The sequence below is a fragment of the Ruditapes philippinarum genome, unplaced genomic scaffold (genome assembly GCF_026571515.1).
Source record: "Ruditapes philippinarum isolate M1 unplaced genomic scaffold, ASM2657151v2 ctg165_1_1_1_1, whole genome shotgun sequence".
Taxonomy (NCBI): Eukaryota; Metazoa; Mollusca; class Bivalvia; order Venerida; family Veneridae; genus Ruditapes; species Ruditapes philippinarum.
Window position 1 is genome coordinate 12,087 of NW_026859880.1, and position 144,179 is coordinate 156,265.

The following is a 144,179-nucleotide window of genomic DNA, read 5'->3' on the forward strand; positions in this document are numbered from 1 at the left end:
ACCTTTGACCCTTGACCCCAAAATCAATAGGGGTCATCTACTGATCATGACCAATCACCATACCAAGTTTGAAGTTCCTAGGCCTTAAGGTTCTTTAGTTATTGATCGGAAACCGTTTTTGCTTTTAAGGTCAATGTGACCTTGACCTTTGACCCTTGACCCCAAAATCATAGGGGTCATCTACTGGTCATGACTAATCACCATACCAAGTTTGAAGTTCCTAGGCCTTAAGTTCTTTTAGTTATTGATCGGAAACTGTTTTTTGCTTTCAAGGTCAATGTGACCTTGACCTTTGACCCTTGACTCCAAAATCAATAGGGGTCATCTACTGGTCATGACCAATCACCATACCAAGTTTGAAGTTCCTAGGCCTTAAGGTTCTTTAGTTATTGATCGGAAACCGTTTTTGCTTTCAAGGTCAATGTGACCTTGACCTTTGACCCCTTGACCCCAAAATCAATAGGGGTCATCTATTGATCATGACCAATCACCATACCAAGTTTGAAGTTTCCTAGGCCTTAAGGTTCTTTAGTTATTGATTGGAAACCGTTTTTGCTTTTAAGGTCAATGTGACCTTGACCTTTGACCCCTTGACCCCAAAATCAATAGGGGTCATCTATTGATCATGACCAATCACCATACCAAGTTTGAAGTTCCTAGGCCTTAAGGTTCTTTAGTTATTGATTGGAAACCGTTTTTGCTTTTAAGGTCAATGTGACTTGACCTTTGACCCTTGACCCCAAATCAATAGGGGTCATCTACTGGTCATGACCAATCACCATACCAAGTTTGAAGTTCCTAGGCCTTAAGGTTCTTTAGTTATTGAATCAGAAACCGTTTTTGCTTTCAAGGTCAATGTGACCTTGACTTTGACCCCTTGACCCCAAAATCAATAGGGGTCATCTACTGGTCATGACAATCACCATACCAAGTTTGAAGTTCCTAGGCCTTAAGGTTCTTTAGTTATTGATCGGAAACCGTTTTTGCTTTCAAGGTCAATGTGACCTTGACCTTTGACCCCTTGACCCCAAAATCAATAGAGGTCATCTACTGGTCATGACCAATCACCATATCAAGTTTTGAAGTTCCTAGGCCTTAAGGTTCTTTAGTTATTGATCGGAAACCGTTTTTGCTTTCAAGGTCAATGTGACCTTGACCTTTGACCCCTTGACCCAAAATCAATAGGGGTCATCTACTGGTCATGACCAATCACCATACCAAGTTTGAAGTTCCTAGGCCTAAGGGTTCTTTAGTTATCACTCGGAAACCATTTGGTCTACGGACCGACGGACCGACGGACCGACGGACCGACAAGTGCAAAGCAATATACCCCCTTTTTTTCAAAATGGGGGCATAATAAATCATTTTAACAAATACATATACATGTACTTTATGTAATATAATAGTGTATATACAGGTCGTACAAATTGACCCTTCATTTGTTCAAAAAAATGTGGATATTTGACATAGCCCATGACCAATCAGACAATAACATCAATTAAACTACTTTATCAGTTTCTCAACTTCTCACATGTTTTCATGATTCTTTTTTCTTAAGATCTGGAAAGAGGTTGATTCCTCGGAAGCATTCATCACAACAAAATTACATCAAACTTGCAGAGTCGGTTTGATTGGGTCTGTACACGAGAGATTATGAAATAATATGCAACATCCCTCACGCTCCCTAGCACCGGTTTGAGCGGTACTCAATTTTAACACTTAATTAAACGTCTTATCTTTAATTATGTTCCATCAGCACTTTCGGCGTTTGCAGATCTATTCGATATTTCTTAAATCCTTAACTATTAGTTTTAACTATTACGCATTATTCACCAGTATATACATGTATATCTATTAATCCTTGCCAACATTTATAATTATTGGTGTACCTTTTTTCTTGAAAATTAACAGGCCTTAAAGTTGGTTCGAACAAAAAATCCTATAAATATGTAGTTGCCTTAAGAATGTTGAAATTATGTATTTATTCAGCTATTTTCTACGCAAATTTATCAAATATCCTCGAAAATATCCCTATGCCATTCATTGCTTGTCTGTTACAGAACAATCATGGCAGTCAACAAATTGTACAATTATGTTAACAAGCATTTAATAAAAATATTAAACACACGTGACATGCTAGAATGTAGCAAAACCGGGCATTGTATAGGTATGTAAATGCATAATAAATCATCATGTTTTGGTGTCAATAAAACGCTTTCAAAAATAATGTAAAGTAAACATCGGAAAAAGTTTTAAATTTACTAGTAAATGTAAAAGCTTGTGAAATAAAATAAACTAAATCCATAAAATATCAAATTCTGATTAACAAATTGACATGGTCATCTGTTTTGTTCATGATTTTATTTGTCATCCATCCCCTCATTCGAGAAGACACAAAAAATAAATTTAAATATACAATACGAATTCATTTAAATGCTTATGTATAAAGTACATTCGTCAGATTATGAAAACAGCAAGTTTTTCAGGCTGCGTTTTCAAACCAACACTCAGCTGAATCTCCTCAATTATTAAACATGAATACCATTAAAATATAAACTACACCATTACATAATTGGTATAATACATATATACCATTACATTACTGATATACTAAAACATGCCATTAAAAACACATTAATTATTATTTACTTAAATAAAACTTGGACAAACAAAAGTTAAAATAGTAAGACAAATAACATACATACGCCTTAATGGTTATTCACGATATATATCATTGATTTTTTTTTATATAACATTTGGATTTTACAGACGCACCGGTTCATGAAACGAAATACGCGTTCATTTCAATGCATAAAAATCATTCACATTTCATTTTTCTGTTTAAACAATACAAATTTACTTTAAAGAAAACTGAATTTCATAATTTTGTTTTCTTCATAAGCAAAAAAATGTCGTTTCTACAACAGCAAAATGAAACATAAAACAAGAGCAAAAATATAACATATATATACACACATGTAAAATATCTATTCAAACAGCACAACAAGTTATATGTGAAGTAAGAAGGAAACAAGAGCTGTCCATAAGACAGCTCGCTCGACTATTTTCAGTGCTTGAAAAGCTAGAAGAAAAGGGACATAACTCTGTAAAAAGATAACTCAAGAGTTGTGGAACCTGTGTCTATCATGTTAAATACTCGCTGAGAAGTGTGTGAAGTTTCAACACATTCCCCTTTGTAGTTTTAGAGATACCGACTTACAAGCAAAAATTTTAACCCAAGCGTGACGCCGACGTCAGGGCGAGTACAATAGCTGTCCCAATTCTTCGAATAGTGGAGCTAGAAATAACATATTAAAACTTAACAAATACATTTTTGTTCAACAAATACTATACACTGACAGTAAAGAATAGTTCACACTGAAACACTTTTAATTTACATGCAGTTTAATTTCGAATAGAACATTTTGAGGGGCATTATATATAAACTTATAAATGAATAAATGCAGAGGCAAATAATGAGGGTGGAATAGAGGTCACTTATATATGAACTCAAGTGCAGAGAAAACAAGAGCTGTCCGTAAGACAGCGCGCTCGACTTTTTTATTGCTTGCCAATAAAAAAAGTTTTTGCAGTAAAAGGCAATACAAGAATCTCTGTATTTTTAAAGTGAACAATGGCCATGAGCATTAAGATATTTAGTGAAGAATTATTTTACTGAATTGTGTGATACCCTTGAACACTGCAGCAAAGTTTGAAATGTTTAAGTCAAAAGAGGGCTGGTAAGAAAGAAAAAAAAACTGAGTTGAGTTTTTTAGTGCTTGCCTATAATACAAAACATTGACAGTTAAGGGCCATAATTCAAATAAAATCTTTGACAGAATTACCTTCTCCTGGACATGTTTGGGAATCATGATTGTAAACAAGTATTCCAACTTTCAAATTAATATCTCAAACAGTTCAGTCAAAAAGTGGACTGGTACTAAAAACTTAACCAAGATTCTAAGTCGATAAAAGGCCTTAATTTTTAAAACAAATCCTAGACAGAGTTACCTTCTCTTGCGTACAGATGGGGGTAATGATGTGAAATAGCATTAAAAGTTTCAAAGCAATATCTCAAAGGGTTAAGGCAATAAGTGGATTTTACCCATATTCAATGTATTTTCTAAGTCAAAAAGGGGCATAATTCTGTCAAAAACCTTGACAGAGTTATGTCCTCTTGTCTGTTGATGAAGGTCGTGATGGTAAACAAGTATGGTCAGTTTCAAAGCAATACCTCCAATGGTTTTGAAATAAAGTGAGGTGGTACAAAAAACTTAACCAAGCTCAATACACTTTCTAAGTCAACAAGAGCTGTCCGTAAGACAGCGCGCTCGACTTTTTAGTGCTTGCCTATAATACAAAACATTGACAGTTAAGGGCCATAATTCAAATAAAATCTTTGACAGAATTACTTCTCCTGGACATGTTTGGGAATCATGATTGTAAACAAGTATTCCAACTTTCAAATTAATATCTCAAACAGTTCAGTCAAAAAGTGGACTGGTACTAAAAACTTAACCAAGATTCTAAGTCGATAAAAGGCCTTAATTTTTAAAACAAATCCTTGACAGAGTTACCTTCTCTTGCGTACAGATGGGGGTAATGATGTGAAATAGCATTAAAGTTTCAAAGCAATATCTCAAAGGGTTAAGGCAATAAGTGGATTTTACCCATATTCAATGTATTTTCTAAGTCAAAAAGGGGCATAATTCTGTCAAAAACCTTGACAGAGTTATGTCCTCTTGTCTGTTGATGAAGGTCGTGATGGTAAACAAGTATGGTCAGTTTCAAAGCAATACCTCCAATGGTTTTGAAATAAAGTGAGGTGGTACAAAAAACTTAACCAAGCTCAATACACTTTCTAAGTCAAAAAAGGGCCATAATTCTGTCAAAAACCTTGACAGAGTTATGTACTCTTGTCTGTAGATGGAGGTTATGATGGTGAACAAGTATGGTAAGTTTCAAAGCCATACTTGTAATACTTCTGAAATAAAGTGGGGTGGTACGAAAAACTTAACCAAGGTGTGACGCCAACGCCGACGCCGGGGCGAGTAGGATAGCTCCCCTTTTCATAGAAAAGTCGAGCTAAAAAAGGGCCATAATTCTGTCAAAAACCTTGACAGAGTTATGTACTCTTGTCTGTAGATGGAGGTTATGATGGTGAACAAGTATGGTAAGTTTCAAAGCCATACTTGTAATACTTCTGAAATAAAGTGGGGTGGTACGAAAAACTTAACCAAGGTGTGACGCCAACGCCGACGCTAACGCCGACGCCGACGCCGGGGCGAGTAGGATAGCTCCCCTTTTCATAGAAAAGTCGAGCTAAAAACGATGGTTGAGTACATTGCATCATATAAAACAAGAGCTGTCCGTAAGACAGCGCGCTCGACTTTTTTATTGCTTGCCAATAAAAAAAGTTTTTGCAGTAAAAGGCAATACAAGAATCTCTGTATTTTTAAAGTGAACAATGGCCATGAGCATTAAGATATTTAGTGAAGAATTATTTTACTGAATTGTGTGATACCCTTGAACACTGTAGCTGGTCACTTGTCCACCAATCAAATAGGCGAGATAAAATGTGAAATATGCATATACTACTGATTTTAATTTCAAGTACAAAAAGAGAAAAATAACTAGTTGTTTGATACCCTTGAATATTACAGCAATGTTTATATGACATAATTTATGGTAAAGTGAACAAGTGAATAGGAATGAATTTTTTTAGATTTTTTAAGTTTTTTAGTGCTTGCCTATAATACAAAACATTGACAGTTAAGGGCCATAATTCAAATAAAATCTTTGACAGAATTACCTTCTCCTGGACATGTTTGGGAATCATGATTGTAAACAAGTATTCCAACTTTCAAATTAATATCTCAAACAGTTCAGTCAAAAAGTGGACTGGTACTAAAAACTTAACCAAGATTCTAAGTCGATAAAAGGCCTTAATTTTTAAAACAAATCCTTGACAGAGTTACCTTCTCTTGCGTACAGATGGGGGTAATGATGTGAAATAGCATTAAAAGTTTCAAAGCAATATCTCAAAGGGTTAAGGCAATAAGTGGATTTTACCCATATTCAATGTATTTTCTAAGTCAAAAAGGGGCATAATTCTGTCAAAAACCTTGACAGAGTTATGTCCTCTTGTCTGTTGATGAAGGTCGTGATGGTAAACAAGTATGGTCAGTTTCAAAGCAATACCTCCAATGGTTTTGAAATAAAAGTGAGGTGGTACAAAAAAACTTAACCAAGCTCAATACACTTTCTAAGTCAAAAAAGGGCCATAATTCTGTCAAAAACCTTTGACAGAGTTATGTACTCTTGTCTGTAGATGGAGGTTATGATGGTGAACAAGTATGGTAAGTTTCAAAGCCATACTTGTAATACTTCTGAAATAAAGTGGGGTGGTACGAAAAACTTAACCAAGGTGTGACGCCAACGCCAACGCCGACGCCGACGCCGACGCCGACGCCGGGGCGAGTAGGATAGCTCCCCTTTTCATAGAAAAGTCGAGCTAAAAATGAAAAAAGTTTTTGTAGAACATTTTCTTTGGGGTCATTAATTGCACTATTTTAATATGATAGACAGACATTTTTCTTTGGTAAATTATGAAGAAATGGTTTGAGACAAAGAAAGAAACAAGGTTGAAAAAAAAATCTAACGAAATAGAAAAAAATTGGAATGCAAAGTTTCACCTACAAGCAACCATGCTTCAACATTAGCTATCTGACAAAACAAACACAAATTATTTGAAAGTCATTATCCACAAGTAAATATACTTATGCATGTTTAACCAAAATACAGAAAATAAAGAACACCCAATGCACAATTTGAGATGTATGGGCTAAAAAAAGAGTTGAATATATATACTTTTGTTTCAGAGGTGATATAACGGTCTACAAATTTAGGTTTTATTAATCTATTTCACTTCATTTTATCTTTTTTTTCTACGAAATTATAACATGACCTAAATTTTTGAAAAATAAAAATTAAATACTTTCAAAATTTTATTTCCAGTAAAATAACATCTTATATTTTTTTCCCTAATTAATCGGGAAACTATAAACAAAGAATAATAATAGTAACCGTTTTCAAATGTTCTTAAAATGACTTTAAGCGACTTAATAATTTATTCAATGACCTACTATGGCATATACTGGGTGCTGATTTGTGAAGAAATATTTTTTAAGATGTTAGCAAATTAATGTCTTTTTACTGAATTTCATGTCAAATGAAAATGTAAATAATTAAGCACATCAGATATCAAATTATTAACTTGTCATTCAGTTTTAACTATCGTAATCTATTCACGAATACATAATAGTATACCGGTTTTTTCTACGAGTGTCTAATAAATTTATTTCTATATACATGTGCATATTTCGTCACCTTGTATTGAATTTGATTACAAAGTAGACCATTAAAGTGTTGTTTTTTCACATGTATTTCTTTTACATTTACATTTTAGGCAAAAACAGCGGAAAAGGCCCGAATATACCAATATGAGGATGTCACGTGATTATGATGCATGTTTCAAAACATTGCGCATGCGCTGTCTTTGAGACCAAAGCGCACAAGTTTGCAAAAACTTCACAGTGATTGAATAATGTACAGCAATACAATTCATACTTTCAATCCTTTATCATGATCATTAATGAAACCATTTGTCTACAGTTTGCAAATGAATCTAGTCCATTTTTCATTCAAAAGAACGCTGGCTGACCTTGTTACGTAATAGGTCAACGGTGCTGATGTAAAAATTTGCATTTGTATTTACTACATTCATGTCCTATAAAAAGTCCATTCACTTGAAATCCTTTATCAAACTCCACCTGGACACAGAAGGGTCTGGTTATAGTGTGCTTTAAAAGCTCCATTACTTAGCAAATATTCACATCATTGGGCTAAAATTCAGTTTTAATATAAAACAATCATCAGTCAACTAAGCGTCTCATTTTGGAGTCTCAAAGCACGTGCTATCAATGATGTCAATACACTCTGGAACACAAGTATTAAATTGCGTAAATCACAAAAAAAAAGAATATTAGGCAGTCACGATATGGTTTGAGCACCTAACTGCTTGCTTGCACTGGAACCGACTCGGATCTATCGTAAAAATGTTGACCTTTGACCTCAACATGAGGATAAATGTCTTCTCCATCTAAAATTGGTGCACTTGGCGTTGCACTTGGCGTTGCCGAGTCTCTATAAATAGCACCAGCATCATGTGGATCAATAGCGCCACCTTCAGGCGGAGGAATATTTGGGTCACGTGGTTCGCTAGGTGGCGGTACGTGGCCATTGTCTTTTTCATTTACTGATACATCTGAAAGAAGTCTGCTGGAAGTTTCTTTACATTCGTAATTGTCTTTCTCGTTTTCCTGGCAAGCACATGGGAACAAGATAGCACAATAGCTTGCAGACCCAGGTTTCCGCTTGTTCGACCTGTCGTAACCATCGACAACCTCTGGGAAGTCTACAAATATAAAATTGAATTGATACCTTAAACCATTCGTACTTATTTATATAAAATATGTAACAAAACTCATAAAAAGTCAACGTGGTCAAACAATACCACTAAATTATGCTACTCAGAAACCATTTTCTCCCAAGAATAATTAAATTAATCAATTTGAAAGACACAATAAGTATAATGATTTTATTTTTCAAAGTTATTTACACAAATGTAGGTGGAATGGGAACGGACCAGTAATGTGACAGAATATAAATTCCCATGAATTTACACAAATAAGAATGGAACAGGACCAAATACTAGTATGTAAACATTTTTGATAAAAAAATTGTTAGACCGTAGTATAGAGTGAAATCATCGTTATACCTTCACTCATTTTGTTGACAACTTCTAGAACTATATCCATTCGTTTGACGTTCTCGTGACGTAGACAGCCAACAAGTTCCTCAACGGCGTCACCGGTGTTTCCCCGCCATCCGCGCCAATCCTGCATGTAACCGTTGATCGCGAATTTATGTTGCTTATCTAAAAGAAAACGAAAATGAAAAAACTATTTAACTATACCATTTAAATTAAGTATATCTTTATTTCAAATCGTGTTGTGTTACTCAGACACCCACAAACATACCACATGTACCAGAGAGACATAAGTTGTTAATTTCTGTTGGAGATTACAGGGTTTATTTTTTTCTGCAATTTATTGTACGAAAATGTCAAAAGGTCAGCTGTACAAAACATGTAGTAATCGAGACACCTTTTGTAAGAATTTGGAAAAAAGGGTGATCCCTAGGAAACATGAATTCCATCAAAATTGCAGACTCTAGGTTTGATTGAGTCTGTACATGAAGGATAATTAAAATGCAACATCCGTCACGTCCCCTAGCACCGGCGTGAGCGGTACTTAATTTTCAAAACTTAAAACTGCTGGAATCAATAAAGTCTTACATTAAGTAACGTTCTCCTAAATTCTTTAGTACAATGGCATGTTGCATGTTTATTAATGGTCATTTTGATGACCCAGATTATATTTTTCAATGCAAGAAGGACCGAAGGGAAAAGATGATATGAAAACTCTATTATCAAATAAACTTACACTCCATCTTTGAAAAACAAATGATTGTGATAAAGACTTCCAACATAAAAAAAACTTTTTCTATTATTTTTTTTTAATTCAAAGTACTAAAACAGTCTTTTTTGTGTTTGTTTGATTGTTTGGGTTTTACGTCACACCGACACAGTATAGGTCATTTGGCGACGTTCCAGCTTTACTGGTGGAGGAAGACCTCAGGTGCCCTTCCGTGCATTATTTCAGGCACGAACTGGCACCTGAGTAGAACCACCGACGTTCCGTAAGCTAGCTAGATAGCTTCCTCACATGAAAGAATTCAAAGTCCCTGTCGGGATTCGAACCCACAGCGGTGAGGGGCAAGTGGTTTGAATCATTTTTTGTGGGGAAGGGGTTATAATAAAAGTTAAAATCGCACCTCTGTATTTCTCGACAAGCACCTCATATCTTGCAGGTTCTATATGGTTCCTAAACAACTCTCTCGGTAAATCCCAGATCTGATTATTTATTCTATCTTCAACTTCTTTCTGTAGAGCGTCCAAAACTGAAATGATAACCAAACTTTAAACATAAGTGTCAGACGACATTTAAGTAAAATTTGTACAGCAGAGTTTAAGTTTAATATAATGTGCATTTAGAATATTGTATATTTGAGTATATGAATATGTATTTTTTATACTCACGAGAACAAAACACTACTTTAAGCAGACGACCAAAAATACTAGTAACTTTTACATTAAACAATGTACAAAATAATGACAAATTGCCAGCAGGGTTGTTTATTTACGAGACCTAATTATTAAATTTATTTAATATTGGTCCTACTAGAAGTGTTTTTTTATATTTGGTTGGCCTTATAAATAAAATATCTTATTAACTGGAATAAAGTGACTAGCTAAGGCATACGGCGCATAAAGCAGACGATGCATAAAGCAGACGATGCTGCAATTTCATTACAATATCTTGTATATACGAGAAATAATTATGAAACTTGCAATGGGACCAAGTGATTTGATTCCATATTTTATTCTGTAAATAAAATTAGTCGATGACCTAAAGCAGACGACACTGTAAGCAGACGACAATGCAGATTACATACCAGAATTACAATATTTCTCGTCTTTTCTCGAACGTTTGATGATTTCTGGCAAAAGTTCTTCCAGCTGTTCGGTCCGAATCTGACGTTTCCTGGCCCTCTGTCGGCGTCGGAGACAACACACAAGTATCACAAGAATCAAAAGTAGGGCCCCTAATACACCAAACACTACCCCAAGTATGAGTCCCGTGGAGGAGGGTTCGGTTGGACTCGGTGTTGTATACTGGATGACACCACATTTGGACACATCTGAAAAGTAAATATTCTCAAGTAAACAAAAACTACACCAAAATAATATGATTTATATCATTCAAAGAAAAAGTATGTTTAAAAAGATAAAAAAAATCAACATCAAAGTTTTATTAGATATAAGTTGCACGAGTTTCACGTACAATTTAACTTCAGCCCGCTGCCGGCAGCAAATTTGACCTATACGAACAGTGCAGACCATAATCGGTGGGCACATCTGTGCTGTCGAGTCATTGTCTGCACTGTTCGTTTTTCAGTCAGTACTTGAAATTTTCACTAAAAATAATTGGTTTTGTCTGGATTGAAAGTCTTTAAAGTATTTAGCGTTGAAACGGTTAAAGGTTCTATAGAAGATGTTTAATACGTCAAAGGATTTTACCAGTATCCCGATGATAATTCACTTCCAATTGTAATATTCTGTTTGGGCAAAAACTCCTCGGCAATTGTTTTATTATCATATCAAACTAAAAACCTAATCCGAGGCAGGTGTTTAATTGACATTTAACATTTATAAAGGCAGATAAATATATGGTGCAACGAGTTTTTTTTCCGTTGTTGTTATTTGTGTTTGTTTAATGCAAGTACTAGAGCAATTGCCAATTTTTGTCTAAACTTTTAATGTCGCCATTGGCAATCCGACACAAAAACGCTTCGGTAGATAAAGAAGTAATTAGTTATTTCCATCGGGTAGTATATGTTCTTTTATATTGTTTATGCGTTAAAGAAACCAATGGCTTATTGCTTGTCTGTAATTCCGAAAGAATAAAACGGATTATATGCTATGGAAATATTAACAAACAGTAATAAAACCTCATTTTCGAGCATATTAAGAAACACTCATTTTCGTACATATTAAGAAATAGAAAAAACATATTTCATTTATCAATTCTGCTTTTTTGGGGAAAACATAGTTATAAAATGATCGTAATTTTTTGGGTTAAGTATCTCAGACAAATGAAAGCAGGGACATAATACAAAAGTTGATTTTCAAGCTTTACTGGTGGAGGAAGACATTGAACTTGAAATTTTAAGTTTATATGCAATAATGCATTTTTTTTATATATTTATTTTTATAAAAACATCAATTAAGATTTAGCTGCCTTTGCCTTTCAAGAAGATATCGATAATAACTGATATAAGGCTGCACTTGATTTTTAAAAGTTCTTCTTAGAAAAAAAAAATGAAATAATAATCAATGTTCTAAAATCGCCCCAAAATTGCTACCATAAACAAATCACCTTATGACGTCATATCATTTTATTCGTTCACATAACGGAGATAATAAATCTTAAGTCGTGCGGTGCTTAACACATTTATCTTGAACATTTTCCTTAATCGGAAATAGGAACGTTGCATAACAACAATAAATCAAAAGAATCGAATAAAAATTTCTAAACCGAGTTATAAGTGTTTGGTTAAAATCTAAGAACAATGTTCCAATTATGGCCAGCAGGTGCCCAATTTACTTAAATTTCCATTCCGGAACAACGTGGCAGCTGGGTGATTAATCAAGCATGCCGCAAGGGATGCAATCGATTCTCAGTTCAATGACAAGAACGTTATTATTCGAACACTCTTTTGCATCAGAAGCCGGACGACTTTGAGAATAAAAGTTGATAGAAAAGACAGATGAGCACTTTACTGTCTCCTCAGAGGATAAGTATCAATTAGATATGAATGAAAGAGCTGCAAGACAAAAACCTTCTACCGTACTTTATCCAAAAAATAAACAAATTCTCATTCTTAATAACTTATAACTTATTGAACGATTTAATCGAAGTAAAGAATTAATCTGACTTCATAAGACACGCAAAGACGTCATACTGACAACTTAATAGCTAGATATTTACCGTTGATTTTTGGTCCACATTTGTTATCATTAGTGCCATTGCTTTTCGACAATGTACATCGCCCTTCTTTTTCACAACTGTAAAAGAAAAGAGAAAATATGTAATCTATGCAAAAACATCGCCGATGAACAGTTGCAAAATGTAATATATGTATTATTGTAAATTATCAATTTCAAATTTCACTTTGTTGCAATACCTGTTTAAAGACATTCTGCCAGAACAATAGTGTAGACAAAATGTTTGTGTACATGTATTTAACTTCATCTTGAGATTAACTAGTGATAAAACAGTACAGAAATTAATACAACAATTTCACGTGCCCTTATTGAATATATTTCCATCTATAAATTATTGTAATTATGGGTGAATTTTTCTTTAAAGCAACATGCCTCCGGATTCATTCTTATTTTCATGAATGTTTTTAAAAAGAATTAAAATGTAAAATATCGTCAAGAGTAAAAGAAAAGTGAGCAACACACTGGTACAAATACAAAAATGACCTAAAAACAGGTCAAAATATAAAAAATAGCCCTTACTGCGTTAGTAATGCAGTAGAAATATGATAAATAATACTGCAAAATCAATAATTCATTGCATATCACATGTGTATAATTTTTTGAATATTCTATTTTTGTTGAAATCTTAGTATATATATTTTCAAGGTTATTTTTCTTGACATAGATTGGAATATCTGAAGGCATGTAGCTTTACATTTCTTATACATAAACCCAGAATTTAATATGAGCCACGCCATGACAAAATCAACATAATGCCTTTGCGACCAGCATGGATCCAGACCAGCCTGCGCTTCCGCGAAGTCTGATCAGGATCCATGTTGTACGCTTACAAACCCTATAACAAGTAGAGAAACTGATAGCGAACAGCATGGATCCTGATCAGACTGCGCGGATGCGCAGGCTGGTCTGGATCCATGCTGGTCGCTTAACGTTGGTTTTGTCGTGACGCGGCTCATATATTTTAGGGTGTGAAGCTTTAAAGAATCATACTTACTTTCTAAGTGGTTTACACGTGGAATACGTGTCTTGTGTATCCGACCACATGTCCTTCTGTATACAATTTTCACAAAAACCTAAAGTAACAAAAAAATAAAAATTACATTCCATACCTATATATACTGATTATCCTTAACCCACGGGGGAAACGAAATCTAAAACTATTCTAGCATAATATCATAATTATATTCAACACCCAGAGGTCAAAGGTCAAAAGATCCAAAAAGGAATTTTTACATAAAAGGTGTTTTCACAGACATATAAGCGGATATATATTTTAAAAACTTTGCCAACACCATCATGTATGTATGTATAAATCTATGGCATTTTTTTTCTTCTAAAAACGAATACGTTATCAAACATTTGCAGGTTATCTTCTGACAAAATCGAATCTTAAGTTGCACATTTTTGTTTATTTAATATTTAAAAGAAATGACAGTTACATGAAAAACAAAAAATAAAATAAAAAAGCTTGTTATTATAAAGAATTGAAATAAAAATGAAGCTAAGGTTTACTGATCACTTATTCACCATAGAAATTTAAATTGGTTCATGCAAAGTACATTTAACCCTTTTTTCTTAAAAAAATCGTGCAGTGCAAAATAAGTTCTGACAATATTTGTACAATATTCATACATTAAAAAAATCTTTCACCAAATAAATAGTTCAGATGGTAAGAAACGCAAACAACCTTTTAACGTTCATTTTTCATTCTTCTTTTAATTCTAAATCATACAACCCTGTCAATCATGTCACAATCCTATTTTTAGAATCTACATGTATTTTCTATTTATAATAATACAGTTATATTTCTTGTATCAAAGTTTATATCTATAATAATTATGTTGTTTCTGGATTATTAAAGTAAATGTAACAAGACGAGGGCAAAAACAATTCTATATTTTGTAAATATAATACTTAAATAACAAGGCAAAACATTTTTTTCTAAAATTGACGAAATTCAATAGTGCTTGTTTGTCATGCGAAAGCAACGCTTTTGCAGATAAATCAATACGCATTTACAATTTAATTATTTCAATTTAATTATTTCGTTAAAATAATTAATATATAGTGTCCTCATCCAGTTACAGTATTAACATATGCCTTCTAGACAAGGCTGGAAATGTTTAATGTAATATATAGATAATTCAAACATAAGAAATAAAAATGTTAGTAATTAAGATTTTTTCTTGTTTGTACTTTTGTTAGAACTCGTGTATAAAATAATTTTGTATAAAGAGGGTTTCCATTGTCACAGTTAAATGTGTAATAGAGAAAATTGCATAGAGCTTATTTTTATATAATAATAACGTATTTCTCAAGATTGAAATGCAATTATATATAAAAAACTAAAATAGGTCAAGTTAAAATGGCAGTCATCGAGTTTTATAAATCTGCATGATGCCATTTTATATACAAGTTGACCCATTTTTAGAAATATCAACACCATTGCGTATACATGTAAATGTCAAGGTACCCTATTCGTAGTAGCAGACGACACTGTTTCCGGCTCGTGACGTTTAAATACACGTGCAATTTTGGCATTCATCGGTAATTTACGGAAGTCACGAGGATGCAAGCCAATATAGCACGCTAGATAACGTATTTCAACTGAACGGAAATTACCGTCTGCTTTTACGAATGATTTTACCTTTTCACAAAAAACCGCACATAAATTGGGAGAGAAAACGCTATGTGTCGGCGGTATGTAAGAAATAAAGGGGCGGTAGTTCTAAAACTCTATGGGAAATAACTTTGTTACTAGAAAAACCAGCGCACTTGGATTATTATAGGGGATGGTAATTTATTAAGCTTTTGTCTGGTAAAAACTTGGAATACATGCAAAATTTGACAATAAAATTGCAAACGAAAACTAAATTTCTTTTATTACACTGAAGCATAACTAACTCTGAAATGTAAACTATGTACAAATTGACTTCTCTACAATAGTCGCAGCACAAAATGTACATAAACTAAATAAATACGTAACTACCAAAAGCTTGTCGTCTGCATGCGAATTTAGAATAAGATTTTTTACATTTCTTTTGATTTTTTTTCAGTTAAATACAAAACAGAATGAAACCATTGCTAGAAAATATAGGAACTTGGTTTTGTGCCTGGTTTGTTTGGGTCTCACACTAACAAAACTTACCTGTTCTCCGCCCGTCCTCTGGAAATAACAACAAGGGGAGTAACTCCACTAGTTTTAATACAATCACACTAACAGTTCATAAAGAGTTGTCTCTCTTAATCTAATGAAAAACTTGTTTCAAACTACCTGTCGCTTTGCACTTATTAGTCGCATACAAGAACAAATTTATTATTTTTACAACAAAAAATAAAAAGCCGAAATCAAATGAAACAAGATTTGACATGCTACACACTAAAACGAGTGTCAATTAAAAAAAAACACTAAAATTTTCCAAATAAGTTACTCATATACATGCGTTACATTTGCATGTGATACTGCTCGTTTATTAAATGTCTTTACTTTTTACCTCAAAACATGAATGTTGCAGGGATTGGTGGAACAATAAGTGAACTTAAAATGAAAACAAAAGGTAAAATAATGCAATCGTGGGATCGGTAAAGCATACAGGTGAGAATAAGTAAATCTAAACGCTCACAACACTTACCGAATGACCCCTGTCCGTATCCCTTTCCGCATACTTTATTTGGCACGCATGCGCGTTGGTCCGTACTTTCAAAATGGTAGCCAAGATCGCAGACGCACTCCGCATCATGTGTCTTGCTGCCATAGTCTTTATAGCTCATACGGTACTTGTCGCAGGTCTGCCTATAATGACAAAACGAAACAAAAAAATAAGTACAATTAAACACTCGTTTACAACTAAAATTTACAAAATATTTCAATGTTAAAAAAAAATCTAATACCATATATCAGGTAATTTTCGCGTACGGTAAATTTTGCGATTTTGGCGGTAAAAATTTAATGAGATTCTCTTTACGACAGACCCGTATAAAAACAATGTAGACCTATTATTACTATAAGACTAGGCTTTCCGAGACTGGTAGTTCACGAGATAGTTGATACATAACAAAAATAAAGCTATAACTCGTATACTAAAAGGATAAAGTAATCCGAAGTGATTAAAACCGTCCGATACAGTAAATTTCTAGATGGTTTCGAGGCCTTCTCGGATCACGACCACGTTTTCTTTTATGATAACAGTACTGGTAAGTGCCAGGAGGCGAACTCGGAAAAAAAGATTATTATAAGTTGCAAGATTATCTTTTTTTACATTCAAGCTAAAATAAATATGTTTTAAACTAAACTAAGAACTTTATTGAACATAACTTATCAATTTTAAATAACAAAAATAACAAGAGGGGACATTAATACACGTAATTTTCAATTTTAACATGGTAAAGAAATTATATAAATACTTCAATTTGGATAATACACAATTTATTTCTATCTAGATTTTTTATCAGTAGAGGCGGCTTAAATCTTCCTATAGTTCATAATATCTCAGCATTTTCCAGGTATCTAAATAGCATTTCTAATACAGCATGAATTAATCTCATTCCCAGATAGTCCGTATCTCTGTCTATGACTGATGCATAATAAAATGCGTTTTCGCGTGCAATTTTTATTATAGGCGGTGTTTAGCTTTGATGGTATTGCATGTGATAGCATGATCTGTAATACTCTGCTTGGATACTTGGAAGAAAGCAAGTCAATCTTTCAGTAGATGAAAAAATATAGCTTATTTATTATGGTATTGTCTTTTTTGCAATGAACTTCAAGGGGATGAAATACTTGTAATATGTAGTACAATAAACTATAGTTTAATATAGTTAAACAAATAACGCTGAAAGACTAGTATTTTCTTAAAAAAACTTTAATCACTAATTTTCTAAAACACACTGTTGCAAACATTTATACAGTTTTTTCCATTTCTTGTTTTGATTTTGTGTCATTTGTTTATTTTGCTTATCCCGATCTTTTGGTTTTTTATATAGGAAGTCGTGCCTATCAAAATTCTAAAAATTTAATAAGATAATAAGTTAAATAAATAATATACGCCAGTATGTATGACTACAAAAATAAAATGAGTTTCAAGTTTTATATAGTTTTATAGTCAAGAAATATCGCAAACTTCCCTCGTCAATTTATAATTAATTTCAATATCTGCATATAAATTATAATTTATTGAAATTTTCAAATAACACAATGTGTCACCCAAGTGTGCTGTAGCATTATTAAAAATGTTATGTCTGAAGACAGGCCTTCAACATTCAATAATGAACAATGCATTTATTAAAATTCCTTTAAATAATAAATGTAATATAAAGAAAAAGTAGCCTACGAATCTAGAACACTTTCATTTGCAATACATGTAACAGCTGTCTGTCAAAAAGTACAGTTCGCATTGAACAAAAAAGATTCATTTCGGAGAAAAAGCAATTATTTCTAATTAATTGAAACTCTGCATGTGCTTGCTACTCATCTGTTACGCAATTGCAAAAACAACAAACAAAAACAACAACAAAAACAGCGTTTCAAATGAGAAAACAAGTGCGTTTATCTTTCAGATATATAAGTTAATTGCCTATTAATCATTTCTTAATTAATTGTTTAAAATATCGTTTCTATTACAGAAAATGAGATCTCTCTCAAGGCAGGATGATGTATAACATATATCCAACAAATATGTTTTATTATACTAATGGAGTAATATTCAGTTTAAACATATCTTAGCTCGCTTATTATGAAGTTAAATGCATTAATTGAACCACTCTATAAATAGCACCCTGAAGCAACCCTGAAACTTATCATTACTGATGCCCCTTGACGAAGCATGTTCCTATTAGAGCTCAAACTCATGACCCGTTGGCTGAGAAACTGACACATGAAACACTAAATCATCACCCTGTTATCTAACTTAGTCAAATATATTTAGAGACATATTTTATCTCTGACATGGGTTCTTTTGTTCTTATTTTTTATTTGTAACAGTAATATGTTTTTTTGTAGTTTTAAATTTTGATAGATATTGTACTGAAGCTAAATTTCAGTTTTAATTAATATCTTTAGTTCAAGTAAAAGAAACCAGTTTGAAGACAATCCTTATCTTAAACCAGTTTTCTGCAACGGTAAAAAGAACACTTCTGGCACATTTCTATGAAATTCAATTCAATATCTTTTATCAGAGAAGCAAAAGATTGTATTTGGCGTTCCATAGTTTACAAAAGTCATTGTTATTTATTGACTCGCATCAATCATTTATTCATTTACTTATTTATGAATAACGCATCGCTTTTAATATCTACTTCACATATTAATCCTAGAAAATATATCAGTGTATTTTTTTTTCTATTCCGACTTTCATGATACGTTACGATGGTAACTCTTTAGGGATGATCTTTAATCAGTGGTAATGGAACGCGTTCCCTTTGTGATTTCTTAACACCAATTACTTCTATTCAAACATAAAAATGAACTCCGAATGTTCAATGGCACAGATTTGCATTTCATCACGATGAATTTGCATGAAAGAAGAAAAAACAAGCTTGTAACATGTCGAAAACTCAGCGTGCTTTTATCTTTGAGAATTTCGGGCTAACTTTTTATACATTTCTCTTTTTTCGCCTTCTGACTCCGACATTATAATCTAATAGTTACTGCGAAGAATGACGAGTTGGAACAAAACAATTGGAACTCACCAGGATACCATTTACACGTTTATGCCTGCTAGGGCAAATTGACTTCTTTTTTACAAAAAAAGGAAGAAGAGAAAGAAAATGATTATTGCACGATTTTTACGATATTTTGGAAGAAAAAGAGTTCGTTATCAATCTTTATGTGTACACGTTTAAATAAGAGACAGCAAGAGAAGATAAATAATTTATTTACAAAATAAACTGACAATAAAATGTGAAAGTACTACGGAGTCTATACAACGGACACGGAGGATACATCTTTCTTTTACTTTTAGTTTATCCAGGAACTTTAGTTGACATTTCAAATAAAGTCCCTGGTTGATCTTGAAGTTTATAATGTTTGAAGATTTCTATACCTTATTATTTCAATAGGTTTTAATATCACGTGACTTATACATCATAAGTATAAAATCACGCTTTAATCTTATCTCATTAGAAGACAGAGATATTTGTAATATCTTATTGATTTTGGAATCTGTATAATTTTCAAAATCACAAAGTAAGTAATAGAAAGAGCACCGAAACACGAGGCTATCTGATTTGTACGAGGGGGCGTAGCCCCCGAGTATAAATCAGATTGCCGAGTGTTTTGGTGTTCTTTCTCTTTTGTATCATATAGTCAAACATAAAAGCACGTATATGTATACGATTTAACCCTGACACATTTTCAACAGAAAGGTCTCCAAACTATGATACAATAAATAATACCGTTCATACAGTTTTATTACACACAATTTATGACGACGTATGTAGAAATTTACCGGCAGGCAAATTTCGGATCACAATTTGATCCAGTGTCTCTGTCAGCCTATAATTCCTATCAGATCAATTGTACGGTCTTTTTCTGATGATCAAATAACCTAATTAAGATTATTTTCTCAATTAATTCCACTACACTAGGGGATTATATAGACGTTCTTCAGATGAAAATACCCCGTGTGATATAATGACGCTTCTCATTGATTTTCAATACGCGACAAACTATAAAGTTTCTACCAGAATCGTCATCATGTCGATACGGACTATTTTCTGCAGCGGATGTGTCTATGTTTTTGCAAGATGCAATAAAACTACATTATGTCTAGCACATGTACTATTTTTCTCTCTCCTGAAAACGATTCTTTTAAGTTTTTCCTATCGGTAATGTTTCATTAGTTAGCTATGATATGCAATTATTTTGGAAATTTTGTTTCGATTTTTTTAGGTATACCAGTAAACTGTTGATAATCAATGACATATCTATTTTGCAAAATATATTACTGACTTCTTTTCTATAATTATCTCCCTTTAATAGTCTATCGTAAATAACTAAATGCCTACAATTTCCTTTTTTTATTGAAACTTGATGCGAGAACATAGGTTACTTTCTCGAAATATTTTACGAGATTCATCTCATAACAGTGACCACAGAAATGATGTCTTACTGATTATTCATTTTTGGTCACACAGGCACTTAAATACACACAAAAAAGCTTTCTTATTTAATTGCTGGTAACAAATACCAAAGGAACCCCTCCAAGCATTATTTCACCACCCATTCCCAGTTGTAGGTCCAGATATCTTAAAATTAATTTCTGTTCATCTTGCAAATACAGTCAAACCCATTGTTAAGCCAACCTCGTATATATATGACACTACCCTCTTTACCTATAAAATATCTAATTTGAACAAATAGTGTGCAAAATATTGTGTTCTGGAAGATAATATATGCGCTTTTCTATAAATTTCTGAGACTGGCTTATTCTATCAGGTGTGACTGTAATTGTACCATTTACACAAATGGGTTTTATTTGGCAGCCAAATTCAAAGTCACTTAAATCTAAAAGGGGAACTTAATTTTATATCATCAGTATTCAACTTTTTCTAAAAAAATGAACTTATTCAAGGATTCAAACCTGTATTTGCACTGGTCGCCATATCTGTTCTTATCTGGCTGGAAAGTCAGTTCCCCACACTGCTTGCAATACCGCCCGGCTTCTCCGTTCAGGTCACATTTTTCCATCTGATGTCCTGAAAAAAGTAAACAAAAACAAGGATAATGATTGTTCGATTATTTCTGGACGGGACTGTCAATAAATGTAATTATTTCTCTCTATACAATGACGTTTTATTTGACATTCTGAATTAACAATAAACTTTCTTCTATTTCATTCCCTAATTAATCACATTTCTAATCTTTTTAATCCTCTTGGCAGTATCTGTAGAAAGTATCAATTAATTTGACCAAGAAATCGCGTGCAGATGCAATCAAATAATTAGACTGGTTTAGAGATTATAGCGCGCGGAATTCACGCGGGAAATCACGCCGGAAACCGGAAGTCGGATAATCTGGATATGAAGGAAGTATATTGTATTGTTACAACCTTATTAGAAATAATCTCTAAGCGCCAGAAAAGTTTCTTCCTAATGAACTGTTCTTAAGCTAGCATAAAATTGTATATGGGGGGAAATACGAAGAAATACTACTGTTCGAATATTGATAGATGACATTAAAGGAGCAATTATTAAATACAGCAATTCAAATGTTTAAAAAAATGTTCTGTGTAAATAAAACCCGGATATAAATTCTGAAGTTACGTGAATATTTTAATGCTGATGTATTCACTGAGGTCTTGATAAACCATTTGTTCTTCAATACATTGAAGGTATAAACAAAATAATTTATTGCTTTACTTGTGTGCCAATAAAGGGACTCAATATGTAAATTCCGTTCTTACAAAAATAAATAGTATTCACGACATATCATAACATGCCATGCAAAAATGTAAGAAAATAACATAGAGTCAAAGTGCTGTAAATATTTGTACAAAAATAGATTTTTGTCTTTCCTAGACGTACGAAAAAGAAAAATTGCCCAACTTAATGTCTTCAACATTATGCCTTATTTCCTATACTAATTTCTTTTCTAGAATCTTAGACGCTAAATCCCTACTTTGCTATCATCTATGCTCTAACAATCCTTCCTAGTCGGAGTTATTGATCTGAATTAGAAACAATAGATGCTTTCATATTTGTCAATGTCGTAAAAACGATACCATAAAGTGACTCGTTGTCGTTATATCGAGCCGAAAAGTGGCAGTTCGTATGTCTAAAGTAATCATGACGAATGTCGGAGATTTGCTGTATATTCTCCGGACTTGTCGAAATTCTGCGGATACATTTTGATTCGCTACTCACTCAAACAAGAAAAGGAGACGCAGAATCGAATAAATCCGCTTAAGAACATTATTACCGGCCCGTCAATCTCGATTTAATTGGAAGCGATTGTCAATATTTCCAATCTATTCGGAGAACAAGCAATTATTTATGATCTGTTGATTCTAGTAAATGTTTTCCTGTCGAGAGCGAAATTGTAAACCATTTACTGTGAGCGTTTCAAAAACATAATTTGAAATGTTTACAAATGAACTTCGACATTTTGCTAGTCAATTTTAAACTCCATGTTTTGTGTGAGGGGAGTTCTGGGAAAATGAAACAAAATTTTACCATTTGATAGCTTAACATACAACTTTAACGTTGTACATGACTTGCATAATAAATTTAAAAAAAAATGAAAACACTTTTCATCAGACGTTATTGGTGTTCGTCCCTACGGAAAATGAGAGGCTTAAATAAATGCCACTCGGTTTCTTTAGCTCACAAGAACGTTGCTATAAACTGAAGATTTCGTTCAGCATAACAGGGCTTAAACCGTAAACCGCACAAAAAGTCACGGGTTCTCTCATATTGCCCAAAACTAACGATATACGACAACATTCTGATCATTCCAATCATAGTGATCACGGTATTAAATATTTGTTTTCTTAAATGCATTTCAAATCAGTTCTAATTTCAGATCATAAAGTAACGTAATAAAACAGCAAAGTGATTAAAGCATAAGGGCAAAAGCTTTACTTTATAAGTTTCCATTTACTTTTACGTCAATAAAAACGTGATGAATATATGCGGGAATACGTTTCTAACTGTTTCTTAAATCCGCAGCAGGCGTCAATAAGTTTACATCTTTCGTCTGGTTATCAAATTCGGATAATTGATGCGAAAAAATGCACTATTTTATCAGCTCATAAATTCACTCAAGTTCTCGAGGGTTTTCGGTAATTCTATTATTGTTCTGTATTGTTTACGATTAACTTTGCCTCTGAAAAGCACCTGAAAACTATAACTGACATTTCCACATCTAAAACATTCCCAAAACATGTTGGCTCCTATTCAAACACAAATCGCTAAAACTCTTGCCAGTTTTCTTTCAAACACATTGCATCGTTCACCATATTTCAAATCAACAAAAAACGAGGGAAAAACATACATCTTGGACGCAAAAATAATGGGATACAAAACAAGGTTTTTCCCAAAGCTTTCAATTCAGTAATTTTCATTGTCGTAAAATGTTTTAACGCTTTGTGGATGTTGAAATACCTGGTTTTGATGGAGTTAGGTAGGTGGAAACTAACAAGTCTGTCACTAATGCAAGAGGGTAAACCACGTTAAACAGTTGCTATATGAAATAACTTACATTACATTAAACAATGTATTTCCTAAGGAAGAGAGAAAAATGCGCCAAAAATACGTATAAAGATATAAATCTAAAAACATGCATAGTATGCTGAAATTTTGCATGCAGTTTTGATAACTTAGAAAAAAATATAAGATAAAGTTTTGATCACGATAAGCTTGGCAACTGACAAATGAATATTTTTGCACGAATTTCATGTGCGTTCATACGTCGTTTATCATCTGGTTTACGACAAAACACGATCTATTAATTACACATTTGCCTAATGTACATGTGTCATGGTAAAAAAGAAGAGCGATCAGGGATCACATGTGCCGCCTCATGATAGCCATTTGCATGTGTAGAAGAAGACACAAAATCAGTAACATGCCATTTAAGGGCTATAACTCAGCCAAAAACTATTCAACTGGAAACCCCGTTTTATATATGCAAGTACTTGCTGTACCTATCAATCTTGCTAAGTTTCATTTAAATTTCATTAGTTGTATAAAAGAAGTAGTCCGAACAAAACTTCAAAAAATAAAAATTATTCAAGGGCCATAACTCCGACAAAAAATATTGAACCTTTAAATACATACCAATTTTATGGACAAAAAGACTAAGTACTAATCATTCCAGTAAAGTTTGGATGATATTGCACCAGTAGTTAATGAGAAATTCATGCAGTCTGGACAAACTTTACCTCTTTTAAAGGCCATAACTCGGGCAAACATCACGTGTAATATGTGCAAGTACTTTAGCTACCAATCAATCCTGTTCAGTTTCATTGAAAATGCATTAGTTGTATAAGAGAAGAAGTCCAGACAAACAATAAAAATAATTAAAGGACCATAACTCAAAAACAAGAAAAAAGCATTGAACCTTAAAAATACCGATAATATGCACAACTAGACTTGATGTACAATGAAAAAAGAATAATTACCAGACGGTTAACTTTGCATAGTCTTTAAAATAAAAAAAGTAAGAAACACGTTTAAGATTCGAACGGAATCATTCAAAATATGTCATACAAAAAAGAAAAAGAAAAAAGCTATGCCGTTAATCAGAATGTGTTTCATTGCAGACAGTCCTCATATTAAAACCTCATTACGTCTCCAATCAGTCATGTTAACAGTCTGAAAATAGTTCTCTATTATTTCTTCTGCAGATTGTTCCGCAGTTCGGTCACAGAACATATCCGTTCAGCCTCAAAAGAATTGAATAATTAAAAAAGTGTATTCATTAAATTCCCTAGATGCGTCTGACCTTCAGAACCGGGTTTCATTATAGCGGAACATAAAACGAACTGAAACAATATAACGATAATGTGTTGTATACTAAGTTGAACAAACTTAAAAAGTGTTAAAGTTAATAGCTTTCACATTTGCCTCCAAAACAGCAAGGACAAGTTCGTCCTTGGAACCAACAAAGCAAAAGTTCCCGTACGTGAGCAACAACTTCCGGTAGCAGTAATATTTCCCTACCCTACAATTTTATCGTAAGAAAGTCACGTGATTAACGAACATTTCCTACGGAAACTATGGACGAAATTATTTGAATTTTTACAATATGTTTTGAGAAAACCTTAATTTCTGATCAAGCAAATTTAAAAAAAAATGATTAAATTGTCTGCCGATCACGTTCGATTAATAAACACCAAACTACCAAATACAAAACCGATGGTACGCGTCCCTTTTGTCTTGACGGCACTCGTCTGCCTTTATTTCTGCAATAAATCAATGCAAATTTGATTAATTGCTCACTAGGCGTAAAGGCTTATCTTGTTATGTGATGTATATCTATTTAATTGCGGGATTACAATGTAACATTATGCGAAATTGATCGAGAAAATCGAGAAAATGTACAATGTGTGGCGGCGTATCGTAATTTCTGTAAAACGTGAGATTTACTTTTTTCAGTTAATATATGGATTTTATCACAGAATTATGACTAGAAAATTATTTCTGATCATGCACAGGTGTCAAAAATACCCAAAGGGCGTTAAATATGTACTATCTGCAGTTTGGCCAACATCATATAGATGGCAGTTGAAGGCCCTAAGGAAAGTTTGTTATCTGCGATAATATCAGAGACTTCCGCCCTTTGCAACTGGTGTTGCTACAAAAAATGTTTTCATGTCGAAATCTGAGCGTTTTGTTGATAAGATACAACGTTATACCTTTCAAAAAAAAAAGAATTCTACCCGATCAATTTACAAATGAAATGTTCGGACTTTCGCATATGCGTAACAAAATTATCTAGATAAGGTAAAAAAAAACGCCAGCAGCTGCCAGACAACATTTCTTCTCAAATAAATGAAACAGAAAAAAGCGTTTAAATATTTTTTTCGGTTTAAAAATAAATACTTGTGCAGTATTCATGACCTGCATGTAGATGCCGTTTGCTTAAAGTAAAGTTGCCTCCCTTTTACTGTCATATATCAATGCAGTAAGATTGTCTCCCTTTTTCTTTATTGAAGAAAATCGTCTGTTATTCGTTTAAAACTGTTGCAATTTACCCCTTTACAGTTACTAATGTGAACATATTTGCAATATCAATACGGCACATTTTCCTTAAGTATTTTGAATTTTCATAAAGCAATAGGAATGTATACTTAGATATTCTTATAAAATATTTAATTGGAAACAAAAAATGCTGAATACTCGAGTAAAATCACCGAATTTCAAACTTAATGCCTGACATGCAGGCTTAAATAGATGTACATACATTTTCAAGACATTTTTCATTTCAGATTTTATGCATAATTTCTCACAAGAATAGATTTTCCCATATATCTGCACCGTTTCTCTAGACTTCAATCTCTTTTAACAGTTTTCTTTTCTAGAAAATTTATTTAAAATGTCATACCCAGACTGGGAAAATTCATATCGATTTTGTTTAAATAAATAATCCGCAACTTTCCAAATATCTTATCTCGATCACAGACTTCCAATTTAAAATGGCGAAATATAGTTTTAACAGATTCGTTTTAAGTTTTACGAAAAAAAAAAAATTATCCCACATTCTCATTTATTTCTCGTAAAAAGACAAAAATGTCTGGTCTTAGCAACGAAGATGTGTTAAAGGGATTGTATTTTAATTTCGTTTTAACACGTTCTTTAAGCGTTCATGCTCACAAGAAACGTTTTTTCTGAAGTGGGTTCCTGGCCAAATGTATTTTATCGACACGAATGCTACTTTCTTGTGAGATCACTTCCAGGGAGTTAAATTTATCCGAGATTATTCAAGAAGAGAAAACCATTAACAAAAATACCCTCTTCAAAAATCGTTCCGTTATTCCAGTGGTGATATCATGATATCATGGCCACTTAAACATTTGATTACATCTGTTGCTTTTATATTTCATTCCAACAATCCTATATTTCACTGGTGATACAACATCTAGGAATAATAAAAACGTACAAGAATATCTTGAAAGAGTCTCTATCATATATCATTTCCGTATTTCATCAATTGACTTTAATTTCTACTCATTAAATACATCTTCAGTTTTAAAAGCTATGTTAATGTTTTTGAAGTTTTGTACTTAACGGCTTAAAACGTTTCTCTGTTACGTATTTACAAATGAAAAATGCTCGTTTAGTTAATGCTTGTAAACAACAACTGTTTATCAATTGGAAACAAAAGCAGCAAAACTCATATGAAGTTCTAAGAAGGTATACATGTACTTTTATATCATAAGCACTTTCAAACACATTAAAGACTTCGTTGATGAGTCTAAGGTTTTTAAATTACAAAAAAAAATCCGAAGCGTTCAAAATGTAAATAAATTTTTGAAAGATCTCGCTTTTTCAATTTTCTTAGCGTAAAAACGTCACATCACGCCCTTCGTTTTAGGTATAAGATTTAATACGTGCCACACTCTGAAATAAGCACCAGCACTTTCAAATTCAAGGTTAAATTTTAGAACTAAAGTTCAAATGTTCAATACTAAATTCTTTCAGCTGTAATTTCGCTTTGGACGAAAGGGCATTGATCTTGCGGACCTTCTTACCTTCAACAATAAATTAGACAATACCTAACTTGAATTGACAGAGATAGTTATCGGGGGCGTAGATTCCCCATTGGAAAAGGTGTCGTAGAATTTTAAGGTGTACCTTATAACAAATTAAGCATAAAATCACCAATTCAATTATGTACATATCGATTGACAAAAATGTTAAAATGTTTTTGTCTCTGATTTTAGTAAGAGTAGCCTGCTACATGTTTCAAAATGAAGCATTTAAACTAACCATTGGAATAGGATTGGAACATCAGTGGAACATCATTGGAAAATCAGGCTCTATAAATCTAAATCAATACTTTACACCTTTTTAAAAAAGGCACAAAAAATCTTTTTAAAAATCTTTTCTGACGGTTCAGGGAAGAAATGAGGTACAAACATGTATAAGGGGCCGTAATCATGTAAAAGAAAACTGTCTAATCTAAAACATTTACTAACCTTTCGGACAATAATCCAGCTTCTTGTAACATTTTATGCCAGTTGCAGACGACATCTGAAAATAAATAAATAAAATACATTAAACATGTGCAGAGAAGTATACATCCCATTTTCAGACCAAAAGGTCAAAGTTCAAGGTCACTTATAAATGTAAAGGCAAAAACATAAATTGGTCAAACAAAAAGGTTAACCAATGCCGACCCGAAAGAATGGAATTTCAATTGAATTACATCCAACATCAAAACGTTGTACGAAATCGTCAAATAAGAACGTTCTCGGAAACATTTAAAGTCGCACAAAATCAAAATGTGAAAAGTTATAAACATTGTCTGTGTATGGTAAAGGCAAAATGTAAAGGTCAGAAATCATATTTTCACTTAGCTTTCTTATGTTTTGTTTAGTTTAAACATTTAAGCTCGATTGTGAAATAAGTTCTTGCAACTTATTGAGTACCGCTCAAGCCGGTGCTAGGGGACGTGAGGGATGTTGCACATATTCATTATCCCTCATGTACAGACTCAATCAAACCGAGTCTGCAATTCTCTTGTAATTTTGTTGTGATTAATGCTTCCGAGGGATGACTTTGTTTCCAGATTTTTATATTACTTTAGTAATCACTTTCGAATTCGCTTCTTGAAATCAACCAGTACTGGTGTCATATGAAGAAACATGGTCGTGACCCGAGTAGGGCCCGAACCTATGATCCCTGGTTTGAGAGGCAGACGCCTGAACCACTATATCAATGATCCCCTTAAATATCAGATATGAATCAAGATAGTTTAACACATGGAGTTTAATTCTAAGTAGAACATTTCAATCAATTAAAATATGAACGGGCACTTCATCATACATGGAGGAAAATTGATCGGGAGTGAGCCGGGAAATTGACAATTTTAAGTCTACAGGGATATCTTTTAGAGAGACTAGTCAAGTATGTATGATCAATAATTCAACTACTTTTAAAACCCGACATCTTTCACACATTCACATAGAGCTCAACTTGCGTCGGTTTCGATTTTAATGTTCCCAGCCAAAAAAAACATACAACATATTTAAATCTTAATTGCACATTTTCATCCCCATGAAATACCTAAACTATATACTTTGGAAAAGAAATTTAAAACCCAAAAGATTAATGTAACATGCAATTTCTCTCGTCTATGAACGGATTCAAGAGCCTGGTTTATTCGTATTCATTAATTTATACACTTAAATTCCCCCAGGATACAATTATTCTAACTATTCAATCGTTATATTTCAATCCGCGAGTCTAAGTTTGTACCAAATTTCGCATTAAAGTTTATCTACCTTTAGAAAATTACATTTCACAAAATCTTTTTCTTCCGCGCTTCGCCAAATGTGGGTTATTTTTAAGAGAGGGGTACTTATGACTAAAGTATTTAGAAGACTGTCGGGTGAAACATTTTGTTTACTAGATCAACATTTGAACAATAAGTAACCCGGCATTAAAAGGTTAGACTGAACAAGAAGAAAAACACGGTCTTTCACAAGGGATTGGACGGCTATTAGTCAGACTTAGATGTAAAGATAGCCACATGAAATATTCGAATCCTTCTAAAGTTTCAAAAAACTTGACAAGTATAATCCATATTGTGATCCTTTCTTTAACAACATTTCTTTAACCTAAAAAGTTATGTTTGAGCATCACAATATGAAAATTTTAACAGCTATTTTATACTGAATTTTCGTCCAAATATTAAAGTTATAAATGTTCTCAAAAGAAAGATTTTTTTCAGCTTCACATATTTTGTGTAATATCATTTTTAAAACTGGACAATTCAATGCTGTTTTTTTTTCAACAGAAAGAAGTGAGAATTCTGTGACAAGAAAGGGTGAAATAAGACAAACTTAAACAATATATACATGTATAACATATGCAATAACTTTTATGGTGACCTTGATTGTAATCTCACTCCTCTATCAGACTGCAAACTTGAGAAAACCACTTGACGAATTCTTCACATGTTTGTTATTTCCCAACTTATTATTTGGCAATAAATACATTCACAAAAACCTAGATAACTGCAGTAAATAGCTGGCAAGTTTTGATATTGTTATGACATGGAATAAATTGACATGGAATAAACTGAGTTGTCACCGCCTAAATCTAAACCAGACCGTCTGCATGCCAGATGAATAGAATGGTTCACCTTGATACCAATTTTAGACTGGTGCCAAAATATATACTAGTATGAGACAATCAGGCTGATGTGATTGTAAGACACCTGCTACAATAAAGTTGAATAAACTGTATGTTCGAACGTGTAACGTAGCCGGTTCGATGCCCGGATGTGGCATTCCGAGTAATAACAGTTGGTTTTATTATTCTATTGTTTTAAATGAAGAAAGCAAGTCTCATCTGATGCAAACAACACTAAAGATGAAATGATTGTAGGTAAAGAGCTGCATTATACGTTCTGGAAAGTGCAAAGAACTTCACCTTTTGGCTTGAAAACACGTGTTAAGTCCGATGTAACTACATTAAAAGGGATTTGCTTGCTTGAAATGACAAGACGTACCATAGTTCAAGAAAAAAAACTACCTTAAGGGACACCTGTTATCAAAATGAATGTTATTTACCGAGTTAAATAAGTATATTTTTTCAAATAATTGGAATTATGTGCCTTTGCTCGTTAGAAAACTGCCGTTTCCGGTTTCACAAGGGATGGTTCCTTTCATTAATTGGTTCCCGCTTTTATGAGGCTCATATAATTAATAACGAACATGGCATATTTATAGTTTTAGATATTACAGATGTAGAAAAAGCAGACGTGTACACATTACTGAGACAATGTGCGTGACTTGACCATTCTTTAGGAAATTGGTGGAACCATTCTCCCTTAATTTTCAAACAAATCGACTCATACCTAATTATTTATCCTATCCATTAAAATGTATCCTTCCAATGACGCAATTTGAAACATGTACAAAGAGGGTCTATCAAAAGACCCTTGTACAATTAAGAGAGATTGTCTCTACCGGTTATTATATTGTTACTTTATGCGTGGAAGTTGTCTACTAGTATATGATATATGTGGAGAAGTTGTGTATACAATACACGTTTACAGAATCATCACGTCTGCAATTTAACATACATGTACATGAAAACTCACGCACTGCACCAATTCAATCAATTACAACAACAACAACATTTGAAAACAAAAATAGAAACAGACTTTAAAATGCCTTAGTGTTTCCTTAATAAGACCAAACTGCACGAGAAAAGAACATAAATTAACAATTTACCACTCCGTTTTCTGGTGAATAAAATGAAGAACCCATGACGCCGATTGTTACTTGTAAATCCTAACAAAATACTTGAGCTTTCCTTGAATAAATCACCACACTCCAGTCTTTCTTACAACTACACCGTTTTTCATAACTACATGTATCTCCCGATTCTAAATTCTCCGAATCTAAATTGTTAGTACATTGAATATTTAGCATATTAATCCAATTCGTACAATATCCCAGACGCCAGGGTCTGGCGAATTACAGACACCTTTCCTTTAATTATTATGCATATTTCATAAATATAACGTATAATGACAATAGAAATTCTGTAGCAATATTGATCTAAAACGAACCCAACACGACACAGTTAACAGTACGTACGAGTGAAAACAGAAAACACTGCGATATTTTCCAAGTCTTTCTCTCTTTTTCCCTCTCTCTATGTATTTTAACAATGATGGCGGTGGTATTGATTCGCAGTAGCAAAGGAAAACATGCGAGTACGGAAATTAATTCTGTAATATCTGGCAGATGATACCAGTTTCTATGAAGTTATAAACACTCTATAAATGAAAACAAATAAAACTCTTAAATGCCAGCTACTTAAATGTCAAATTGTCCGACCTCATTTTTTTACATGAGTGAAAATCAAACATGGAAGCACAATGGTGAATATTCAAATCGATAAATACTCCTACTTTGTCATTATATTGTGTATTTTAATGACTTAACAAAGAAAAGACCAAAAACACAGCAGAACAGAACTGAACTGAACAGAAGAGCATTTTTTTTCCAACATAATTTAATAAAATTTGTGAAAAAATTGAAGTTCATTTTTGACAATTTTTCTTAATATATTTTGGATATTTCTACCCCTAATTGAATGTAATTACATTGACATATTTTAACAATAATTTGATATTACAAAATCACACATAATTAACACATTTTTTTATTTAAATCTATCATATCATCAAGTATGTTCCCAATTAAAAGATATACTAAAAACAAAATGTTCGGGTTAGGCAAAACATACTTAAAGTAAAAGATATGACTTTAAAAATATAATAAATCATATAATAATCCAAAATACGTAATATCTACCTCGACAAAAATTATACAGTTCCTTCTAAAAAAATATAGAAAAAAGAAGAAGAAAAAAAGGGAAAAAGTTCAAAAGTAAGATTCGAACTCGGGTTTGACGTTAAAGATACAGGAAAAAAGGCACTTTACTGTCCTAACTTACCGTTACAAGAGGCCACAATGTCCGGTTTAGACTGTTGTCTACTTTGGGCATTTCTGTAAAATCCACATTCATTTGTTAACAGAAAATAATAAAATATAGAATAAGACTCTAAGTTAATTTCCAATTTTGGTCGGCTTTATCCACTACCACACTAAATATATAATCCTTCACTGAACTATAGTTTTAATATTATCCAAATATAATTCCTTTAACGTACACTTTTTTCACTGAAAAATTATATATCTATAATAATAAATTCAACTTCATTTTTCCGATGAAACAATTATATTCACTTGATATAATATTTACAATGCACATTTAAAAGAGAAAAATCGAAATTATCTAACTGACATGCCTTAAATACTTAATGAAGCTTATTTTATATACACGAGATTCAAACTAGGTATCCAGTATATCACTGTTTTAAAACGATCACAATTTATTATCCTTACAAATAATGACACACTGTGCGAGCCTGATCGGGTGATTAATTTCTTATGTCCGGAATAAAGTGGGACTTTTACGACTAAGACTAATGAAAACCCAAACAGCTGTAGCGAAAATGTACAACAACACGCAAAACAAAAATTCTGAAACAATTCGCTTCGAAACAAAACATATCCATTATGATGAAAACAACTGATTAATCCGCGACACAATGTAAGCTGTATCAACGTTCGGATATATATTTTTTTTCTTTCAGAATGTTTCTAACATGATAAATAAAAACGCGTCCCACCGTCATGCAACATTCGCAGTGCAGTAAAGCAAGACAGTATATTTGCAGTATCTCTAATCATAATCTACAGGTGCGTATATAGACAAGATATGGGACGGTGATTGCCCCGTCCCCCGCGTTATCATTTCATGATAACAACTCGCAATAAGCTTATGCTACTTTAATACTCAGTACCTATATAATACCATTCCTTAGTATTGAAAAATCAATAACGACGATAACTCGAATAATTTGATGTTTTAACTTTCCGCTAATTTAACTCGACGCGTTTCTTTACAAAATTTAAAAAGTTATCCATTTTTCACATTGCAAAGACGGACGGCTACGCCTCTGTGTAATACTTAGATATCATTACGTTCAATTATTTTTCGTCTAGTTGAACTATCAACCAAATCTTGTTCAGTTACTCATTAAATTAAATGGGCTAACATCATAAATGTTTAATTTACAAAACAAACACAAATACACAACGCCTCGGTGTATCTAAAGCAAATAATTATCGACAAAACGAATCTTTCACTGTTAGAGCACTGTTAGATTTTCATCTTACAGCTTTTAAGAAATTTTTCATACATCATAAATTTGTTGAACTAATACTATCTCCCAAGCCCCTGGCGAAATTAATTATTAAGTGTCCATATATAGTTTAGCGGCGGAGCGCCTTTTCCATTTATTCCATCCATACCTTTATTAAAGGTTGCCAACAAATATTCCAATTTACATGAATATTGAATAGATAAGTAGCAAGTTTCACATTACATGGCAACTTTCACTTTCCCCACAAAAGCACTGATAATTTATAGTTCACAGGTATATATCATTTTGGCAAGTCTTTTTGTATCACCGGAATGAAGCTGAAAATCACTCTTTCTTCCCTGCTACGCCTCTATGAAGAACCGTGTGAAAAAATGTCAAACCCTCTAATTAAAATCTACGCTTAACGTCATATCACCATGTTCATCGTCAACATCATCACCATCATCATCATCATTATCATCATCATCATCATTATTATCAAATTACATTTTTGCACTATCATATCTACCGAATAAAGTGGATTTTATTAAATGTACGTTTATGTAACCATGCATTACCATCTTTATGCAACACAAAATTACTATTTTCAAAATTTTATTACATCTTTATATCGCCTCATCGATTTAGAGTATATATAATAACTTTAAATAACATATTTATTGCATATCATGGAAAAAATATTATTATTAATGTAAGGCAGTAAAAAAACAACATATTTTGTGTAAAATTAAAACCATTGATCATTTTTATCGAAAATTTATGCGGAGTCCTTCTAATAAAAAAGAAATAAATGAGCCGCGTCACGACAAAACCAACATAATGGGTTTGCGACCAGCATGGATCCAGACCAGCCTGCGCACCCGCGCAGTCTGATCAGGATCCATGCTGTTCGCTTACAGACCCTATAACAAGTAGAGAACGTGATAGCGAACAGCATGGATCCTGATCAGACTGCGCGGATGTGCAGGCTGGTCTGGATCCATGCACTATGTTGGTTTTGTCGTGACGCGGCTCAAATGAATGTGGTTTATGATAAAAGTGCATTCTGACATAAAATATTCTAACGCACCAACTTTTCATCAGTTATTCCATTTTTTTTATAATTTTAAAGATCTTAAGCTGATTCGTCACATTTTATTCGACAATTATATTTTGATTTCAGCATTAAAATCGCAAATGCACTCCTGCCGAGTGTAATGAAAAAGGGAGTGGTTTCCCATAAATAGCTCGATTATATGCGACACATGTCCCCTTTTATCCGAATTTGACCATCCGATTACTCTACAGATCGCCCACACAAAGAAAAGCCCCACGGTCCCACGCGCGTTGTTATCGATATTATTGAAACATTAATTTCATGCACAGTGTGATCCTTATGTAAGTAAGAAGAAAGCAATCCAAAAATAGTGTCACTCCATAAAACATATATATTTTCCCCTTTAAAATATTATCAAAATTTAATTGTAACAAAATTTATGTTTTAAATTTAGAATATTTTAAAATCCATGTTATATTGAACAACAATAAACGTTTCTATATTTCACAAACATTTTCAATACTCCGCAAACACAAAAAAAAAATAATCCCAAAAAACTATATCTTTTCTATACAATTATATTTAAACAGTTGTCATGCCAACTTATACAAAATGTAAAAAGTTCATTTGTAGTGCTGATTCAGGCGGATAAGCCTTTGTATTCGAGACTATGAACCCTTTGTAATCGAGATTATACCGTCATTATGGTAACAAGTGGTCGTAAAATGTCGTAAATTTTTGTAAATTTACCAATAACCTCGGCTGACGAAACGAGGTTTTTAAATTAATACCCCATCGTACATGAGGTAAATACCACGTATGGATTTCTAAATTAATGCGAAAATAAACAAAGCTGATACAGCTATAAGCATATTTTATTACCGATTTAACGACAGCAGCCGAAAGTAAAACATATCCGATTGCAAGTAAAATCTTGACACAAACAAAAAATAACTAAAATGTCTTCGATGTTATATCAGAGGGGAAAATGAACATTCTTTTCATTATTTTCATAAACAGTTAAATAATTTATGATAATAAACGAAATGTCTGAGACATACCTTGGTGCCTATGAGTTCACTAAATTAACTTTGTGGGTGGTGCTTGGTCATGATATGTAAAACATGGCATGCTAAATTACTAAAATGTCTTTGATGTTATATCAGACAAAAAATGAAAATTGTATCCATTATTTTGATAAACATTTTAATATGAACCAAAATGATAAAATACTACAATGTATAGTAACAGACGACAAGTTTGAGAGATACATTATTGCGCGAGCTCACTGATGTATTATTGCATGTCGTTAATGTCCATTGTGTAATAAGGTCAGTCCCAATACATGTATGTAAAAAAAATACAGGCTTTGAATTATCAAATGACAACTTCCCCTCTTACATTAACGGTGGAGACATGTTGTATTCTAACGGAATAACATCGGTGATAAGTGAGTTGAATCCTTTAAACGAAGATAAAATAGTTTTTATTGAATTTCGTGATTATTTAAGCCCAAAGTGAATAAACAATACTATCAAGTATTGGTCGACCGAAAAAGAAGGTAAACATATTTTACTAACATATACAACTCCAAACCTTAAAATAAACCGGAAACATACAGAATCAATTCTATATTTGCTTTTGTAAACGTTTCAAATGTAAAAAAGTCCAGGAGAAAACCTGAAATCTGATATCGTAAACATTAAAATTTCAATGGGTAATTCATTACAAAATGTATTGTGGGAAATAGACATTGTTGGGGCACAGTTTACATTGCTGCAATAACTGAAAATTTGTTAAAAATTTATGGCAAATGTGTATAATTATTGTATCAAGTTACAAGTTGAAAGTTTCCTAAATTAAAACCCATTTGAATAAATATGTTGTTTTCAGACTTATGCGTCGTAAATGTCACGTGCACAAGTTATAATCTGCTCGGCAACTGTTTATTATTACCAATATTTTATTTTACATGAGGATATGATTTTGTAGAAACTCACTCCATACTGGAACAAAATGCGACTAGCCATTGCCACCAGTATAGAGCAAGGTCTGTTTGCGACGCCGGTGCACTCCGACCACCAGGCTCTGTAACCTTGACAAATATACATGTACTTTATAGTGAAAAATTTATACCAAAATTTGATAATGGATAATTCCAAAATGTAAGCTGGACAAGTCCATTTAAGAAGTTCAACAAGATAAGAGTTAAAAGAATCTTCGACACTGTATTTTTGAAAGCATAGTAGCACAGACGTCTTTGGTAAATTACAAGTCGGCATGTAAAAATAAAAGCAATTTAGACAACATTAAATGTAAATTATTCGTAATTGAAAGCAAAATCAAATCATTATCTTCAAAGACTTAAAACAGATTTATTTTGGATGTAATGCAAAAAAATCCTGCATCCTTATTGCATACTTGGATTCACTTGTATTAGTAATGACTTACAGATAAATCATCATAAATTCCTCTGACTTTTGTTATGTCAAACTATTTTCATTTCGATTATCATAGGTTTCGTTTACTTTTCTTCCTGGGTTTTACATAAAAACAAATACGTACACAAGTCTACCAGAAGTGAAAAAGAGAGAACACAAGTGCGCAAACGCAAAGACCTAAAGATTGGAAAAATCAAGTACATATATGCTAAGAAGTACAAAAGACATAGGCTAAGAAGTACACAAGATTGTCAAGAGAGAAATATAAAACACTGCCAAGAGGAAGTGCACACTGGGCTGGCAAGAGAAAGTAAAAGTCCGCCAAGAGGAAATACACGAGTCTGGAAATGCAACATAAGCAGTTTCACATAAGACATTTACGTGATGGCTTTAAATAAAGATTTGTGTTTTAAATTAAAAAAAAAAGATACACGAACTATATTCTTGATTACAACACAACACGGCGAAATTCACGAACGACAACTCTGGGTATTACATACAAGGTACAGCGGAGCATGGAGAAAGAGTAAGAACAATGGTGAAACATAAACAATGGTGTAACAGCGTGCAATAGTTGGTAGATATTGAATTTCCGCGATGAGATTACAACCTGGTTGCATAAATATTTCAGTTAATTTGTTTACAAGCTCCGGTGAAAATAATCCCAATGGTCGAATGAAGTATAATTTGTACACAGTATAAGAGTGTTTGTCTGGTCAATTATTCATGGAACTAATTCTGCTATAAACTAATCAAGGCGACCTCAAAGCTGAATAAGGCAAACATCAGTTTTAATAAATCAAACATCGTTACAAAAGAATATTGACTCAAAATGCATGTTAAGAAATATAATTTGCAGGGGATATTGATCAAATATACTGTAACAATACTAAAAAGACCGTCCTGTTGCTTTATTATCGACAACTTGTTTTATTTTTATAAATTAATTTACGTGTTTAATCGAACTAAACTCCTGCCCCCACCGCCAGCCCATCCCAAAAATTATAACAGCAATTATTTTCTGATTTTAAGATATTGTTTATTGCTAAAGTCTGATCGCCTTAAAACTAAGCATAATCAGTAAAATTGGGTCCTACATTTGACCTTTAAAAGGCGCTTTTATGCTTTTAAAGTAAAATGTAAAAAGCAGGTTTCAGATGACCGAGCTTGTAAAATATTGTATCCTAGATTTTATCTTTTCTTTTCATCTGAGGTTGTGAAATTTGTTAATGTACGTAATGTTTACTAAAGATATGATAGAGAAATGCCATGGGCATCAAATTTCGTTGTTAAAGTATTGTCGTTATTTGTTCAAGTTGCTCAAGCAAGTTTCCTTTGCGATCAACTTTAATTTCATTTTGATTCGCGTTCAACTTTCTCTTTAAAATAAAATAGGTATTTTTGGGTTGAAATCACGTTATATTTATCAGTTTTATATATAATAACACGTCAAAATAGAGACACTGTCACTGCTTTTGCAGGTATTTTTTTTTTGTATGTGTGTGTCACTGACAAAAAAGTTATCAAAATCGTTTGGTTAAAACAATTAATACATTACAATATTATAATTTTATAGTTGAAAAAGTGACAAAAAATGTGTATACCTCTATGCATTAGGGTCGTTCAAATTGAATATCTGTCCTTGTATAATAGATAAAACCTGATATTTATTTGTCCATTTAAAAACTTAAACACATACTGTGTACGCAATCAGTTAAACTGTTAAAAAAACACAGGAAATGAAACGTCCAATGAAAACTTCGAACTTTGAACTTTGTGACGTTTCTGCAGAAATTTAAAGACGCGACGTATTTTCTTTATCACAAATTAACCGAAGTTAAAGCCTTTATATTTCATTGTGGAACTTATTTTCCTACACAATAGAATAAATGGTTGTAAACCTTTAAAAAATGTGTGAGAAACAGACAATTAATTTAGGCCGGGGTAAAAGTATAAATATGTGCTTTTATGTCCCACTCGATATAGGTTATATGACAACTTTCAAGTTTTTACCTGAGGATAAGCGGAAAGTACCAAGGGTACGAATATGAACAAAAAGGAGCGCGTTTTTCTTGTTACTGTATTAGTAAGTTATATAAATATATTTATTATAATAATTATCAAAATACGTATTATATATACCCTATGAAAACAGTAACATGAACCGATACAATAGTTTTGTTTGGACTAAGAAAACACGTAAATCCCTTGATAAACGAGGAATTGTTACAGTGTATATAACAGTACACTAAATATCTCCTTTTATTATAATGATTATAGTGTATTGTATAACGGTGTAATTTGTAAAGAAAATAAAACGTTTTATTAGGTCATCAACACAGAATTCGTCTGTCAGTTAAAACTACGATTACAAATAATAATATATTATTTTGAGTGTCACTTTTAGCCTAAATTCCATATGTTTTTGTTGTTGTTGTTTTTTTTGTTGTTTTTTTTTTTTTTTTTTTTTTTTGGGGGGGGGGGGGGTAGGATGTACATGTATTGACAGTATATTCGTGTACATACATGGTTTCCTTATACAGATTCGATTTTCTTTTTACATCATTACATGGTTTATAACTTAAAATAAAATAGCTGCTATTGTTCGACACCCTCATCACCTCACCCCCCCCCCCCCCCCCCAAAAAAAAAAAAAAAAAAACACAAAAAAACACACACACAAAAAAACCCACAAAAAACATACACAATCGTTTCCTTCAAATATTTTGGGTTGCAAATTAATTCTATACACTTACTTGATTATTTTAAATATACTTCAAATACATGGAAAAAATTCAAAATAACAATAACACAAGCGTATTAGAGACATAATAATAAGACTGAAAAAAAAACCACGGCTAATGTCATGTTATAAAGTTACATTGAATAGCAAAAAAAATACAATAAAGTTATCAGGCTATCTATAGAATGTAATTAGAAGCTTCAACATACCAGCGTTGAAAGAAATAAGAATATAAAAATCCATCGGTAGATAAAATCCATCTCAACTTCTGTACAAATAAAATCCCAACAATAACTGTTACTAGATGTCCTCCACCTTTCAATATTGTACAGGTAAATAAATTAAATACCTTCTGTCCGTCAGCGTTTGTCTAAAAATCTTTTCAATATCGTCTGCTTTTGTATTTATTGGTACGCCATTGGACGATCTCGCAGCGTTATTTTCAAAGTCAATAATTTTTACCTACACTTCGGTCAACTGCTTCTTTTCGGACACATTACATAGTGTGCTTTTAGCACATATTTACTTTACTGTGTATACTTCAAACAGTTTAAATATTTCATAATAAAAGGTTGACATAACACAAATATAATATCACAATGAAACTATTCATCAACTTTCTTATGACGTGACCTATATTAATATTAGAAATGTCAAATAGTCTCTCTTTTAAAGTCAATCATTTTAAAAAGAGCAGCCTTAGTTATTTCATATAATTATGCATATACCATTTTCACAGATGCATGGATTTGAAAAACTTTAAATACTAAAAAATCAAATATAAAATCATTATCCTGGCTTGAAATCTGCACGAAACTTTTTACTATTCAATAAATTACATACATAAACTTATAAGTCTCTGATAAAAAGCATAAAATAAATGTAAAAATTATGATTATTTCTTAAATAAAAAAATGTGCCCCTAGGGTAACTTATTTAAAACTACAAAAATAGTGCAATGCAATATTACGTGAACAAAAGAAAGTAGTCCGTGTCATAATTTAAGAAGATGACACTGTTGTGTCACGGTAGGTCATAAATATGCTGTCGGCTGTAAACTTGAAATATTTAATCATTAGATTTCAATGACTTAAAAATACGTGCGCCATTTTCCTAACACTAAGATATAAAACGGAAATCCACTCCTTGCATTCATGTTTCTACTGAGTGACTAACGCAGTTAGGGCTTTTCTTGCATATTCTGTCATGTCATGGTTTTGGTAATTTTCTTATATTTATAGTGTCTAAATTATTTTCTTTGTTCGCTTGCCAGTACTTAACTTATTTCGTACATTTTAAAAATTTTCATGAAAATTAGCATCAACTTGGGAGCATGCTGCTTTAGATATAAACATTCATTTCATCAGTTGTGTCACTCAGCAAACACGTGGTTTTGTGATTATTGTCTGCTGCTAGCACGTGGTATGATATCGCCTGCAACTAATGACTCTATATTACATTTAATACGAAGTATAATAATTTTCATAATTATTAATAAGATGAACTGAGTATACTTTATCATAACTTTGAGGATATTTATATTTAGAGTTACCTTATGGCCTGTTTAACCTCCTTTCTGTATACCTATACCCTTAATAAGTACTCCTTGAAGATTATTTGAAAATCAAAACAAACCAATTTATCAGTAAGAGCACACTAAAGTTAAAACTTATCAGTAAAGAAATAACTAATATCACACTATAAACCGTAAAGATATTATCTTTATTTTCATTATCAAACGAACATCTCGGCGAAATAATAATTACGTTGTAGTAGATTTTTACCCCTACACCGTTGCCATAGAAACAAATTAAGATTAAATGGACACCAACTGTTTGAAAGGTAATACATCCCGTTGAAGGGTCAGTATTATTCCAAGATGCAACTGATTGCGCTAACAAGATATGATAGATTGAAAGATAAAGAGATATTCTTTCTTTTCCTACGTAAACGTTGTTATAATATGACACCGGCTATTAGAGAAACGTCAGACCATGATAACAATTTATGCCAGTCTAGTGTCTAGCCTACCACTTAACTGACCAAAAAAAAACAAACAAAAAAAACAAAAAAAAAAAAAAAAAAAAAAAACCAACAACAAAAAAAAAAAAAAAATACCAACACAAAACAAAACAATATTTTAACGTAATTTTTTTAAATTGGATAGCTCATTATCATTTTCGGTGCTCTCCGTCAAGTTGCGGAATAAAACACTCTCAATCGAGGGGAACAAGATTTGCCTTTTTTTGCACTATTAGGTGTAATATTTCAATGGAATTTGCTCAAATTCCAATATTCATGAGTACAAGTTTTCAGGCATTTGCCTGAAGTTCAGGGTTTTTTTTATACTTCTGAAAGCACTCTTTTACTAAATAGAACCAATTAAATTCACGATTTTCAGGCTTTACCATAAAAGGAGATAAACAGACCTCTAGATACAGAGGGAACATTCGAGAAAACATTGCTAAGAATTATTATTAATTGATGTATAGAAACAAAGGAGAAAGTATAAATTTTAAAACAGAAGTTATTTATCATCATACAACTTATAATCATCAATATTTTAAAGACAGAAAAGTGAAATACGAAACTAATAGCAGAAGATGAAATGCGAAACTAATGGCAACGGCAAAATATTACTAATTGTCTTTCTTTTACAGGAAATTAAAACCACATCCATTTTATAATATCATATTGACCGTCTAGTTATCATCTAAACAAGCACATAAATCTTTTTCCTGAAAATGCAACTATAAACGAAATGATTTTTTTCTTTCCAATCCCCGGAAAGTTATGGGTATCTGTCCAATTAGTAAAACGAGCATGCAATTAAATTTTATTTATTAAAAAAGAAGAGTTTCTTTATTTCAAGAAAAAATATATAAATTAGCGACTATAAAAGACAAGATTGGAAAAGAGCTACTCCGTTCTCGCAGCTAATGAAGATTTATTAGATTACATTGTCAAGTAGAACAGACTAACTTAATAAATCTTTAATTTCTCCTCCTTTTATATTCCTTGCTAACATTCTACTGTCTTCATCGTATAGGTACCATTCCACAATTTTAAAGTACACGTAATGTATGTACAATAAGATGATATTAGCATTTAAATTTATCAATTATTTTTTGAAATTGAAATATCATACAATGGATTTTTCAACTTTAGACCTACCTTAGAAGAATATGAAAATAACTCGCCAGAAATCGGTAAATTCCGTCAATTTCCGTGACTTATTAAATCAAAGAATATAAACATCTTTGTCATCACGGTTTTCATAATTTCTTATAGTTCCGGAAAATAACGAATTTTGCCGAACTTTCACCAGTTGTTGATTAATGTGGAAATGGATATTAGCAATGGAGGCATTTTAAAAATGGAATACTCATAATCTATCATTATGTGAAACATTCATTTTCCAATTTTAACTGAAACATAAACGCTCAGTTTAAATTATTTCTCCATTATTCATACATGTCAGAAATAATTTTGATGTTAAACCACGTACATTCCCCTCTAACAACCCTGATCCAAGAAACACAACTAATATATCTGGTTAAGTACACTTTTATTTTTTCAAAGTTGTTGTGCAATAAATAATGGGCTAGGAACGTATGAAATCATTCAGCTCATGCTTAGTAGATGCTTTTACTCAGCAGTGAATGTATCTTCTTAAAAACTTTTTAACGGGCTAGGATCTCAAAACCAAAATTATGGCATAAAACATACAGAGCGTTATCAAAATCCTATATTATTTCAAAAATCATACAAAGCGTTATCAAAAGCCCAAATTATGGCAAAAATCATACACAGCGTTATCAAAAGCCCAAATTATGGCATATATGATACACAGCGTTATCAAAAGCCCAAATTATGGCATAAAACATAGAGAGCGTTATCAAAAGCCTAAATTATGGCATAAATCATACACATGTTTGACCTCTCCGGAAAACCTACAAAGTGTGTTATAAACAGCTTAGTTTAGAAAACACGCAAATGGTACGCATTAACATAGCATATCTTCTTTTAATTTATTTATCTAAATTTCGGGAGCCTGTGTTTATTTTGCCATACTAGATTTCGAACACGATATGCCAAGTGTATAAACAAAGTAAATGTTGTTTTGATACGGAATATTTAAGCTCATTTGGCGGTCGGGTACTTCCTATAATTGAGCGTGCACTTTCAATAGAGATTCCTTACATTTTAGTAAATCTTTATTCTACTGTTAACCTTGTCTTGTATTTCAAAGCAGCATTCCCGCCGGGCTTTTGGTTTAAGTATAGCTCATGTTTATTTGTAATGATATATGAATTTTATTTACTGCTCTTCGAAATTTGATCTTTAACATACTTTAATTGACATATTTAGATAAATACGAACTATAATTACGTCAACGAAATATCAGAACCCATTGATCTATCCAAGGCATATAATTATAAAATTGCGATTATCTTTTGTCCATGTACTTAAACCTTCGCACATCAAATACACTGTTAAATAAAGGAAATACACAATTGCCTGCGCTATTTAATAGCCCTGGCTTCAGCAGATACCTTAACAAAGCAACCACTCTTCATTTGTGAACTGGAAGTATACAATTCCTTACACGCTTCATCAACAAGAGGTCACTTTAAGGTTTCACACCCAGTAATGGCCCCTTAAAATTCTCTTACTAATTACTTAACTGGAGCACCACTCCTAGATGCACTTTTCATTTGTTACACATGACTACCCACTGCACCGTGCGAATTTATGATGAACAATTTATTTTGAAAGTATCATCGTTTAAATATTTTTAGCAAAAGTAATTAAACCTTTTTGTACTTTTTAAACTGTGACGAATGACAGACGGAAGTAAAATGGTTTCTTCATGAGTGAATTTGCATAATATATGTACTCAATCATGATTTGACAAGAAATCTTTGTACACTAGAGGTGGTGATATAAGAACGCTTCTTTCACTGATTGAAAAGAACAAAGGCAAGAAGAAAGAAGTATAATTTTAATTTTTTCTATAATACATATAATATAAATAATCTATCATATGAAAATGATATATACATTAAGGCACGCGTGTGTGTGTCTCCGTTTTATTGAAATTGAAAATATAACTTTGTGGTTTGGTTGATTGAAATGAGTAAGCAGTACTTTTGTTGTTATACTGACAACGTTGACGAAGATGATGGTGATGATGGTGATGGTGATGATGATGATGATTGTGATGATGATGATGATGATGATTGTGATGATAATAATGATGATGATGATGATGATGGTGATGATGACGACGACGACGATGATGATGATTGTGGGATAACTTTGGAAATGATTTTGCTAGTGATTATCTGAAAAATTTCGAAATAGTTGCAGTGATGATGATTATAATTATGATGATGAAGATGTTGATGATGAAGAAATGATGATGATGACGATGATAACTTTGGAAATGATTGTGCTAGTGATAAAATGGAAAAAAAACCTGAAAAGGTAGTGGCGATGATGATTGTAATTATGATGATGACGATGATGATGATGATGATGAAAAAGAAAGAATGGTGATGATGATAACAATGATGATGATGATGATAATGTTGATTCGTAGGAAAATACTGATGATGTTGACTATGGCAATGCAGAAAATTTATAAAAGGAAAGGAATTTTAATGATGGCGGCTATGAATATGTTTTAAGCATAAAACCGTTAAGTTAGCCAAATTGCATGCATCTTTGGACAAGTTTCAGTGAAATTCTTTCAATTTTCAAAGTTGAAAAACATATGTCTGGGCACAAATATAAAGTTATCATAATTGCATTTCCTGCTAGCAGAACGATGAGAACACAAACGTATCCAATCCCTCAACTACACCGCAAAGAATTTTCATCACATGTTAGATTTTTACTCCCTGGAAAAGTAATTAAGGTAGAGTTGCTATCTGCTCCTAGACGCCTCATTTATTTAATGACCAGCTAAAGTACACATTTTCGCAGAGTACGGCAGAGAACGGCATATATTCTCGCCTAATAAACGTTCAGTTTAGCGGTAACTTCCGCGTTTTAATGATCCATGTATTATTACCATAATCAGCGTTTCATGAAATACGTAAAATAAGTCTGATCGACATATAACTATACTGTAAACGTCTGCTATTTTCATTAATCATAGTTTGTGTGCGTTTGTATGTCTGTGTTTTATCAAATTTGTATAGTATAAATTTGAATCTTAAGCTTTTGATGATAGTGTATAATTCACACCGTTTGACAATGTAATATATCATTTTTGACATAAAAGCTCAAACTTTAATGGTTTGGTCGGAAGGTTGTGTATATAAATAGCAGGCAAACAGGTTGAGCTGACCTCTATTGGTAAATCACATGTTGACCTTACATTGAAATGTTAATAACATTTCGAATTATCAATTAGATCTGCATACATAATTAGCTTCAATCTGAAACAATTAATTAATCATTCGGTAATTTCAGTCCTACGAACTCTATACGAAAGCGTATTTTAAATCGACCAACATTATTCATTAATTTGATGACATGCGATATCTTTTAATCTACAGTAATCAATTAAGTGCCGCCATCTTGGAATAAAAAAATGAAACGCAAAAACACGCGCGCATGCGCTGTAGGCCAACTAATTGCACATGACACCTGCCACATGTTACGACAACAATATCCGACTATTATTGGTAATAAACCGTTCGAATTAATAGTCTGGAATAAAATCTTCATTACACATGTACATTACAATATAATCATATGATATTATATTGCTAAATGTGTTACCAAGGATCAATAATCACGGAAATACACGGAATATTTGTTTGCCAACGTTTACATTCACGACAAATTTCAAGCATTTTTGCTTCGAGTGATGTCTATCAACAAAAAGAGAGCATGAAAACGCACGATAATGTGTGTTTCGCATGGCGGTATGGGAAGAATGTTCGAAGCTGTGCATACATCAGCATTATAGTCACAAACACTGGTTTTCACCTTTTGCATGGTTAATGTTGAGTTACAAATAGTTGCCAATTTAATGTCAAATTTACGTCACAATATATAAACGTCATAACAATTGTCTTAGGAAATAAGTATCAAACAGGTCTTCAAGTTGTTGGTACATTCATTTAGTTATTACAATGACAGAATTCATTTTGTTATATTTTAGCGAACAGTAGCAACTTTGAGAGAATCGTAAGTTACTATTCTGTTTCATTTAAACATTCGATTTTTTAATGACTCGTTTAAAATGAAATTATGAGCTATTCTTATAGTTTTTGAAATATACATGTACACTAATAAATATATATAAATATACATGTACTTGTAAGTATATCTGATATCAGACTCCTGGGGGTCAAAGGTTACACTGACAAAGATGATATTTTCATTATTATATTGATTTAATCAACCAATCATTGGATCACTTGCTCCAGGGACAGATAAATGGAAGTTATCGCTGGAAAATCTCAACTAAACAAACATCCTTTTCTTCTGAGTCAAACCATATGATAAAGTTAAGAGAATCCAGGTCACAACATTATCTTCTGTTATAAAGCGAAACTTTTACACCGTTTTATACCATATATGAGACAAAGATATACTAAACAGCTAAAGTCAAATGCATGTATACAAAAAGTTTTATGACTTACTGACTACATGTATATATAAAGATTTTACTAATATATGCTTCAAGTTACACTATCCTTTGGACTGATTAAATATAATTTAGAAATATGCTCAGGGTAGGCAGGTTACTTTATTATAATTAATTCGATTTCATTCAGAAATAAAGAGAAAAAATATGAGTTTACTTGTTTATGTTTTGTAAAGTCATTGCACTGTTATTTTCTTTATTAACGTACAAAGTCTACACAAATGTGAACTTTTATTTTCACATGTATAGGTGAAACGCCAGTGAACGCTCTGAAACGCTTAAAACACAAAGATACAATATTATACATGTATATATGTGTATAAGAGAGTGTGTTAAAGACCTGGAATCTGTGAGCTAAAAAAAGTAGGTCACATCGTTCCTTCAGACTTTATACAAATTATAAAAAAAACGTAAAAAAGAAAACATTATTACCGGTGGTAAATGAGCCTTGTGCATTTTATCCACAAAAATCCTGCTTCTGTAACATCCGAAAAGCTTTCCAAAAGTTTTTATATAGTCTCACACTCGTTAACAGCTGAATAATTTATCCGCTAAAACAAAAACCTCCAGTCTGATATCGAGTCATAGTTTACAACGTTGACACCACTGTATAAAGTAGATAGATAACCTTATAATAAATTGTAGATATATCGCCGTTATTTAGATCTATTTAGTCATAATATTCATGACCTATGTCACGTGACACTCCTGTATTGTTACTAATCTGCATAATTAATCAAAAAACGGAATTGTTTTAATGAAGTATTCCGTTGAATAAACTATAAACTTTGTAAACTTCTGTACAGATAAATGTAGTCTTTCTCTGTGCTGGTTAAAACATGTAAATCACGTAATCTCTGGAAAAAAGGCGTGCATTTGATAAAAATCTCAAACCCAAACAAAAGTTGAATGTTGCATAAATTGCCCCTTAAATATCTGGATGGTTTATTTTAGCGACGGAAAACGTGTAAACGTTCTTTGTATCACAGCACGATGAAAATTTAATGAACAAAGGAACTTCTTGATCGATTGGGAAAATAGAAGCACATGTCTTGCGTAAAATTGCAATTTTCAGACTTTTTTTTGCTGAAGAAGGATAATAGATTTTACGGAGATTCAATTACTGTCAGAAAAAGCAAACTACAACTTTACAAAGTGTTATCTTGATCAGACTACTGAAAAAAGGGGCCAACGATTGTTGTATAATTAATTCAGGGGGATGTGATTGATATTATCCTTTTCAGTAACCATTTTAATCTTATGCGAAATAAAATCCTCTAGATTACAGGGATTATCATTTAAGGAATATCAAATGAATCGAAGCCATAAATCACCCGTAATAGCAATTATCTGCAGGTAAGAAAGAAAAAGAAAACACGCGAGTTTGATTCCTGTGCTTCAATTTGTGAAAAAAATGGCTATAATGATTAGGCAAAAAGAAAACTTGGCCATTAGAAATAATCCAACAGATTAGCGTACAGGAATTAAAAGTCATCAGAGATTCAACAGTCAAATGTGATTTTGCATAAAAATATACTTTTTTTGCTCAAACATAACACAATTTTCAATTATAGCTCATCTATTTGTAAAAGAAACCCTTAAGATGGCAACTGTGTCATTGGAAAGCATATCATTCATACAATGACATTGCCATAAGACGTTTTGCGAAATGACTGATAAAAATGCGGAAAAAGGAGGTCAAGCGTTTTTGACTACACAAAATTAGAATAAAACAAAAGCTTATCCTAAAAGACAGAATTAGTGCAGTTGATTAGTTATTCTGTCATGATATGTTGCTTTTCCTATGACAGAATCACCATGATAGATAAGATGAAAGAGTTCACATCTTCTTTGCTCGGCATGACACTAAACGCGGAAAATTACAGTATAAATTGTTTATCTCTGGATAGAAGAGAGCCGAATTAAACCCTTTGGCATCAAATGATTTTTCAAAAGTATTTTCTATATATACAAACTTTTTTATTTTTACGACTCAGCAAGGGCTGATATGTCCTGCATGTATCTTTAAAGTGTAACACAATATGTTTACACGTATGCAAGTTCAGCTAAATCTTGTATACATTGGTAGTACATGAAGAAATAAGAGCAAATTTCAACCTTTTACAAAAAAGCAAATCAAAATATTAAATTCAAAAAAGTTTAAACACTATAGTTTTCCCGCGTATTTATTGCATTCTGGGTAAAAATCTAGTTCATCTCCTCGTTCTCCTCGTGCGATCTATTTTTAGCATTAATATATGTCATTTGTTCAAACATCTCTCGCACTAATCCGTTCACAATAACTGTACAGAATTCCCAATAATATGATCCTGCTCACCCCTATCTATTGAGTTCTATTCACACGGTCTAATTCATTAATAAAATCCATTTACACAAATATGCTACAAAAGAATGATTCCCATCCTCCAAGAAGAAAAAAATATGAACAAAATATGTAGCAGTATAAGATGACAATTTTCTTCCAGAAAAGCAGTATACAGAGATATAGAGCTATAACTTGATTACTATTGATCGGCGAAGCACTGCCTAGTACTTTGTTTTCCATATCATTGCATCAATAAACGACTTCATGCGGCCTTACCGGAAACAAATCTTTGTACGGATGCGCCGTAGAAAATTTAAAATGGGCCGAATAATGAGAATACAGCAGGAAAACCGGAAGTTAACATTCGGAATCGTCGGCCTATTGATAAAATACTTTACCATACGGTTCGATTCCTCTTACATAAGTTACATGAATGATTTATTTACCGATCTGAAGAGAAACAATGTGTATTTTAATAGATAACAAAAACTCAGAAAAGAGTTATGATCACAAGGAGGAAATTATCACTTCAAATGCTTCAAAGGTAAATTTGAAAAAAAAGTTGCCGTTTCAATATTTGCAACGATTGATTTAATAAGCCATTTGCAAGGGAATTTTTGCTTTTTGGCTTTGATTGTGCTGAGCATAGCTAGATAAATTCTTGATTTTGAAGATACATCTCTGCTGTAATCAATATATTTATAATTCTAAGACATTCCAAACAGACCAATGTATTATTAAAAATCGGTCATATCATTAGCATATATGAAGCCATAACCCTCTTTCTCATTTATTGTTTTTGGTTTCGAAGCAACAACAAGATCTGTTTTATTTTTCTTTATGACAAAAACGGCTTAAATTACAGCAATATTTAGCTTTATTTTTTATTAATGATAAGAACCAAAGGTTGCCTTGATAAATATAGTTACTTACTAACTTAAACGGGACTATTAAGAATTGAAACCCTACATGAATATTTAATTTATTTAAACAGAAAGGCCTTATCTTAACAACATTGCAGCAAAACCATCATTTTACGGCCATTTGACCCTTTCTGTCATAAGGCTGAAATGTCATCAGCTGACTCTTTTGCGGTAAGTGTCAATTATATTCAAAAACATCCTCTGAAACTGAGTAAAAAAACTCAAGATATCTTTTAAAAAAATCTAGAACGAATTGTGACGGTACATTTCTCCGCTTAAGACACTTCAAAAACACAATTTCCTTGCTCGTCCAATTTTCTTGCTTTCATATCAGCGACATTCTTTATTTTCTAAGTAAATAATTTTCCATTGAATTAGGCCCGATTGATCACTATTACCGCCAATCTCAGGATGTATTCTGGTGAAATTTGTGTCCAATCGAAACAGAGATTCTCTTACAATTTCAATTTATTAGCTCAAGTCACGCTAACGGAAAATCAATTGGCATTGAAGCAGTTCAAACGTCTCAAAAAAGAAAATAAAACCATGATTAGATTCGTTTTGGAAGTGGACGAACAAACGCTTGCATTTGTCATCTGAGGTGCAAAAACGCTTGTCACCCAGTCAGACGAGAGGCACCGTTGAACAAAGTTTGAATATACTTTAGCTTTTTTTAAACTTTTTTTTTTCTAAGAAAAATTAAAGTACTTCTATTTTAGGAAAGTTATAAAGTGTTTGACATAGTAAAATAAAGCCAGCAGAATATTTTATTTTGGAATTTGTGTCTGATTTTTTGTTTTATCTTAAGCAACAATAATGGCTAATGCAATACACACAAACCTCGTTTTAAAGACCATCTTCGATTAAATGCTCGGTGTTCTTGCCCGTTTAAGAGAAATGTTGTGACTACAGAGCATAACCTAAATTTAATTACATTTACAATGATCACGTGACATAAATCCTTTATAATTATAAAGTAATACCAAATTTAGCTCTCCTTTTAGGACAGGTTTGGCTGTTTAAATATCACAAAGTTTATATTTACTTACACCATGCTGAATTTGTATAATGAACGTTATTTGATTTTAATTTTAAACGCTTCATTGTAGGTTTATTTTAAGGATTTCAACACTTGAATAAGAGAAATTCAGTAGCTAAAATATAGCGCCGTAAAGACAGTTCTGCTGTGTACATAGCTTTATGTTAATGACATAGGCCTGAAATTATCGCAGTGTCAAAAAATATAAACCTCAAGGTTTTCTTTTTAATATACAAAAACGAAAAACAACTCTTTCCATACAAATACCTTAGTTTTCTTTTCTGATTGACTGATAAGGAACAATAATAAGGGTTTAAAAGGATGATTTAATAAAGCTACAAGATTAGTTGATTCATCAGCGTAATGATTAATGTGGATCTGTAACACAAGACTTCACTACTTGAGAAACAAAGAACAGACAGACATGCGGATTAAAGTAAACTTTGAGAGCTAAACTTGGGGTAATCAAAGTCCCTTTAATGCTGTAGATAATCAAAGATTTAATACACAAGTAGAGTATAGAGCTGACTTTGTTACATTAAGTACAAGCAATCACTGACATGATAATTGGATCCCCTCAAGATTAATTTCCACGAACAGATCTACACGAATAAATACTGACAGATGATAGGCAGATTGTTGTAATTGCCAAAAATGTTAGTTTTCCTTGCTAACCATATTGTTCCTCAGTTTTATTATTATTATACCTGTAATACAGAACCTACATTTTGAAAAAAAAAAAACTCGTGCAATTTCCCAATATGTAACATTTCACTAGGTAGAAATTTTTGATGATGATGAAAATGTTACTTGTGTTGCTGATGATGACAACGTTAAGTATCATAATAACGGGACAAGGAGTGGCAGACGACGATTGTGATGATGATAATGATGATGATGATATTGTTGCTGTTGTTGTTGTTTACGACGACGACTACGATGATGATGATGATAATGATTGATGGTGAAAAAGATGTTGATAATGTTGTTGTTGCTGTTGACGACGACAACGAAGATGCTGATAATGATAGTGGTGATGGTAAATATAATATCGATGGTGATCACGAAATAAAGTAGTGTCATTATTGTGTTGCTGTGTTGTTCATTTTCATGAAGAGCATGATGTGTTGCTGTTTCTGATGGTGCCTATGATGACGATGATACGTATGATACTGATGATAATTATGATAATGATGGTTTAAACATTATCCCCATCATTGTCAGATTCTTATCGCATGATAATTATGATAATGATGGTTTAAACATTATCCCCATCATTGTAAGATTCTTACTGCATGATAATTATGATAATGATGGTTAAAACATTACCCCCATCATTGTGAAATTCGTCTTCAGCTTCACCATTATTTTCTCTGTCGCACGTTTAGTTACCAATATTTAAAGATCTAAAGGTCTGTGTTTTCTATGTCTTCCAACATGCCTGTAGGGATGTTTAAGTTTTGGATATACTAGTTTGCATTAACATGTTTGTATATTTATACAGGCGGTGAGTAATCTCAACTAACGTGTTCGTAAGAGTCAAATGGTTGAAATATGATAGGATTAAGTAGGAAATCAAACAAGAGTTTGAGAGGGATTAGACACTGACCTTACTAAAACTGCTACCGCATTATATACTTGAACAACAGGACATCTTTGTTCACCGAATGTCAACTCTAATTAGCAAGGTCATAGAGACCAGCTTGAAAGGCCAATAGTTGAATTGGTCTTACAAAAATTTGAGCAATATATTGACCATGTAGTTGTGATTTAATTTTGAGCTTTATGGTCATTGATTCCAATATGTCGAAGTGAGACTTACGCCAAAGCCGATGCCGAGTTGCGATGCAGTCTACGTTTAATGCGGGTCCATCCGCCCTTTCAGGGTTCAAACCTCGTTCCGAGTGGAAGAAGTCGGTGCCGAGTTTGCAATTATCTATAGTTAGTTTTAATTGCTTAAGAGGAGAAGGATTTTATATGGGCTGGTTTGTTTTGTTAGATTTAAAGAATGATTAAAAAATCCATGTGTTAAAAGGCTGAAACTGTACATTTATACACATGTGCTTTAAATTAAAAACAAAAGTCTAACGTCGGATCATCGCTGCCATCTTGAAACCAATCGTCTCGAATAGATCTTGTACATTGTAACGTTTGTGATGAAAATGCTAGACATTTATATGTTGTAATTTATTTTAAACGAGCTCTTTCCCTCCCAGACAATGATATTCAATTTTCTTAAACAGCGATTATGTTTACCGACGTTTTAATTTTCTTGGATTTTTGCAAGACAGAAAATTGAAAAAAAAAAGAATAATAGTAGATCGTTTCAGCTTAATGTCCTAGCCAAAACCCCTTTTGCTACACACAAATTTGGTGCTTTTCTATATAATATAAAAAGACATAGACATGTTTTCTTTAACAAACAAATCTAAAATACCTCAATTCATAGTCAACGAGGGTTTTCGATTTCCCTGAGCGTTCTGTAAGCGTTCTTTGTGCGTTCTTTAAGATTATTTAGTCTGTGTTGAGGGTCTCTGAAGTGATTGCAGGCTTCTATACACGACAAATACTCCAGATCGGGCTCAAGTATGGCGAACAATGGCGTCGCTTTTGTATCTATAACTGAAGTATAATTGATATATATGTCACATTTCTTTATACTTTATTTGCAGATTTTTCTTTGCTTTTCTGCGATATGTATCATTTTGTTTCTAAAATACTTTGTTGTATAGAGGTAATATAGAAAAAAATAAGAGGGTTGTTAACCGATTCCGGTCTAAAATGGTTATAGATAAAAGGCAATTTATTTTTCATTCGAAAATTGATACAGTAATTATACATTATTAAAACCGAACTTATATACGTTTTCGCTTTTTACTTCTTTCACGCGTGTAAAATGCACGCGCTCTTACACGCGCAAGGCCATTTTCCCGCCAAGTCAGCCCATTTTCCCGCCATGTAAATATTCCTAGGTTGATAATACTCATGAACCTTGCTTTTTTATAAAAATCCTTTTTCTAAGTTTGATTGATTATTGTGAAGAAATATTCTACTTTTCTGGGGATATTCCGCTTAGCGGAGTAATACAAATTTGTATACATATTATATTCTCGTGCAGGCAATTCTGTTACGTGCTTCCGTCGAATGATAGTGTCCCAGTCAAAGCTGTAATCTGTTTATTTGAACTATATCTTTTTCACGTACTATAGAAAATATAAATAATTATATATTGATCACTTTGTGCGGAATGGAAAAGATTGCCTCACGGTGCGTTAATTTCGCAAGCACCGATCAATTTGAGACGTTTCTCTTTCATAAACATTATACCGCCTGATGCCTATATTTTTTCAAGAGAAAGCAATATCATTGCAGACATATTAAAGTTTATAATACCACTTTATATTGTTTAGCTTATCCTTTCTTTTCTGCTGCACGATTGCTACAAAGGTCTGAAAATTGACGTTTCATATTGAATCTCCTGGGGGAAATATATTTCTTTTACAAATATAACCGAAAGTAGTCCATAAAAATGTGATCAAATTTCTGCAGCAACTCAATGCTTAAACTTGCCTCTTAAAAAATATCATTCTGCATTTTAAAATTTTTTAAGTTTTTTATATCATTTTGTGTAGTATCTAAAAAAAGGGAGATAATAAAAGGGGAAAAAAACCAAAGACAAAAATTTTTCTTTTTTTTTTTAAAAAATTTTTTAAAGTTCGCGATACTGAAAAGGACCCGGTGGAATATATCTAATTATTGCCCCGGACATTTCAAAAACGGTTTAATGTGTAAATTGGTCCTTAGTTTTCTTTTAGGCGCAAAGGCTTCCCATTATGTCCCAAAGGCGACGGGTGGGGGTTTTCGTAACAGGGAAAAGATCGATTTATCTCTTGTTTAACATCGAATTTCCTGTAAATTTATTTACTTAGGTTCATTTTACCCGTGCCTCAAGTTCGTTCTAATTACGGTTATTTCGCTGTTTACTCTTTTTAATTATAACCCATCTGCGTGTATTGGCCTTTTTCTTCTATTTATTGTCTATCTTAATAATTAATGGTGTACAAGACGAACCATTAACGTTGAAACAAATAACATCCCAGGATAAATGTATTTGTCAGTCGCTGTTTTGAGATTGATCCAGCAAAACAAAGAAAATGTTTTAAGAAAAGCAGATGTAAAACGAAATGTATTTGTTATCAGGTAAAAAAAAGAAAGACATAGCGTGTAAATAAATATCAAGGAAAATTGAATTCAGATAAAACATGTTTATTTTCTTTTCTTCCCTCATTACAAGAACTAGGTAAAACGTTTATAGGATATTTAAATTTTGAAGTCGATAAACATGTATATGACTCATGCGTTTTTGAGTTAAAGTAAGAAAGTTTGTATATGTATAAATAACGTGCTTATTTTCAAAGTAAGGACACAAGGTTTTTTTTAATTATTGATATAATATCTTTCGGGAATCCCTTACACTACATACGAAAGAATAGTATGATATAACGACGATGAGGTTATGATAATAACAATGGTGATGAAGATGACGATGATGATGGTGATGGCGATGATGATTATGGTGGTGATTATGATTTGGTGGTGGGTATTATTTATGGTGATTGAGATGATGACTATAATCATAATAATGTGGCTATTGTGATTGGTGAAGTTGATTATGTTTATGTCGTGAGTGGTGGGTAAAGTGGTGAGAATAATAATGATGATGATGAAGATGATGATGATAATGATGGCGATAATATTAATGGTCAGTGGAAGTAGAAGTTTTTGAAGTGCTTGCAGTTTTCATGATGACGACAACGACTACGATGATGATAACGATGATGATGGCGATGACTACAATGATGATGATGATAACGATGCTGATGATGACAACGACGAAGCTGATGATGTTGATTTTCATTTTGAAACCAGTGATTAATTATACTGAGGGTATTGAAAATGAAAGAAATGAAATCAGATAAAATCTGTATCATGTCATCATATCAGATATACCATTAGAAACGTAAATACCACCAAATGATACAAGATTAAATATATCATTTACTTCAAGTATCATCAATCTACATGAACTAGATCTAATGTCAATTCCTTGAATTATATACGAGCCTATATAAATAACTTTAGAAACAAATAAGATTTTATCTCAAATCTGAGAGATATTCTAGGTAAAGGTATTACCTATTATCTGGGTTGAAATTGGATGTTTAATATATACTCAGGTCTTATCGTATCCAGCTACTATAAGTCATTATTTTCTCCAGATTAGAAAATTGTTTCCATAGATTTAAGATAAGAGATGAGCGAGTTGAACTGTCTAATAAATAATGTAAGGTTTACGTTGACGGGATTTTCTGTACATGATATAGGAATTTTTGCATGTTAAACAATTGCCAATCGATTATCTGACAACAGCGGTTGTTTTTGTTGTTAATTCTAATTATAGAAACAAACATATACGAGATTGGTATCGTTAATCAATGCTGTTTAATAATTCAAGAAAGAACATGGTAATGCAAAATAATCACTTAGTTACTGAAGTAAATCATGTAATCGTGGTTTACACGTATCCTAGATCTATAATTTTATAGAAAGGAAATTTGAAAAATCGGTTTCAAAGAACGTAATCATATAGATTGAGCATCACGATATTTTGTCACGACTATTTTACAGGTACACAACTTTGGTAATCAAAATCTCTGGTTGTTATTAAGATGTGTCGCTCTTAAATGTTTATTTTATTGTGGGAAGAGTTGGTAATGCCGTTGTAAAGAGGTTATGATTGTTTAACAGGTGGTCTTTCTGCAGAAGTTATACTATACATATGTATAACAAGAACCAATTCATTTCGATGCCTGTTAGAAACAATGACAAAATCTTACAGTGAATTGTGTATATATTATGTAAATATAAATACAAGCGATGATTCTTGTTAGGAGCAAGTAATATTGAAAGTGAGCTAAACATAAAAATAAAGCTGCAATAAAATGTGAATATTTGAATGAAAGTAAAGGTGAAATAGAATTTCAATATGTAAGTGAAAGCAACAAGTCACATTATTTGATGGTGAATGTGATCAAATCATTGCTCGAAATATAATATATGCTTAACCCGATTATAGCTCTCGAAAACCTTTGAAGAAAATGACCAATTAAGCCACTCAAAATACCATTTTAAAATATTCAGCTGTAGAAAAAAGGGTAAAATCGTCAGAATATCAGCTACTATAGTAAACAATTTACCTTGAATACAGAATCTGTGTATAATTCCTTCCTCACTAATAACTATAACACAAACTACTTTTTTCCTACTCTGTAAAGAATGTTAAATAATGGGTTAACACCGACTGTCTAAAAATTGTATTTAAAACGAATTCCTTTGTTCAATAAATACATAAAAACACACCGACAGCCACTTCGTAACATCCGTGTTTTGAATAATTTAAAATTACAATCGCTTTAAATCAAATATCTGATCACACTCGTTTCATTGTTGGATGTCTTAAACCATTTCTACTTGTGAGTCACTTGACGGAGAGGAAAATAAAGCACAAAACACAAAAAAAGCTGCGCGACGCTTTACAATGTATTTCTCTCTTACGCTGATGTATATACCCGCCTCGTTTATTTCATAATATCAAAATATTTCACTTAAATGTCCCCTGTCTCTTTCTGCTTGGATAGATATGTAATATCAAATATACATAAAATACACTTTAATTGCTCAACATGATCGTATTTTCTGTCTCATATCAAGATAACGGTGTACAAGTCTCTCCTATAATGTTACACTAGTATACTACCCGCAAAATGACACGAAGTAAGCGACACAGAAAACTCAATAAATCTATTTAAAAACGAATCCTTCCCCCACCCCATCCCCCCAAAAAAATCCCTTAAATTAACAAACATGATACACCTTTTGGTTTTTTTCTTATGATGTTTTTTATTTATGATAAATAGTAATTAAGAAAGTGTCTATAAGCTTAGAGCATCCTACATATTCAACAAAAAAAAAAAAAAAAAAAAAAAAAAAAAAAAAAAAAAATTCTGCATAAACTATGGTTGAACCTACAAAATCGCATCAATAAGTAAATGTAAGGCAGGTGTACTTTTGTCCTTCAATTAAATAATTGAAATACAAAAGCTTCAATAAAAAAGATGATTTTTTTAAATGATTGCGACAACTTTCTAGATATATAACTAAATTTTACGGAAAAACACGAAGAAAGTCGAATTCTTACGGACCTAGGTTTGATAGCATAAAAAATTCCAGAGTAAGAACAATCTTGAGTCATTTTCTTTAACTTACTGGTTTCAAGATTGAAAAATGTCTTTTGATATATTACAAATGCTTACCTCATAAAGCTAAATCCAATGAATAAACAATACGCAAAAAAGATCTGAAATATTCTGCGGACTTAACTATACAAATTTACATAAAAAAATATATATTGCAAAAGTTTTTTTGGCACGCTTCTTCTCGGTTCTTTTTTTATAGTCAAGGACAGTACAATCAGCTCAACTGTATATTTGAACATTTGAAAACTGAAATAAGTAGGTAAATACATTTCAAATTTGCTTAAAAGAACCTTTAAACTTTCTCATTTTGTATACACAAAAGCTTGTATCAATAAATATGTTGACATTTTAACGAGAAGTGGTATTTTACTGTAACTTGATAACTTTGTCAAATAGACGAACACCAGTTTTTTTCACCGAAGCTTAATAATGCATGGATATACGAATTATTCTAATGGAACTTGAATCGATCAATGATTGAATACCTATCGATTTGTTAAGAAAACAATTTTCACTTTTAATATGTAATTTCTGTCAAGGTACAGTTTCTGTTTGTTTACAAAGTTAAGAATTTATTTCACATAAGGAAATATGTTATATAAGTAATGCGAGTCTAGATTACATACTACCAACTTTAAGTATTTACACTTGAATGAATGAAACGATAGCACTAGGCGACTAACTCAATAATTTCAAAAAGTTGAGTTTGAATTGCCACACCAGCTAGATTGAACCCAACATATTGGCTGTAGTTGATAATGATGATAGTCATGATGATGCTATACATTTCGATTATACATGATGATGACGATGATTGATGATGATAACAACAACAATAAATGATGATGATGATAATTTCATGATTATGTTCTTGTTGATGATCTTATTGTTGATGATGACGTTGACGATGATAACTATGATGATGATGATGATGATAACTTCATGATTATGTTGTTTTTGTTGACGATGATGATGATGTTTCCGATGTTGTTGATTTACAAATGATGATAATAAAATGTTTATGACGATAGTGAAAATGTTAATGATGATAATAAAAATGTTAATGATGATAATAAAAATGTTAATGATGATAAAAAAATGTTAATGATGATAATAAAAATGTTAATGATGATAATTTGTTGTTACTGATGTAGTTGTATTTTATACGTTGCAAGTTATACCTGTTGTTTTTGTTGATGATAATTTTGAATTAAAAAATGATAATAATAATGCTGATAATAATAATGGTCATGTTGAAAAGTTACTTGTATATTTACTTGTCTGATGAAAAGATCGAAATAATTTATTAAATTAAAGATGGAAAACGACATATATAAATAAAACAAATAAAAATATACTTAGTGACTTGTTACAAATATGATTTCTTAAAATCAGCATTTAAACTATTTCATTACCGCTTCATTGCATACATGCCATTGTTATTGTTAATAAACAACGTACAAATAAGTCTTGTAACATGACAATATTGATTAGCAATAACTGTTATTGTCTCCGGTGTAATAAAGTATTGCCATTGACAGACCGTGCAACAAGGGAAACATATCTCTGGCTTTATTGTGAGTTTATATTACAATAACGCATCCATCTTTGGTCAAAGACACCATAGTTATCGATATTTTTCCCGCATTTTCTTACAAAAGATGGATGATTAACAACGCCATGAATTTCCATAGAGACGTGATCTGGCGTCTTATTTTGCTTTCTTGCTCCTTTACGAAGAAACCAGCTGACGCCAAGAAATAAACGATTCTTAATTGAACAGCTATTTGCATACTTTTTCACGAGCTCTAATGAATTTTAATATTTGACAATGAATACTTAAGGCATTTATTTAGAACTACACCGAAATGGGTGGTGCCAACACTTTTTCTGTTACTGTATTTCCACGGTTTGAGGAGTTGCTCTTTAATTGTTATGACATGATAGTCAGTCAAATATGCAAATAAGCAAAGGTTTTACCCTGTGTTTATAAGCCCTTATAATTAAAGTGAAAGGGCACCTGTTTTCATTAATTACACGAATAAAGGAATCGTCATTTAAATACACTATTTCTTTATCCTGTCTATATACAGTAATGACTGTTTTAAATCAACATTTTTTTGTCTGTTTCATTAGTATTTATAAATTACAATCGACTATATGTAATTATGTCTCCCGCATTCATTAACATGCAAACAGTGAAAATTGAACCTAATTATTGCAATAGATTTACTTCTACCGTTTAAAATGACATTTTAACTTAAACCAATATGTACGAGCAGACAATACCTGTACATACATGTAAGAACAATAATTCATTTCACAGTCATACAATGCAATGCTTCAATTTTTTTTATTTTAACTTGTTTGCAATTGCAAGAATGCAGATTTTTACTGTATCCATATTAGTTGTCTGTATGGCATGACAGTATTAATTAGCAATAACTGTTATTGCGCCGGTGTAATGAAATGTTGTTATTGACAAACTGTGTAACCAGGGAAACATTTCTCTGGCTAACAATAGAGTTTATATTAAAGTACGCATCCATCTTTGGTCAAAAGACATCATAATTATTGATATTTCCGCGCATTTTCTTACAAAAGCCGGATGATAAAAACGATAGCACGGATACGCGCCGTTTCCCTAGAGACGTGATCTGGCGTCTTATTTAGTTAACTTGCTCATTAATGCAGAGGAAACGGAACCCAAATGCAGCTGACGCCAAAGAAATAACGTTTACTGACGCGATCATCCCATTTCGTGTAGTTCATTAGAAAGTGTATCAAGCGAGAATGCAAAGATAGGTCTACATTTGATGAAAAACAACGCTCGTAAAAAATTAAACAAAAATTTGGAAAATCTCATCAATCAATCTTCTTTGCCTTTTTTACTTAATTTGAGGTGTAATTATATTTATACATACCGACATGCTATCGTAGATTACAGCAGCAAACTGGACACAAATAAACTTACCCATCAGAGAATGACATATATAACCAGCTTTACCAACAATAAACTTCTTGATTTATGTCAATAACAATAACATCAATAATAATGAACATTTTAAGCTAGAATACTTCCCTTGACCTGTGGATACGTAGTTGTTATTATATTATATTTTAAGAGTTGATTTGCCTGTTGGAATGAGGGGAAATGTTTATATATATTTGCTTATCACAGACTTGAGGAGGTTAAAGAAATGTTTAAACCTGCTCCTATCACTGAGATAGGGTTATTAACTTCTCAACTTACAAGAAATTTCCATGGTTTATGACCAGTTTGTCATTTATCAGCAGTAATAAAAATATAGGCCCCAAAAAGTTGTTGAAGATCTCAAGATTTATTAGGAATGAAACAGTGTTACCTAAATAGAATTAAGACTCAGAACTCCGAGATTTTTTGCCGCCCACCTTGCCCGATTCACTGTAACATGAGGTATATTTCGAAAATAGGTAAGTAGGGATTAGTCATTTGAACACAAAAAAAAGCTCATTCAATATAATGGACATGGAAAGCGATCAAAAGGTACATTGGTCGTTTTTTGTCAATCATAGAATGATGATTCTAATAAATATGTGTTTGTCTCTCTAGTTGTTACCATTTCAATGATGTAGACTTCATAAATATTGGAAAACAGTTGGATCTTAGTTATTACGCTTTTATATGGTATTATACAAAATTATAGGTTTATTTTACTTGTTTGTAGCAAAATTCTTTTTTGACTTAAATTAATCAAGACGCGGAGCAATGTTGCTGATATCTATCGATGTTCAACATGCTCCTTATGCAATTCCTTATGGTTTGTTTTAAATAAAAAAATGTCTCAAGCAATAGGTGGTTATCGGAACATTTTCATTTAAAACAGTGCATTGAAGATTATAAATGAATGTGTCTAAGGTAAAATCTCTGTATAAGAAATTTGTATTCAAGCGTGAAACGAAATAACTTCAAAGAAAAGCAGTTTGGAAACCTCGAAAATGAATGATGCTTATTAATCCAATGATGTTGTATGTATTCACTACTATAAATTTCAAGACATTGGGTATTTTTTATTTCTTGTCCCTTTTAACTCACCAATGAGGAACAATTCGTTAAAACTTAATTATTTCTTTGAGTGAAAAGAACTTAAGACGAAATAAATATTGAGTAGAATTTGAGAAAACGTTTAAGAAAAAATACGTTATCTACCTGTGCCAAAAGCCTATGTACTTCAATTAACATTACATTCAAAACTTTATGAGTATATTCCAAAAGATATATTGAAAGGCACTGAGTGATATATATTTAAATAAAACAAATAACAAATATACTTGTTCAATTGTAAATATATTTTCTCAAAATCGCCAGTCATTTAATTTAAAAACAATTTCATTATCGTTTCATTACATAGTGCCAGTGTTATTGTTAACAAACAAATAAGTCTTGTAACATGACAATATTGATTAGCAATAAATGTTATTGTCTCCGGTGTAATAAAATGTTGTTATTGACAAACGGTTCAACAAGAGAAATATTTCTCTGGCTTAATTGTGAGTTTATATTACAATAACGCACCCATCTTTGGTCAAAGGACATCATAATTATTAGATTTTCTCGCATTTTCTTACAAATGGCGGATGAGAAACAACGCCATGGAAACGCGTAGGGACGTGCTGCGGCGTCTTATTTTGTTATCTTGCTCCTTTACGCGATTCTTAAATCGACCGACGCCAAGAAATGAACGTTTCTTAATTGATCAGATATTTGCATACTTTTTCACGAGCTCTGATGAATTATATTGTTTGACAATCAATACTCTCTAAACGCTTTGTATATTGCTACACATAAACTACACAAATATTAGCTGTGTCAATACATTTGTGCAGTCTTTTCGCGATGATAGGAGTTTCCTTAACTGTTCTGACAGGACTACAGATACTTGGTGGAACTCAAAACGCCCTTAAAATCCAAAATAAAATGCATATATGTCAATCCCATCACTTGTACTTATCGTATATATATATATATATATATATAATATATATATATAATATATATATATATATATATATATATATATATATATATATATATATATATATATATATATATAAAACGTAATATAGCCGTTTTGAAAAGAAATCATATGACAGGGCAGCCAAATAATTAGACACTTATCAGCAAAGTATACACAATCAAATTATCTTATCCAGAAGTAGATAAATAATCCGCTTATTTTGAAAATCAAACAAACTATTAATAAGGTGATAAATGTGTCAGTAATAATACAATCAATGATAAATGTTCCCAAAACATGTTCTTGACCGATTAAATGATTCCTTGACCCTTGCATATCTATAACAACTGTACGGTACGTATATTTCAAGATTTATTTTGTTTGAAAAGAAATGAGAGAGAAAATTTATATATTTTTGCATATCGAAGGCTTGAAAAGTTTAAGTGCATATTAAAAACTTATATTTCCGATGGCGATATGTGTAATAAATTTTGGAAACTGTCAAGAATGTTTTGTTTTTTTCGAGAGAATTTGTTTATCAGCTGGAATGACAAAAATATAAACATCAGAAGGTAATTGAGAATCTAAATTTATGAGAAATGAAAAGTTCAAAGTAAACTCTTCAAATGATAAATGATAGAGATATATGTAGTTTTCACCCGCTAGAGTCATCGTTACCTTGACATATAATATTTCTTTCTGAAATTACATTCATTACTTTATGTGCACTCATATAGCAAAGGGCTTTTTATTTTGTGTTACTATTATTACAGCAGTTTAAATCACAATTTAAATTTATTAATTAAGGACTCATCATCCTAGCCCATTGCTTTGGATCTTCCAGTATATATACAGTAAAAAAGACAAACAAATGACTGCATTAAAACAACATATTTTTGTCTGTTTCATTTATCTATAAATTACAGCCGGAGGTATGTAATTATGTCTCCCGTATTCATCAACATGCAATCAGTGAAAACTGAACTTAATTATTGCAATAGATTTACCTCTGCCATTTTAAATGATATTTAAACATAAACCAATATGTACGAACAGGTAATACATGTACATACATGTTTTCACAGTCATTCAATGTTATGTTTAATTTATTTTCATTTTATTTATTGTGAAATTGCAAGAATACACATTTTTACTGTATCCCAATTAGTTGTCTGTATTGCAAGGCAATATGAATTAGCAATAACTTCTACCGTCTCCGATATAATAAACTCTTTATTGACAAACTCTGCAACAAGGGAAACATTTCTTTGCCTTTATAGTGAGTTTATATTTCAATAACGCATATCTTTGGTCAAAAGACATCATAATTATTGATATTTCCGCGTATCTTCTTGCTAAAGCCGGAATGGAAACGCGACGTAATCTTAAAATTGCTTATCAACGCAGGGAAAATGGAATTCAAATGCACCTAACGCCAAAGAAATAACGCTTTTTGACGCAATCATCCCATTTCGTGTAGTTCGTTAGAAAGTTAATCAAGGTGTGGAGTTTGTTAAGGTCTGTATTGGTAGACAATAAACACTGACAAATAATGAAGTACAAGACTTTAGAAATTATCAAGAATCAATTACAATTGTCTATTCTACTTGATTTGAGGTGTCATTATATTTAAACATACCGACATATGCTTTCGTAGATTCCAGCAATTATCAATATTAGACATAAAATTAAATTAACCTTCATGTGGTTGATAGATATAACCAGCTCTTCCAACAAACAGCTTCACATTTTATGTCAATAACAATATCATCAATAATAATGAGCTCTTTGAACGTATATCTGACCGCTTGAATACTTTCCCTGACCTGTGGATATCCTATTCATTTGTTATTATATTATATTTAAAGAGTTAATTTGTCTGTTGGAATGAGGAGAAATGTTTATATATATTTACTTATCACAGACTTGAAGAGGTTAAAGAAATGTTTAAACCTGCGCCTATCACTGAGATGGGGTTATTAATTTCTCAACTGACAAGATATTTCCATGGTTTACGACCAGTTTGTCATTTATCAGCAGTAATGAAAAATATAGGCCCCAAAAAGTTGTTGAAGATCTCAAGATTTATTGGGAATGAAACAGTCTTACTTAAATAAAATTATGGCTCGGAATTCCGAGCTGTTGCCGCCCACCTGGCCTGACTCACTGTATCTTGAGGTATATTTTGAAATTATTTTAAAGTTATTAGAGAGTAAGTAGGGTGAAGTCATATGAATAGAAATATTTCATTCAAAATCAAAATAATGGAGATAGATAACATTTACAACGACATTTTGTCATTTCGGTCAATGCTATTAGAATTGTGTTTCCCTCATAAGTTGTTATCATTGCAGTGAAGTAGACTTAGTAAATATTGCAATATATATGGGTCTGAATGTTGAATGTTTATTCTAGTCTTACACTATTTTAATGAATTTTGAATGATTTAAGAATGATACTCGTACTTAATTTCTTATTAAAACCCCCTTTTTCTGACAAAATGATTATGTTTTTGCATTAACTTGTACATTATTACAGTTTCATACTACACTGTACATGTTTAATATTCAATTCACTTCACTTTATTACCTGAACTATGGCAAACATGATCCCGTCCGTTGACACATAGTCATGGTGCATTTTTTCAAATGGAGCAATTGTAAATATTGTGAAGGATTTGTTAAATAAGCACAAGTAATGTAAAAAATTGGAATTATTAAAATTTCATTCATCATGACGCGGATCAATATTGCTGATATCTATCTATTTTTAACATGCTCTTTATGCTATACTTTACGATTTTCTAAAATAACAAAAAAGCTTAAGCAATAGGTGGCAATTTGAACATCTTCATTAAAAACAGTGTATTGAATATTTTAAGAGGATAAGCATTTGTATTGCAATGTGAAAAGAAATAACTTCAAGACAGAACAAGTTAAACAAAAGTAGACAACTTTCTCCAAAATGAATGTTGCTAATTCTTCAAATGCTGTTTTATCTATTTACCATTGAATTCAAGACCTTGGATAATTATTTTTATCCTATTTTATTAACAAATGAGGAAATATTCGGTAAAACTCAATTATTTCTTTGAACTGAAAATTAATTGAAGATGAAATAACTACTGAGTAGAATCTGAGAAAAAGATTAAGAAAAGTTATGTTATCTACCTGTGCCAAAAGCTTATGCCCTGCAATTTACGTTATTTACAAAACTATAAGAGTCTCTAGATAAGTCATGAAAAGGCGGATAATGATATTTATAAAAAAATAAACAAATTTCAAATATACCTTGTCAGTTACAAATATGTTTTCTTAAAATCACAAATCATTTTAAAACAATTTTATGATTGTTCCATTTCATAGCTGTAAGTGTTATTGTTAACAAACAAATAAATCTTGTAACATGACAATATTGATTAGCAATAACTGTTATTGTCTCCGGTGTAATAAAGAGTTGCTATTGACAAACTGTGCAACAAGGGAAATATTTCTCTGGCTTTATTGTGAGTTTATATTTCAATAACGCATCTATCTTTGGTCAAAAGACATCATAATTATTGATATTTTCTCGCATTGTCTTACAAAAAGCGGATGATAAACAACACAATGGAAACTAGAGACGTGATCTGGCGTCTTGTTTTGTTATCTTGCTCCTTTACGCGGAAATAGATTCTTAAAACAGCTAAGCTAAGCTAGAAGGCAAAAAAACGAACGTTTCTGAATTGACCAGCTTTTTGCATACTTTTTCACGAGCTTTTATGAAGTTAATGTTTTACATTCTAACACTATCGGAATTTTTTCTATATAGACAAAGAAGGCCGGAAGCGTGCATTATTCTACAACAATGCACTCGCCGTTCTTATTATCTCCCTGTGTATTTTCACATTGAAGGCGCCATTTTGTTTAAAAAATCTGATAAATTAAAACAATTTTTTTCGAATTTTGTTGTGAAAACTATCTAGAATGAAAGAAAATGGTCTAACTAAGAAAATTAATCCGAATACCAATATCTTTAATTCAGTCGTTAACGCTGTACAGACGTTTAAAGTGTTGTTTACGTGACGTCACAATGTAGCGCCAAACAGCACGTGCAAAACAATCAAATCAAGTTCGCTATTTAATGTCGCAAACGAGTTTAGTTTTACATTTATTTCACTTTTAATAATTTGTATTTCGCTTGGAAAATTATAAACTGAAATAAATAAACAAACAAAGTTGTATCAACGTTTTCAAAATTCGTTATTTTCAAAATGTTTCTACAAACGGTAGATTTAACAGTTTTTTTTTCAACCCACTGGAACGGCCTCTAAAGAACGTTTCTATTGGAAACTCTGAGGCGAAAACAAATTCAACCACCAAACATAAAGTCCAACGTTATAATAAAAATTATATTTTTTCTTGACGTATTAGAATGGAAATAGATATCAATTCTTCGTGCATTATTGTATAATAATGCACGTTTTTTCGTTCAAATGCTTTGTAATTAATCACTCAGGCCTATCGGCCTTCGTGATTATATTACTACGCATTTGAACTCAAACCGTGCATTATTCTACAACAATGCACTCAGAATTGATATCTATTTCCTAAATAAATACCAAAGGCGTTTAAATTGTAACTATGAAAACATGTATATAAAATTCACCAAGATATGTGGTGTCAACACTTTTTCTGACAGTTTAAGGAGTTGCTCGACATGATAGCCAAATATTTAGACAATACTCAACAACGTGTAGACAATCAAATTATAATTATCTTTTCCAGAAGTAGATAAATAATCCACTCATTTTGATAATCAAACAAACTTTTATTAAGGTGATTTATGTCAAATATAATATAATCAATGATAATTGTTCCCTTAACATGTGCTTGACCGTTTAATTGATTCCTTGACCCTTTCATATCTATAACTACTGTGCGGTACGTATATTTTAAGATTTATTTTGTTTTAAAAGAAATGAGATATAATATTTATATATATTTGCATATGGAAGGCTTGACGAGTTTAAATGCATATTAAAATCTTATATTTCTCATTTTGATATGTGTAAGAAATGTTGGAAGCTGTCAAAAAAGTCTGGTTTTTCTTTCCAGGATGTTTGCTTATCAGCTGGAATGACAAAAATAGACTCTAAATTTATTAGAAATGAAACCTTGAAAGAAAAATATTTATATGATAAATGATAGACAGATATGAAATTTCACCGGCAAGGTTTGCCGTTACCTTGACATATATACTTTCATTCTGAAGTTACATTCATTACTTTTTTAAATATGCAACCAAATAGCAGGGTGAAAAAGGCTTTTTATTTTGTGTCACTTTTTATATAGCAGTCGTTTTAACCACGCCCCTATCCCCAGGCAACTATGCAGAAAAGCAGGGAAAATAAGCCAATAAGTCAAGGTTTTGCCTTGTGTTCATAAGCCTTTATAATTTAAGTGTGATAGAGCACCTGAATTCATTAATTAAGGAATCATCATCTAAATCCATTACTATCCTTCCAGTATATATAACGTAAAAAAAGATAAATTAACGCCTGCATTAAACATACATATTTTTACTGTTTCATCATTATTTTTTAAATTACAATCGAATGTATGTAATTATTTCTCCCGCATACATCAACATGCAATCAGTGAGAATGGAACCTAATTTCTACCGTTTGAAATGACTTTTAAACTTAAACCAGTATGTACGAATTTCACAATCATACATGCGATATATTACAATGTGTTCATTTCACTTTTTGTGCAATTGCAAGAATGTAAATTTGTACTGTATCCCAATTAGTTGTATGGATGACATGACAATAATAATTAGCAATAACTGTTATTGTCTCCGGTGTAATAAAGAGTTTTTATTGGCAAACGGCAACAAGGGAAATATTTCTCTGGCTTTATTGTGAGTTTATATTACAATAACGCATCCATCTTTGGTCAAACGACTTCATACTTATTGATATTTCTGCGCATGTTATAAAAACCGGGTGATAAAAACGATAGCATAGAAACGCGTCGTTTCCCTAGAGACGTGATCTGGCGTCTAATTTTAGTATCTTGCTCATTAACGCACAGAAAACGGAATCCAAATGCACCTGACGCCTACGAAATTACGCTTTCTGATTCGATCATCCCATTTCGTGAAGTTAATTAGACAATTTATGAAAGTGTGGAATTAATTAAAATGCGGAAACCGGTCTGCATTGGTTGAAAAACAATACACACGAATAATAAAATGCAATAAGAATGTGAAAAACTATCAACAATCAATCACCATTCATTGGACATAAAATCAAATTACACATCCTGAGGTTGATAGATATAACCAGCTATTCCAACAATCAGCTTCACGATTTATGTCAATAACAATAACATCAATAATAATGAACCCTTTAATCATGTACCTGACCGCTTGAAAACTTCTCTTGACCTGTGTATATCCAACTCAGTTGTTATTATATTTTAAGAGTTGATTTGTCTGTTGGAATGAGGGGAAGTGTTTGTATATATTTGTTTATCACGGGCTTGAAGAGGTAAAATAAATGTCTAAACCAGCTTCTATCATTGAGATGGGGTTATTAATTTATCAACTGACAAGTTGAAGATTTATTAGAAATAAAACTGTCTTACTTAATTAAAAAATTAAGGCTCGAAATTCCGAGTTTTGCCGCCCATTGTAACTTGAGGTATATTCCGAAAAGATTTGAATAAGTAGGGAGAAGTCATGTGAACTGAAATATCTCATTAAAAATCTAAACAATGGAGATACATAGCAGTTACAAGGTACATTTGTCGTTTTTGGTCAATCATAAAACGATGATTTTATTACAACTTTGTTAGCCCCTCAAGTTGTAATCATTGCATTTCTAAAACATTTGAGTCTGGATGTTGACTGTATGTACATGTAACAAAGAGATTATGTCTTAATTCTAGTCTAACAAGATTTTTTTTTAAAATTTTGAATGTCTCAAATACTCGTTCTTCATTTTTTTCTTTTACCCATCTTTTCTATCCTATTTATGATGCTTTAACTTTGAATTATACATTACATAAAAAATTACGTTTTTTTACTTTCTGAACAATTTTGCTAATTTCTATCTGTGTTCAACATGATTTTTATGTTATTTCTAAAGGTTTCTTTTAAATCAAAAGAAGCTTAAGCAATAGTCGATATTCGGAACATCTTCATTTAAAACAGTGCATTGAATATTGCTAATGAATGTGTTTAAGTTAAATCATTTGTATAAGAAATTTGTATTCTGTTGTGAAATGAAATTACTTCAAGGAAGAGCAGTAAGAAAACAGTAGATGCCCTTCTAAACACGAATGTTGCTAATGTATAATGTTCTTATATCTTTTTGCCATTAAATTTAATACCTTAGAAAAGGTATATTGTCCTATTATTTATCCAATATGGAAATATTATTTAAAACTCAGTTTTTTCTTTGAAATATACACAAATTTAGGACAAAATGTTTATGAGTAAGATGAAGAAAATTTATGATAAATATACCTGTGCCAAAATTGTATGTACTGCAGTTTGCATTGCATATACAAAACTTTAGGAGTCTTAGACAAGTCATTTGATTGAAGTGAATGGTAATTCTTGGAAACGTATTTGGACGATATTTATATAAAATTAGACATTCTTTATTAAGTTGTAAGGTTTAATTCTATATGTGTGTGATATAAGCTGTATTGTATGTGCATAATATACGTATCTTACTATACTACATCAATGTAATATAAATAAGCACTGTTGATATCGGCATTGTGAAAATGATCTAATCATGCAAATCTGATTTCCCTTTTACAACTTATATGTTGTTTTTGTCTATTCATTATCTTTAAATATAGACTTCTAAATATAAACGACAAAATGAAAAATACAAATTTTAACAAAAACATTAGAAAAAAAAAAGAAAAATGGAAAAATCTTTCAATTTTGGACGTAATCTATTATTTTGGTTATTTATTTCCGTCTGCATCACAAGTTCTTTTTCAGTTTTTTAGTAAAAAACAATAATAAGCTACCAGCAGGTAGTTCAAGATCATATAATTCAAATAAGGTTCCATTGAGAGAAAAGTAATCAAAAAGTAAGTCTGACTGAAGTAACTATTTATTACCTTGTTGAATACATTAGACTGCAACGTGTATAGCATTATACAATAAATGGGATCATAGTATAAATTGTGTCCTCAATCATTCTGACAACTTTAAAACCTAGAACCCCATATATTTGTTCCCTCATTATAAGTCTAGTCTCAAAAATATATCTTATTGTTAATAGAAAGGAAATTGTTTCTAAAAGTGCTTAGACGATGAAGTATTTTTAGAAATGTTTATCATCAGTAAACTCAGAAAAATATATTTAAATTTAACGTAGAATGAAAAGTTTGTCAAATATACCTTTGTAAATCAACTGTTCATGCATTATTGTTACCGACAAATGATTCATGGAACATGGTGAATATATATGAATGATAACTCGGAGGGAGGGAGGGAGGGGGATTACGTCGCACAAACACAAAATAGGTCATATATATGGCGACTTTCCAAGGAAAATCTCTGGTGCATTAGTGGGTGTACACCTAAGAAGAACCACTGATGTTCTTAAGCTAGCTGGATAGCTTCCTCAATGAAAGAACCCAAGGTCCCTGTCGGACTTCGAACTCACAGCAGCGAAGGGCAAATCGTTTGAAGTCAACGACATTAACCACTCGGCCACGGAAAATGAAATAGCAATGTATCGCCATTGCGACTGTTATAATTAAGCATAAAGATTAGACATAACACACAATAATAATATAGTGGACTTTCACACAGTTTACTTTTTTGTCTGTATCTTGTTTTCTTTTACAGTCTTTTGCAGACTTTCTATAAGATGATATATGTAAGTATTGTTTCCCTTTAAATTCACATAATGACATAACATTGTCTATTATAAATGACTGCATTGTCTCCAGTGTAATAAAGAGTTGTTATGGACACATGATGCATCAGTGAAACATTTCTCTATAGAAACAATAACAATATCTTTGGTCAATATACATAATATTTATCGACATGTTCGTGTATTTTCTATAACATCTAGATGATAAACGGCAACTTAGTAACGCACAGTTTCTCTTGGGACGTCTTTTTTACCCTGGTCATTTATTTACTCGGAAAAGCATCCTGAAACATCTGATGCCAATATAAGAAAATAATATTTTGTTAATTGTCATTTGGATGTTTTTCCTTTTCATGGATTTTATTCATTTTAGGTGTATGTTTGTTGCTACAAATTCAAAACTCTTTAATGATGTAAAACAAATTCTATTCATATGAAGAAAAGATTGGTATTTGAAGACACCCGCATGATGAATATGCCTTAAATACCTAAATAAAAAACGTTTAAAAATAATTAGCACAGCAGCATTGAAATTGTTCATTCTTTAAATGTTGCGTAAAAATCCTTAAAATCATGACCCCAGAAAATTAGATTTGTTGTTCATGCAAAGATCAATGCGGGAAAATGCATTAAAACTCAATTATTGTTTTCTTTGATTCTTTGATTAACGAAGGTGAAACAATTATTGCGTAATATTTCTGAAGAAAATGTTAAAAAGGTAATGCATTGATGTTCCAAAAATGCTTTTTTGAGACCAAAACACATAGGGAACTTTTTTGCAGATACTAGTCATCAATGCAACTCTAGAAAAGGTGATCCCTTAGAAGCAAACAACTTAAAAGGCAAGTGCTGATATTGTTATAGATAACATCGCGCGTTCGATGGTTGCTATAGAAATTGAAAGAAATAAGTAGTTTTATTAAGTTGTTATGGAATATGTATATGAAAAGGTCCATATCTGTTGAGGTAAAGACAAGACAAACTGAGAAATCACTGTTTCTCTGCTTACCACATTTCACCTTTATTGTATTCTTTGATAATAAAATTTGAATCAATCTTGCAGCTTTGCAAACAGAAAAGTTCCTTTTTTATGAATTTCTATAGAGTTTTGTATTGTTTTTTTTTGTTCTTTTCAACATCGCATACTTATAAATAAAGTTTGATTGCCAATTTTACCATGACAGAAAACCTTTTGCAAAAACACAAGAATATTTATTTATTCCACTAAAAGACATCATTGAAGCAATAAGTCGCAATAAGTTTTGACAGAAGTCAAGTAACGTTTCCCTTAGCGCAAACAACGGGTCATAGATCTTTATTAAATAAGGTAAATAAGGCTTCTGGACAGTATCTTATCCAATATAAGCCAAAACACAATGTCATTTATTTGTTTTTATACGTGTTTGTTTTTTATCTTTTTTTTACATGCGCATACACAACCATTAAAAGGATAATAAAAGGAGAATGTATTGTTCTGTTTACAGATATTAGTTAGTGTTCTTATCTACCAAAAGAAAATTTAACAAATGTGCCAGACAGCATGAAAAGCAACATACTTTAGTTTTTTACAACAAGATACCATTTGAACTTATCGTATCCGATGTGAAATAGACAGAAACGAAATCCCTGAATAACGCTTAAAACGGCAATATTAAGATGTTGCAGGCATGGTTGATTGAGTCTGTTCATGGACGGAATTAGTAAGAGCATGTTACCGTCAATGACTCCTAGCACACTATGCAGTCTTCTTTCTGGACTAACCAATACTAGTGTCATATGAATAAAATGGTTATAGCCTCTTTATACTTTACTTTCTTTCTTTTGGCAACAAATTTACAAACAATTAGCAACGGCATATTACATTCGAATGTTTATAACAAGAAATTAGATAATGAAGTTATCAACTAATATTTCTTTGACTTTTTATTACTTAAAAAAAAATACTTCGAAAGTTAATATTATTACTTCATCTTGTTTATTTCTTAATTATGTACTTTGTTACATAAGCTTGTCCAATCTCGAAAATTTGTCTTCATAGCAATAAAGAATGGACAAATAATCATACATCAAATTGCTTTTTCACTACATCTGTCCAACACAGTGTCGGCAGATAAGCATTGGCCAAATTAAAAATGAGTGTTTCATCGGACAATATTGACATTTTATGTTCCTAAATTCTAGAGAACATATTTATCTCTTAAGAAGTAACGAATTTTGTTTTTTGCAAAGGATTGAACTTTATTTTCATATTGAGTTAAAGCCGGTGCTAGGAATGTACAATATATTTCATTTTCTACTGACGCCCAATGCACGGCGTCAATCTAGCCAAACCTGCACAATTTTTCAATTTTAGCGTGTTGAAATTTAAGATTGCCCGCTATTTGATGTTATTTTGGATTGGTCCATCCACAAAAAGTTTTCAACCAATACCTTTATATATCTGGATTTAAATTGGGCTTGTAAGTGTGTTCGTGAGTAGCGAGTGTGGGTTTGATTTATTATATTTCAATAATAAATGAACTTCAGTTTAAAATGGAAACCATTTTCAAGATTAGACTGATCTTATCATTTAAGTGATTTATTTTTTCGTCTGCTTTTGGCTGCATTACAATTTTTAGTACACTGAAAAATGTCCATAAAATGTTGAGAAGCTATAGAATGTCTGATTAAAATTTGATTTGAAAGAAAGACGGGCGCTCAATTCATTTAATTTCCTATTTTCTGTATACTATCATTTTACTTCTTTCAAAGAAAAATTCAGGTCTATACTGTATCCTCAAGACTTAGTCATTGTTAAGGCTTCGCCAGCTTATGCTAGGGTTTCGTCACAAAAAAAAGAAAGTATTGAAGATGTAAGCAAAATACTTAAAAAAGTAAAGAGGGAATCTTCAAAGGCCGCTTAAAACGACATTTACTGAAAATTTTGCAGACTGCGGTTTGGTTTCATCTGCTCGTAAATGCATGTTAACTACCGCCAATACTATAATCCACAGGCTTCAACAGAAAATAGAATAAATATATATAAAATTGTTATATAAAAAATGGTTATTTTTTCTGTTTACAAAGCGTTTATAAGAAGCACGGACAGACGTATTTAATAACTGTACATAACATCATAAGCACACAGATAATATTTGCATTCTTCTTTATTTAAAAGGGACTCCACTGAAATATTGTTGATTTTGTTGAAGGTCTAGACCAATAATTCGCATGCAAAATTTCAGATAATTTTCTCTTTTTTTAGAGTAATTATTCTAATTGTGAACAATGACCCAAAATCGAAAAGCTTTACAACAGTTTTCATTCTAAGAATATCAGAAAAATATGATTTTCAATGTCTTTCTGGACGCATATCGGAATCTTCTTTTGCACATCTTTCTGTTTTAAATGCCCAAGCTGATCTGTGTAAAAAATCAAATTTATGGTTTTGACTTTTGGACATCTCTGTGGAGTTCCATTATACCCAGCAATTGATTTTATTTTATTTTTTTATAAATAATTAATTAATTATACACAGACTAGAAAGAGGTTCGTTAATTGATACAAATCAAAGAGAAGAATGAATTCTTATATTCCGATGTATTTTACCTTTGAAACCAGTAAATAGAATACAAACAAGTATTGTATCTGTGTAAGGTCATCGGAAAACAAAACACTATTGATTAGCAATAACTGAAATTGTCTCTGGTGTCATAAAGTGTTGTTATTGACATACGATGCAGCAAGGGAGAATATATCTACCATTTATTGTGGGATTGTACTACCGTAATACACCCGTTTTATGGTAAAAAGACATCCTAACTACCGATATTCCGTTGCATTTTCTTCCAAAGTCGTATGATAAATGACGCAATGCTGACGCGTGTCTGCCCAAGGGACACATTTTGGCGTCTCATATTTTTTTAACTTCCTTAATTATATTAGGCGGGAAAAAAAAAGAATTCCGATAACATATGGCGACTATGGAAGGAACTCCTCTGTCGTTATAAGAACTAGCAGTTTTGCTTTCGTTGTAAGCAAAATTTCTTTTATAAACTTTGCTCCGAAAAGGTATATTTCATATGTAAAAAAGTGTTTTGAGCTCTACACAATCGATTAAAAAAGAATGATTGATATCCCTGGTAATAAAGATATCAAACGATCTTTTTAACATAGATTCTGTCATTATAACTGAAATAGCTTCTCGTCTGACCTTTTCCGAACATTATATCAAAACAATTCAATAATTCTGTTTCAAATTCGGATTTAACAGCTCTTATGATATCTAGAAGTAGGTAAATATTATAATTAATTCGAATATTCAGGTAAACAATCAACTTGCTTATGTATACCGATATCAACAAATTCGAAAATGAGTTTCTTAAAACGTTTTTGAACGTTGGAATCTTGTCTTGACCCGTGTAGATCTGTCTTAGCTTGACCCATATTTAATTTAGAAGTTTTAAGGTCTAACATGAAATTACTCTTTATGAAGATAACAACTGTAAAGGATATGTGGCTATTGGATTCAGAAAAGGCTATTCGACAACTGATGCCTTGTTTATTTTGCATAATTTGGTTCAAAAATATTTAAATGAAAATAAAAGATTATATTGTGTTTTTGTTGATTTAAAAATGGCATATGATTGTATATATAGAAATGCATTATGGCTTAAATTGTATAAGCATGGGGTTAACGGTAAAATTTTGAGAATAATTAAGGACATGTATGAAAAAGTAAAATCATGTGTTCGGTCGTGTAATTCGTACTCTGAGTTTTTCAAATATGCTGTTGGTTTAAGACAAGGGGAGGTAATTTCACCAGTATTATTTTCACTATTTGTTGAAGACTTAGACTTATTTTTGCAAGATGATATAAATTCAGGTGTAAATATTGATGATATTATTCTTATTCTACTTTTGTTTGCAGATGATATGGTTATTCTTGGGAAGACTCCGGATGAAATTAACACTAATCTTATATTACTTTCTGAGTATTGCAAACTATGGAGTCTTGAAGTCAATGTACAAAAAACCAAAGTTATGGTATTTCGTAAACGTGGGTGACTTAGAAATAATGAGACTTTTGTGTATAATGGGACAATTTTGGAAGTTGTAAATGATTTTAACTATCTAGGAACTGTTTTTAATTATACGGGAAGTTTTGCATTAAATCAACAACAACTGGTCGGTAAAGCTTTGAAATCAATGAATGTTTTATTAGTTAAATGTCAAAAATATAAAATGAAACCTAAAATTCTTTGTCAACTTTTTGATTCTTTTGTTGGATCAGTACTAAATTATTCAAGTGAAATATGGGGGTTTACAAAATCAAAAGAAATCGAAAGAATTCACCTTAAATTTTGTAAGAAAATTCTTTTTGTTAAAATGTCGACTCCTAATGTTGCAGTTTATGGCGAATTGGGACGATATCCTTTGTATATTTCGAGATATATTAGAATATTAAAATTTTGGCTTAAACTTAACAGTACAGATAATATAATTTTGAAAACTGTATATAACATGTCATATAATGATTGTATAAATGGTAAAAAGAATTGGGTCTCAAATGTAAAAAAATTATTGTGTGAAAATGGATATAATTATGTTTTTGATAATCCTCATTTTGTTAAAGAAAAGCCGTTTTTAAGTATTTTTAGACAGCAGTTAATAGATTGTTTCTTGCAAGGTTGGCATAGTAATAAGTCAGGTAGCACAATGTTAAACCTTTATCACCATCTTAAAGAAAAATTTGAATATGAAAGGTATCTTGATCTATTACCTTTTGATTTAAGAACCTATTTAGTAAAACTAAGAGTGTCAGCTCATTCATTACGGGTACAAACAAATAGGTATGGAATTAATAGATTACCCAGAAATGAACGAGTATGTATTTTCTGTGATACAAGAGACATCGATGACGAATTCCACTTTGTATTTAAATGTCCATGTTTTAATGATATACGACGGTTATATATTGATCGATATTATTATATCAGACCAAACATGCATAAACTTATCGAATTGTTAAATTGCAGGGAAAAAGATACTCTTGTTAAACTTTGTAAATTTAGTAAGATTGCTTTTAATCGTAGAAATAAACAAATGAGTCAAAATATATAATCATAATCATCCTCTTAATAACTCATTGGTTGATATAACATTTGTATTGTTTTATATAGATTGTGTGACTATAATTGTGTTGTGTAAATATGTTATTTATGTGCACGATGTACATGATGTACAAGTGAAATAAATGTTCTGTTCTGTTCTATAAAGTTTTTTAAATACTTTGTCTTTCCATGAAATACAAATAAATACATATAAGAACAACTTTACAGACACTTATTAGAGGTAAAATCAATTGGAATATATCGTCACAGATATAATAAAAACGTTGCATTTGTTTATACTAAATAGTACTACTCGTTCTACTTATAATAATGATCATGACGATAATGATAATAACATTATAGATAGCGTAAAATATTACTTTTCAATCTAGTGGGAATACATAAATTTCTAAAAAGTCTTTTTCGCATAAACTGTCCTAAATGGCTCTGATTGCAAGTGCTATTCAAAGGTAAATGGTCAGTAAACAGGTACAAATAATTCTGTGTTTTATTTGTGCTCAATTTCATGTTTTGCCGTCAATAATCCACGTATCCCACTGAAATTTGTATAATAGCGTTCAAAATATATCAATTCTTAAAAAGAGTGGGGCAGTCTTTTTTTATAATTTAAGTAGTTTTTAAATCGTATTAAAAACTTTTTTCATTATCAATTGTTGTCCAATCACCATTATACTAATAACCAATCTTATGAAATATCTTACTAATTACACGGAACTTGATAGATAAAAAACATAATGTCACTTTAACATGTCATTTAAACGTCATGTCTATCTGGATAAACATTTCCGGTGCCTACCAAAAGTAGTTAGTAAAATGCTAATAAAAGAACAACGTCTTTAAGACCTACAAACACTCCTGTCTCGCTTCTTTTAGATGTTAAAACTGTTTATTTTTTATGTTATTTAAGTCTAACTATTGCATAGATAAACAAACAACATGACCCGAGACAGAAATCTTTATTCATGTATTTACTTAAATTATATTTTAGAATTAGAATGTGTAAAACATTTTCCCGTTATGCAGAAGAACATGGTCGGCAGGAAAAATGGAGACGAAATAGTAATAAAACTAAATGTTCTGTCTACAGTTATATGTAGTTTCCAAGTTACTTGGGACTAAATTTAAATATGACTAAGCAGATAACAAAAACATACAGAAAATAGAAACATTATGTTGCATATTGACGCCATTAATTTATATAAACATCCATAAAGTATCTAAATCAGTTAAACGAACATGCCCTGTATACAAAACGATATCATTTGGGACATATCATTGATTTGTACATCAATGAGTCATGTGCATATGACTTTATAGATTTTTTATTAAAGAAACAGTATGATATCGTCCAATAATGACCCTGCACGCCCAAAACCGTACAATATTGTCCCATAATGACCGTATACTCCAATTCGTATTCAAAAACGATAACATCACGATGCAACATTGCAATATTAACATTATAAAACTTACATTAAAGGCATAAAGAATAAAAACAGTTTGAAAATTGAACATAAATTCCACAGAATCTTAGATAAGGTATATCAAAGTCTACCCCTGCTTTATTTCCAGCATTATGAGATATTTATAAATAAATGATATTCAATTTATGCATCATTTACGTTAATATAGTTAAATCTTATTTCTCTTCTGGGATTAAAGAGGTTTTCATTTGCCCATAGGAAAGGCGTTCATGATTTGAACTATAGACTGATATTGTGTTATTTTTGCTTATCTTATAAAAAAACAACATTTGTAGCATCTAACATCATGACGATGTTGAGGGTGTCAAAGTTTGATTACTGTAATCAAAATTTAATTCAAATGAAAACGTTTGATAATCGAAATTATATCATAAACCATGTTTCAATGATGTTTTAACAAGTTTTCCTTATCGTCGATCATGATATCTGTTGGGACAGGTGCAATATCTTATTTATAAACCTTCTTTTAATTTATATGGATAAAGTTAATTACACTTTTATTATGAAAATAACTCTTTCTCGGTAGCAGAAGTATACGTTTTTAATTTTAAATATATGAATGCTACAAATTAATGTATTATGTCGATCATTTCACTTAAATATCCGAAATAAAAAATGAAATTAAAATTCTATATTTTATAAATCATCTTCAAATAATTTCAAAAGTTCTGGTAAAGTGTAAATACCTTCATGTACACTGTTTTACTGACACACTCTTGCATATGAAACATTATTATCTTTCAACACATTACATTATGGCAGTAATTCAGGTATATAAGCTTTACCTATGTAACTGTTATATGTTTTTTGTTTTGTTTTTTTGTTTTGTAAATAAAAGAAATTTGGCCCAGACTAATTATCAGCATTTAATGATACCACAAAATATTGATTTAAATGACTGAAAAAGTTGCGTTGGGATGTATTTCGATTACAAACAAATGCCAAGTCAAAACAAATGCATCATTTTTCTGTTTTAAACAAATTAGATCGTTCTTGATCATATATTTTAATGCGGTTGTTAAAACAAAAACAAAAATGATGTAAATATAAATGTGTTTAGTAAATGAGCGTTATAATGTTGTAGATTACATAACGTTGCCGCCAGTTCATGACATTGTTATCATTTTCATAACCGGCAGTGAGACAAGATGCGTTTTCAGTACCTGACGTCACATCAACAAACAAACCGATTGACTAATATAATTTTGCACGAGATGGGACAATGCTGATGTGGAGAATAGTGAACATGGTCTCTAGTGTAACATGGTATTGTTATTTACATACGATGGGTCATGAAAATAAACTTTTCCATCACTTATTATTGGTATATATCACAACAATACTGATATATCTTATCAAATTGATATTTCATTATACTCGTATATTGTTATTATTTCTGTGTTACAATTGTAAATACCGAAACACGATGCTACAGGGAAAGCGTTTCCATCACTTGACGTTAGTTTACCTTATATAAACACTTTTCTTCTGATCACCACAATTTGTTATTATTCCAGCGTAATAAAAACTGTTATGGGCATGCGATTCAACAGGGGAAATGCTTACATTGCTTATTATTAAATTACATCACTAAAATGTATTTATCTCTGGTCAGCAGAAAATAATTGTTATAAGGTTGTTATATGGTGCCACCCTTGTACCATGAAGTTGTAGTCTAGAGTTCTTTTAAATTTTGAAGTGGCCCAAATTAAGTTATCTCTAGTTTGATTGGTCACAATTAAAGTGTATTTATTGCATCTGTGTAGTTTTTTATGTATTATATGATGACTTTGAAATTTGTTTTTGTGTATTCTCCAGGAACTCATTTGTAAGAGGATGGATTAATGCTGTATTACCAGCCAGTCGTAAGGAATTTGTAAAGTGGTGAATTTAAACAGTGTTACAACAGAACGAATGAAGTTTTTCTTAAAGTAGATGGCTAAGATATTACGTTTCGGACTTCATTTAACTTAGTTAGTTTTGATGTTTAAAGCTGAAAACAGTATATAATGAATCAAAAACAGTGGAATCCAGAATTAAGCCTCAAAGTAACTGATTTTCTATAGAAAATAGAGTATGAAATCTAACTAGGCCAAGACTTAATGTATTCCCAGCATTTTGAACTTGCAATAATGATATTTTAATTATTTGAAACATTTTGTTTTATTCTGAGACTGTTATCTGCTTTATACATTGTTAAAAATAATGTGATATTGTATTTCTCCTTTATAACGGAAACAATACAAACTGAATATCTTGTGATTCATTCAGCAATTTATTACCAAGAATGTGTGCCAAACTGACTGTCGCTTTTAACAAAGAAACTTAAATAGTTTCTCTTCAAAAATTTTAATCGTTGCGATGGTAAAATATTTACATTATTCCTATTTTATTAGACTGCACATGAAAAGATAACATAGACAATAAATCAAAGCGTTTATCTACTTCTAAGAAAGAAAATCGTTTTTATTAATGATCTATTTTTGTTTTTCAGTAGTCTTTTACCTCTTGTTTTACTCCTTGTTAACACTAAACAAAAGTAAGCAACAGAACAACGATTTGAATTAAGGAAAACAATTAGAGCATCTGTAAAGACGAAACTACAACCTGATAAATTATATTAGAATTTTTAAGAACACATTTAATAAAGACTTCAAATTTAATTGAAGACTATCTGCTTTTATTTTTCCTTTCATAAAATCATATCTTCTTTTTTCAAACATTATTTTGTCATTGAAAAAAATATTTTATTCAATCGTGTATCAAAATTATTTTAGAAAAAAGTTCTCCTGTTCTTTCTTAGATTAGAAAGCTAAATTACATTGCAATTTCCTTAAATGATATCTGCAAATTATTTGCTTCTGAACGAAATTGTTTTTATCTTATATGTGCACTGCAAATGTAAGATATTTCATTAAAACCCGCTTATTTCTTTCCTTGAAATGTAAAACTAATTTCGAATAATGAAAACTTTTAAAAAATTTGTTAAAGATAAGAAAGAAATATTATGTTTGCCAAAGACAGATCACCTCCAAATGTTTAACTATTTAACAACGTACAATTTAATAGGAAACCTTAATGAACAAATAAAACTGTAAAATTTGAAATGTTGCAGACTCGGTTTGGTGGTAGCGGTGGTGATGGTTTTTCAAGTTTCTTCTCCAGATCACGACAGTAAGCCACTTTGAATTCACCAGATCACATTTCAGTCACAGCATCATTCCTGGGCAGGCTGACAGTCAGTTTACCAGTACTCCACACAACTCGACTTCACGTAGAAAGAATTAATAAAAGTGTCCTACACCGTTCGGAAACCGAACGCAGTTTGATTAAGACTGTTAACATATAAATCGATTGATTTAAGTCAAAGAATGTGATGAAAGGTCAATGATCATATATTTAAGCATCGCAATCAGGCGATATAAATCCTACTAATTATTCATTAATACAAAACAATTTGGAAATGAGTAACCAAAGTGTAAAAAACGGGTTGTTTGCGGCAAATATTCAATCTTCTTTTTTTCTCCAATCACACACGATTAAAATTATGAAACTGATATTATGTTCACTAAATAAAGAATTATTTTTTGCCCGCGCTTTAATAACGGACACATTTATTTTAGAGGAATCTTTGAGTGCAAAAGACAGCATGATCCTCTAAAAAGTGTAAATATCTAAGTATTTGGAAATTAGATCCAAACGAATCTAAAACCTGTATTAGTCATATCGCACTAAATCATCTTATTTGATTTGATTCTCTTGGACTCGATAATTATAAACACTGTGAAAGGGTTCATTACAGAGATTACATCATACTTCAAAGGCAGATGGTATTAAAGTTATAATCTAAAGGTAGGAATATGTTCACAGATATAACAGTAAATGATACGCATATACTGTATTTCGTTAAGGAGTAACCAAAGTGTAAAAAACGGGTTGTTTGCGGCAAATATTCAATCTTCTTTTTTTCTCAAATTCACACACGATTAAAATTATGAAACTGATATTATGTTTGTAAATAGCTTTTCACTAAATGGTGAATGATTTTTTTGCCCGCGCTATAATAACGGACACATTTATTTTAGAGGAAATGGGCGGGAATCCTTGAGTGCAAAAGACATCATGATCCTCTAAAAAGTGTAAATATATAAGTATTTGGTAATTAGATTCAAATGAATCTAAAACCTGTATTAGTCATATCGCACTAAACCATCTTTTTTATCCAATTATCTTGGACTCGATAATTATAAACACTGTGAAAGGGTTCATTACAGAGATTACATCATATTTCAAAGGCAATGGTATTAAAGTTACAATCTAAAGGTAGGAATATGTTCATAGATATGAAAGTAAATGATACATATACTGTATATCGTTAAACGGAGAAGGTCATAAGGTTATCTTTTATCACATCAAGGTTTCTATAGGCATGAAAATGTAGTGCATGGAATAGAAATTCCAGTGCTTTTTCGAATCGGCATATTGTGTGAAAATGTGTCTACTTTCAGCATTATAAAATATGTGCGTCATAACTGAATTAGACATGGTCATGACCTCGAAGACTAGAAATAAGTAAATAATCTTCGCAAATTTACATGCATCTGGAACATAGCTTTTTGTCTAATAAACACAATTAAGATATCAATTAAGGATGAAAGATGTTGTGATATTTTATGGGTGATAGCTAATGATTCCTTAAATTTACTTTTGGATGGATGGGGGATGTCTAATTCATTTTTATGAATCAAATACATAGAAGTAGATTTAAACGTTGGTAACAATTCTTTCTCTAGAAATATGACAATGAAAACTAAAACATGAAATGTTTCAGATATTTGGAACTAAAATTCTTAAACAAACCAGATCAAGTTACAAATAAATAAACAGACAAAGACTGCTGCGACAGGAAAACATCAAGAAGAGAGGAAACATTTTTAAAGAATGCAATGTCGTGTTAATATCAAAGACAGCAAATGTCCGTTATGTTTGACTTATCGAGGGTAAGAAAAATTGTTTTGCATACATTATTTTAACCAATTTACCATTGCACTGACATGTCTTGATAAAAATTTTTTCACAATTACAGAAATTGTTAACTTTCGCCTTTCATAATAATCATAGAAGATTATTGAGAAATACATGGCTCTATCAAATCGCATAAAATCGAATTATTGAATAAATGTATACCACTTTACATCCGTTGCAAATTAAGCATATAGAAAGCACATAACTAAACCATTGTAGATTAAAAGAATATTTAGTTCCTCAACAAATATACAGTGCATATGACCTTTATTATACACATATGTACCTCAATATTTATCTTTTGTGTTCTCTTAAGCTAACATTTAAACTTTTGGAGTGACAGAGTCTTAAATTGTCAGCAACTTAACCAAATTTTGCTTTAGGTTTGTAACCATACATTACTCAGAATCTCTACATAAGAATAATCATATTTATTACACATCAAAACTTTTTTATTGAAATTTAAGAGTTGTTTGAGAAAATTATTGCTAAAGTTTGGATAAGACTTTTCTAAAAGTCAATGATGAAAACAAAACACTCAAGCCAAAACCTCAGGCATGTTCTCCTAGTCTGTTCATCAGAATCAAATTTATGAACAAATTTATCGTTATCCCCTTCTCTAAGTTCATCAAATCCAGATACCTCGGGGAAAATTAGCTTTTATCTGAAATCTTCACAAAGTTAATACATTTCATTCGAAATCGCTTATTTCTTTCTTTGAAATGTAAAGCTAATTCCGGATAATACAAACTTGTTTAAAATGTGTTCAAGATAAGAAAGCAATATTCTGATCAACGGATGCCAAACACTTATCTTTTCCGTATACTAAACTATTTGCTGATTGTTTGATGGAAATTATTTACTTATGATTTATTGCTCTTTAAAGTCTTAACCATATGATTATATTTGAAAAAAGAATATTGAGAGAAACAGTTTCGTACAATGTTTTCTTTCCGAGTTCTTACATTATCTAGATACGTGTGAGAAAAGAGCTGCTGTTGAAATATCAATTTAAAAAGTTAGTATAAACATATTCCATTGCCTCCTAATGTATCGTTGTAACAGCAATGTGCTAGATGAAGAGTAACACTTTTTTATTTTGTTCTTTAATTGAGAAAACATATTTTTGAGCAAAGGGGCGGAACATGTGAGTGCAGAATAGAAACAAATGCACCAGATGCAATAATTAATATGGCAGCAACAGGGTTAAAGGAACCATAATACTCATATCACCTTATTCCTTTTTGTCTGATATAATGCACCAGAAGTAGATAACATTGCCTGTGAAAGTCATTATCGTCTGCTGGGATGAACACAGACAAGAACATTTTATACAAATTCACAATGTATCAATAATTTGATTTGAAGTTGTATTTTTTTAAATATGGAAAAGCAAAGAAGTCGTAAATCGTATTTCGATGATAATGATAATTATAATTTCAAAGTACATAAAAATCTGGAAACAAAGTGATCCCTCGGAAGGATTAATAACAATAAAATAACATGAAAATTGCAGACTCGGTTTGATTGAGTCTGTACAAGAGGGATAATAAATAAGTGCAACATCTCTGAGTCATAATAATTAATATGCAAGAATTCACTTTTATCTTAATTATTTTTCTACAACCATTAAGATTATTTGGAAATATTAAACCAGACGAAAAGATGTCAATGAGAGCAAGGCAAAACTTTATCATGGTAAATGCATTCAACTTGCAATTAAATGCAACTCAATCTGTCTTTCGGTCAGGACTCATCACCATACACCCTTGTAAAGAGAATTTGGAAATGTGTAACATCTGCATAGTGAACAGTGCAGACCATGATCAGACGGGAGGGTGGTCGCATGGGTATAATTTGTTGCTGGCAACAGGACGATATTTAATATATTTGGTCAGTATCATATCATATCTAAATTGAACAAATTGGAAACTTACAGTTCAGGAACCTTTAACCAGATTAAAATTATAATTATGTCTCGAAAGCAGTGTGTTGTCCACGTAGAAAATATTCCCAGTTTGACAGTCAAGTTGATACATTAAATATAAAATAGTAGTGATATTCCTAAACTGTACTGATGGGATAAAATTGATATTATTAGCAAAGGAGTCCTAAAATTGTTGTTGTCTTTTAAAGTCATTATACAGGACAATAAAAAGCACACAGCTGTATATTGTGATATTTTAAGCATGACATTTATTGTTTCCTTACGCACCTAATTTGGCATGATCAAGTGTTTGACAAACGCTTTAGTGTATCAAGTCCTTCCTGCATCTCTAACAATAAGTCAAGGATGGTTATTGCAACGACAGACAGTATGCATATACAGGTCTTCTAGACAAATTAGTACTTGTGCAAATTAGTAATATATCGTATTATGTCCTTTGCATGATCAAAACATATCGATTACCAATAAATGTTATTGTCTCCAGTGTATTCCAGTATTGTTAATGACAAGCCAACCATGCAGCAAGGGAAACGATTTTGTGCTTCTACCTCAAAACTTGATGAAAAGCAACATTGATAAAAGAGACATCATAGCAAACATTACAGGGAATCTAACATTATTAGACATAGGTGTACGGATGCCATCCTCTATTCTTATAGAATTACTTAACAGATCAAAAATGTATGACATGCAGAGTGATATCGCAAGTGTGACATTTATTGTTTTCTAACATTTCTTCATGGCGTTAACTTGTTTGGTGATTGATCTAATCAAAGGAGAATGTGGAGAAAATTTCAGATGCTTATTAAGATGTTCTGCTAGTGTTTTTTGACGACTAGAGATACACAAACGAGAATAAGTATGCTAGGATCTATTTACGTCTTCCATGATGACAAATGCCCATTTTCGTATCTCGAAGTTTGCTTATTTACTGTTTTTCTTGTAGTTTCATTTTGAACATCTTCTTAAAGACCTGTTACGTCTTTAAATTTATGTTATTTTTATTTTACCAAACCATTTTGTTTTTAATGTTCTATAATAGTTCCAAAAACAATTTATTTTCATTTTTTCATAAAGGTGATCCATCGTTTGCTTTTGTGCGTCTTGGCAATAAATATAGTTACATGAATATAGTATGGACGTCAAAATTCAATTTTGTTATCATTATGCTACCTTTATCACAAATAATTTCACATGCAGAGCTATTTTCTTCAGGTGTGATAAGCATCTTAAATGATTTTATTTTTTTTAATAAAAACAATATAAAAGAAACGTTCGCCCTTTCTACAGAAGTAATAATAAATTTTCGGAGTTATAATGTACCTTTAAGTTTTTAAATGACTGTATTTGTTGTCGTTGTTTTGATTAGAATAACGATGAGAGTATATTAAAATACGTTGATAATAATATCTTATGTTACACATATAGTACCGATAATTATGTTAACTTTAGTTTTATTTTCACATTTTATTTAAATACACAATACATGAATATTGCGGTGTACACAACCACCCTCACTATTTGTAATGAATAAGTAAACTTAGAAATCAAAAGTTTTATAAGGATCCATTCTACATACATTCTGAATGAACGCTGAATCAATAAACGGAGAATAATAATCTTTAATTAGGGTGCTTAAATAGCTCTGCTTCTGTTTTAAGACGTCTTAAAATTCACAAACGAGAACATATATGCTAGGGTTTATTTACGTCTCTCCGGATGACAATTTTCGTATCGCGGGGTTTGCTTATAATCGTACATACATATATACATACAAATGTAATAGCCTTAACATAGAATATTTACACTTTTCAACAATATTTGTCTTTAAGATAAATCCCTATTGAGCTATTAAGCAGACTATGGTAAGTAAGTAAACAGTGTCTTTTCATGTACTATATAGTGACAGTTAACGTGTTGCTACCGTCAACTAACCAGCGTATAGAACAGAACAGAATATGCACATTATTTTGTCATGACACAAATTACAATATACATGTACATAACAATAGCATTGAACGAGCACATCAAAGTAAAATATCTAGTGGGTATGAACAATTGACTGTAATACTGGAAATCAAAAGTTCTTTACAATTCAGGACGTTCACTACAGTTTTCAAATAGACAGATTGAAAACTGTCTCTTTGATTTATTAAAATGTTGTATGATTTTGGAAAATGTAAAGATTTTAGAGAAAAGAAATTGGTATGCCAACTGAGGTTTATTGTTTAGAAAGAAAGTATGTGAACGTCAAGGCTAAGATTTCTGTTTTAATTTCTTAGAAAATCAACAAAACGTGTAATTAACTTTCATAGAAAAGTTTTTAAGACAAAAACGTGATCATTTATAAACCATTCTTTAAAAATAGTTAGTGTCAGGACGATAGAAGTTCAGGACTGTTAAGCTGGTGTCCTAGCGACGTGAAGCGAGCGACCGAGCGACCGTAGCGACCAAGCAGAGGGAAATAATCGGTCTTATATTGTAAAATTAGTTATAAACTTTGTTAGATAAATTACTTCCGACAAGCATTTACATCTAAAAATAGTTCAACGAATAGCATCATTTGATAAAATAAATTATTTTTAAATTCATATAAACAGAAAATTTATAACGCCTAAATGCAAGATGGAACAACTGATAAAACAAAATGATAACAAGTAACACTTGTTTCTATGTTGAAATAGAGTCACATTTCACCTTGAGTTAAATCTATCAATTTCCATCGTCGTGAGACTTGTCAAATCAAGTATGTTATATATATGTTTAATCAGATGCCTAGATTCGTAAAATTTTGGTAACCAATGAAATACATTTCTGAGATTAATCTTAAAAAAGATACAATAGTAAAGCTATTATAAATTGGGGCAATAATGAAAGCATATATATGTGCTGTATTATCACCAAGTAGATAACATTTTATGTAGGTCCTTCCATTCAACTAATTGATCAATGTTCATTAAACATTAAGTTTCTAAGTAACCATTTGTAATCGAAAACGTGTATGCTTCGTTTGAACTCTAAAACATCTTGGTTTTTACAAGTTTATTTTTCGAATTCAATAAAAAGATATTCTTTGGAGAGTTTTATCGAAATCGGACCCACCATTCACTTATTCCATGATTAATTAAGTCTACGGGAATAGCTTGCTCTATTGTTAACTATATCTCCATGGTTTTAAGGGTATGAATAGAAATTTACAAGTTAAGTAGCCTTTAAAATCAAAACTTTAATGAAAAATAAACTTTTCTTTTAAACCAATTACAAGACAATATTTACAGAGCAACACTATTTAGGGGCGAAATACTTGATTGTTTCTGAGATGCGTTGTTCTAAAGAGACTGAATTTATTGTGCAAGATGTTGCTTGCGGGCGAATTTTTTTTTTGTAAAATGATTATTGCTTTACAAATGGCCGCTCACCACAGGTTATACTATATACAACATATTTCGTGTTCCGATGAGTGAAAGCTAACTATTTGGAAGGATTACACACGGGGCGTTGACGGAAATTGGTATTTGTACAAAATAGTAAGCGTCGACACCAGTTCCTTGTATGGTACGTCAATATCAATTAGCATTTAGGGCTATTGTCTCCGGTGTTATCTTTGAGCCGTGTCACGACAAAACCAACATAATGGGTTTGGATCCAGACCAGCCTGCGCTTCCGCGCAGTCTGATCAGGACTATCAGTTTCTCTACTTGTAATAGAGTTGGTAAGCGAACAGCATGGATCCTGATCAGACTGCGCGGATGCGAAGGCTGGACTGGATCCATGCTGGTGGCAAACACACTATGTTGGTTTTGTTGTGACGCGGCTCTTTTCCCCACTTGACTTGACAAGGCTTTTCTAGCTTAGTTGAAAGGGACGAGGTACAAAATATGAACAGATAACATCAACATAAATGCTGTTAGGTCGTATAATGCACAACATTTTCATTGTAGAGTAGTTACTGGAGCGTTATGGACACTAAATAAATAAAGAAAACTACATGAATCTAATCGTTTTTTAAAGAAAAAATGTTTGGTGAAACAACACTTTGCTGGTGTGTTACCCTTAAATACTAACAACTCCACAACTAAAGAAACTTTAAATATAAACTTGAACGTTTTACAGATTCGAGAACGATTATTTATAAAACAATTCTGATTATCCAAACGCGGCTGGATGATTTTTTTTCAAATACGTTTATAGTAAAAATAGTGATTTTTATATGGCCGTGAAGTACGCGGGCTAACGGGCTAGCAGTCTAGCGGGCTAACAGTGTGAACTAAGCGGGCTAACAGTGTGAACTGGGCGGGCTAGCAGTCTAGCGGGCTAACAGTGTGAACTGGGCGGGCTAGCAGTCTAGCGGGATAACAATGTGAACTGAGCGGGCTAGCAGTCTAGCGGTCTAGCAGTGTGAACTGGACGGGCTGGCGGGTCAGCGGGATAAACTCTAAAACTTAACTGATTAAACATGAAAACGTTATGATACATATCCTAGCAGTGCGAAGTGGGCGGGCTGACAGTGTAGCGGGCTAGCAGTGTACATGTACCGTAGTATTGTTATTTTCATGCGATGGGTCAATATTATAGACGTTTCCAACACTTATAACAGCACTAATATATCTTATCAAATTGATATTTGATTATATATTGTTATTATTTCTATTTAAACTTGTAAATACTGAAACACGATGCAACAAAGCACTTGACGTTAGTTTATCACATATAGAGACCTATCTTCTGATCAAAGTGATATTTCACAACATTTTATTACTATTTCAGTGTAATAAAAGCTGTTATAGGCATGCGGTCCAACAGGGGAAATGACTTATTATCAATTTGCATCACTAAAGTATATTTATATCTGGTCAACATACAATGATATAGGGTGTCAACCCGGTACTGAATTAGACCCCACCCGTTGTAGTCTAGAAAGTATTAGTAGTGACCCAATTTAAGCCATCTCTAGTTTGTCTGGTCATACATAATTAAAGTAAATTGCATCTGTGTAGTTTTGTGTAATATAAGATGATGTCTTATAAAGTTGTTTTTGTGCATCCTCTAGGACCTAGTTTGTTTGGCGGATTAATGGTGTACAACCCGCCAGCAATCAGAAGTTTTTGAAGTGGTGAATTTAAACAGTGTGACAACAGAATGCCGATTTCTGAAAAATAGATGACTAACATATTATATTTCGGACCTCATTTGACTAAGGTTGTGTTGATATTCAAACTGAAGACAGTATATTTTTCATCAAAAACCGTCGAAAATTAACCCTCAAAGTGAATGATAAACTATAGAACATAGAGTACGAAATATAACTAGGCCAAGACCTTATGTATTTCCAGCATTTTGAACTTACAATAATGATATTTTAATTATTTGAAACATTTGGTTTTATTCAGAGACTGTCATCTGCTTTATACATTGTTAAAAATAATGTGATATTGTTTTTCTCCTTTATTACGGAAACAATACAAACTGAATATCTAGTGATTCATTCAGCAATTTATTACCAAGAGTGTGTGCCAAACTGACTGTCGCTTTTAACAAAGAAACTGAAATAGTTTCTCTTCAAAAAATTTAATCGTTGCGATGGTAAAATATTTACGTTATTCCTATTTTATTAGACTGCACATGAAAAGATAACATAGACAATAAATCAAAGCGTTTATCTACTTCTAAGAAAGAATTTTTTTATCAATGATCTATTTTTGTTTTTCAGTAGTCTTTAACCTCTTGTTTTACTCCTTGTTAACACTAAACAAAAGTAACCAACAGAACAACGATTTGAATTAAGAAAAACAATTAGAGCATCTGTAAAGACGAAACTACAACCTGATAAATTATATATGAAATTTTAAGAACACATTTAATAAAGACTTCAAATTCAAACATTATTTTGTCATTGAAAAAATATTTTATTCAATCGTGTATCAAAATTATTTTAGAAAAAAGTTCTCTTAAATGATATGAAATATATCTTTCTCAGATTAAAAAGCTAAATTACATTGCCATTTCCTTAAATGATATCTGCAAATTATTTGCTTCTGAACGAAATTGTTTTTATCTTATATCTGCACCGCAAATGTAAGATATTTCATTAAAACCCGCTTATTTCTTTCCTTGAAATGTAAAACTAATTTCGAATAATGAAAACTTTTTAAATGTGTTAAAGATAAGAAAGAAATATTATGTTTGCCAAAGACAGATCACCTCCAAATGTTTAACTATTTAACAAAGTACAATTTAATAGGAAACCTTAATGAACAAATAAAACTGTAAAATTTGAAATATTGCAGACTCGGTTTGGTGGTAGCGGTGATGATGGTTTTTCAAGTTTCTTCACCAGATCACGACAGTAAGCCACTTTGAATTCACCAGGTCACAGGCTGACAGTCAGTTTACCAGTTTACCAGTACTACACACAGCTCGACTGACCGTAGAAAGAATTAATAAAAGTGACCTACACCGTCCAGAAACTGAACACAGCTTGATTAAGACTGTTAACATATAAATCGATTGATGTAAGTCAAAGAATGTGATCAAAGACCAATGGTCATATATTTAAGCATAGCAATCAGGAAATATATTCCACTAATTAATCATTAATACAAAAAAGATTGGACAATGAGTATCCAAAGTGTAAAAAACGGGTTGTTTGCGACAAATATTCAATCTTTTTTTCTCAAATTCACACACGATTAAAATTATGAAACTGATATTATGTTTGTAAATAGCTTTACACTAAATGGTGAATGATTTTTTTGCCCGCGCTTCAATAACGGACATATTTATTTTAGAGGAAATGGGCGGGAATCCTTGAGTGCAAAAGACATCATGATCCTCTAAAAGTGTAAATATCTAAGCATTTGGAAATTAGATCCAAACGAATCTAAAACCTGTATTAGTAATATCGCAGTAAAACATCTTATTTGATTTGATTCTCCTGGCCTTAATAATTATAAACACTGTGAAAGGGTTCATTGCAGAGATTACATCATACTTCAAAGGTAGATGGTATTAATGTTATAATCTAAAGGTAGGAATATGAGTAAAAGATACGCATATACTGTATATCGTTAAACTGAGAAGGTCATCACATCAAGGTTTCTATAGGCATGAAAATGTAGTGCATGGAATAGAAATCCACTCCTTTTAGAACAGGCATATTGTGCGAAAATGTGTCTACTTTGAGCATTATCAAATATGTGCGTCATAACAGAATTAGACATGGTCATGACCTCGAAGACTAGAAATAAGTAAATAATCTTCGCAAATTTACATGCATCTGGAACATAACTTTGTGTCTAATAAACACAATTAAGATATCAATAAATGATGAAAGATGTTGTGATGATTTATGCATGATAGCTAATGATTTCTTTAATTTACTTTTGATTGAACGGTGTATGTCTTATTCATTTTTATGAATCAAATACATAAAAGTAGATTTAAACGTTGGTAACAATTCTTTCTTTTAGAAATATGACAATGAAAACTAAAACATGAAATGTTTCAGATATTTGGAACTAAAATTCTTAAACAAACCAGATCAAGTTACAAATAAACACACAGAACTGCTGCGACAAGAAGACAATTAGAAAAGAGGAAACATTTTTAAAGAATGCAATGTCGTGTTCATGACAAATACAGACAAATTACATTATTGTTTGACTTACTAAGATTAATTTATATAAGAAAAATTATCTTTTATACAGTATTTTAACCAATCAACCATTGCATTGACATGTCTTGATAAAATTATTTTCACAATCACAGGAATTATTTACTTTCGCCTTCCATAATAATTTTACAAGATTATTGAGAAATACATCACGGGGGAGGAAGTGTTACACGAAGGATGGAGTTCTTATGATAACTTGTTTGGAGTTCTTATGATAACTGTCACGGAGTTCCTGGAAAACGTTACGGATTTCTGTGGAAAACTTTTCTATATACTTGGAGAAATCGCGTAAAAAATGGTTATTTTTAACTTTAAATGGGGAGTTTGAGGTGCTAAATTTAACTTTGATAATAAGGCTTGCCCTACATATTGTATTTCGTTTTAGAAAAAATCTTTTAGTCCATATTTTGTCGCCTTTTTTTAAAAAATCTGGTAGTTTTGAGAAAAATTTCCAAATTACTTGCTAATTCGTACATATTGACCTTTTCATTTGTGATCTTCTTCGTTGCTTTACATAATCACCTAATTATAGTGGAGAGTTGCAAACATAAAGCCCGGGCTAATAAATGTATACCCGATTTTTCAAATGTTACGGAGTTCTTGTGATAACTCAAAATATGTCCTGGAGTTCTTATGATAACTTTTGTTACTGCCAGTGTGTTTTTGTGCTTAATCACGGCACGTTTAAGCGTATTTTATTAGTCAATAAGTGTGTAAATCATTATGAAGCATAGTACGCTTATCATTTGCACAAAAATTTGGTTATATAACGTTGGTTTTGATCGTGTTTTTCAGTTCAAGAGATATTTTTCTTACCTCCGTTTCTTGTGTTTTTTGTGTTTGTTTTGATCTTTTTGTGTGTGTGTTTTTTTTTATTTTATTGGAATGACTGTAAACATACTTGATGTAGAGCATTTACTTACAGGATAAAAATACGCTTTGAATTTAATACTCAAGCATGATTTCGTCATATATACATTATTCCTGGCAGTTTTAGAGAACATTAAGTAACTATGCTATCGGTATGCATGTAAATGGTTTTCAGCAAAATAAGAGGTAGTATGCACTACCTTTATCTAAATTTAATGAGGTGGGTGCGTCTTTATGTATTCAACGGGTATTTCAATTTCTAAAAGGTATCGGTTTTTGTCATAGAAACGTATAAAGTTCTATGACAATGATATGACGATAGAAAGTAAGTCTTCAATAAGATATGTGAGTCACCGTAAGGTTCATGCCGTTTATCGACCTTGTTCCTTTCTCTATTAAATCCAATGTAGCATCACGTGACGTACAGCAATTTCCATATTTCGGAAAATTACTGCATACATTTTCTTTACAAAGTTGGAGTCCTAGTGGAAATTTTGCAACAACTTTTGCTGTAATTGATTACAAAAATATATTGTCGAACTTCTTTCGCTCGAACCCGTAGGGCACGTGCAAATCTGTCGAAGAGATCGGTAGTAATCGGTTGATTTTTTATGCATAAAAAGATCATACATTTCGGGTGCATGGGTGTGAAAGATATCCCGGTTATATACGATACATGATATATAATGATACAATTTACTTAGCCGCTTCTTGAGGGAAGCCCAACTACTTAATGTCTGCTTTAGAAAGGCGGTTGCTTAAAACATGTAACTGAGAAAAAAAGTGTAAGTTTTAAACAATTTTTCCTTGGCGGTTTAAGCCATGTTACTGCTGAATACAGGTGACCGCTGATTCAGGTTTTCCTGAAGAGTTTTGTTTGTTTGTTTGTTTCATTTTACGCCTTTTCCCAACAGTATTTCAGTCATATGGACGGGTAGTTTCCTAACCATCGTTCCTGGAGAGTTACACAAGTACTAGAAAACCTTCCTTCGTGCTAAACTACCAAAGCATCTCCCGGGGATCGAACCCACGCCAGAGGGGTAACTGGATTAGAAGTCATCGACTCAAACCCCTCGACCACGGAGGCGGTCGTTCCTGAAGATAGCTTAGCACCTGTTTATCCTATGTAGACTGTACACATGTCTTCTCCAGATATATTGAATGGTCGTGTTTTAATTTTGCCACATGGCCTCAATGTTGCATTTGCGGAAACTTATGACATAAAACTTTTGTTGACGAACAGTATACACAGAAACATTTAGTGCATTCGTTGGGTTTTATAATGCCAATATGATTTCGCACAAATTTAATTAGGAACTAAAACACGATCAAAACCAACGTTATATAACCAAATTTTTGTGCAAATGATAAGCGTACTATGCTTCATAATGATTTACACACTTATAGACTAATAAAATACGCTTAAACGTGCCGTAATTAAGCACAAGAAACACACTGGCAGTAACAAAAGTTATCATAAGAACTCCAGGACATATTTTAAGTTATCACAAGAACTCCGTAACATTTGAAAAATCGGGTATACATTTATTAGCCCGGGCTTTATGTTTGCAACTCTCCACTATAATTAGGTGATTATGTAAAGCAACGAAGAAGATCACAAATGAAAAGGTCAATATGTACGAATTAGCAAGTAATTTGGAAATTTTTCTCAAAACTACCAGATTTTTTTAAACGGCGACGAAATATGGACTAAAAGATTTTTTATGAAACATAATACAATATGTAGGGCAAGCTTAATTATCAAAGTAAAATTTAGCACCTCAACTCCCCATTTAAAGTTAAAAATAACCATTTTTTACGCGATTTCTCCAAGTATATAGAAAAGTTTTCCACAGAAATCCGTAACGTTTTCCAGGAACTCCGTGACAGTTATCATAAGAACTCCAAACAAGTTATCATAAGAACTCCATCCTTCGTGTAACACTTCCTCCCCCGTGTACATGGCTCAATCAAATCGCATAAATTCGAATTATTGAATAATTGTATACCACTTTACATCCGTTGCAAATTAAGCATATAGAAAGCACCTAACTTAACCATTGTAGATTAAAAGAATATTTAGTTCCTCAACAAATACACAGTGCATATGACCTTTATTATACACATATACTCGTATACCTTAATATTTATCTTTTATGTGCTTTAAGCTAACCTTTAAACTATTGGAGTGACAAACAGAGTCTTAAGTTTGCAGCAGCTTAACCAAATTTTGCTTTAGGTTTGTTACCATACATTACTCAGAATCTCTACATAAGAGTAATCATATTTATTACACATCAAAACTTGTTTTTATTGAAATGTAAGAGTTGTTTGAGAAAATTATTACTAAAGTTTGGATAAGACTTTTTTAAAAGTCAATGACGAAAACAAAACACTCAAGCCAAAACCTCAGGCATGTTCTCCTAGTCTGTTCATCAGAATCAAATTTATGAACAAATTTATCGTTATCCCCTTCTCTAAGTTCATCAAATCCAGATACCTCGGGGAAAATTAGCTTTTATCTGAAATCTTCACAAAGTTAATACATTTCATTCGAAATCGCTTATTTCTTTCTTTGAAATGTAAAGCTAATTCCGGATAATACAAACTTGTTTAAAATGTGTTCAAGATAAGAAAGCAATATTCTGATCAACGGATGCCAAACACATATCTTTTCCGTATACTAAACTATTTGCTGATTGTTTGATGGAAATTATTTACTTGTGATTTATTGCTCTTTAAAGTCTTAACCATATGATTATATTTTGAAAAAGAATATTGAGAGAAACAGTTTCGTACAATGTTTGTTGTCCGAGTTCTTACATTATCATGATACGTTTGAAAAAAAGAGCTGATGTTTAAATAGAAATTTAAAAAGTTAATAAACATATTCCATGGCCTCCAAATGTATCGTTTGTAACATCAATGTGCTAGATGAAGAGTAACACTTTTTTTATTTGTTCTTTAATTGAGAAAACATATTTTTGAGCAGAGGGGCGGACAAATGTGAGTGCAGAATAGAAACAAATGTAATAATTAATATGGCAGCAAATGGGTTAAAGGAACCATAATACTCATACACCTTATTCAATTTTGTCTGATAAAATGCACCGAAAGTAGATTACATTGCCTGTGAAAGTCATTATCGTCTGCTGGGATGAATACAGACAAGAACAATTTATAAAAGTTCACAATGCATCAATAATTTGATTTGAGGTTTTATTTTTCTAAATATGGTAAAAGCAAAGAAGCCGTTAATCGTATTTCGATGATAATGATAATTATGATTTAAAAGTACATACTAATCTGGAAACAAAGTGATCCCTCGGAAGGATTAATAACAATAAAATAACATGAAAATTGCAGACTCGGTTTGATTGAGTCTGTACATGAGGGATTATGAATAAGTGCAACATCTCTGAGTCATAATAATTAATATGCAAGAATTCACTTTTATCTAAATTATTTTTCTATAACCATTAAAATTATTTGGAGATATGGAACCAGACGAAAAGATTCAGTGAGAACAAGGCAATACTTTATCATGGTAAATGCATTTAACTTATCTGTCTTTTGTCAACACTCAACACCATACACCCATACACCCTTGTAGAGACAATTTGGAAATGTGTAACGTCTGCATAGTGAACAGTGCAAACCATGATCAGACGGGATGGCGGTCGCATGGATAGACTTTGTTGCCGCCAGCAGACAATTTTCAATATATTTGGTCAGTATCATATCTAAATTGAACAAGTTGGAAACTAATAGTTCCAGAACATTTAACCAAAATAGAATCATAATTTGGTCTCGAAAGTAGTGCGTTGTCCATTAAGAAAATCTTCATAGTTTGTTGGTGTACAATAGTCAAGTTTATAAATTAAATACAAAATTTTAGAGATGTTCCTAAAACTGTTCTGATTGTATAAAAATGGTATTATTAGCAAAGGAGCCCTAAAATTATTTTTGTCTTTGAAAGACACTTTATAGATCAATAAAAACACCGTTGTATATTGTGATATTTTTAGCATGACATTTATTGCATTCTTACGCACATAATTTGGCATGAAAGTGTTTGACAAACGCTTTAGTGTATCAAGTCCTTCCTGCATCTCTAACAATAAGTCAAGGATGGTTATTGCAACGACAGACAGCATGCATATAGGTCTTCTAGACAAATTAGTAGTTGTGCAAATTAGTTATATATCCTATTATGTCCTTTCATGATCAAAACATATCGATTACCAATATCTGTTATTGTCTCCAGTCTAATCATGTATTGTTCATGACAAACCATGCAGCAAGGGAAGCAAATTTGGGTTTTACCTCAAAACTTGATGAAAAGCAACATTGGTAAAAGAGACATCATAGCAAACATTACAGGGAATCTATCATTATTAGGCATAGGTGTACGAATGACATCCTCTATTCTTATAGAATTACTTAACAGATCAAAAATGTATGACATGCAGAGTGATATCGCGAGTGTGACATTTATTGTTTCTAACATTTCTCCATGGCGTTAATTTGTTTGGTGATTGATTGAATCAAAGGAGAATGTGGAGAAAATTTCAGATGCTTATTAAGATGTTCTGCTAGTGTTTTTTGACGACTAGAGATACACAAACGAGAAAAATTATGCTAGGATCTATTTACGTCTTCCATGATGACAAATGCCCATTTTCGTATCTCGAAGTTTGATATTTACTGTTTTTCTTGTAGTTTCATTTTGAACATCTTCTTAAAGACCTTTTAGGTCTTAAAATTTATGTTATTTTTATTTTACCAAACCATTTTGTTTTTAATGTCCTATAGTAGTTCCAAAAACAATTTATTTTCATTTTTTCATAAAGGTGATCCATCGTTTGCTTTTGTGCGTATAGTTACATAAATATATTATGGACGTCAAAATTCAATTTTGTTAACATTTTGCTACCTTTATCACAAATAATTTCACATGCAGAGCTATTTTCTTCAGGTGATAAGCGTCTTAAATGATTTTATTTTTTTAATAAAAACAATATAAAAGAAACGTTCGCCCTTTCTACAGAAGTAATAATAAATTTTCGGAGTTATAATGTACCTTTAAGTTTTTAAATGACTTTGTGTTTGTTGTCGTTGTTTTGTTTAGAATAACGATGATAGTATATTAAAATACTTTGATATTAATATCTTATGTTACACAAAGGCACCTTATATAGATTTAACGCCGTCTTTGACGTCGGACGTGCGCCGCGATTCAGTTAGTTGCCATGGTGTTTATGGCATATTTTTGTTGTTTGTTGATATTTATCTATGAAAATTTGTTAAAATGTTTAAATTATATGGGTTTATAACATATTAAAATATAAAATTCGTATCTGTTTTATTTAGCTTTTAAACAAATTTGTCACAGAATATTGGGACAACCCTCGTATAGTACCGATAATTATGTAAACTTTAGTTTTATCTTCACATTTTATTTAAATACACAATACATAAATATTGCGGTGTACACAACAACCCTCACTATTTGTAATGAATAATTAACCTTAGAAATCAAAAGCTTTATTAGGAACCATTCTGCATACATTCTGAATGAACGCTGAATCAATAAACGGAGAATAGTAATCTTTAATTAGGGTGCTTAAATAGCTCTGCTACTGTTTTTAGACGACTAGAGATACATAAGCTAGGGTCTATTTACGTCTCTCCGGATGACAATTTTCGTATCGCGGGGTTTGCTTATAATCGTACATACATACTGTATATGCATACAAATGCAATAGCATTTACATAGAATATTTACTGTTTTCAACAATATTTGTCTTTAAGATAAATCCCTATTGAGCTATTAAGCAGACTATAGTAAGTAAGCAAACAGTGCCTTTTCATCTACCATGCAATATATTTGGATTGATATTTGCGTGTTGCTACCGTCAACTAACTAGCGTATAGAACAGAACAGAATATGCACACTATTTTGTTATGACACAAATTACAATAAATAACTTGATGTGAACGAGCACATCAAAGTAAAATATCTAGTGGGTATGAACAATTGACAGTTATACTGGAAATCAAAAGTTCTTTACAATTCAGGACGTCCAATACAGTTTTCAAATAGACTGATTTAAAACTGTCACTTTGATTTATTAAAATTTTGAATGGTTTTCGAAAACGTAAAGATTTTAGAGAAAAGAAATTTGGTATGCCAACTAAGGTTTATTGTTTAGAGAGAAAGTATGTGAACGTGTAATCACGGCTAAGATTTCTTTTAAAGTTTTAATTTCTTATAAAATCAACAAAACTTTCATAGAAAAGTTTTTAAGACAAAAACTTCATCATTCTTTTAAAATAGTGAGTGTAAGGACGATAGAAGTTCAGGACTGTTAAGCTGGTGTCCTAGCGACGTGAAGCAAGAGACCGAGCGACCGTAGCGACAAAGCAGAGGGAAATAATCGGTCTTATATTGTAAAATTAGTTATAAACTTTGTTAGACAAGCATTTACATCTAAAAATGTTCACCGAATAGCATCATTTGATAAAATAAATTATTTTTAAATTAATATAAACAGACAATTTATAACGTCTAAATGCAAGATGAGAACTAATGATAAAATAAAATGATAACAAGTTATCACTTGTTTCTATGTGGAAATAGAGTCACATTTCACCTTGAGTTAAATCTATCAATTTCCATCGTCGGGAGACTTGTCAAATCAAGTATGTTATATACATGTTTAATCAGATGCCTAGATTCGTAAAATTTTGGTAACCAATGAAATACATTTCTAAGATTAATCTTAAAAAAGATACAATAGTAAAGCTATTATAATTTGGGCAATTATGAAAGCATATTATCGCCAAGTAGATAACGTTTTATGTAGGTCCATTCCATTCAACTAATTGATAAATGTTCATTAAACATGAAGTTTCTAAGTTACCATTTGTAATCGAAAACGTGTATGTTTTGTTTGAACTCTAAAACATATTGGGTTTTACAAGTTTATTTTTCGATTTCAATAAAAAGATATTCTTTCGAGAGTTTTATCGAAATCGGACCCACCATTCACTTATTCCATCATGATTAATAAAGTCTTCGAGAATAGCTTGCTCTATTGTTAACTATATTTCCATTTGAGGTTATGAATAGAAATTTACAAGTTAAGTAGCCTTTAAAATCAAAACTTTAATGAAAAATAAATTTTCCTTTTAAACCAATGACAAGACAATATTTTCAGAGCAACACCAATTATGGGAGAAATACTTAATTGTTTCTGAGATGTGTTGTTCTAAAGAGATTGAATGTAGTGTGCAAGATGTTGCGTTTGGGATTTTGTTTTTGTAAAATGTTTATTGCTTTACAAATGGCCGCTCAGCACAGGTTATACTATATACAACATATTTCGTGCTCTCATTGGGAGGATTACACACGGGACGTTGACGGAAATTGGTATTTGTACAAAATAGTAAGCGTCGACACCAGTTCCTTGTATGGTACGCCAATATCAATTAGCATTTAGGGCTATTGTCTCCGGTGTTATCAAGTGTTGTTATCGACAAACAATGTGACAAGGGAAACATTTCTCTTCTTTTATCGTTAGTTAATATTACTCAAACTCAAAGTTTTTCTGGTCGGAAGACATCGTTATTTATCGATATTTCTTCGATTGTTGTAATAACAGGACTATAAAAGAAATTTCGCCATTTGAGCCGTGTCACGACAAAACCAACATAATCCGCGCAGTCTGATCAGGATCCATGCTGTTCGCTATCAGTTTCTCTACTTGTAATAGAGTTGGTAAGCGAACATCATGGATCCTGATCAGACTGCGCGGATGCGCAGGCGGGTCTGGATCCATGCTGGTCGCAAACACACACGCGGCTCTTTTCCCAGTTGACTTGACAAGGCTTTTCTAGCTTAGTTTGAAAGGGACTAGGTACAAAATATGAACAGATGACATCAACATTAATGCTGTAAGGTCGTATAACGCACAACATTTTCATTGTAGAGTAGTTTTTTGAGGGTTACGGACACTAAATAAATAAAGAAAACTACATGAATCTTATCGTTTTAAAAGAATAAAGGTTTTGTATAGTAACACTTTACTGGTATGTTACCCACAAAAGCTTCATCCTACATATATTCAAAAACTTAAGCCACTTTAAATATAAACTTGAACGCTTTACAGATTTGTGTACGATTATTTATAAAACAATTCTGATTATCGAAACGTGGCTGGATTTAAAAAACAACAACAGCGGTTAATAAGTTTATAGTATAAATAGTGATTTTGATACATTCTTGACTTTTTCTGACCTCAACAGACCAGTAAGTCAGCTGTTTTTCTTTCGTCTAATTTATTGAACTCAGTTACCGACCAAACCGAAAGGGGAAATGTTTATGTGAATTTGTTCCTCGTTGTCTTGAAGAGGGCAGAACCGTGTTGAAAGTTTGCATCTATCATTGAGATAAGGAATAATTTGCTATGCTGACGGAGGTTTACTTTTATTTATGTGAGGTTTGTTGTGCTCTTCACTGGCAGAATTGTGAAAAATAGACCGCCAGTTGGGGGAGAATTAAATTTTTTCAAAAAAAACAAAACGAGTGTCAAAATTTATTAAATTAAAGTATGTATTTTTTGACTTTTTCCCCCCGGGCAATATTGGACATTTGAGTACTTAATCTAAAACTACAATGTTTGATTTTGGCTAAAATTTAACAACCCTCTCCAGACCCCAAGGGGTTTTTCCTAATGATTTTGACTTATTTGATCACCAAAAGTTTTTTACTTCCCTGATATATTTTTAAAAGGCGCCCAGTCACTAGTTTTGTGTTTTGCCTTGTCAAAAGGGAGTCATTTAATTTTGATAAACACGGAATAAAGAGGGGACATGCGGACTTTTCAATTTTATATATTTAAAAAGCACCAGTTCACAAAGATTGTGTTGTCTTGTCAAAAAAAGCTCACTTAATTCGATAAAACGGAAATTAGCGAACAATCCCGGACATGCACAAACTTTTTTTTGATGAGGTTTATGTCCAAAAATAAAACTATAATGAATAATCATATCCTATAAAAAAAAAAACACATACTTTTATTCCCTAATTATAAAAAATCATGTATACCCATGTTATGTTTTTGAGTAAGAAAATTATAAAATACAACACTTTTTAACATATTTTTATTAGGATTATAAAACAATTTTACCCCTAAAAAAAAAAAATTTTTTTTTAAAAAAAATTAACAAAACAATTTTAAATTCATTTTCCTTTTAAATTCTTTTTTTACAATACCTCTGTTTTAAAGGCTGGCCTGCGCATCCTTACTTCAATGTTCAAATTAAAACTTTTAATTTATGTTAATTAGATGTTGTATGTAAATCAGATGGAGCATAGAGTGCTTTCTCAATTACTTTCATTTCCAAATGATCTATGAAAATATTTTTTTATCACTCCATTATAAATTCATATGTACAACCTTTTTTGTTAACTATATTGAAGTAAACACATGTAAATTTTGATATTTAATTTAAATACATGTAGTCTTTAATGAATATTATTTCATTTATAAATGTTATTTTTACTATAATCATCATTTTATTATTTCTCCAGGCTTTTACATTTTACAAAACATAAAATGTAACATTTCGTTTGAAAATCTCCCGTTAATGCACCATGTGTTACAATTACTGTATCAATTTTAGACGTACCAGAGATTTGATGTAAAATGGATTTGTTTCAATCTATACGCTCATACATTTACAGATTACATAGAAATTTTATCATTTTATCATTATGTGTAAAAACCATGAAAAGTTTCTTACAATTTACTTTGACGTAAACAGTGCCAGTCGTTTTCCTTTTGTTACAATCTGTCCATAAATTACGTGACAGATGGCTACTGGATGTTTTCGAAATCGAAACGCGCTCTTAATTCATTTCGCACGCCAGGCTTAATTAATTAAATGTACGACAAAATCCAGCATAAAAAGAGCGATTGATCATGAAATTCTTCGCAACATTTTTGTCATGTAATTATATTTGACCTGATATTGAAAGTATCCTATCATTTGAAATATATACGCTCGTCCGGCATGTTTTGATACTTTCCGTGAATTGGAATCATGGAATCTTTCGAACAATATTTCAACTGGGTCTGACCTGCTGGAATTGAAAGTGATTAGTCTGTACAGTATGTTTAGAGGGGTCGTCTGCTTCACATCCGTACAGCCCTAGCAACGGCTCGATACTGTTTTGGCATCTCATTATTATATTAAAATCAATTAAACCTTAAGCAGACGTTTCAAAAAGCAAAAGCAGGGCTATTCAATCAGGTTCAAAGGTACAAAAAAAATAACAAATATAAGACATAATGTAACCTTTTCTTGTAATTCAGGTATATTTGCCGGTGCTGGAGGAAATTTTTTTGAAATTATTTACAAAAAAAGAAAATTTTAATATTAAATAATTACCCATTAAATCTTTTAAATGAACTATATAAATTTGTATCATGTTACCATCGTGGGAACCACGGTAAAAAACCTAAATATACAAAAATTTTTAAAAATTTTTAACGGAAATAGCCTGGGTTACCGAGGATGATTGTAAACATAAAATGCTATAATAGCGAAATATTCGAAATATAAATTCGCTTCAATATTATAATTCAATAATCATGATTCATTCTTATTGACGTATTGAAATTAAAACGTTTGCAAAAATGCCCAAGCTAAGATATCATTTTCATCAGAAGCCAAACCAAGACATGTTAATAATGTACACAAACATTTGAATGAGGGAGAATATTTTTTACTAAATCGAAGCAATGTATCAGCACACAGCACACAGTTCCGGAAATTCTTTACAGTAACGAGCTCAATGAAATATTTAAAATCTCAACAATTTGGAACAACAAAGTAGTGAAAAACTGCGATTATCTTTGTCTTCGCAAATTAACAGCTGAATACTAATTAAATTTTACAAGGCTTTAAATGGACAGCTGATTTATCATGACCCTGTTAAAGTTTTATTTTTTTTATGGTTATGGTTCAAAACCATTTCTTTCTTGCCATTAGACAACAGAAAAGTAATAAGTTGTAATAAATGTTGACAGAAGTCAGAAATGATCATCGTCAGAGACGAACTAGAGATCCGTTAACTATATTAGTTTGGGTGTCTGGAAAATATCTTCAACCTTATTAGAGCAATTGTTTCCTAGGAAATTGGGATAAGTGATTGATGCATACCGATTACTGTTTGCGTTTTGTCGCTTTTTTCTAATATGCTTTTTCATTGATGCAGCTCCCGCTATGGAGTGGTGCTATCAGTGGTGCCCGATAGAAGCACCGTATGACTTCCAACTGCGGTTCTTTATACTAGGATTCGCTAGTTTGACTCCAGTCGCTCAAAACATTTTTCTCTGTAGCAAGCGGGGGCAATATTAACACTGGTAAAAAAGAGCGGGTCCAGTGATCCAGTGGTCCAGAGATAGTACTATATGTCTAAGAGCCGAGAAAAGTTTTTAATTTCGATTCCTCATTGCTAAAATAGTATTCCGGATAAATTTATAAAACTCGAGGTCCCGTGTAACAATGGTGCTTTACAAAAAATGACCAAAGTGACATTATTCCCATCCAAGTGTAACTGGTGAGTGCATATGTAAAAGAAAAAATAAATTCATATTTCACCAGTAATTGTGTTCAATTTTATATTTTACTATGCAAAAATAATAAAAACTCCACGTGACCCAGGGAAATTTTTCTATAGATTTGGGTAGTGTTCAATTAAAAAAAGATGGCTGCCCTTTTATTAATAATTACTTTTGTTTTATAAATTTATCCTAACATTTTTGAAATTTTAATTTTGTCAATTACCATTAAAAAGTAATTAAAAAAAAATGATTACTAATGCAGTTTAAACTTGACAGGGAAAAAGGGCATAATTCGCTTTAAATTTAGGGAAATGGTATTTTAAAGAGCACGCCCCCCAGATTAACTGCTTATTTTCACGAAAATTTTGAAAATGTAATTAAAAGTAATATATTGTATAGTAACCAAACGGAAACAAATTTCACATTATCAAAGTCACTTTTATTACAAAAATAGGTCAAAATATGCAAAAATTGTCCTTATCGCGTTACTAACGCAGTAGAATTATAGTTATACATAATGAAACATTAACCATTAATCACTCATAAATGTGTAAATTATTACTTGAATCCTTAATCTTTCTTTTTTCCTAAATCGCGTTACATTTTTCTCAAGTTTTATTTTATTGAAATATTTTGGTTTATCTGGAGGCATGCTGCTTTAAAACATAATGACCGGAAGTCGGTATTAAAACAGAAGCCATTTTAGACAATCCACTGGCGACCATTAAACAAACATTCTACTACAAGTAGGGTATTCGTCAATCCAGCAAATAAACATGTGTTAAGATTTAAATTAGTTATAAACCAAGTTTATAAAATATTTATTTATACGATTAACACCAATGGTACACGTTAACAATAACTGTGCTAAATCGTTGATAAAATTGTTTTTATACAATCGAAACAAATTTTGACATCTTACGCGGTATTTGTGTAGTTATAATTGAAGTTGTAATTGAAATCGCTTTTACTTATCTAAATCTTGTAATCGTAAAGGACCACGTGATTTTGAATATATTACATTCATTAAAAAAGTTTTTATTGTATTATTTTAAGTTACTTCTTTTTTTTAAAGAAATTATTTCCATCTTTAAACAATATCACTTTAATATAGGCAATGAACCCAATAATTTGAAAAAATTGTTTTTTACAAACCAAAATTCTTTACCCTAAATTTTAAATTTTATGACTTTTTCCGCAAATATTTTAAAGTTTTTTACAATGTATTTTAAAATATTTTTTATTATTTATTTTTAAAATTTTATAGAAGAAAGAATTTCTTCTTTTTTTAAATAAAAAAAATTTTTGATTAACCCCCCTTTCGAAAAATCTTAAAATTCACACTAAAAAAATCTAACGTTTTTATACAAAAAATTCACTCTAGTTAAAAAAAACATTTTGTGATTTTGCTTAAAATGTAATTCGTCAAAAAAGTAAGCAATTTCATTCTCGCCAACCCTCGAAGTCAAAAGAGCTCAAATTGTAATTAAATCGTAAACATATGATAAACTAGGTAAAGAATTTATAAATGCCCACATTTAACAAAGACCTAATGCGAAATGCAATTAAAACGTCATTTAAATCTTATATTAAGGTCAGGCCTTTCAATAGACCTCTTCGAAAATCGTTTGAATGTTCTAAAAGTTGTATTAAAAATTCTTAATAAACACCGTCGTAAATTGCCGAAATGAACCCCAAAATATACAAAGTAAAGATTAAAATATCTTAGCTATATGTACAGATAGCAAATAAATTACCGGACCAATCTTAGCAAGCCCATTAAGATGTTCACTTAAAGGATCAAAATTAAATGTCACGTGATTTAAAAACTGTAATAAGTGCAAATTCATTGATCAAAGGAAAACTTTTTTTAGACAAACATAATTTTAATAAAAAAATAATCCTTACATAATTCCTCAATGTCAACCCAAAACAAGTCACCTAAACAAATTATTTCAAAAAACAAAAAAAATAAAAAAAATGTTTTTAAATTTATTGTAAACCCTTTTTTTTTAAAAAATGTTTTCAAATACTTTTTATAACAATTACAAGGGTTTTATATAATTTTATAATAAACAAACCTTAATTTTCTTTTTTTAATTTCGGAAAATCTTGAATTAGATTCCTTGGCTTAAGGGGACAATTAATACTTTTTTTTTTCTTTTAAATAAAATTAAACCTTCTCAATTTAAAAAAATCTAGGTTGTAAAACATGAAAAATTTATATTTTTTTAAAAAAAGTTTGGAAAATACTAAAATTTTTCACTGACTGATATTTCGTTTTTCCCACCTCTTTCAAAATACCTTGCTCTAACTTTCCCCCCTAAAAGGGCACATTCAAAAAGTTCATTATGTCATTCTAGATTATCACGTCTTAACCTGAACCTTTATTATTGTTAATATCTCATATTTCTGCCTGGTGAAAATCAAGTTGTCTGAGGAGGAAATACTTCAGTTGCCAATGCAATGAATTCTTCAGTTTGATGTATAGGGCCACTGGGGTAAATATCAGGGTATTTTGTAGATAAAGAATTCATCCCAGATTAATACAGGGTATTTTTGATATAGATATGTTCAGTTAAGGCCAAGTTCGCGCTGATTTATGGGAGTTGTATATAGATAGCACTTGAGTTCATGGACTCAATAAAAGATGTTAAATGTAATTCTAGTTCAAGCATGCTTACCTTAATCTAGACATGTAACCTTTTTAACATATTAAAAGCATTCACGAGTATGGAAATTGCTTTCATAAAGAATTATTTACATTTATGTGTTTTCACAAGTGCATATTTGCTTCTAGATAAAGAACAAAAACAACGAATGCTCATAGCTCAAAGGTATTTTAACATGATTAATAATACATTTGCATTTGAATATTAAACGGAAACATTCAATTTTAGCAAGTTACGATAAGGAAAGTATTATCTTAATTGAATCCAGGAAATAATTGTGGTATAATTTTATATTAGAAATTAACGATGTATATGATTTAATACAATAAATCTGAAATCATTTAAAGTGTGCAGATAAATCATAACGCAACATCTAATGCTTATGTTTTGCGAAAAGTTTTAATTACCCGGAATGTCTGATTACAAAATATAATAATATTCTTATGTTAGATAAATTCTTCAGACCATGATCATAAATCCCATTCGTAATTTCCATTAATTCAGTTTTTTGCCGAATCCATTAAAACCAGAATTACTAAGAACATTTTTTATCATATTGTTCTAATTATGAGAGATGTTAGACTGATCTGTAAGAAACATAAGATAAAAGCAATATATTACAAATAATGAAACAGAATTTTGTTAAATCGTATGTTAACCATATGATAATAACATCTTTTATCGTTACAGTAAAAGAAGGGCCCATGTCTTATGATGTTTTCTTTGGTATAATTTCTGTAAATGTTTGAAAACCTCTTTAAACAGACGTTGAACATAAAATTACAGTAAAACTAATTAATACATGAATTTTTATAGTTTTGAGGAAACAATTTCCTAGGTGCTCTTGTGTAGTTGTTAAAAATCTAATTTGTAAATTTTTGTAAGGCTTTTAAGTCGCAAAATAAGTAAGGAGTAATTACATTCACTCTTCAAGTAGAATAGAGATGTACAAAAAAAGTTAAAATCTTATAAATATTATCTTTGTTTACTTTTAGCCCCTGCTTTATTACGAAAGCAAAATAAATTTTAATTTTTCAAAAAATATTAAAAGATTTTTAAAAATGGTTATGTTGATGGCCCCCCAACTAAATCCCCAAAATCTTTAAAAAAGGTCTTAAAAAGAGGGGCTGGAAAAAAAAATAAAAAAAAAAAAAATGAAAAATTTGTTTAATTTTTTTCAAAAAGTTAAAAGGGGCATTTTTTGATAATTGCGTTAAAATTATTTTTGCGCCTTTGAAATTAAAAAAAAAAAAATCATTTTAAAAGGAATTAAAATTTTAATTGACTATAAGACTTTGAAAAGGGGTGTTTGCGTTTTTTTTAAACCACCCTCGTTAACTAAAAACTGTTCCTTTGCCATTTGGTATAAATTTTTTCAAAAAACCCTTCCCCTTAGCAATTTCAAAAATGCGGGGGTTTAAATTAAACCAAAAGCCATATCAATTAAAGTGCTAAAGAGCACACGTTTCCCCTACATTTTTTATTCAAAAATTTAAGAGTTTAAAAAAATCTTATTTTACAATGGGTTTACTTGCAAAACGGGTGAAGGGTTGGTATGCCCCGCTTATCAATCATTTGGGCCTATCTCCATGAAGGTAGAAATTTTTAAAAAATTTCATAATTTCTCCCCAAAAAGAGATCGATAAAAGGCACCTATATTAAAAAGGGTTTCAAATTTTGAAATTTTTCTCTCCCCTTTTTTCAAATCTACTTTTAAAAATAGCTTGTCAAATTTTTTTTTTCTTGTTTAAAAATCTTAAGGGCCCAAAACCCAATTTTCCGGTTTTTTTCCTGGTTTTTTTTGAAAAAAAAAGGGAAAAAAAATTTTTTTTAAACTGATCAAACATAAAGAACAGTTTTCATGACGTAATGTTTTAAAGTGTAACGATAACTGTACAAATTCAAGTTAAATGATTTTTGTTATATTCTATTCAATTTTTTAAGTCTTTCTTTCTTTTTTAAAAAAATTTTACGGGGATAACAAATTTTAAAAAACCCATTCTCTCAAAAGAAATGTTACTTTTTTTGTACTCCAAAACTTATTTTGATTAGATTCAACCCTCTTTTTTCTTTTTTAAAACCCGTAAAGAATAATGAAAATTTTTAAAAAAATTTTGTGCATTTGTGTACTTGTATCGACAAAATTTTTTTTAAAAAGATATAAAAAACTCACGTTTGTAATGGCATATATACAAAAAACCCCTTTAGGGGGCAAAATTTAACCTGTTAAAAACCCTTTTTTTAAAATTTATCTAATTAAAAAAAAAAAAAAAGTCCCCCGGGAAAAAGGATATGAAATGATTTTCGAAAAAACAAGAAAAATAATATATAACCAACTTGTTAACAACCATTTATATAAACAGCTGTCTTTTTCTCATAAGTTCAATACAAACAAATCACCTTTAAGTCGTGACACACAAGAAAATCATTAATGACAATGATATCAAATGAAAAGAATGAACGATTTGTGCAAATAACCAGTTATCTGGTATAATACCAAGTGTGTAATGTTGTTTTTGGACGATACTTTGCTATATAAAATGTTGTTTTATTACGTAGTAAAATTCCAAATTGAAATTGCTTATGATCAGAAAAGATACCCGAACATATACATTGGTTTACTCATTTACATGTTCTAATACTTAAGAATAAAATACAATCTTTACTGTCAAATTGTGCAGGTAAAACTGAGAAAAAAAATCCAAAATAAAAGCAACTGTTGATTTTCACATGCGAAAAAGCATGAAATACAATAATGCACACATTTTTACAGTCAAAATGTAAAAATAAAAGCAACTGCTAATGCTCACACACACAAAATAACTGAAGTATTTACTGTAATAAACTTTCGCTTTTAACTTGTTCAGCATTTGTTCCAAGCTGCATTTTTTACTGTCAGTTCTTCACAATTAAGTTCTTCTTTCACACCTATGTACTATTTTCTTAATCTACCTAGTTTGAAGTTTACTGTATGTTAGACTTACCTCAGGCACAGATTCCGTCGTCATTTTTTATCCAATTATTCTTGTATATAAATTACACACAGAAGAATCACTTTAGGTATAAATTACACTTTGAAATGTCTCAAGTATTTCAACCTATTGTAAAACTATCTTCTGAAAGCGTCAATTATTTTATTCATTTGACATAAAAACCGTCTGAGCGTTTCAAAATGACCTAAAAAGTGACACTTAAAAGCAGCGATGTTAAAGTTAATACATTGACATGTACCCTCGACTTTTCAACAATCACTGTTGTCAGATTGGCAAATTTTAAGATAAACTTAAACGTAAGGAAAAATTGATTGAATGTTTTCTAAATACCAAAGATTGTGACATTTGGCGAATGGGACTAAACATTCAGGCTTCAAAAATAAACGAAATAAAAAGACAAACAATTATTAGACCTTGTGAAAGACATTTTGAACATTGTAAATAAAATCCGCTGCAAAAATATTTTGAAAAATACCCGTCATTCTCTTTATTTGATTTGAGTTTTAATTGTTGTTAAATCTAAAAGATAAGACGCGTGTATTAAAGTTTTAAGTATTTAAGTTTGATTTTGAAAGCTGAATTCGAATGTACTAGAAAATAGAAATTAATATAGTTTTTGTTTTTTTTATATAGTGTGATTACATATTTGATAATATTTATTACAATAATTATCCTTTAGATCGTTTCAATGACTTTTAAACGTTTTTGCAATACCCCTTTAATGACAGTACCGGGATAAGCTAAACCAATGTGATATATTAAATTATAAAAGAATAATTGATTATTTATCGTTTAATTTGTTTGTATTATTTTCCATTTCCATGTGACTTTGAAATTATTGTATAATTATAATTCTTTTAATAACAAACCTATATCGTGTAGGCAAATGAATTAAACGCATGAAAATGTAGACATTTACAAACAGACTCGAACATTGAACTCTTGAATAGTTCAGGCTGACTATAATAATGCACATTTTTATTATATGTGTATTTTATTTCGGCAACAATAAAACAAACAAAAAACTAATTTAAGATATTAACAAACGTGCATGTTTACTTTAAATGTTGGCGTTCAAACAACACGACACTTTAACTTTGCTATGGTAATGGTATACACAACTCATGATTCAATATCATCAAAGTTCAACTCTTATAGTAATAAAACGCCAGGGGTCTATTTGTGCAATTTAGACAACAATTATACATATAAAATAATACGCATTAGATTAGGGCCTGAAAATTCCTAGCTCGAACAATGATACCCTATATACACAGCAACATTCCATATCGAACAGTTGTTTTATAAAATATACACACTTTTACAAACCAAGGTAATTTTTATTATTCAGTAAATACAAAACAGAGCATTGAAAATGCCATTTACCGTCAGTCGAAACAGCTGTTCCATCAATAAATACATATGTTACAGGAAAATAAAATAAATCAAGAAAAGTGTATTATTTTTCAAGATAAATGTACGCTCGTTTTAAAGATTTGTAAATTATTATTTTATCGTTGGTTTACGGGCAAAATCAGTTGTGTTAATGCATAACTGCACACATACTTTAAACACCTAAATTATTACCAGATTTATTTCAACTAATCGTTAAAACCTTTAGAATATTTTCTTGGGTTTTATTGGTGAAACATGCCAAGATTTTCTGTTAATTAGTAAATTTGTGAGGCAAAGGGTTGGTTTAACGCCTATTTTCATTTTTTCAGTTCTCCTAATTTATTTCCACAAGGCATTGCCAAAGAAACGATTGTTAAAATATTGTAAATTCTTTGAGCCTTATGATATCATTGTATTACACCCAGTTCGAGTCCTTAAACATGTGAAAGGTGATTTTTATTAATATTTAACCTTATAAATAATTATTCTTCACTCTTTGAATAATTATTCTTTATTTATTATTCTATTCTACTTTTTCTCGTTAAATATTACCATGTAAATGCAAAATGGAAAGGGTATCTCCTCTATTTGTTGTAATTTGGGGCGGAGTCTTATCAATTTCTAATTTGTATTAAAATATCAAACATGTTGTACTTGATTACTTGATAAAAGAGAATAGGTCTCTTATACTGCAATCACTCTTGGCTGAATTCATCTGTATCATATATTTTAAGTTTCAGTTTGAATCTTCCCGCGACTATAGACTGACATAAATTGAATTATACACTTTGTTTTTGTGTTTTTATTACAGAATTGTTGTAATATAAGTATTGAATAATTTAATTCTCCTCGAACGACTTATAAATTTTTTTACAAAACTAAATTGTTTCTCCTTCCTTATATTCGGTACGTGATTATGCAACATTTTGTTTTTAATTTTTGAAAACATTGTTTCGTCCAACCATAAACAGTTTGTTTGATTTATCAAAGTATACTTAAAAGTAAAAAACTGAGATAAAGCTCGAAAAATTAGCCTTTCTAAAATATCTAACTTATATCTAACTGTTTTTGAAAATCAAGATAAAAAAACTCTTCTTCAATCAGAAAATTTGAAAATGATTTTAATCATATAGGTTAAAGGATATATATTTACATAGATCTTTCTTTTCTGCTATACTACCATGATACTTTTTAAGTTTTATTTTTAGTAAACTACAACTCAAGGGAAGCAACTGTTGTTAAAAACAAAACTATCTCAGGAGTTAACTGACAGAAGCCTGTTACAATATGATATAGTTTATATTCTGTCATCGCCGATGTATATAGTAAAATATAATTCCTTTAATGTGAAAGATAACTGCGGATTTTTTTTTCAAATCCGAGTATACAAACAGCAAAAGAATACTCGAATCAAGAAAAGGTATGAGACGATTTAAATAAATAATAGAAACTAAATTAATGTGTTTACCTTCTGATTACCAATGAGTTATTGGAATCGAAGTTTAATTTAACAAATTAATTAAATGTTAACAAAATTTAAATTTTTAATGTGATCTTTTCTTTAATAATGATGTTTTATTAATTTTTTTTTTATTGTAATTGATTGGAAAATAATAATATATTATTGATTATTTTCCAATCAACTTCAGTAAAATATATAGATGTATGAAAAAAAAAAATCTGAATAAATAATATTATGCATTGACTTCATATGATCAAAAATATATCAAATATTTTTATATCTACAATTTTTGTTTTCCTATCTGCACTATCACAAACCCGATTGTGTTTCATTGGGTGTTAAATGTGATTTTCAAAATAGCTAACAAGTTTTTTCTTCAACAAATGAGTTTTTATAAATACTTATAATTCAACATAAAAATAGCCCGTTTTAAATTCTCTTCTAATAATGACGGTATTGTTTTAAAGTGACTTTCACGCCTACATGTTATCAAATATCACCGGGGAGCTCTCTTCAGAATAAAAATTTGAGAACGATTTTCGCAAAACAAGGGTCGCAATAACATTGTTACACCTATTAAACATTCCACCGTCGGCCCAGGGGAGATGTGCGTGTTTGGTCCACTTGTGAAAGGACGATGACATTCTACGTACTCGAACCAAACTTGTATCGTAATAAATTACCAATGAGAGATATGTAAAATGTAAATAATTTATGTTAAAAGTAAATAAATGGATATTTTTGAAGGTTAGAGTAAACGATAACAACTACTGTTTTTCATCGTCGATCTAAAATTCTGCACGTATGGACACTTATCTTTCCACAGAGAGAGGCAAATGTTTTTTTTCTGTTTTTTTTTTTAATGGGATACATATTGCTACATCAAAGTTAGTTTGTCACCGGAGGGGCAAGTTTATGTTATTTTCAGCAAATTTCTTTTTAAGATATAAAAGAAATTATGAGTCAAGTGTACGTAAAATTTTCAAGAAATACAATTTACCTGTCCGCTTCTATTTTACACAGAATATGTAGCAGGAACCAGTAACTCCAAGTCAAATTATGCGGTTTAAAGGACGAAAAATATCATCAGTTTTAAATAGTTTACCTATTCTTAACGTCAGAATGATATTTTCCGACAGTGAAAGGTACGTTTCGGTTTTTGCGCGCGATTGATAATGGTCCACGGATTTTGGTATTGCACACGTTAAAAAGAAAGTCAAATAATGTTTTCCGGAGTCGAGAAATTTCACGATATCTATGTTACAAATCGATTTAAAATAAGTCTAAAAATTATTCAATCAACTCACCCTCTTTTTCTTGCGACGATCAGATCCGCACATGAATGTGTCAATTAATTAAATACACAGATAAAACAAATTACTTGCTTGAAAACAATAATTAAATGCTGAGAAAACAGCACTCCTTATAAGCACAAATTAAATCCTTATTATTTCTTATAGCACTCTTTTAAAATCTGACTTCAATTTAAAAACATACTATATACTGTAATTCCTATAGTTCCTGCAAGGTTTTAGATTGAAGAAAAAGTATGGAAGAATTCCACACACTTTACATGCACTAGTAGATTATTACGTTGGCTGTAACAAAAAAAAAAAACAATATCCCGCCAATTTTTGCACCAGACGACAAAATGTCAGCAAGCACGTGAACGCCTCTATGGTAACTATACAAAATGTGCAAGCGTCTTCATGATCTATGAAACGCTGAAAATATGGTTGATCCCAATATCAGGCTTATTATATTGATTCTAAATGGATACGAGCTGTGAAGAATGAAAATAAAGATAAAATTCAAGACAGTAAAGATTTCGTTCCGTGATAATTATACTAATGGAGTGTTGAAACGATTGTATATGTTTTTAATGAGCGTTCTGCGTCAGTTTGTAAAGGGATGAGAAATGAAACCGAATGAAATAATAGCAAAAAAAAAAATATCAAGAAATGTCATGCAGCTTTGTTTTTCATCATTTTTATCTGGTAATGATAATAATAATAATAATAATATAATAATAATTGTTGTTACCTTTATCATAAGAGCTATTATTAATTTTATTATTATGATTATTTTTATTATCATCATTATTATAATTATTATAAAATTATCATTATTATTTATTTACTATAATTATTATTCCAGTTACCTCTCTGGCGTGGGTTCGATCCCCGGGAGATGCTTTGGTAGTTTAGAGCGGAGGAAGGTAGTCTAGTACTGGTGTAACTCTCCAGGAACGATGGTTAGGAAACTACCCGCCTATATGACTGAAATACTGTTGGAAAAAGGCCTGAAATGAAACAAACAAACAAACAAACAATTATTATTATTATTATTATAATTATTATTATTTAAAAAAAATCTGTATTCAGTATTTTAATTAATTAACTATATACATATATATAGCAACTATACAATTAAAAATGTACGTGACAATGTACAGATAAATAGAAAAAAAACTAGCGTCTTGTCTGGAAAGTTGTGTCATGCATGACAAAATACGTTGTTTGTTTTATATATTATAAAAATTATTCATACAACGTTGAAAACAAAAGTTAAAACTTCTTCCAAATGTTTGTATAAACATCGTCATGTTATTTAAAGGGACTCCACTCAGGTTAAGAAGCCTAAAAACATAACATTTGAATTTCTTACATAAATGAGCTGGGGCACTTTAAACAGAAATATATGCAAAGATAGTTAAGAAATATACTTTGAAATAAATTGAAAATCCTATTTTTCAGCTTTTCTTAGCCCGATTCGAATGAAAAGGGTTTAAACGCTTTTCATTTTGGTTATTTTTTTTAGAATTTGAATAATTATTCTGGAAAAACAGAATGCGCAAATGATCTGAAATTTTGCACAACGATTAGTGGTCTAAACCTACATCAAATGGTACATTTACCTGGAAAAAATATTTTCAGTCCCATCATGTCAAAAAACCTCAGTGGAGTCCCTTTAAACAATAACATGTATTTATAATAAACTGAACATTAATCAGTACAAAAGCTAATAGATGAAAACAGTTCATATGTTCAAGGCAGTTACTCACGTGTATTTAGACAATCTGTGACGCTTATAAATTATCGTAGAGCCAAACGTGATTAATTAGCCTTGGCACCAATATAAACTTTGGCTAATGATCCGTGAAAATTGCATGGAGATTAATTATCACCTCTTTGTGCTTCAAAATTAACTCTTAAAGGACATAACTGGTGACATGTCCTTGGCAGCGATTGCTGCATTCGATCCATTAACGGGCGGATGGACCCTCATTAAGCATAGATTACACAAACAAATAAAGGCAGGCCAGCTTGCTTATCCACGTAGTCTAATAAGGCTCTATATTGTTAGTAAGATACTTTTTGTATATTGACACCCAAACTCCCTTAACCTTCGAATGTCTTTAATGGAGCAGTTCCAGATTCAAAGCAGGGCTAATTCCATTGCACAAGTCTTAGCAGGTTTAAGGATAAAACTCGCTAAACATGGTTTAGCATAATCAAACTACCTGGAATAACAGCTTTTATGTATTTTAAATTACTCAGTTTTTTATTTACCCATTCAATCATATTGGTTAAGCCGAAAGCAAAATCCTTTAGGATTTTAAAAAAGGTCAAGTTTTAGTTAATGTGATGCGTCTCTCTAAGCATTGGGCGTTCTTCTGTCCTGCTAACCTGATTAAATAATGTTCAATTGCCCTTTGTCGTTGCGTGCCTCTTCGAGTGCTTCATGCCTCAGGATATTGTAGGGGCTTCTTGAACGTGGATCTTAAGTTTCATATTTTGAAATGTGCACATTTTAGCTTTTAGAATATAACCGTTCTGCATATTTTCCTATTTCCAGTTAAATATTGTCAGCTTCAATAGAATGTTTTTGTCTCTTTGTAATGAAGCCTGTAACTATTGGATATCGTTTTATACCAGGATCGCCTGAATCTGTATCTAATATGAGCCGCGTCACGACAAAACCAACGTAATGCGTTTGCGACCAGAATCCGCGCAGTCTGATCAGGATCCATGCTGTTCGATATCAGTTTTTCTACTTGTAAAAGGGTTTGTAAGCGAACAGCATGGATCCTGATCAGACTGCGCGGATGCGCAGGCTGGTCTGGAATCATGCTGGTCGCAAACGCATTACGTTGGTTTTGTCGTGACACGGCTAACATGTTTTAGAAGTATCGTACTGATCTATATCTCATATTTTTATTTTGTCTGTACAATTATTGTTATTACATAATCGGAAAAGAGAACGTCAAGTAATCGGTGTATGCATTGATATATATTCAGCTGAGAGACCTTATTGGTGTAGTTGCATCTGAAAACCAAACCACAAAAGTGCAAACTTTAAAGTACACATACCAAGATAATGATATGAAAATGACAAGAATTTGACATGCCCCTAACCCAAAGTCTGTTCAGTTGAAATAGATATAATCATTTTTCTGTAAATTTGTTCAATGTCGTCGAGAAAAACTTCAAATGCCATGATGGCATTTACTTAATCATTTCAATTTTCTTTCTGAAGTGAAAAGAAATTCGTTGATTGAGGTTTTCATTGTCAGTATGAACCAGAAAATAATCTCATTCTAGTATGCTATTGCTTTGTATGCTTTTTATGAAATATCGCCCTTTCTTGTTGACATGTGTTCTCATATCAAATCAAAAGTCTTCGTTGGATTACCACAAGATACAGATAAAAGCAATATAAAAGCAAAAAAAAAGGACAAAAAACAAACAAACAAAATAAATACACAAAAGCAATATCAAAGCAAAAAAAAAAGAAGACAAAAAATATACATGTAATTCCTAGAACGCACAAAACGGCAAAATTGAAAAATGTTGCAGGCTTGGTTTGATTGAACCTGTTTTTGCACTGTGGTTGAACAAATGATAGAAATGGTGTCTTTGGTTTCTATATACGATTTTCCTTTTATTAAACAAGACAAGAAATAATCCTATATTGAAACAAGCAAGGTCTTGCTAGTGGTCTTTTAAGTTATACCTTTGCTTTCTTGTCTCAGTTATTTTCATACAAATGTATATATGTTTTCATTATACAAACGTTATTAAGATATATAATTACATTCATTCTATATATAGTATGGTAGATTATTGACATGCTCATAGTATATTCTAAGCCGCCTAAAGTACACTAAAAAACCAACCGGAGAAAAAAGCCACTACACGGAGAATAATTAACCTAAGTAAATATTTGGACAGATAAATATCCTGGGAACTTTACAGGTGTTTTTGGATGTTAACAAATATATATCTAATTTCTCAATCGATCTATTATATGAAAGCTTGGCATGTTTGACCTGAAACACCATCTATACTATCGATCTGATCGAACTTTCCTTTCCTTTCATTTTATTCACGAAGCTTTAAATCTGCTGCAACAATAATTGTTTGAATTTTGAAAAATAATACTTCTAAAATGCTTGTTTCGAAAAGATTTGGTATCAAATTGCCTTAAAATGGAATGGCGTATACAGAAAATCATCGCTAAATGAATAAAAGCCTATTTAAAATATTAAAAATGATATTTTGTTCTAGATATTTTGGCACTCTACTGACGTTATTTTTGTCATGACGGGATTGGAAATTTAATTTTCGAGATAAATGTTCCATGTGATGTAGATTTAGACCAATAACTTGATTGCAAAATTTCAGATCGTTCACTTTTTCCAGAATAATTGTTTTAATTCTGAAAAATGACATAAAACTGTAAAATGTTCCAACGCCTTTTATTTAAATCGTGCTAAACATGAGCACAAAATACGATTTTCAATTTATTGTTGGGTATATTTCTTAATTATCTTTTGCACATATTTCATCTTTCTGTTTTAAGTGCACGAGGTGATCAACGTAAGAAATTCAAAAAATTGTTGGACCTCAGTGGAGTTGTTTAAGTTTAGGCTTTTGGACCTTAGTTGAGTTCGTTTAAGTTGATACCAATTTGATTAATGATACGTATCATCTTACTTAAAATAAAAGAAAGTAGAAAAACGCCTGTGTCTTCATAGTTTAAACGCTTATGATTAGACAAATAAGATCTGCAAATATTAATCCGCTGAATATTTAGTATAAATTGGGTTAACAAAGTGTGATATTTTTTTTATTTGTTTCGGTCAAATAATAATTGAAGGAATAGCATGCACATTTCTTCAATATTACACATATAATACAAAAAATAACAAATAATATTATAAATCATATGCTTGAATAACTTGTTAATAGTCATTTCTTTGTTTAATCAAAAATTAAAGTCTTTTGACTTTGACTGTTTTTCTTTCCTTGCAATCATATCTTTATATCAACTATTCATCTTTTTATATTTTGAATGACTTGTTTCTATTTCTCCTTATTTGATATTAAATAAGATTTATTCAGTAAATCTAAAGTACACTAAATTCTTACAATAACCAATTCGTGAAATGGCACCATAATGCGGCATAAAAACAATTAATTGTGGAAATAACCCGATAGACTACAAATTTTAAATTAATTACACTCTCATGCTGTATGAATAATTAATTAAACAAACAAACCAATTTTCTTGTATTTATCGAGGAACTTGATAAATGAGACATACATTAGTTTTAGAGTCATTTGTATTTTGTGGTTCTTTTATCTAAATACGAAATGTATTTTAAATGATTAAGTGGCATCGGCTGCTTATTCCCTGTATTCCCATTTCCAAACATCCACCGCCCGTGCCACCGTTGTACTTTGTGCAAATCTAGGATTATTGTTGATAAAAGCATATGATGACGTTATATTATTATAAGACTTGTCATTCGATGCTTAAAGATTAAAATTCACCATGCTCCCTATCACCGTACATTCAGTCATTCAGAAATCACGAGTAGGAAAAAGTACATTGTGTGGAAAATAACAAAGTCAAGTTAATATTTAGACATAAAAATATTCTGAGAATTCAACAGGTGTTTTATCATGTAAACTGTGATATCCATTTTCAGAATCGATTCATCATATCGAAGTTTGCTCAGTTTTAATTGAAACACATTTGTATATACTAACCTTGTATCAATACTTTGTGAAAAGACATTGGTTCTGTGAAATGTTTATAATCATGGTGTACCAAGCCTACAACATTTTCACATTTTTTCGTTATGGATGTTCTTTAGAGATTCTAGTTTTCCAGTGAATAGTGGAGAGTTGGCCAATTTGTCTCAGTCGCAAATAAAGGAAACATGGATTCGAGCCATACAAAATAGGGTCACGACCATATTTTCGTTAAATAAAACCAAGCGCTGGTAAGGTATACATGTATGAGGCGGAATGGAAAATGATTATATACATTGCAAAAAAACGTTTTAACAATCGAGCTTGAATAAATATGTAGAATGATAAACTCTTTTAATAAGACAATACTCGAATGTTTAAAAAGCCTTTGCTATTTGAAAATATGCAGCACATTTATGTTATGTAGATAGTTGAGTAGATTTTTGTTTTGTTAAATCTCCTTGAATGTTTGAAAAAAACGAAATCATCTACATTGACGTTCTTTGTAATCATTAAGCCACCACTAAGTGGAAATAATATATGTCAAACATTTTCAATGGAGAAGAACAGGGTTTTCGTTGTTCTCTAAATAGAACTATCAACATAACCGCAAGGCATCGACCGTTTGTTTATCCGTGCAGTTAATCTTACAAGTTTATGTTCTGTGTTTGGTGTCCAAGGAAAAATATTTTTATGTTTATGTATAACAAACTGTAATTATATCGTTCGTAAAATTTTCAGTGTTTTAAGCGAACAATTTTTATTGCAAGAGATACATTATGTTCTGTTTCTTTTGTTGCGTTACTTTATGGTCTTGACATAATTGCCTTATAAGTCAATTAGATGATGACATTACAAGCTACTGTGAGGTATAAAGGTTATAAGGCGAAGAAAGGTTTTAATTGAGTGTTAGAATTTCATAGCTGAGGTTTTGCTTAATTAAATTCAAAGAAGCGGAAAAAAGCGTTAAAGTCGAAATTAGTATCATGTTTTATTTCACATGTATTCCTTTTCAGAGGAGGTTTTGATTGTTAAGTGGGTCAAATAGTAAAACTACATTAACGAAATAAGTGATTAATTTGTAAAATGGACCTTGATAAAATAATTCATTAAAGTCTCGACGGAAAACATTAATGGACCTAATTTTGAAAGATGAAAAATGCTAAAACATGCTCACCGTTAAGAAGCTTATTACATTGTATATTCTAGATCAGTTGTCAACTGACAGTGCTTTAATTTTTCATAAACAAAAATACCTTTCAAGACTTACCGTAACTCACTTCATTGTTGGTATATTTGTCTGGTCCTTTCCTTCGGGATCATTGACTCCAGCACTGATAAGCGTTGAAAATTGAGTACCACTCAAGCCGGTGTTTGTCGGCGTGAGAGATATTGCAGTTTTTCATTATCCCTCGTTTGTAGACTCAATCAAACCTAGTCTGAATTTTAATTTTGTGATTAATGCTTCCGAGGGATTTTTAAAAACATTTTATTGATTAATTGTAGGAAAACTTGTGCCTAACTACGGTATGTTGAAACACAAACGCCTGTAAGCAGCAGAAAATTTACAATATCCTGTGCGTGATATGTCGCCATTTGTTCAACAGGGATGATAAATGTAGAAATAATCCGATAGAAAACGGATTTTACATTAATTATATCGCATTACTTTATAAATAATTAATCAATCATCTAATTATAAGGCTGTTATTGTAGGCAGTAACATTTAATGATACAGAAGTATCTGCCGAGAAATCAAAGGAACGTTTTATCCGTTTAAATATGCAATAGTGTATTTCAATGGCACGTAACTTACTTTAAAAAAAAACAATATGAGTTTTTCCTGTTTTTGTTTGGGGTCATCTTGGGCTACTTGCCACTGGCGTTTGTTACTGGGTCGGGTTGGGGGCTGCGTTCATTGAACGCCGCCTTTCCTTGTTGATCTTGTTTATCATATTGTATAAAATATGAAAAGAACAAGAGAATGTGACCTTTGGCACTGTTCAAACTGTAAGCAGAACAATATAGAAAATGGGATTCCTTTACAATACCTTAGCAAGGCTTAAATCCAAATTTAAAATGTATTTTCTTTTTAATTTTTGGTTTCGATAAATTCTCATAGTATTCTATGTCTGGTTGCCATTTTTGATAATATTTGCATTTAAAATATATACACACGTTTAAGTTTAGTTACTTCATGTCTGAAAAATTGCAAATCTGATATACATGTATATTAATATCTATAATTCTAGCCTAATCATTGGATGATAAATTGGTTATTTGTAATGTGATATAATTAATATTTAATCCTTATACATCCGACTATATCTTTAATAAAACATTTGTGTTGTATAAATAGCGCCAAATCACGAGAATAAGATTTGATTATTTTCAAAATTTATCTATCTGATTATGTCTGTTAGTAGAAATGACGTTAAGTCACTCATTTGATGTAACAGTATTTACTGTACAGTACAACGATTGGCTATTTTTGAAATATGTCAAAATCATTACGATTTGAATTGATCATAAGTTATAAAGTTTTACTCGTGCTATGCAGTACCCTGATGTGTGTCTCTCCCGAATGGTTTTTGTCGCTTCATGTTGCCTGTGAGTGAGGTACTTTTATGATGATGCCCATTGTTGATTTCTGTCCTTATATTTTACTTGATATATATCAGTATATATTATAAAAACAAACAAAGACGTAAGTCAAGTATTATTTTATTTATTCTTGCACATTCAAATTAAGTATTGAAGATTGAATACCGCTTAAGCCGGGGCATGCAGGATGTTGCCATTCTTCAATAATATCTAATGAACAGACCCAGTCAAACCGAGTCTGCAATTTTCACGCAATTTCGTTGTTTTCTTTCCTTCCGAGGGGTCACCCCTTATCCAGATTTTAATATTTCAAACTTATATTTTATTCCCCAATTCAGGAATGTTCTTTAGGTATATGTCATCTTTCGAATTTCAAATTTATCGCTTATTAGACGCCGCGTGCACGCGACGTCTAGTAGATATGCATTTGTCCATACAGCAAAGGGCAAAATTTTAGACTTGATTTTGTGTATTTTTTTTTGTTTTAACAAAATCACACTGTTTTCAATTTTTTTTTATATAAATAGCTTTTCTGGTGTACAACATGTCAAAGAGCTTTAAGGGATAAGAGTAAACATTTCGCTGAAGTGAAAGTGCCATGTTTGAATATCATATTTTTTTATCATTATCTAATTTTATCGACATAAAAAATAACGTGCCAAAGAGCCAGTCTAAAGTCGTTCGTTCTAAAACTTAACCGTTGAGAGAGATATCGACTGAGGCAATGTCACTCACTTCATTTGCTCCGCCTCTGTTGAAGTTCGGCTCCGCCTTAAATTGTCGGCGAATTTAATATGATGCTCCGTATGCTAGCATTTAGTCTTCGTTGACGGGGCGGAAGGGAACCAGGCCAACTTTGTTCAATACCAATTGTCGAATCATTAAATAACAAGTTACAAAGGCTAACCCGCGCCCACGATCAGACAGGCGGTTCTCCCTCAACCGTTAAGAAAGTACGCCTCTGCGCAGCGGTTACGCTACGGCCTGTAAGGGGAGATCACTGCAGAACAATTCGTCCTCAAAATCATTCGAACATCATGCAATTGGTACCAATATTTAAATGGACATATTCTCGTATATTCATTGTCTTGAGAATTTATTTTAAGTATACCAATCTTTTCAATTTTACTTGTAACCAAATTTATTTTTCTTCGACCAGACGTTTCAATATTTGTCGCAACAGACAAACATTTTAGAATTTCAGATATGGCGTAACTTTGTGGTTTTATGCATTAGGTTATACTTTTTCACAAAAGAAATGCAACTTAACTATTAAACCACGAGCACAAACCAAGAACATGGAGAAAAATTGATTTGTGCTTCGGATAGTCAACTATAATAGAGACCGATTTTCAATGCTGATTGATTATTCACCTCATTTGTCAGCGTCTTAGATGAGCAGCATCAACATTAAACTTGTTTTTCTAATGTAGTGTTTTTGTTTAGTAAACAACATGACCTCTTTTGAAGCCGTTCATCTTTAAAATTAAACATGTAAACAGTTTCAACATATTTTGAAATGTTAAAATGCTTGATTTTTTTTATTTCGCTCCTTTGATTTTATTTGGCAATACTCCCGTTGTGAAATACGAACATTCAATAAAACACTTTTTATGGACTTATAAAGTAGTTTCAACAATAACATGTAATGCAAGTCGCTAATTGTGATATTAAGAGATTTCAACATTAGAATCGAAAGCTCGACCATATTGTGTATGAAAATCTACTTCAAAGCACAGAACATCATAAATGCTTATACATCATCACACTTCAAATATACAATAGTTAAAATCTAGTTGCTTGTTGTTTTTGCAATTCTCTTAATGCCTTTATAGATAAACAAACAATTATCATTCTCACTAAGTTAACTCTTAATGTGTTCACTTAATATTTGGTTATTGTTTGATTACTTTAAGATAAGTTTGCTATATTATTCGTCAAAAAATATCGCTTAATAATCAAACAATTGAAAAACTTAATTGTTGGTAATTGTTTGGTTACTTAAAAAGAATTTAAATTAGACAAAAAGTTATGAAATAACTTTGCTAAAGTTAGCAATGAGTAAGTTGTTACACATTTATTTGTTTGGGGGGGGGGGCGCAGATGTAATCTTTATTTCAATTAATAGCATGTAATGTTAAGTGACAAAATTAAGTGACACAAGTATTTCAAACGTAACACCAAAGACAAATCAAGGAAGGTATGTTATAAAATATCATATATGTAATAACTTGCATTATGAAGCACCAAATTAAAAATGACGTGTTTTTGTCAACATTTTACAAATCCTCTAGATAATATATTACCATACCGTTATTGTATCCTTGCAAGAAGACGAAAATAAATAGCGTGTCTTAAGGGACAAGATGGAAATTATTTTTCTGCGTTTTTGAAAAGTAGTAAATCCAAATAAGTATGATCTGGAAAGATTGGTCCGACATAGGAGACTGGAAGTTTCATCAATTTTCCAAGTTTCTTAAATAATGAATTGTTTCCCTTAGGAATACTCGCAAAACATATTCTGACATTGAATAAATCATGAATGTCAAATACTTTAATTGGAACGGAGCTGTGATCCCTTCAAATGAAAATAGAAAATATATACAAGGTGACTTTATATCGCATATTACTGGTATTTTCTTGTAGATTCAATTGCTACAATTTTCTTTATTAACATTTCTTTTTCTTTTTCATGCTTCTTGATGATCTTTCTTTTTTCATTTTTCTGTATCTTTATGTTAACTGTTTAGAAGTCCACACACAAAATTCAGAAAGTCTTAGAAGAAAAACAGGTCTGAGTATGTAACCAGATAAAATTAGAAATTGTTAATTAACATGCAAAGACGGTCAGACAGAGCTTGCAAAATGTTCAATTCTGCACAGTTTGACTTGGCCGACGTTTTAAGTTTCCATTAAAGATCATTTTGATTAGAATGAAACTTTTAAGCTCCTTAAAAATATAACGGTTGTTTGTTAACCTAACCTACCGTCGACTCTCAAGTACCAGAACTCAACCTGTTAACGGAAAAACAAATTTTGGAAAGTCTGCAGATGTCTTCATAGGGCGGTACAATCTCGCCTGTCTGTTTGTAAATGTGTTTAATTCTTGCTGATTATACGCCTCTAATATTCATTGATGACAACGTGACGCCTGTTTGTACAATTACATTCAAAATGCGACTTTTACAAAATGCAAATAAGTCCACGGAATACAATAAGTACAGAAAATGACATTTTATGCTTGTGTGGTGGCATCAGTTGAACTCGTTCTCATAGCTTTAGTGTTTAAGTATTTCGTTTCGAAACTTTTGAAAATAACCTATACAAGTTTCCCCGAAGACTTGTGTATCAGAATCATTAATTGTCCGTGTTAATATTTGTACATATAAATATGCTGAGAATTTTACAGACGTTTCAAAATATATCATATTCCCAGATGGATTGATCATATCAAAGGAAGAATTGTTTGATAAGGCTGAATGCGTATTTTGATGATGATGGCTGTGGAAATTTGACAAGAAATAAGATGACACTTTAATCAACAGGAAGCAACCATTGTTGAACATTGTCTAAATGTATCAATTGTACCACACCAAATGAGATCTACCTAAGTGTAAAAGATTAACTTTTGATATATTAAAAATATTATATAAGTAATAACATTTTTGTGTATGCTTTGCTGCTCAAACTAGAGGAAGCTCTTTCTAACTTGTTCTCGTCAAAAGTAACATTCGTCATTCAAATTAAAAATGATGATTTTGACGCAGGACGCACTGGTCAATGTATAAAACTGTTTGGCATCGAGCAGAGAGTATGATTCTTTCAGTTAAACTGCTAGCTAAACAACAAGTATGTGTCAATGGTATTTACGCAACCTTAGTGATTGTTTATTACTTTACCTTTTTTACGAAAAAAAGTTCAGCTCCATAAACTTATTTTACTTGCAAATCTACTAAAATTCTGATAAAAAGAACATGTTTTTTAAATCTGTTTTCGAATAAAGTATTTTGTATGCAATACGTTATCATCAAATTCATCACGTTTTTTAATGTGAGAATAAAAGCACGCGTGTAGTACATAATTCACCTATCTATCATCATAATACACTCTGTCATTTTATGTTATTGCTTTCCTGTCGTGTAATACTTTGTTTATTATTTAATATTCAATGTAATTCAGTCGTGGTATATGACATTTAATGTCACACAATTTCACGAATAAGTATGAGGTTTGTGTGCAAGTAACATTTTTAAGTCCTTCAGTGATAACATTACTACAAAAATAGGTATGCTCATTCACAAAACTTACTTATGACGTAACACCTTATAACGAAGCAACTCTATTGTGTCACATATACTTAAAATACGTTGTTTGCAATGACGAAAATTGTACAAACAGTTATAAGCACTTAAGACTTGAATTAAAAGAGTGTTAATGATGTTAGTGTACTAATTTTGTTTGTTGACGTTTGGCTGTTGAGGTTTGTATTGATTATATTTAAATTGTTTGTTTCAATCCTAATCTACCATGGCGTCTGAAAAATGGATAAATCTATAAGCAATATATTTGAATTTATAGATATTATATACCTTTATACAATACAATGTACCTTAAAAAATTGATCAGTGTTCAAAAAATGCTGAAGAAGATGAAACACGAGAAAGCTGTTGATTGAGCCTCTTAAAGGACAATATAGTTAGTGTAATTTACCATTCGAGTCCTCTAACACCGACTTTAGAACAATTAAACATAATAGAAAAATATAGAATTTTAAAAACATCTGTAAAAACACACAATACAATAATCGAAATTCGGAAAATATATGTTTACAAAACCTTTGATTGTGGAAATATAATGTACAACATTTTTATTGATAATTGAGTTGAATTCAACTTTTATACTGTCAATAAAAAGGTTTAACATTAAACGTTACTTGTTGTTAAATCACCTAGATGTTTTTAAAACGTAATCATTAATAGTTATGCTTTTTGAAATCATTGAGTTTTTTTTAAGTGGAATAATAAATTCATATATCGATGTCAAGCATGTGTTTTCTTTGACACAGAACGGGATATTCGCTGTTTGCAACGAATCGACCGCTATATATTCGTGCAGTAAATCTTACAAACGATGTTCTACCTTTGTTGCCAAGGTGGAAAGAAAACAACAACACATTCTTATAAACACTTAATATAACACATGTGATTAATTATAATCGTGCTTTTTATAAAAAGTGTCTTTAATTTTAATTCCTAAGCATACATTATGTTCGGATTCCCTTACGTTACTTTATGAATAAGTCAATTACTGCATCTGTTAGGTTAAAGGTTATGAGTCAAAGACATATTTTAATTGTGAGTTCGAATTTCACAGGAAAGGTTTTGCTCAATTGAAGCGAAATAAAGCATTTAAGTGTTCGAATTTGGTATCTTATTTTATTTCATTTATATTCATCCTCAGAGGATCTGTTGTAATATATGTGATTGAACTTGTTACACAACATTAGCGAAATATGCAATCAATGTTGAAACAAAAACCCCGCCATTTTTCAGCAGATGTCTCACAATACCCTGTGCGTGATATGACGTCATTTGTCCAACAAGATGATAAATGTAGAAATAGTCTGATTGATACAGATTTTACATTTAATTATATCGCATTACTTTATGAGTGATTAATTAATCATATAATTATAAGGCTGTAATAACAATCAGAATCATGAAATGATATCGGTTTATCAGGCAACAAATCATAGCAACGTTTTGTCCGTTAAAATATGCGCATTGTATAATTCATAAATGCCAAAAAGACTTAAATTGGAATAAAGTTGTGGTTTCGGCAAATGAACAAGAAAAATATATAGATTTTGGGCTTTATTTTGTACATTTTGGTGGGAACCCTTCTTTTCCAGTTTTGAATATATGTGAATAAATGTGAAGATATTTACGAAAGTTAGTAAGAAAATAAATGTGTTCTTTGGTGTTTTTCTTTGTGTTTTTTCATTTGTTTATTATTTACTTCTTCTTACTTTTTTAGTTATAGCCAACAATTAACAGACGCTACAGATGATTCGGGTAAATGGCGGCCACTGAGTACCGTTTCAATAACTGTAATATAACAACAAACGTAAAAGTAAATACATTGCAGTAAAGCCGACTAGAAGCATAGTTATAGAAGCTGATTTAATTAATTGATTGTTTCTTGTGGCATTATTTTTGAAATATCACCTGTGCTGCTTAGAGTGAACATGATACTGAGAAGTTGAGAACATATTTAATATTAACCAGTTATGAAATGTAATATATTATTATTTCATGGTTTTTATGATTCCCAATAAAATGATGATTTTCCCCAACATTTTACAAATTCGTCTATATCATACATTTTCTTATCTTTATTTTACCTTTGTCAATGAAAATGCTAAATGAAAAGCTCATCTTCAGATCTTAAGGGACCAGAATAGATTTCATATGAACAAAATATGTTTTTGTGAAACACGGTAAATTCAGATAAGTATGGTCTGAAATGATTGGTCCGTCAATGCGACTAGAAGTTCCATTCATTTTCCAAGCTTCTTTTATAATGAATTGTGTCCCTTAGGAACTCTCACAAAGTAGATTCCGACATTGACTGATTCACAAGTGTCAAAGACTTTAATTGGAAAAGAGCTGAGGTCCCCTCAAGTGAATATGGACACTATATACCAGATTACTTTATTTTGCATATTTTTCGCGATAGTTTATAGCAAAAGGGCGCTCATTCAAACAATTTTGTGCTAAACGACAATGTTTTAATATGCAACTAAGTCTATGTTAAACAATTACATTTTATGTGTGTTTTGAGGCGACAATTGTACTTGTCCTCGTGGGTAAAGTGTTTGCGCATGCCATTTAGAAATAATTGGAAACAACCTTAAGAAGTATTTCCATACACATGTGTGCTCATGAAAATTTATAGCATGTGTTAATATTTGTTGAAATAAATATGCTGAGAAATTAGAGGTGTTTAGATGAATCAGATTCCTAAATGGAATCATCATATTCGAGATATTGAAGTAATAATTCTCTTAGTTATGTAGATTATATCAATTTTAATTACACTTATCTGCAACGAAGGTCGCAAAATTTAGGCAAAAGGTATGCATATTCAAAGGGGAAGGGGAAATGTTGACTGGTTATTAAGAGAGGATCAAAAATCAATTTTTTGCTAATTTTCACTAGTTTTTACGTGATCTTCGCTAAAAAAACTTCCATAGGGATTAAAAAAACTAATCAGATCCCGGGGGGGGGTGGTCATCATTCCATCCCAACCTCTTGATTCACCAATATTCCACAACTTGATGTTTTAGTGTGATATGATGCTATTTGTCCAACGAAAAGTAATAAATGTTCAAATAATTCGATACAGAAAAGATAACACATTAACAATATCACATTACTTTCTGAATAATTTATGAATCGGCCAATTACAAGGCAATGATTACAGAACGGACTTTTAATTAAGATGGGTTTTATTGCACATACCATTGATTTTTTCACGTGACTGTAAGTATACCTATGCTGCAATAATGTTTAATGAATGACAACTGTGTATTACATGTACTTTGATAGTTTTCAATGTTCTTTTTGTTGTTCTGTGATTTTGTTCTTCCCCCTTTTTTTTCTCCAAGAATGTCGACAAGAAGTACAACTTTCATCACTAATTTGTCCCAATCTATCAGCTCGAAAATGAATTTTATTTAAGCTCGACTATTCGATAAGAATAAGTAGAGCTATTGTAACCCGAGCGTCGGCGTAACCACTTATGTTAAATTTTTGTAATACCTCGAATATTTTCAAAGTCCATTGACATTTGGCTTTGAAACTCTGCACACTTGTTTACCATCATGACCCCAACCTGTAGACAGGAGGAGGTAACTCTATGAAGCATTTGGAAGAATAATGCCCCTTTTTCAACTAAGAAATTACATTTAAGTTTGCATACCACCTCAGATATGTTCATATTCTATTGACATCTTGCTTTGAAACAAGTTGAAATTTTATACTCTTCTTTTTGAGCATAATAGATAGGACTCTCTTCAAGACCTATCACTGTTACATGGATTTAAAGAAAGTTTTTGCCCTTTTGTTTACTTAGAATATTTAATATTATCAAGCACTTAGAATAGTCGAGTGTTGCTGTCCTACCGACAGCTCTTGACTTAGTTAAGTACTATTATACATAGTGTAAATATACAACATAGCACATCATAAGTATATACAAGAAGTTCTTAAGGAAATAAGGTACAATTCTTCAGATGGCTTTACGGAATAAGTTATCAGCTTATCTTATAAGGGGACACATGCCTTAAGCTATGTTTTAACTTTACATATCACAGTTTGCTTCACAATGTATTGATGCATTCTTAAAGGACTTCACTGGGGTTTGTTGACATGACATCACTGGAAATATTTGTCCGAGATTAAGTGATGAAGGTCTAGCCCAATATCTTATGTGAAAGGTTTCAGGCCGTTCCCTCACCCCGCTTTTCAATAATTATCATTTTTCTTGTGCAACATGACTAAAAGAATGAAAAGCGTTGCAGGCTTTTCACTCAAATCCGGCTAAGAACCGCACACAAACCCATTTTCAATTTAGTTCTTTGTACATTTATTTGTTATTTTTTGTAGAGTTCTCCAATTTAAGTGATCCATTTAATATTTCTAAATTTTCAAATTTTATGTGTTACGCATTAACCCCTCTGTTGAGTAGCAATATGAAAACATTCAAATACATGTATTTTGAAACATTCGCAGTTATTTAAAATTTATCGTGTGATTTGACACCATTGTTTTAAGGAAAACAGATATATAAAGATTAAATCTGATATATACACATAACAATTTACTTGTATCACATTTGGTCATGAATAAATAATACATAGTTCGATCAGAAAACGATCACAATACATTTTACAATGATTTAAAATACATGTGGGAATCAAAAGTGATTTATAAGATGTAAAGATTGTCTGTTTTATGAATACGTTAGATGACGCATGCAATAGATTTGAAAATTCCCTTTCTTTTTGTTAAAATAGAAACAAAAACCAATTCTTTTCTTAAAAGAGCATTCAAAACGGCAAAAATGAATTAATTGCAGGCTCGGTTTGATTGAGCCTCAAAGTCAAATGCAATTCTCTGTTGACATGGAAACTGTAAAATAATTGGTTATATGCTACCAGCCCTACGCGGGTCACAACCATGTTTCTTCATATAACACCAGTTCTGCTTGGTTCCAGGAAGGGGACTCAAAAATGATTATTATAGTAGCAAGAACTACCTTGTGTCGCAATCAAGCTTAAATAAACATGTTAAAACTAAGTATTGCATGGTGTAATAATTACTTTAAGATATATCATGCCTAAATTTGATATTTGAAAATACTAATAATTACTATATAGTCTCTTTTGAAATGTTAAATAAACATCTTTTTAATACACACAGAGAAAATATATTATGAATTAAACTCTATACACTACAGGTCATCACAGTTTGAAACAGTTTGTCATTAAAAAAACTGGCAGTTTTTATAAGAATAAACAAATTAATTGACAAGTAATAGGGAAAGTAGCTTCCCAAACATAATTTATCGATTTTTATATATTCAAATAAGAAACATTCAGCGAGAATTTACTACATTTCAATTAATTTCTTCAATAAAAGTAGTATACCCAAAGGTGTGCTAAGTATATCTTTAATTATTACCAATATAACATATTTTGTTGGTTTAAGTTTCTTTTTCAACAATATTGCGGTACCATATCATGATTCCAATGTGAGAAATAACACATGTTTAGTATGTTATTCTTCTATCTGTCATTATAATAGACACTGTCATTATATATTATTGCTTTTCTATATGTTACTTTCTTTATTTCCCTCTGGATGGTTATTTAATGTTATTCAGTCATGGTATATGTCACTTTAAGTCACGGATAAGTATGCAATACGTATTGTTGAGTAATATCAATAAATTATATCGTTCTAAAATAGGTTTGTCCATTCATTATACGACTTATAACATTATACCTGTTTAAATGTTGAATACTGTTTAAGCCTGTGTTATGGGGCATGTGGACGGTAACTTGCACTTTCAAGTACCGTCCATGAACACGCTCAATCAACCCTAGCCTGCAGCATTTTTAATTTTGCCGTTTTGGACTTTCTTAAGGGATTCCTATTTTCTCTTTTATATAAAAGAAGCACCGCTGTCCTGTCCCTTGGACTTAAGAAAACAGTTTATTCGCAATAATGAATTGTACTAAAATGTTTAAAACATTCAACATCTAACAGCATGTACATACAGTTTCCGTTACGAGCATATTAAAATAAAAGTAATATTCTTTTGTTTTTCCGTTAAATCTTGTAACCGTGACATTGACTTAGTATGTAGTACTATGAATAGTGTAAATATACAAAATAACACATGATAAGTTTATTTACATGAAGCTCTTCAGGCGATAAATCACAATTTTGGTGATGGCTTTTCTGAATAAATTTTTAAAATAGATATGAGACATTTCTCAGCTTATCTTATAGGGGGACATATGCATTTAGCTATGTTTAAACTTTACATATCATAGTTTGCTTCATACTGTATTGATGCATTCTTAAAGGGACTTCACTGAGGTTTGTTTACATGACATCACTGGAAATATTTGTCCGAGATTTGTGTACCAATTGGTGAAGGTCTAGCCCAATTACTTGTGTGCAAGGATTCACGCCATTCCCTCACCCCGCTTTTCAATAATAAGTATTTTTCTTGTGCAAAATGACTAAAAAGTGAAAAACGTTGCAAGGCTTTTCACCAAAACCCGGCTAACAACCGCACACACAGTCCCATTTTCAATTTAAATCCGAGTATATTCCATTGTTATCTTTTGCTGAGTTTTCCATTTTTATTAAATTAATTAATTCAATAGATATGTGCAAGATATTCAAATTTTATGTTTAAGGCATTTCGACTGCAGTGAGGTAGCAATATGAAAACATTTCTATATTTTGAAACATTCGCAGTCATTTTACAAAAATCGTGTGATATGACACCAATGTTCTAAGGAAAACAGATATATAAAGATTTAAATCTGATATATACGGATAACAAATTACTTGTATCAAATTTCTTCATGAATAATTAAAAAAAAAGTTCGATCAGAAAACGATCACAGTACATTTTACAATAATTTAATTACACATGTGGGAATTAACTGTAGTTTATAAGATGTAAAGATTATCTGTTTTATCAATACGTTAAATGACGCATGCATGCAATATATAAGAAAATTCTCTTTCTTTTTGTTGAAATAAAATCATTATGTAAAAGAGCGTTCAAACCGGCAAAACTGAAATTATTGCAGGTTCGGTATGATTGAGTCCAGTACCATTGTCTGTTGACAAGGAAGCTTTGAAATCTTACAGTTTTGCAAAGTGTATTAAAGGGACTTCACTAAGATTTTTTGACACGACTGGACTAGGCATAATCTTTTTATATTTGTGTATCATCTAATGTTCAGTGCCGTGCCAATGTCTGTTGATAATGAAAATTTGAAATAATTGGTCATATGCTTACAGCCCTACGTGGGTCACGACCATGTTTCTTCATATTCCACTAATGCTGGTTAGTTCCAGGAAGCGGATTCAAAAGTGATTAATATAAGTTGCAAGAACTTTCGAAATCGAGCTTAAATACATATGCTTAAACGAAGGCTTCATAACCTCGGATCCCCTTTCAAAAGTTCATTATATTTGGTTCCGCCAATTGGTTTCTTGCCAAGGGCCCACACATTCTTTAACTTTGGGACCATACGCCGCTTTTCATGGAATAGCAATTCTGTCCCTAACGTGTTACATTGAAGGTTCCATGATAACCGCCGTATAATAACATCTGCTGATGTTTCTTAATTCAAAAGTTTACCATAACCATGATTAAATGTTGAATTCTGCCTGAGCCTGTGCTATGGGGCGTGGACGGTAACTTGTACTTTCCATTATCGTCCATGAACAGGCCTAATCAAACCGAGCCTGTAACTTTTTAAATATTGTCGTTTTGTGCGTTCTTTAATGATTCTTTGTTTGTCTCTATCGCACAGTGTATTAATTACTAAATTCTTACCAATATAACATATCTGGTTGGTTTTATTTTCTTTTCAACGATATTGTGTTACCATATCATGATTCCAATGTGAGAAATAATACATGTTTAGTATATTATTCATCTATCTGTCACTATAATAGACACTGTCATTATATGTTATTGCTTTTCTGTATAATACTTTCTTTATTTCCCTCTGGATGGTTATTTAATGTTATTCAGTCATGGTATATGTCACTATAAGTCACGGATAAGTATGCAATGCGTATTTCTAAGTAATACCAATGAAGTTCTATAATAGGTTTGTCCATTCATTATACAACTTATGACATTTTACCTGTTTAAATGTTGAATACTGCTTAAGCCTGTGAGGGCGAGTGGACGGTAACTTGCACTTTCCAGTACCATCCATGAACACGCTCAATCAACCCGAGCCTGCAACATTTTCAATTTTGCCGGTTTGGACTTTCATTAGGGATTCCTATTTTCTCTTTTATATATAAGAAGCACCGCTGACTGTCCTTTGGACTTATGAAAACAGTATATTCGCAATAATGAATTGTACCAAAATGTTAAAAACATTCAACATAATTATAAGAGCATGTACATACATTTTCCGTTACGAATAAGTAATATTCTTTTATATTTCCGTTAAATCTTGTTACATTTCCATTGTAGTTATATTTGAGACTATTCTGTTAATTCCTTTGTTAAATTGATTCGGAATGAGCTTGTTTACACCCTAACTCATCAGTGAACAAGGATAATGTGTAATTTTATAAGAAAAGTGTTGCTATTCCTCGTAGAAAGTAACATATACGTATCACCCTTCAAATGTCTACTTGGTGCTTCAGTTTTCCTCAAAAGACTTTTATATCAGCTAATAAAAAATGACATTTTTTCGTCACAAAGCCATTGTTAAGAATCAATGTCTTTGGGAGGTTTATATAAGAATTATCTGATATCATGAAGCTTTAAATGTTCTTAATTAATACATTCTTCCTATATTCAATGGGCGAAATAATCGCAATATCGGTTCCACTCTTTTAATACCAGTATTGTTTAATTAGGTAAAGAAAGATTTTGATAGGCTGTTCATATTACATATTAAAAAAACTAATTAGTGAAATTGAAGTATTCTTTTATAGTGATATCTTGTTTTATTACAACATATTGAGTTTCAAAGTATTTCTTGTGCTAGCTTAGAGTTCTGTTCTTATTTGACTATCATTAATATACCGATTGTTAATAGTATGTGAATTTGAAAGTAAAACAATTAAAACTATCAATATCTCAATAAAGCGACAATATAAATACTATCTATCTCTGCGTTATCGCATAATGTTAAACATAAGTACATTAATACACCAACAATGAGATGTTGTCACTTGATTCAAACATACATCTTGAAAAATTTGAAACAATCAGTAGCTTCTTTTAAATAAGAATCGAATTCTGCTTGTAAAGGATTTTCCTTTATTTCTTTTTAATTTATTGTTTGGCTAGTTTGTGTGTGTGTATGCATATTTGTCATGAGCTAATACTGATACTACTGTAGTTGTAATTACTATTCATTGAAAAATAACGAATACATTCTATTGAGAGTGAAAAACTTAATTTATAGTTCTCTTTATAAAGTCAATTAAATTATGTTAAACTGTCCATGATACTACACGAGAAAAGGAAAACTTTCTTTTAAAGGGTTAACTTTTTTAGATAACCGCCTCTGGTATGAGCTTTTATCTTCACTAGTAATGCTAGAACGGTGTCATATGTTTTGTCTGTGATGCTGAGACTTAAAACACTACAAAACAAACAAACAAACATTCCAGGACTAATTGTTGATGAAATGATTACAAGTCACTTGTTAATATTTAATGTCATCCTTAAGCTTCTATGCCTCTTCAATTGCTCTATATATATTTATATATATATATGTTTTCAGAATTAAATGTGGAAATTTCTACTGCTGAGGTTTTAAAAGCTTGTAATGAGTTAAAATTAGGAAAAGCGGCAGGTCCAGACTTAGTTTTAAATGAATTTTTTAAATATGGGTCTCAAAATAGATTTTTCTTATCTTTCCTTAAAAATTTATTTAACAAAATTTTTGATCTCGGTTATTTCCCTGAAAAGTGGACTGAAGGATACATCATCCCTATACACAAAAAAGGTGATACAGAGGAACCTGGAAATTACAGACCAATTACTTTATTAAGTACTATAGGCAAGCTATTTACTAAAGTTTTGAATAACCGATTAAATTGTTGGGCCGAAGATTATAATGTGTATATTGAAGCACAGGCAGGCTTCCGAAAAAATATGGGAACGATTGATAATATCTTTATTCTACATGGATTAATTAATCATATGCTTAACAATAACAAAAAACTTTTTGTAGCCTTTATAGATTTTACCAAGGCATTTGATTTTGTTGTACGTGATATAATATGGTATAAATTACTTAAGTTAGGCATTAGAGGAAAGATACTAGATGTCATAAGATCAATGTATAATAATGTTAAATCTAGAGTTAAGCATAAAATACAGTTAGCACTGATTTTTCATGCATGTTGGGCGTTCGTCAAGGAGAATGTATTTCGCCTTTTTTATTCTCAATGTACTTAAACGACATTGAGGAGCATTTCATATTACATGGATTTGATGGTGTAAACTTAGATATGTTCAAACTTTTCCTTTTGCTGTATGCTGATGATATTGTGATTTTTGCTGAAACCGAAACTAGTTTACAAAAAGGTTTAGATCTGTTATTTGACTATTGTATGAAATGGAAACTAACAGTTAATGTTGAAAAAACAAAGGTAATTGTATTTAGAAAAGGCGGCACAAACAGAAGAAATATGAACTTCACATATAATGGTCACACTGTAGACATTGTTAAAAAAAATTTCTTATTTAGGTATTACATTTACCACAGGTGTTTCTTTTAGCGCAACGCACGAGGCATTAGCAGGCCAGGCGTTGAAGGCAATATACAAACTCAAGTCTTATTTAGTTAAATTCACTAATATTGATGTTAAGCACTCCTTAGAACTATTTGATAAGTTAGTTGTTCCTATTTTAAACTATGGATGTGAAATATGGGGATTCAAAGAAACAAATGTTATAGAAAGAATACATTTACAATATTGTAAACAACTTTTAGGAGTACGTGCCCAAACCCAGAATAATTTTGTCTATGGAGAATTAGGTCGAACAAGTTTACTTTCTAATAGGCTAATATGTATAGTAAGATTCTGGTTTAAAATATTAGAATGCGAATGCACAAAATATATAAGACATGTATACGATATGATGTTAAGAGACTTAGAAATGTATCCTAATAAGATTTCATGGGCCTATAATATTAAACTTTTACTAGACTCATTAGGTTTTAATCATGTGTGGCTATTCCAAGGAGTTGGAAACAAAAATATTTTTATAGATGTATTTAAGCAAAGAATGTATGATAATTGTTTACAACTATGGAACGCTCAATTGGAAAATTCGACAAGAGCAAGGACATATAAACTTTTTTCATGATTTAGATATCAGCCATATTTAGACATTGTTAAAATTACTAAATTTAGAAAAGCATTAACAAGACTGAGAGTGTCATCCCATTATTTAGAGGTAGAAGCGGGTGAATGGCATAGGCCACAAAAAATATCATTTCACGAAAGAAAATGTAGACTTTGTAATACTCTAGAGGATGAGTTTCATTTTTTATTTGAATGTCCCCTGTACCAAGATATTAGACAAATGCATATGAAAAAATATTTTTGGAAGAGACCTAATGTAATTAAATTTAGAGAACTATTTGAATCTGAAAATATTTGGATTGTTAAAAATTTAGCAATATTTGTTTACAAAAGTTTTGATAAAAGAGACATGCATTGTATCAACGATAACCTTGTCCTCTCACTATTTCATATATATGATGCTTATATCATGTCATTGATGTTATCATATACATTTTATATGTATCACATATATAATAGACTAGATATGTCATAATGAATAAGTATTGACTTTTTAATAGAACTATTTTATGTATACCATGCTATATCATGCCATTGATGTTAAGATGTTAATATGTAACTGCTGATTGTATTATTACTGTGTACTGATGGGCATATTGCCTTTGTATGAATAAAGTTTATCTATCTATCTATATTTTATATTCCGTTTGAGTGAAGAAAATAATACAAATCTAAAATATTTCACAAACGTTACTATAATTTTAATATGTACTGCAATGATTACTTATAAATGTGCACAAGGTGATTTCTAAATACATGTATGTTTAAATAAAGACAACTGATGAGTCATATGATAAATATATAATATTAACCATGAATGATATTATCTCATACTTTCTTCAAATATTTCTATCTTGATAAGTTGATAAGCTTCTATCCGTAGTGTTGTTTAGTAAGATGCAGCTTTCAATAATTATCAAATAAGAGGTAAGCATATTCGCCAGTAATAAGTATTCTAAAACCCCTCGTTACTTTCATTTATTCAATTTTCATTTACAAAGCGTCACTAACAATCAGTTTCTAAGATGATTGGTTCACTTAACACAACCTGACAGTAGGTAGGTTAATTCAAATTCCTCAAATAATGAGTGGTCTCCCTTTGGAACACGGATACTGAAACTTTTGACATGAGATAGTTCATTGTGGATTGAATCCTAGAATTGAATAGTTAGTGAATTTATTCTCTGGAGTATAAGAAACATTCTTTACCAGATCTGTTCTTTTTCCAAAACAACATACGAATACTGTATTATATAAGATTTGAAATAAGTTCTTAGTTATCTACATGATGTATGGAACAGAATTAGTGCATTTATTCGATCTTGCTTTATGATATCGGGACTTACATTATGCTTGCTTCTATACTTCTTCATGACAATGAAAACCTGCGTTTTGCTGAATTCAATCATGCCTTATGATTACTGAATGCACTTTCATGTAATTGCAACCTTATGTGTTCCCTACTTAACCATCAAACTCACATATTTTAATATGCTATATGTTTAATTGCGTCTTTTATAAAGGACAACGTATTATGTTTGGTGTTTAAGATAACATTCTTTGCTTGTTCTTGATATAACTATATGTAACATGGTAAGTTTCTGTCAGTACCTTTAATTTGCTATAAATCTGCCACTTATATTGTCGACATTATGTCACAATAAATCATTAATTTTGATCAATAATTGGCGAAATTGATGTGTTTTAGCATTCATATGCTTCAATATATTCACTGATTACAAATATAATGCAATACATGATCACTGCGCATCGACAACGAAGATGACAACGATAGCGATATTATAGTCGCATGTGACAGTACGCACTAAGCAGTTGGCAGTAAGCATAATGCGAGTTGCAATCATTTGTGTTCATGCGTATACAGAACAGTGTTAGTTGGTGACTGACATGTAAAGGGAAAAATTACTGAAAAACAAGAGAACACGATGCGACAGACGAAAAGTGCTTGTTTTTGAAGATTCCGCCAGCATGTGGAAAAAAATGTTATAGATTTCTCTAATAACTCAACTCACCTCTTA

General features: G+C 31.3%; 1 protein-coding gene across 9 annotated transcripts; it reads right to left on the reverse strand.

Moving 5' to 3' along the window:
- Positions 1–1,990: 1,990 nt before the first annotated feature.
- Positions 1,991–118,215, reverse strand: LOC132758181 (uncharacterized). Of its 9 annotated transcripts, XM_060749730.1 has the most exons (11): positions 33,343–33,673; positions 32,891–32,943; positions 28,390–28,444; positions 21,331–21,445; positions 16,384–16,544; positions 13,746–13,824; positions 12,735–12,811; positions 10,639–10,884; positions 9,958–10,083; positions 8,840–8,998; positions 1,991–8,476 (listed from the first exon to the last, which is right to left on the reverse strand). In XM_060749730.1, exons 2-11 carry the CDS (start codon positions 32,939–32,941, stop codon positions 8,073–8,075), a joined length of 1,473 nt encoding a protein of 490 aa, XP_060605713.1. In that variant the 5' UTR covers positions 32,942–32,943; positions 33,343–33,673; the 3' UTR covers positions 1,991–8,072. The 9 variants fall into 9 exon arrangements, with proteins under 9 accessions (XP_060605713.1, XP_060605716.1, XP_060605719.1 ...); XM_060749733.1 differs by lacking the exons at positions 32,891–32,943; positions 33,343–33,673 and adding an exon at positions 118,130–118,215; XM_060749736.1 differs by lacking the exons at positions 32,891–32,943; positions 33,343–33,673 and adding an exon at positions 113,957–114,088.
- Positions 118,216–144,179: the final 25,964 nt, after the last annotated feature.

What these genes read in the sequence shown, in the direction of transcription:
- LOC132758181 (XM_060749729.1), bottom strand. Translation starts at nt 32,962, where the DNA reads ATGAATGTGGATTTTACAGAAATGCCCAAAGTAGACAACAGTCTAAAC. An exon ending in GGCGACCAGTGCAAATACAG is followed by an intron (nt 16,545 to 21,330) that starts GTTTGAATCCTT and finishes TTGTCATTATAG; the next exon opens with GCAGACCTGCGACAAGTACC. An exon ending in CGAGAAATATTGTAATTCTG is followed by an intron (nt 10,084 to 10,638) that starts GTATGTAATCTG and finishes TTATCATTTCAG; the next exon opens with TTTTGGACGCTCTACAGAAA.